The sequence below is a fragment of the Numida meleagris genome, chromosome 2 (assembly GCF_002078875.1).
Source record: "Numida meleagris isolate 19003 breed g44 Domestic line chromosome 2, NumMel1.0, whole genome shotgun sequence".
Lineage (NCBI taxonomy): Eukaryota > Metazoa > Chordata > Aves > Galliformes > Numididae > Numida > Numida meleagris.
The window spans coordinates 136,181,697-136,324,179 of NC_034410.1; the positions used below are offsets into that span (position 1 = coordinate 136,181,697).

At 44.4% G+C, this 142,483-nt stretch overlaps 5 protein-coding genes and 1 non-coding gene across 16 annotated transcripts in view; 3 read left to right on the forward strand and 3 right to left on the reverse strand.

The window, feature by feature from the left end:
- Positions 794 to 65,381, forward strand: ZHX2 (zinc fingers and homeoboxes 2). 2 transcript variants are annotated; one of them, XM_021386727.1, is made up of 4 exons: positions 794 to 2,546; positions 27,904 to 27,969; positions 55,739 to 58,401; positions 64,001 to 65,381. In XM_021386727.1, the coding sequence occupies exon 3, from the start codon at positions 55,908 to 55,910 to the stop codon at positions 58,395 to 58,397; it is 2,490 nt and encodes an 829-aa protein (XP_021242402.1). In that variant the 5' UTR covers positions 794 to 2,546; positions 27,904 to 27,969; positions 55,739 to 55,907; the 3' UTR covers positions 58,398 to 58,401; positions 64,001 to 65,381. The 2 variants fall into 2 exon arrangements, with proteins under 2 accessions (XP_021242402.1, XP_021242403.1); XM_021386728.1 differs by lacking the exons at positions 794 to 2,546; positions 27,904 to 27,969 and adding an exon at positions 46,833 to 47,184.
- Positions 79,008 to 93,840, reverse strand: DERL1 (derlin 1). The gene is made up of 8 exons (XM_021386332.1): positions 93,553 to 93,840; positions 92,462 to 92,573; positions 89,744 to 89,808; positions 87,696 to 87,722; positions 85,432 to 85,527; positions 84,738 to 84,790; positions 83,466 to 83,576; positions 79,008 to 81,690 (listed from the first exon to the last, which is right to left on the reverse strand). Exons 1-8 carry the CDS (start codon positions 93,703 to 93,705, stop codon positions 81,552 to 81,554), a joined length of 756 nt encoding a protein of 251 aa, XP_021242007.1. The 5' UTR covers positions 93,706 to 93,840; the 3' UTR covers positions 79,008 to 81,551.
- On the forward strand, positions 93,827 to 119,141 carry TBC1D31 (TBC1 domain family member 31). Of its 8 annotated transcripts, none has more exons than XM_021386328.1 (22): positions 93,827 to 94,339; positions 96,119 to 96,265; positions 96,811 to 96,926; positions 98,487 to 98,665; positions 102,839 to 102,990; positions 103,405 to 103,564; positions 103,797 to 103,997; positions 105,186 to 105,362; positions 106,157 to 106,236; positions 106,338 to 106,484; positions 106,740 to 106,873; positions 107,867 to 108,000; positions 108,608 to 108,787; positions 109,721 to 109,953; positions 110,549 to 110,701; positions 111,749 to 111,884; positions 112,733 to 112,825; positions 114,331 to 114,471; positions 115,480 to 115,674; positions 116,098 to 116,248; positions 117,971 to 118,099; positions 118,765 to 119,141. In XM_021386328.1, the coding sequence occupies exons 3-22, from the start codon at positions 96,833 to 96,835 to the stop codon at positions 118,905 to 118,907; spliced, it is 3,012 nt and encodes a 1,003-aa protein (XP_021242003.1). In that variant the 5' UTR covers positions 93,827 to 94,339; positions 96,119 to 96,265; positions 96,811 to 96,832; the 3' UTR covers positions 118,908 to 119,141. The 8 variants fall into 8 exon arrangements, 7 of the variants coding, with proteins under 7 accessions (XP_021242003.1, XP_021242000.1, XP_021241999.1 ...); XM_021386325.1 differs by having other exon boundaries at positions 93,827 to 94,313; XM_021386324.1 differs by having other exon boundaries at positions 93,827 to 94,147.
- Positions 120,056 to 120,128, reverse strand: TRNAM-CAU. The gene has a single exon. It is a non-coding gene; the product is annotated as a tRNA-Met (tRNA).
- FAM83A (family with sequence similarity 83 member A) lies at positions 122,414 to 137,245 on the forward strand. Its single transcript, XM_021385575.1, has 4 exons — positions 122,414 to 123,053; positions 126,320 to 126,487; positions 127,725 to 127,849; positions 131,894 to 137,245. Exons 1-4 carry the CDS (start codon positions 122,481 to 122,483, stop codon positions 132,438 to 132,440), a joined length of 1,413 nt encoding a protein of 470 aa, XP_021241250.1. The 5' UTR covers positions 122,414 to 122,480; the 3' UTR covers positions 132,441 to 137,245.
- The window catches only part of C2H8orf76 (chromosome 2 C8orf76 homolog), a 16,356-nt gene continuing 11,250 nt past the window's right edge, over positions 137,378 to 142,483 (reverse strand). For 2 of the 3 annotated variants that reach the window (XM_021385578.1, XM_021385577.1), the window contains 5 exons: positions 142,419 to 142,483; positions 141,947 to 142,090; positions 140,656 to 141,167; positions 138,819 to 138,951; positions 137,378 to 137,707 (listed from right to left, as the gene is read on the reverse strand). The exon at positions 142,419 to 142,483 is cut by the window's right edge. In XM_021385578.1, coding sequence (XP_021241253.1) covers positions 137,501 to 137,707; positions 138,819 to 138,951; positions 140,656 to 141,167; positions 141,947 to 142,090; positions 142,419 to 142,483 — 1,061 coding nt within the window. In that variant the 3' untranslated portion in view covers positions 137,378 to 137,500. The remainder of the gene's footprint in view (positions 137,708 to 138,818; positions 138,952 to 140,655; positions 141,168 to 141,946; positions 142,091 to 142,418) is intronic. The other variant, XM_021385576.1, reaches the window with a different exon arrangement.

Here is a 142,483-nt window from a genome sequence, read left to right on the forward strand (position 1 = left end):
GCTGCCGGGGCGCGGTGGGGAGCGGAGCCGGCAGCGCGGAGCCGTCCGCCCCGCAGCATTCGAAGCGAAAGTCTTTGCTTGTGCTCCTTAACACGGGACCGGGAGATTTCGGGAAGCTCGGCATATTGTATCCACTCATTTATTTGTTTAAGGAGGGGGTGACTTTCCTTTTGGCTTTAGTTGGTTTCCAAAGCCATCGGACAAGTGTCTCCTTGTTTTTTTCTTCCCTCTCTCTCCCTCTGGGATGAGAGTGAAAGCGGAAGACTCCAGTTTTGTCCCCTCTTTGCTGGGAATAAAACTTGGAAGCGCAGTGGGATGCATGAAGAGCTCCACCTGCCCGGCACTGGGCTCCTTCTGCCCTTTTCTTTCACTTTATGCCCGAGAATCCCTCCAGCTGGGGGGGTATCACTCTAATTTTTGCCACTTCCTGGGGTTCCTCGGGCACCTCTCCAGTGGAGCATCCCCATCCCCACGAGCAGGTGCTCCTTTAAAACCCATGGGCCCTCCTGCAAGAGGGAATCCACAAGATTTTTGGGTCGGAGCGCAGAAGGGGACAAAGCATCCAAAGGCATAGGGCTGGCAGGAAGAGGAGGACTCGCTGGGTGGGACGCTGATGGGGTGCAGTTACTCCAGCATCTGCTGCAGGGGGGCTCTGCCTGGAGCCATCCTACAGCGTGGCCGGGGCTGTCGGCCAGGCAGACATGGTGTTTCCCACTTGAGTTTTGTGACTCCAATCACAATTGGACCCAATCGAGCATCCCGGTTTGAGAAGGAGCTTTGACACATCTGTTAGAAGAGAAATGACAGGAACTCTAGCAAAGTCACTTTCCAAATTGGGGCTGAGAACTCAGATGTCAAGTGCCTATGTAATGGTATTTTACAATCAATGATTGTAAATCACTGCTGCTCTCTGCTTCGTCATCTGGCTCACCTACAAAGAGTTGTGTTTGTTTTAAAACTCCAGGTTAAGCTTTGGGCAGGGGTTGTTCCCAGGCTGGAGCTGGTGCGGGTGGGAGCAGTGGGGACCCGGCTTTCCCCAGGAGAAACCCAGTGGGAAGTGGCACAGGAGTTGCCAGAGGGCGCCTGGGTACACAGTGGGGCGATGGGAGCAGTCCTGCGGAAGAGAGACTCTGTTGTTTAAGAGATATCTGTGACCGAAGTTCTTTGCCTCTGTGACACATTTCTGTCCCGGTGAAGCTTTTCTCATGTAGATGTGGCTTCAGTCCGTAGGATGAGCTTAGCAGCCCTTTGAAACACAGAATTGCAAATGGATCTGCGGACCAGCTGGAGCCAGCTTAGGGCCAGAGAGTTGCGAGAGTATCGGTGCTGAGAAGCCCATGCATTTCTAAAGTCCTTGGCCAGTCCCTACTTTGCTTCGGCATGTGTTCATCCCCTCTCGGGCTGCTGCAGGGATGAAGGGCCACGAGCTCTCGGTGTCTGTCCTCTCCTCTGGTACCTGCAGTGAGCTCAGCCCCTGGACACGCACAGCCCGCAGTGCTCAGCCCAAAGTCCATGCGATTACTCACCTCCATAAAATTGACGTTTTTCCTGCCTGGCCTCCGCGAGAAGTTCAGTCAGAGTTTTGTCCTCTGCTGTGGGTGTATGGAAGGAGAGCGTTCTTTCGGCCGCTCTCTCTGCAAGTCTCACGGGTTTGCTTTTCTCTCCTCCCAGCTGCAAGCCGTGTCTGTAGGAGCAATAACCCACTGCAGGAGACACCCCGAGCTGGCAGTGTCACACTTTGATTCTTTTCGTTTGGAAGGATTTTACTGTGTGTTTAGTAATAGCCCCCCAAAAGAGTGCTGGCTACAGCAAAGGTACTTCCTTCTTTTTACATTCTCAGGCTGGTTTCTAACTGCAGCAGACCGGACTACAGAACCCTGCAGGTTTAGTTCACCCTCATACAAAACGAACAACTTAGGCCAGGCATGACGTCACTGTGTTTGCGTGTGTGATATCCTCTGCTGTTACTCCTTTCGCTCTGCTCTAACTGGGATGACCCTCAGAGATCGTGCTTGCAGGCTCTTGTGGTTGGGATCTTGTGACCCGTATTTCTGTGCGTCCACTTATGCAATGAAAACAGACACTGAGAATAAATAAAAATAGTAGTCTGATTATAATTTGGTTACAAATGGACGTGGTCTCAAGTGAATTCCCTGAGATTTTAGCATGGCTGTCACATGGAAGCAGAACTGCATTTACTTCTTATGTGGAGAGTGTAATTTTAGTTTAACTTTCTTTCAAGTATAACCATAATCCAGAGAGAGTGGCCTTTCCCTGGCAGTGACTGTGAACCAAGTGCTGTGACATGCACATAGAATCACAGCATCACAGCATTGTAGATGTTGGAAGGGACAGCTGGAGATCATAGAGTCCAGCTTCCCCTGCTAAAACAGGTTCCCTACAATAGGTCACACCGGTCGCCATCCAGGTGGGTCTTGAATATCGCCGTAGAAGGAGACTCCACAACCTCTCTGGGCAGCCTGTTCCAGTGCTCCGTCACCTTTACTGTAAAGAAGTTCTTCAGATCTCCGTGATTGGTAGTCCAAGTAGGTAATAAACAAAATGAGGCATTAAAGGCTGTAACTTAGATCCATTAAAATAATCCTGGTCTTCTGTCAAAGTGTGTGTATGTGCATCCTGTTGGCTGGAGCTCATGTGTATGGTGTTACTGTATGTAGGTCTGAAGTTTACTGGAAGTGCCGATATTGTGTTGTTGGAGGTCAGCAGCAAGTTTTCATTTCTTATGTAGAAGCTGCAAGAGCTGTCGGTTTCCAGAACCAACATTTGAAACGTTGAAAGTACTTTTAACGCACAGTAGTGCTTGTTGGTGTGGAGCCCCGGATGGGATGACATGAATGGGGCCCTTGCAAGATAAAGTCAAATGCGTTCGATTCCAACATTGTTGTCCTAAGAGAGTTTGAGAATCACTATTCCAGCCCCCTCTCCAAAAAATGCCGTGGCTTTACACATTGTGAGGTTTTGCTGGTTTGGTTTTTCAGTTTGTTTGTTTTGTGTTTAAAAAAAGAGACACTTCTGTTGTTTCGAGAAGCACTGCGGTTTCTGAGTCAGGGCAGTGCACTCAGCAATAAGTTCTCTGGAAGTGAGAGACCCTCAGAATTGTTCTGAAACAAAACCTGAGGTCTCTGACTGCAGAAGTTGTTGCTTTATGTAAACCAGCACCACGAGCACTGGGAGACCTGGTCAGACAGGAGGATGTGGGGTTTTGGGGTGAGATGTGTTAAGTGGTTTGGGATATTGAGCATTGAGGAATCCTCAGCTTCTCTGTGGTTACTGAGCAAAGGAAGAACAACACAGATAAGCAGAGGAGGTTTTAGCATTGGTTTTGGCATTGGTGAATAGGAGGGGACTTGTAGGAGGTCATCCTGGGGGTCCCTGGAGGTTTTCTACGTATGTGTATATGAGGCACTGAGGAACGTGGCTTAGTGGGCACGGTCGTGATGGGTTGATGGTTGGACTAGATGATCTTAGTGTTTTTTTCCAACCTTAATGATTCTGTGATTCTATGAGCATTTCAGTGGTCAGAATCTCACAGCCACACCAAAAACATGCACCCTGTGTGAATTTACTGTCCACCCAAATCCATTCATGGTTTTGATGAGAAGTGCTGGTGGGACATGACCTCTGTTGTGTCAGTGGCACTGAAGGAGCCACTTAAGTTATATACACTATTAAGTGTATACATATATATAGATAAGTTATAGATAAGCTTAGCATTTCAGTGATGTGATTTATGATGTGGCCCCTGCTGGCACCAAAGGCAAGAAGAATTAACTTCACATCAGCAAGGGGAGAGGTGAGTTAGGAACTCCTCCAGCTCATTCCTGTGCCCAGGTTCGCCCATCATGGGCCTGAAATCTTAGTTTTCCTTCTCCATTTTTCTCCCAGTCTTCCTCTCCTGACCTTATTTCTCCTCTTAAATACTAAATGCTTTTTAAACTTGAAACCTCAAGTTACCTGTAGATTTTGGCATCTCATTTGTTGTTGTTAATTGTCTATTGTTTCCACAACTCTCTAGTAAGTGCTCACTGTGTATTTAACTTGCTGGGGGAAAAAAAAAATAGGGAGATTTTCTTGCATGTTCTGCATCAGTGACCATAGCCCTTCAAGTTGAGGATTATTTCACCTCTTGTGCAGTCTGATGAGTGGAGGAGGAAGCCAGAAACCCAGTGGGTATCTCTTAAGCAGAGCTGAATAGGGGAAAAATGTGATTCCTTTTTTTTTTCATGTAGAATCTTGCAGTGATTTTTCTACCTAAATAACACCCTAATGAAGCAGGTTCTGAACTGAAGGCACTGTTCAGAGAGGTTCAGTAAAACACCAGTATTTCTCAAGAAGTCTGTGCCCATCTCCGTGCCTCCAACCTATGTGTTCCCTTTTCACACTCTCCTAAGTTCTGGAGATTTTTTTTTTTTTTGTATCTCTCAACCTAATTTCATGCTTATTAGTTTCAGTTACTTTAGGTTACGCTTCATTCAGACAACAAAAGTGGGAAAATACTCATTCTTTAAGAAAAGAAAACTATTTGCTTGGAAGAAATTCCAAGCATAACCAGCTCGAAGCAGTGAGGATTTTGGGTTTGGGGCTCTTGGCCGGGAACACTGGGCAGAAGCAGAGAGCGGTGGTATCTCCCAGGTTTGCTGCCTGGCTGGGGAGCACTGCTGATTCGCTCTCACATGAAATAAGGGAAACTCCTGATGGTTGCAGACTGAAGTGTTTTTGACAAGACGCCTTCCCACCCTTCTTTTTGCCTCCCACCTCCAGAGCAAATATGTTTTGTTGTTGTTTTTTTTTTCAGCATACTCTTCAGCACAAACTGTCAGGCGTCTCAGGGAGTTTTTGCCCATCTTTTGTCTTCTCGAAAACTGATGTATTTAAATGATATGCTCAGAGCATGCTGCTGTTGCGGGCTCTGATTCCTGTTGTCCTCCACGCTGTGTTACAGTTTCCTTGAGAACTGAGGAAGCTCAGCCCAAGGCAGTGACACCATCCTTTGTCCCACATCCCTTCCCTTGTCCCTGCCAGGCATTCCTGTGGCAGTTCCTGCAGCCACACTGCCGATGCCATTTGTCGTTACTGTCACATGACCTGGCTTTACTTTCGGAAGTCAGTGGTGACAAGATGCTGGAAAAGCATCATATGGGGTTTCTGCGCCAGAGATGGTATCTGATTGGGCTGCTGGGTGCGGGGCTGCTGCTCGCTGAGGACCTGTGGGATTGTGTTCAGCTGCCAGGAGGTAATTAGAGTGATGAGGAATCATAGAATGGCTTGGATTGGAAGGGACATCAAAGCCCACCCAGTTCCAGCCCCCTGCCTTGGGCTGGCTGCACCCCGCCAGCTCAGGCTGCCCAGAGCCCCATCCAATCTGGCCTTGAACGTCACCAGGGATGGGGCATCCACAGCTTCCCTGGGCAGCCTGTGCCAGTGCTTCACCGCATTCTCCAGTGAAGAATTTCCTTCTAACATCTAACCTAAATTCCCCCTTTTAGTTTAAAACTATGCGCCCTTGTCCTATAACTATCAGACCATATGAAAAGTCAGTCCCCCTCCTGCTTGTAAGCTCTCTTCAAGTACTGAAGATCAGTGTGTTTGAAGGGAACTATTTTCTTCAGCTACCCTCATATGACACCTTTTTGTTTGGAGTTAGAGCATCCTTGTAGTTTTGCCATCACTCAGAACAGTTTGTGCCTTTCTTGTCTGCAGATCTGCCAGTATCCCGTCTGTGTGCTTGTAGTTAAGTTAGGGGATAGGGGTGGTTTGAGAAATACTGCTTGAGGCAAACACAAGTTTCAAAATCCACAGTTAAGCAGATACAAAAAAATAAATCTTAGCTCTCTCTGAAGTGTTTTGCTTTCAAGCCTAAATGTTCTCGAGGTGCCTTAAATTCTGCTCATTTTGCCCTGTTACCTGGTATCCTGGCACTTATTTCCATGTACCTTATTTTCATGCTGTGGGATGAAAATACAGTGGGAAAACACCTCTGGGGAGGCAGCAGGGCTGTCTGAAGCCCGGTGGGAGGCTGGGCTGTGCCGGCTGTGACTGCTGCCCCAGGGTCTGTGCTCCTTGGTGCCACGCGCCTGCAGAGCCCATGAGCCCCCCAGCACTCATCTGAGCCAGAGAGCAGTGTCACAGGGCATTACTTATGCTGAGCAGAGCATGCATTAGCTCCAGCCCCATCTCTTCTGACTTAGAAGATCCCAACCAAGCCAAGTACACATTTCTGAAAAATCTCCAGGGGATGGGCACACACACACACACACACACACATATATATAAGCCACAAGCGTCTTTATAATTCCACCTACCAAAGAACAACCACATTTTACTATGCCACAGCATCATGCAGTGAATGATCTGTTCGGTGACTTTCTGCTTCTGTGCTGAGGAAGACATGGCAAGGAAAACCCTTTTGCAGTGAGGCACTGGCACAGGCTGCCCAGAGCAGCTGCGGGTTCCCCATCCCTGGTGGTGCTCAACGCCAGGTTGGATGGGGCCCTGGCCAGCCTGAGCTGGTGAGGGGCAACCAGGCCACAGCAGGGGGCTGGAACTGGATGATCTTTAAAGTTTCTTTCAACCTAAACTATTCTATGATTCTGTGGTATGTGGTGGAGTGAGGGATCTGCTTGGTAATTTGCTATTAAATATGCAGCACCCCATTGAATGCACGCGAGTTGCATTGCAAGGAGGGCATTGGGTGTTTAATGCTGGTAGTGCTGCCTCCAAAAACTGGTGTTGTTGCAGTAAAGGTATGTGATACTTCACAGCGAAGGATTTGAGGCTGTTTGCATGGTGCTGCACTTGCAGAGGTAGCAGGGAGAGGATGGGGATGGGAATATCATCCATCTCTGCCTCCCATCTGACTTTCTGGATGTTTTGTGTGCAGTGGTGCAAGGTGTAGTTTGCAGTGTTTCAGAAAGGATGTATTTGCACAGGAAACCACTGCACGGTGGACTGTTAAATTCCGTATACATTTCAATTTTTTCTCAGAAACAGTGGTGAGGCATTGGAACAGGCTGCCCAGGGGAGTGGTGGAGTCATCGTCCTGGGAGGTGTTCAGGAAACATGGAGATGTGGCTCTGAGGGACTTCGCTTGGTGTGCATGGTGGGGGTGGGGTGATGGGGTTGATGATTGCACTCAGTGATCTTAGAGGTCTTTTCCAACCTTAATGATTCTATGATTCTGCAGCCAAGGGTTGCAGTTTGGTCATCTGTTTCCCTTTGCTGCCTTGGGCCCAGTACATCCTTTCCCGTTGCCTCTCCCTGGTGCAGCCCAACTGGAGGACCCTTCCTTGCCTCCCTTTCATGCATGGCAGAGGAAAGGATTGTGATTTGCTATGGTTTATTATTTGTCCTTTACAACCCATGGATACCCATCTTGAAGCATTGCTCACCTTCTGCTGTGTCCGCTTGGCTTGGCTTGTGTGGCAACTTGGTGAATTTCTGGCAGGTCCTTGGGTGGTCCTCATGCCTGCTGGGTGTTTTAAAATCAGTTGAAAAACACTCAAAAAGTTGGAATCAGCAAATTTTAACACACACTTCGTATTGAAATTTCACAATGCAGCTAGCAGAGGAAGAAAAATATCAAGAATCTTGTTACTTTGTTATTTTTTTAATGAAAGAGGCCACTAAGATAGGAAGCTGATGAAGTAACGCTTGCAATTGGGTATATCTTTTCAGTCATTAACCTTTTTTCACTTGTCAGTGGTTTTAAAATATCCATTCTTGAATTATGTAATCCATCTGGAATGAGGGTGAGGAAAAGCCCAATGCACATCTGGGTTTGGTAGGATTCCTCATTCATGAAGTTTCATCCTTAAAGTGATTTAAATAGTTTAAGGTGTTGAAGTCTTTAAATCGAGGTTTATAATGGCTTTAAGGTTCTCCCCAGTTAAAGCATGAAGGAATTTGTTTGCTATGGGTTTTAAAAGGAAGCACTGAACGTTTATTGCTAGTTATGTACTTTTTATTATGTGTACATAGTAATATTTTTTTCAAGGCGTGTTTGGTAAATTACAGCTTTTAATGAAGTAACAGAATAAAATAATTGCTTCAAATTGGATGTAATAAACCCATATTTTACAGGTCTTCATACAGCGACGATCTGTTGAGGCCACCCTTGATCTGCATTGAAACTAAGCAGGCAGAGTCTTGTCTGAACACAAGCAAAGCCAAGGACCAGTTTGCTTACCAACTAGCAATCATCTTGCCAGGAGGTTCTCATCCAGAAGCACACATTATAGGCAAAAGCAGGGTGTGAGGACAGAGAAGCCTTTTACCTTTCCAGCAGGTACCTGCAGATAGCTTGGGGAAGTCATTTGAAGGAAGGGCCCTATGCTGCAGTTGTATTTGACTTCAACGCTATTTAGCAACTCTGTTTTGAAGGGCAGAATGAAGATTGTAACTTTGAAGTTAAGCTTTCTTTTTCCTTTTTTTTTTCTTCCCAATAATTGGAAGGCTTCTGACTGCCAATTCTGAGTGTTAAAGCCCAAGCAAAGTGTAAAATTCTTCACTCTTCTGAGGCCGAGACCTGCGGATTGCTTACAAACTCCTCCATTTGTGCCAGCTAGTAGTGGGTCTACGTTGTCCTCATCCACCTCAGGGTCTTCAGAGAGCCTCCTCCCTGCAGATCCTTGCTGCTTTTTGCGGATACCTGCACATATACATTGCATGTTCCTACCTGGACACGCTTTCAGAACAGTGTGTGTATGTTCCAGTCTCCTCACCCCGGTGTAGCACCAGGGCAGCAGTGCAGCTCCTCTGCAGCAGCTTGCATTCCTGGGGCCTGCACAGGGGGGCCAGCCTGAAGAGGGGCTGGGTGCAGCTCTGCTGAAGGCCTTCCACCCATCTCCAGGGTCCTGTCCTGTTGGGGAGGATCTGGTAAAAGGATCAAGCTGTTCCTTCACATTATCACACTGTAGTGAGTGGGCAAATTCTGCTGTTCTCATCTTGCCTTTACCTCTGAGATCACCAGCAGCTGTTTCATTAACTATTAATGGCCTGCTCATTAATGCTGTAAAAGGCTACGACCAATCTTGCAAATTTTCTGGACTCTTCCCCTGAAATATTTATGACTTGCTCACTGTGCAAAAGGGCAGGAGCAACAGCAGTGAACATGCCTCCAAGTTTTGTTGAGCATTATTAAAGAGCTCATGAATATGAAGAAGCTGGCAGCTTCTCTCTTTTTTTTGGCTTTCCGAGCTCGCGCTATGTCTGGCTGCAGTGGCACAGGCAGCCCATAGCACGTGCTTGCTGCAGCACTGCTGGCTCAGTTGCTCCCTCAGTGCCCATAACTCCAGGCAACACAGCAGCTTCATAGCCAGGCTGACCCACTCTAGTGTCTGCTCTTCAGAGTTTTGGCTGCTTTACTTATGATCTGTAGGTCCTGTAGTGCTTTTTGCACAGTGCTTTACAAAATCCAAGGTGTAAAAGTTACATCCAGAAGAGGTTATGTTACTTTTGCTTAATAGATGGGGAAACTGAGGCACGAACATTGAACAACTTGTAACCAAGCAATAGGAAGCTAGCAGAGGATGGAAATGTTTTTGCCAAAACTGTCATGGTATTTTTTATTAAAGTCTGGTTAGGGTGAATGTAGGAGGATTCAGGCCAGGGAATATTAGCAGGTCTTCTGTGAGCTTGGATGAGTTCTCTTGCAGGCAACCTGAGCTTGGTGTCAAGTGACCTTGTATCCCCTACTTTCTGCCACTGATGTTTTCTGCTCGAGTTTAATGTGATGTGGAGCCATCGGGAGACTGAGATCCCCATGCCACATCCTCAGCAAGTGCTGAGTCCCTTTGCAACCACTTCAAGTGGAGGTGCTTTCATCACCATTTCTCTTCTCCTGGAGCTTAGAGCCAGATCTGCTAATTCAACTCAGAAACTACAAACTATGTCAAGCCTGGCTCAGGGAATCTGTAAGTCTTAGAGAGGCACAAGCTGGGAAAGCTTCAGTCCTGGAACCACTCACAATGGATGCTTGACTCTTTGTAGGTGGAGGATTAGATAGTATGTCCCTGAATGTTGTGTTCATGGCCAGGTTGGATGGGGCCCTAGGCAACCTGATCTAGTGCCTGATTTAGTGATCAGCAACTCTGGCAGGGGAGTTGGGACTGGATGATCTTTGAGGTCCCTTCCAACCCAAGCCGCTCTATGATTCTGTGGTTCTGTAATTCTGTGAATAGAAGGGTGGTGAAACAGAGCCAGGTGCCCCCTGAGGATCACCAAGCCTCCTCTGAAACTGCTGCTCTCAGTCATTCCTGTCCCATGCCAGACAAGGCTTCTATGTGATCAGAGAGGCGAGCATTGAACTGTGCTTTCCCTGTGAAGGTGCCAGTTGTTCTGGCTCCACCAGTACCAAGGAGCAGCAGGAAAGTTATTTTATCTGGATTCTGGAGATAAAATGGTCTTCCTGTCATTTACATCTACCAGCAGTAAGGAGCCTGTCCGCTAAATCCCAACTGCCTTCAGCTGGTGATGCGCCAGACAGATTAGAATCTATATTTCTTTCCCACAGACATCTGCAGAGCAAACACTGGTGTAAATAAATGTGGGAGGCTTTTCTTTTTTTTTTCCCCTTCTTTTTTTTTGTAAAGAGATAGCTGGGCCTTAAAGAGAACAGGTATGTCTTATGGTCTGGCTTTACCATAAGCTGTTTTCCAAGGTGTGATTTCAGAAGTGAGAACTGGTCAGTACAAGAAGTTTAATGTCTTTTCCACATGCAGCTGCTCTTTAAAGTAAAAAACCTCCAGTGTGTTTGGAAGATGGAGAGTGTGTCAGGAACAAGCAGCTTGTAATGCTCTGCAAACTTCTATACTTGTAGGTAGCATTGGGGTGGAGCAAAGTGTCAAAACAGATATTGGTGTCAGGAGCACTCCCTGTTAGAACTTTCTCATTATTATTTTTTACAGAGTATCAATAAGTTATCCCACATCATGTCAAAATACCTTTGGTTGCTTTCCTGAAGCTATTACTTTTAGCTGATGAAGCAAAATTTAAGTGGGTCCAGGACAGAATTTCAAAATCCTGTCCTTCAACAAAGTTGTCTTTAAGGGTTTAGCTTAACACCTTAATTTTGTACTGTGAGAATAAATTGAGGAGTCTGCTTAGGTAGCCTGATGGTATGTACAGCTTGGTGGTAGCATGTGGTCGTATCATGCCCTGTATGGGACTCCACCATCACCCTGTTCTCCAGGAATATCCCAGCAACATGCTTAATGTGGCTTGAGTTTGGCCTCAAAAGCAGCATAATTATCTTTCGGGAAGACTTCTGGGACTGTGCTGCTGCTAGAATAGCACCCAGATCTTCAGTGACTCTTGTCACTCCATTGAAGCAATTCCTCCACAAGCTGGAAAACGGATAGATGCAAAAATTGGGTCCCTGCCCTTTTGCTGGTGGAGTTCTTCCAGGGATAGTTGCAGTGGAGGCTGCAGAGCAGATCATAGTTGGTATTTTTTCAGTTGCCCATTGTGCTATTTCCTCTGTTTTCACAGGGCTGTTCTGTTCTCCCCTTGTGGATCTCCCCTCTCTTCTCACCAAGGGCAAGAAGCTCCTCATACAAGTTTGGACAGCCTTTTCTTTACTTCTTCCTTGGCAGTTAGGGGGAGTCAGCCCAAAACAGACCCTATTCCTCCTTTCTCAGTTTGGGATTGAATCGCAGGTGAGGGATGTTGCAAAATCCTGAGCAGAGGGAAGCACAGTATAGTTCAAAACATTCAGGACAGCATCCTGTCAGCAGCATCAGTGATCAAGTATCAGTGATGTGAGAAAACACAACAATTCCAGTAAGCAGAAACTTAATGGTATTCTACAAAATAACTGGAAGAAGATTTCTTTGGAGAAATATCAGCGTTTGGTTCTTGGTGTTGTAACTTGAAGAGCTGCCTGCAGCCAGAGAATTTCCAGATGTGTCTCCTGCATGCTGCTTTGAGCTGCGTGGGACACTTACAAGCAAATGTGCATCTGTTTGCACTCTTTTGCAGATTCCTGATTTCAGCACATTCATGCTGAAATCATGATGCTTTGCAGGATGCTGGAATTCATTAGTCATTTTCCTTTTTTTTTTTTATCACTGTATTCCTGTCCTATCCTGTCAAAGATGAAAACCATTGCCCCTATTTTTGAATCGTGGTTTCTGAAGTGTAGCCTTTAAAATGTCTTGGGATCTAAGCGATTGGTGGAGTACTAGTAGGTCAATGGGCATGGTGGTGATGGGTCACCGTTTGGATTAGATGATCTTAGTGGTCTTTTCCAACCTTAATGATTCAATAATTCTAATGGGACTTGTGAGTCTCCAGCATTTTTATAAAGAAGAGCTGTTCGTTAGCCATATTCATGTTTGCCTTGTGGCCCAGGGTGGGCATCCAGGTTTTGAAGTGTGAGCTTGCATTTTTGTGATGCTTACTGTGCATTTAGATTGGTGGGTACTCCAACCAGCAGCCACTTTCATAGAATCACCAAGGTCGGAGAAGACCTACAAGATCATACAGTCCAACCGTCCACCTATCACCAACAGTTCTCACTAAACCATGTCCCTCAGCACAACATCTAAATCTCACTTTGGGACATGGCAAATTCTGATTCAGGTAAATGTTGTCTGAGCCTAAATGAAGAGAAAGAGAGGGCAAAACGAGCCTCATGGCTATAGATTTTGGGGTATGAATGTGAGAAATGGCACCACAGTGCCAATGACCCACAGTGGGTCCTGGTTAAGGCTGGGATGAAGCTATCATACAGTATTTTAATCATCCTTGATAAGAAAAGAATAGATGTTACACTGACTTACATGGTTTAGTGATATGGTGGTGATGGGTTGATGGTTGGACTAGATGATCTTGGTGGTCTTTCCAACCTATGTACTTCTATGAAAAGGTTAGTTTTTCATATTTCTCACTGATATGGTTTGCTTCTAGTGCTTGCCTTAGCTTCAGGAGTGCAAATTCACCTTGCTTGCACTGTGCTCCCTTGGTTGGGTTCCCTCTGCACAGTTGAGAAGTGTGCATGAGCGTTACAGTTTCACCCTGGGTGCCGAATCCTCTCCCGAAACAGCACTAACTTAGAGTTTGCCTATCTGTGAGATCTATTCTATTTGGCTTTTCAGTAAAACCTTTTATTTCACACCACTGGCATCTCTAACTTGCTTTATCTGGCAGTCCCTTCTACGAATGGTGAAGCTCTTTGTGGAGAGTCACAAGGGCTGAATTTTGTATTTTGTAAAACAAAAGTTGTAATGCGTGCTGGAAAGTTAGATTGCGTCTCACTTTCTTCTGAAAATAGCTTGGGGTTAAGCCATGCCTACACTGCAGACTTCTGCCAGCAAAGCTGTACTGGCCAAAAGCACGAAGAGGTGTGATTCCTGAGTGACATATGCATGCTGGCGTGGCACCAAGAAAAGGCTTGCTTACGCTGGGAAAAACCACCCTTCCTCAGTCCTATGAGGTCATTTTGCTCTGCTTTTGTAGAGGGTGGGCTTTCTGCATTGGCTCCATCTACCACATTGTATTTTGCCAGTGTGATGTGGGTATTCATCTGCTGCTGAGACGCTTCTTGTGTCGTGATGTTCTTAGTTCCTATAATTTTTAAAGGAGTGCTTTCAAATTCTCTATAACAAAGAGGTGAAAGCCACAGTTTAATGTTGTGTCCTTTTCTGTCAGCTCTCTTTGTGGGGCTGGTTTTGATGTCCCTCTGCTCTCCGGGACAGGGCACAGCAGCTGTTATTCTGGCTGTGTGTGATTTAATACTGGATAATGTTGCAAGATCCAAAAATAAAAAAAGAAGAAAAACATGTGGACAAAGGAAACAAAGCACCAGTTTACCTCTTGGACAGAGGATCTCCCTTCCCTCTTCCCAGCACAGCTCTGCACCCCTAGTTCTGAAAGTCCAATGAGTTACTATTCAAGTAGCTTGGTTTCTCAGTACGCGATAGGAGGCACAGATTTCCAGAGAGTCCCTAAGGATGTGCCATCTGAGTGACATGGGCAGCAAAGGTGACACCAGACTTGCAAGCCTCTTATTAATCTGTTGGTACATTTGGAGTTACCTATTACCTTTGACAAAGCTGATGCAATAACTCAATCTTTTGGCATTACCTAATTAAGTCTCAGATCAGATTACAGTTTATTGAGACGCGATTGTCAAGACGAAAATATCAAGATCGCCAGCTTGGCCTCTGTGGGGAATGTGGACTCTGACTTGGAGTAAATATGCAGCAAGGCTGTGATTTTGGCTTGTTTTTCTCCCAGAGCAAGAATGGGAACTGTGTCATCTTTGTACCAGTCTTTCCTCCCCATCCAGTGAAAATCATCATTTATTCTTCCTGCAAAGTGGGCCCCAAAATGATTTCGCTAAAGCAAGACCCAGCCAAAATGCAAAGGTGCTGTGGAGGATCTGGGCCTGAAACACTGAAATATGACTGCTCTACTGTGTATATGCCACTGCTGAACAGGGACACCTCACTTCCCAGGGCAAGAAGCCCTCATGCTTAGTTAGTTGAAGTAGATCATAGGGCACGGGACCTCAGTGTAATGTCCTTAATTACATCTCATTTCTCCATTCCCCCTCTTCCGTACTTTCTGTTGCTAGGAACTCGCTCTTACTGGAGAGATTCATATCGACATCCCAACGCTTAAAAACAATACTTCCTGTTTTTACCTGTTTTTATATATATATATATATATATATATATATATATATATATGTTAGTGTAAACACTAAACACACAAAAAGAAGTCAATGAGCAAAGCATTTAAATGAATACACAGTCATTATAACTGATATCAGGGCACAGGAATGCAAACAAGCCAGTGTGTGGCTTGATGCTTTTAGCTCCTGACCCTCTGTCTTGTTTTTAATTTTGAGCACAGGAAGGGGCCAATATATGACCATATGCTTACAAAATGCTGGTTGCAAATGCCTTCCAAACATTGTTGTCATAGTAATGATATGTCATGTATGTGTCACATTTTATCACATCGTGAACGTATTCATGTGACTACAAACCTTACTGTGTTTTCTTGTCCTATTCTTTGCCATCAGTAATGAATTCTTTTTCCAGAGAATTTCTGAATAAATTGGAAATGTTATTAGACTTTGTTCAGTACCGATGGAAAATTCATACTCGGGGAAATTCACAAGGATATTGTAAGGAAAATGCTAAGCACGTGCTTAAGCATCATTGCTGTTGATAAAGTTAAGTGTGTACTTATGCCTTAGGAGCTATTGCCTCTTTCCGAGCATTGGTCTTAATGCAGGCTCTGAAAGCAGGAGAATTGATCTTCGCTTGTGAGGTTGTAAAGATGGAAGTGTGCCTTGAGAGGAAGAACAATCAGCCAGAGCTGATGCTGGTATTACCGTGAACATTATCTTGGCTGTTCCTTTTCATTTTCCAAAGATAAGATCCTTTCAGCATGATCTAAAGATTCCTTCAATTTCCAAAAACCAGAAAAATTTCTCCCCTTGTGATTTGTTTTCCCTTATTTCTCTTGTCATGTAATCGCCTTCACATACTTTTAACAAGGTTTTGAAGTTAACACCGCTTTGAGGCAGTGATATCTAGGCCAAAGAGGTTCGCACCTCTCTGGTGCGAGCGAGTTCTTGTGATTTTTGGGGAGGGAGGTCTTGTGATCAGGATACAGAGGAGCAGGCAATCGAGGCTCCAGGTCCAGATTCGATCTCTGTGGCTTCCCTCCTGTGAGCCTTTGGCAAATGCAAGAATAATGCAAACTGCATATAACAATCTTTAAAATAGATCTCCCTTGGGGAGAGTGTGGATTAATTAACATTTCAGAGGCGCTTTGAGTTCCTTTGATAGGTGTTGCAGTAATGCAAAAGATTTTTTTTCTTCTTGCTAGACGTAGGCTGTCTAAAGGACAGATTTTAATGATGTTGGTTTACCTCCTAAGAGCTCTTTTTCAAATGGAAGACAGTTTAACTTCTTATGTATGTACCAATATGAGGTTTTACTTCCAATGTAAGCCAAATACCAAAATAAAATATACAGTGCCTTGACCAAGACTGGGTCTGGTACCTTCACATCACAGAGGCTCATACTGATAATTTGCCAGTAGCCTCAGGGCTCTGATAATGATTTGCCAGATGCTATACTAAGCCTAATTTGCATCTGTATTTACTTAAATGCTTTAATTAAAATTATATGCACCAAACTAAGATAGATAGAAGCACTGCCTGGTATTTGTTGGCGTTCCATGACAGTAAAGCCCTACCTTGGTTGCTGCTTACAGACAGTATAACTTGACAGGGCTTGGAGAGACCTTTTGCTTCCAGCACCACATTCTGCCTTTATTTTAGTGCCAGAGGGGATGAAATTTGGTCCATGGATGCTATGGGTTTCAGGCAATGCTATGTAGTCTATGTAGTCATGATTTATAGTTTCTTGCAACCCATGTCTGCTTTGTCACACGTGTAAAATGTGAAACCCTTCTGAGGACAGTAGAAAAACATTTGAAATAAAGCTTCCACCAAGAATAAAATGTTTGAGCACTGTTCATCTCTGAGCAGAGCATTACAGACCTCCTTGTAGTGCTAAGGGCTCTACATTAAGTGATTTCTAGGCTCTAGTGGGGCCTGGTCATTTCAGTGGGATATGTGAGAATTTGTGGCAGAGTTAGGATCAAGGCAGTAGAGACACAGAGGCTTTTGATGAGACCCCTGCCTTTAATCTGGAAAATGCTAGCATATAAGTACAAATAAAGCCTGAGTTATGTCTAATCTGAGCAGTCTGCACAGAGACAACAGACGTTGCTCTGGGGACTCACCTTGGTCACTGTCACTGCTGCTCCATAATTATTGGGAAGTCATCACAGAGTGTCACAAGGAGACGATTTGTGAGGCAAACTTGTGCTATGCCAGGTACTTCCAAACCACCATTTCCCGCACTGAGGTGTTGTGTATAAATCTGAGCACAATATTTGCCTGTAGTTGTCTCTGAACCTGGCTTAAGAAAGTCTGCCCAAGTTCCACGTGCACCTACACCTATCAGTCACTCATTTGCCCAGCAGCTCTGTCAAAGACAACCACCCCACGTATTGTGACTTGCTGTGGAACAAGTGGCCAAAAGCTGCTTATTGAAGTCCATGTACAAGAGCACAGGCATTAAAAGCATTGTGTTTTTGCAAAGTTGCCTGAATATTTAAATACAGAGACCACAGGCAGGCTGAAGAGGGTGTGGGGTATATGGGGTGGTGAGGAGTGGCCAGGCCTGTGGCCACCAGAGCTGGGAGCTGGAGTTTTGTGGGATCATGGCCAGGCACTACTTTAGGCTGTTGGGACATGGGGACTTTAATGGAATCATGGGTGCGATGAAGCCAGATTTCCAGTCAGCCTTGCTTTACCTCATCTGTAATAAGGAGATTAGAATATTCCCCTCGTTAAATCCACTGTGATGGTGGGTCACTGATACTTGACAGGAAAGTGGTGGAAGCAGCTGAGGTAGAGCAGTCCTACGCGTCCCCATAGAGGTGATGGAGAGGTGGGACAGGTTTGTGTTGGTCACTCGTCTTGCTCAGGGCTGAAAGGAACTGATAGAGGAGCACCGGACTGCAGAGGTTTCTTTTGGAACTGCGATGTCTCTCCAGTTTTAAAACTCACCATGAATGCTTTGAGTTTTCCCAGCATTGTGAGCTGGTCTTTAATCGACCGGCCTTGTCACAACCTGTACGTATTTTAAGAACTGTGCCAACTGTTACTGCTGCAGGGATACATGGAGATTTGGCAGAGAGAAGCCTGGCCTAGTTTTTACAGCAAAGCTAGGAAGACGTTTTCGTTTCCCTGTTTAATGTGATTCTCCCCAGCCTAATTTTTCAAGGCGTTTTCTTCGAAAGATTGCAAAGCTCCAAGCAATCAATTAATAACAGCGGAAGGCAGAAGTCTGGATATAATACAGCAACAATTCTGCAATTAGCAAGTGTATTAGAAACTGCACTTCAGCTTGAGTGGAGCATGGCTTGGTGGGGAGCAGAAAGGTGGCTGGTCTAGGATGATGGGGAGGTTCAGGCTGGATATTAGGAAAAATTTCTTCTCAGAATGAGTGGTGATGCACTGGAACAGGCTGCCCAGGGAGGTAGTGGAGTCACTGTCCCTGGAGGTGTTCCAGAAGAGGGTAAATGTGGCACTGAGGGGCACGGTCCGGGGCAGTCACCAGCATGGGTTGATGGTTGGATTAGAAGATCTTAGTGGTCTTTCCAATCTCAGTGATTCTATGATTCCATGATTCAGCCCAGCCCCTTGAGCCCATTCTCAGGAGACAAGCAGGATTTGGAGAAGCACCTCCTTGAGTGAGACTGCTGAGCAGGGGCTGCATCCATTAGTCTCCTCAAATTGCAGTGAGTGATGATGACCTTGCAGTCGTTGGAGTAAAAGCAGATGGAGCCACCGGCAAAGTGCTGGGGAGTGGAGAATGTACAGTGTAGCAGGGAGGCATGAGGGAGGGGGAGCCCAGTGTTGGGGTTTGGTCATTTGTGTATCTGAAATCATTAATCTGCTAAATTGGGGGTGTTGATCTGTGTTGTCGCACAGTTGCTGTAGAGGAAACTGTTACTCATCTTTCCATCTCAGCAATCAGGACGGGGAAAATGGAATGTAAAAATGCAACTCTGACAGAGCTTAGGGATCCATCCTGGTGATCCTCCAGATTGGTGTCCCAGGCCCAGGAAGAAGATGCTTATCTGAGTCAGATCCTTCTCCAGCTGAGTCAGAAGCGCTCATGCAAATGGGCCCACTCGACACATGCCTGGTTCCCTGCAAAACCAAGGTTTGCCAAAATGTGTGCCTTGCTTCCAGCAGAAGTAAGCTTGCTAATCAGGCTCTTGGGCAATGTTTAGTTATTCCCAGTTATTCCCACCACCATCAAAATGTGCAAAAAGCATCTCGGAATTAAAGGGACTGCATGCTGGAAAAGCACTTGTGAGCCAGTTGGTTTATTAGTTTTGTTTTCACCAGGAGTTAATTATACTTCCCAACAACTTTATTTTTTTTTTCAGCTGTCATCTGGAGTTGCAAGCAATCTTTTAAGTTGCTACTACTACAGACTGTCACCTGTTAATAGGCATTGTCCTAGAGGTACCCCTTCTCCATTTCCCACATATGTGTGCCAATGGAGTTGATAAGAGACCTCAAGCTGTCTCATCCTAAAACAAAATCCAGCCTTTCATCACCTGAGGACCACTCTTATTTATTATTTCTGTTACAGAGCACCTTAAGACAGACATTGGGGTTGATGAGACAACATAAAGCAAAGCTGGAAGCTGTGCCAAATAGGTCATAACCATGGAGCAAGACTTGGCAGCAGGCAGAGAAATGGAGAGATACATTAATGATAAAACGTGTGAGTGCTTTTCATGTGCTTGCCTCACATTAGCTTTCCTAGATATTGTCATCTGTCTCATGGATGTAACAGTGAGGACATTAAATGTATACAATAAAAAAAAGAAGCAGTATGGAAAAATGGTATTTAGTGAATTTAGAAATCAATCCAGATGCTCTTTCAAAGTTAGTTAATTCTTTTTATATCTACCATTTTGATTTGCAGTCACCCAACAAAACTAGTCCTTGGCTCAGGTGGATGTTTGACTTGATCTTCTCTTTTTTTCTTTTTAAACAAAAAAAAAATCTTGGCTTAAAAAAAAATGATATGGTATTTGCAGAATCAATAGAAAAGCTGACCCAGATAAAAGTGTGCAGAAATTGGTTCCATGCCCTAGAACTTTTCCTGCATGCTTTTTGATGCAATGTATCTGATCTTTCAAAAAGAAGGTGATATACCGTGATCTCTGCAGCTTTGAAGAATTGTTCTGGAAGAATAACAAGGGCCACTGGAGAAAGGGTGTGCATAAAGGGGTGTGCATCTGTGGCATATGTGCTTTTTTTTCCCCCCCCTCATTAAATATATTATGAGAAGGAAAAAATTAATGTCATACTGCAGGTTATTTTGAAAGGCAGGGTAAATTTTGTATGAACTACATTTTTATCTGATTTTTAAATGGTGAAAGTATGTTTCTCCTGAACAGCTATTCACAGTAGGATGTGAACTGAGCTTTATTTTCCTTGGTTCAGAACTTCTCCTGCTGGAGTGTGTAGCAGAGATGCATTTAAGCAGTGCCTGGATTTGCTCTCAGAAATGTAATTATTCCCAGGATCCCGAATTAGGTAGAATGCTGGAAAAAGCATCTGCCACTGCAGACTTACTTCAGCACAAGACTCCAAATCTTAATTTAATTTAAATGCAGCATTTAGATCAGTGGAAATAATAAAAGCTCCTATCTGAATACATGCATAAAAACTTCTGTGTCTGACACTGTATTCCTTTGGCTTCCAAAAATATTGGAGGGTGTTTGGTTATGTGGGACCTGGAGGCATAACAAATCCACGTTCAGTACAGCCATTGCTGCCATGAGGGTGGTGAATGGGTAGGACGGACTGGTGGGGCTGCAAGATGGGCAGGAGAAAGTTTTGTTCCATCATACAAAGAATACAGAATACAAAGAATTCTCTGCCTTAAAAATAAATAAATAAATAAATAAATAAATAAGATCTAGCTGGAGGGATAGGCTGGGACCCAAATTACTGATTCCTAACAGAATATGCTGATACAGTGCCCAGGCTGTGCTGGGTATCCTCAGGACAAAGAGAAACAGCCACAAAAGTGACAGGCTCTGGGTTTTCCCTACAAACCTTTCAGTCCTAGGGACAGGCAGAGCCATCAGAGCCTTGGGGTGCCCGGGAAGCCACACCAGGACAGGGATCTCTGCCACAAGAGGATGCCAGCACTGCTCTGCTTGGCAGTCACAGAAAACATCGGTTTTGCCCTTGGATGCTGTTTTCCAGTGCTCAATATGTGCAGACTTTCCCCTTTCACAGCATTTCTGCAAGACATTGGCACCTGAGCAATGGTTGCTGGTGCTTCAGTTCGAACTTCCCTGATGTCAATACAGGGATGCTCTTCCTGAAAATAAAAGACTTAGGAGCACCTACCGGTGCTGATTTTCCACAGTAGCTGAGAAACAAACACCATTAGTTGAACAGAGTGAAGTGATTTCTTGCTTTATATTTACACCCTATGCTCATTTTGTTTCTCGTACCACTTTTGCACTGACGGCTGCTGTGTTTGGCAGGGATTTGCAAACGCATCGATACTTACAGCCAAAAGTAGGAATGGTCTAAACAGCCGGATGAGGGAAACCCCTTCCTCTCATGTTTATTTTTATAGCAGCAAAATGTAACTGCTGGCTGGCCTCAATTGGTCTTTTTTTTTTCCTTTTTCCCCCCCCCCCTTTTTTTTTTTTTAAGTTGTTTTTCTTCTCTTTTCAGCTTGGGAGTTGAGGGAAACAAAGGAGGAATGAATTAAGAGCAGGAGAAAGACTGCTGTATGGCTGAGTGTCATTTGGTGAGGAAATCAGGCTGAAACTGGAGAGACCAGGCCAAACCCAACAACAGTACTGGGAGGCTTTAAATTGTGTCATTCTGACACCAAGTCAAAGTGGTGAAAACGGCTAGTGATGTTTCTGGCTGCAGTCTAACTCAAATAGGCTCGTACACATATGGAGAGATGCTCACTGACTGCAGTTTGCATCGTTTGGCATACGCTCCTGCAAGATCCTGACTGTAGGGAATCTCGAATGGTAACCCTTGTCCATTCCAAACTGGCATGTGTGTTTAAATTGTGGGGGCTGGTGTGGATTTAGAATGCTTTTGCATTCTGTTCACTGCAGTTATCTTTCTCTGTTGATCTTTTCCTCTTTAGCACCACCATTGTTTCAAGCTTAAATATTTGTGGGGGGAGGAAGGAGTGTGTGATACTTGTCTGGGTCCCCAGTGTATGACAGCCTCTGTGTCTCCTCAGCAAACCTGTACGATGATACCTGGATGGATCTGAACATGAGGGCTGGGCATCCCTTGAAGCTGAAAACTAGGTGGTATGTAGGCTGCTCTGAAAATAATGCCTCCTATTTATTTCCATGGAAACGACAACAGACACAAGGAGCACAATAACACTATATGATAGAGCAAATTCTTAGCTATAAAACGCTGCTTTTCAACATAGTCACCACCATTTTCACCAGCAGTGAACAAGAGCCTGCATGCCACACTCCTAAAAATCTGTGCCAGTGGAGGTGACCCACTGTTTCACAGCTGCTATGACAGCATCGTAGATAGGAAAGTGTTGTCCATGCCATCCATCTTTCATCAGCTCAAACAAATGGAAGTCGGAAAGCACCGATCCACAAGGCACCAAATCCAGACAGTATGGTGGGTGTCGTAGGACAGTCCAGCCAAGATTGGCAGTGTGGTCTACAGTCTTCAAACTGGTGTTGGGCCTGGTGTTATCATGTTGCAAGAGAAAGGTTGTCTTCTTCTCTGACCTGACTCTGGAAGTTCAAAACTTCAGCTTAGTCAGTGTTGCAATGTAGCAGTCAGAGTTGATGATTTGTCTAGATTCCAGGAAATCCAGAGGAATCACCCCTTTCCTATCCCAAAAGACAGTGCATGGGACTTCACCTGCCGATGGCTGCATCCTGAATTTTTTCTTTGATGGGGAATTCATGTTGCCACTCCATAGATGGCTGTTTTGGCTCCAGCTCATAATGGTGACACCACATCTCATTGCCAGTAATGATGTGATCCAGGAAACTGTCACCTTCACCCTCAAATTGATTCAATAGGCCCTGACAAACTTGCATACGGGATTCTTTCTGTTAGAGTGTGAGCATTCATGGGACCCACTTGGTGCAAATTTTGCAATATTCCAACATTGCCGCATTGTTTCCAATGCATTGAAGCTAATATTCAGCTCTGTACACAGTTCCCTGGCTGTAGTCCACTAATTTGTGCAGATGAGCTGATTAAGGCACTCCTCATTTCATGGTGTGACAGCTGTGCATCACTGTATGGAATGTGGCTTATCTTTCATGTTGCTGTCACCACTACTGAAATGCACTACGCACCACCCCACTGTGCTCACATCCACTATTTGGTCTCCAGAAACATTCAGCAAGCGTTGAGGAATATCAGTGGGTGCCATTTTTTCCATATGGAGGAATTCAGCGACACACCTTTGCTTCGTACACACTTCCACGTCAGATACCATTCTGTCAGACTGCCCTTCTGCTTCCATCTATCACACAGCAATGACACGTAATGGAATATTGGTGGGAAGGCTCAACCTCTGCTTTCATACCACCAAAATCTGCCTCTGACACTGTGGGCCAACATTATAAAATAGGGGGCATTACTTTCAGAGCAGCCCTCATAGATGGATAATCTGCAGGTAGGTTGTTCAAAATAAAAATTATTGCTGTACATATGCTGGGCAGCAAAAGTGTCTTACAACAGTCCTACTGTAGCAACCCATGGTAAAAAACAGTTATCAGTCCTGGTTCTGGCAGAAAGAGTGTAGGGCAGCTTTCCAACTCTGGGTGAGCCTTTGGTGCCTCGTCTCATAGGTAACTATTCAGAGGGTGGCAGTCTGAAGTGCAAGGGATAGGAGTAATGTGAAATAGCTTAACTCTACTAAAAGCCAAATAAATTGGTGATGGCTGGAACACTGCAGGACATCACTGAGTTTTCATACACAACCAAGCATTCTTCTCTTTAAAGCCCTTGCTGAAAATTGAAAATAGTATATGAAACAAATGTCTTACCCTTCAAGAAAACACTTCAATTTGTTGAAGGAAACTAGGAACAGTTAAGAAAATAGAATAGAAAGTAGTATATCTTGTGGTAACATCCACATCTAGGGAATGTGTTGAAAAGTAAATATAGTTGACTTTGAGCAATGCTTTCCCATTCTCTTTCAATGTGGTTCAATAATTTGGTTCCTGATGAGCTATATGATGGAGAGGTGAAGTGTGGAAAGGCTGTATGGCCTGAGTGGAGATGCAGCATGGATCACAGCCTTGTGCTCATGGCTGTCATGCTGCCAAGGTGGAGGGGATGGTCCCTCACAGGAGCTGCCCATCATGCCCATGTATGCCAGAAGCTGCAGCAGCCTTCCCTCTCTCAGCCTTGCTTGCCTCCCTCTGTGGAATCATAGAATCATTAAGGTTGGAAAATATCACCGAGATCATCTGATCCAACCGTTGACCCGTCACTACATGCCCATCGCACCTGGGAGGCTGTGGAGCCCCTGCCATCCATCTCCTCATCCATCTCAGTGCTAGGGAAGGGCAGCTGAGTGTTCTGCAGGGCATGGGTGAGGTCTCAGGGGATGAAGAGATGCAGGGACATCCAGGCATCATCAGGTGTTTCTAGTCACAAAATGTGGCATCTGGTGCACATGCCTGGAGACCTCAGGTCAATGTTCTCTATTATAATGGCTTGTCCAGTGCATATTCAAGTATTTGATGGAAACTCTGGACTTCTGTTATGGGTTTGTTAAGGGATAGAAACAGTAATGATTTAATTAAACCTTGCACTGAACCTTCCAGCTGTGCATTCATTATTTGCATTGCAAACAGAGGAACTGTGAAGTGGTCTGGCTTCACCCAGGCTAGGACTTTGACACTGTCAGAAGTACCAGAAGTACCATCTGTGTGTTCCCATCCCTGTGTCTGTTCTCAGCTCTGCTATTCTTGCATTATTTAAGCATGTGTTGTACATATGGGAACATGTAAGCTTTATAAAAGTGTGTTGAAGTGAAGGATCTTTGTAAACACATTCTTTCCTTCCTCTGAGGGTCACCAGTCTTTGGTGAATATCCAAAGTGGAGCAGCGTGGAGCAGCTACAGCACACAGCAGTGCCTTGATAGATGCTAGGGTGCTCAGGACCCACCAGGATAATGGGGATTTTCAGTGCATTGAGACAGACAACTTCCAGGAAAGCTTGTGTCTGCTAATCATGCCATAATAACAGTCTGCGATCTCCAGGCTGTAAACCACCTGTTTCCTACACAGCTGTGAATATTTAATTTGATGGAAGGCATTTCTATTCTAGAGCTCAAAGTAATTCAGCTCACTTAGGTGGTAATTTTTATCATAGTAGTTCTAGGGGAAATATAGATATAAGCTAGACTGAAAACTTAATAAATGCCTACTGGGATACAGACACCAGGGGCTGAGGAGCTGACTTGGGCGTTTGTCGTTCCATGGCCTTCATGTCTTGTATCTCAGGCAGGGCATGGCCAAACAAGCAGATAGAGGGGTGAGGACCCAACCCATTGCATCTCCCCTGGCCAATGCATGGGACTTCCCAAATCCGGGAGATGAGGCAGCCCAGTGTAGGAGCATGGTGATGGGTTACCAAAGCCTCAGGGGCTGCTGGCAGCTGGCGGAGGTTTGGCATTGGAGGTGCTTCACATCGATGTTTTGGGCAGACAGGCTGTGGGTTAAGCTCCCAAACTGGCATCTTTCAAGAAAAGAGGTCAAGGAGGAGTTTGGCTTTTATTTTGTTTTGACTCAAGCGCAGCTGGGGAAAGCAAGTGCTTTCAGGACTCCCAACTCCATTTCTCTTTGTAAAATGTTCTTTTGCAAAATTGATTATTTCCTTAGGTTGAGAGAGTCTCAGAGGAACTTTACAGTTGAGCTGCTAAAAAGTACAACTATTTCTCTTTTATGCCCTAAGAGCAGCTCCAGATTTACATTTTAGTTCACTGAAGTTATTTCAACAATTTTTTGGAGGAAATCTCGTTGCGAACAATGAAAAATAATCCCATTTTCAGGTGGTTAGAGATGTGATGTTTGGAACCTGCTGGTGTTCTTAAAGTGGCATATTTTAAAAGTCTTTTTGTTTATTTGTGGGCTTTTTTTGTTTTGTTTTGTTACGGCACGCTAATTCTTTCTTGTAAGCATCCCAAATGACCACTCAGGGATCGGGCTGGTGCTAGGGTTGTGCTCGTCCATTCGAGAGGAGCTACCCATGCAAAGAGCTCAGGATGAACAAAGCTGAGCAAGACCCAGTTTATTTGTATTAGTAATCACAGTTGCAAAACAAATAAAAATAAAAAGACATTTTAGTGTGAAATGTATTTGTGACTCCTTATTTCGCTATTGCCTCACTCCAAACTTTCAAAAGCAGTAGTACATCTTGCAGAACTGTGAGACTGTTTGTAAGATCTGAAATATGTATGCATATGTATGTGTATATGTATATTACCAACTTGTTTCTGAGCTGCTGTGTTAAATCATGTTTTCATAGCCACAAGGGGTAGAAATATTTTTCCGTGCATTCTGAAGAGGATTGTGTGGTACGAGCACAACAGCGAGGGGCTGGATTTAGTCCCGCTGGAGATTTCTTCCTTCTTTATGTTTCCTAGAGCTGGGAGCCTCACAGAGGCTGCACCAGCTGGGTCTTTAGGAAAAGCACCAACAACTGGAAGGCTCGTTATACAGTCCTAAGAAGCAATGACACTATATGTAATGTATTTGTTTTAATTAACTCTCTAACTGGAGGTTAGAGATGAAAGGAACGACAGGGCTACTTAGAACTGTAGGTATTTGGTTGGTGGTTAAAAGCATTTTATTTGTAGGGGTGGTCTGGGGCCTCTTGGCAAGACAGAGCCACTTGTACATTGGACACAGTACTGAAAAGACAGGATTTCAGAGAGTGGATTCAGTATAAGGTCACTGAATTGATCCCATTAAATACTGAAACTGCTTGGCACCAGGATTATAGCACAAGATGGGGGATTGGAGGGTTCTGACCCAAAATCCCAGTGCTGAGCAGTTTCCACCCCTTCGGCAGGTGGAGGTGTAACCAGTAGTTTCTCCGTTACAATTCAGTGAAACTAGCATTTAGCCTTACTTTGAGATGGAGCAAAATGGGAAGCAGTTCCCCATTTATCTGTGAATAAGCATGCACCTTTTTCTATTCTAAGCTCTTAAAAAGCATTTTTGGTCGTGTAGCTCCTGGCTATTTGAGTAGCTCTGATATTCTTTCAGGAAATCCGGTTGTGTCTTGTATCTGGAAGTTGTATCTGGAACAGGCTGCCCAGGGAGGTGGTGGAGTCACTGTCCCTGGAGGTGTTGAAGAAACGTGGCACTGAGGGGCATTGTTTATGGGCATGCTGGGAATGGGTTGATGGTTGGACTGGATGATCTTAGAGGTATTTTCCAACCTTAACAATTCTGTGATTCCTTTGAAAAGAGATGGAAAGGAGCGTAAAACTTCAAGTTATTTCTCTGACTTGCTCTCAGGTTTCCCAGCCAACCTTTCCATATCCAGATAGCAGAGAGAGTGTGGAGTTTCAAATTCAAATTCTTCAGCTTTAGCTGCATTCTGGGCACTGCCAAAACAATCAATAAGCTTCTGTCTCGCAAGGGGGGAGTTTGGCTGGGTGTATTGCTTTTGCACAGGTCACCCTGTGACCACTTGTTTTCCTTCACATATCTGTAGTGTATATTCCCTCACCTTCAGGCAGGACATTTCTCAGACCTTTCCCTCCCATCTCCAGGAAAAAAGAAAAAAAGGAAAAAAAAATAGAAAGAAAATGAGGAAAACCAACATTAGCTTTAGGACCCAGCTGGTGAGCCCCTTGAAGGAGGAGAAGGGCAATGGGCCAGATGTGTTTTGTTGAGGCTCCCAGTAGCCAGAGCCAGTTCTGGTATGTGTCTGCTGCAGCAGATGTTTGTGGGTATTTCCAGCCCAACAGCAGCCGTATCTCAGGAAATCCCTATGGGAGTGCTCCCCACTGTCTGCCTGGTCTTGGAAGTGTGGATTTTCTTTTTCCCAAGGGGCCCTCAAGGTATGCAACACTACATCTCAGAGCACATCTGCATGGTCCTGTCAGTGGTCATGGAAGAGGCACTGCTGCAGTTCCCATCAGTCAGCATTCTTGGGTGCTGTCAAATAAACTCAACTGCAGCAGAGCGGGATGGTTGCTGTTTTGCTGTTTTTCCTTCTGATTTTCCTGGACTTACACAGCTTTTCCTCTCTTTTGTAGGTGTCTGAAGTTCTGCTCGCCTTCAGAAGTAGCACTGAATTCCCAGGATGTAAGAAATACAGCACAGTGAGTAGATGTTTTATTTCTGTTTTCCTTTTAAGTGAGAAACCCGAGCTTGCTCGAACAGAAAGAAGAATAAAAAGAATTTGTTTTTTTAAAAGACACTTTTAGAACTGTTTACAGCAAGCAACTCCAGTACTTTGGAACCAGTTGTATGTCTCTGGCACCTCTTTGCAACCCACAAAATAAAGTCAGCATTGTATTACCACATAGGCTGAGTAATTATCTCATTGCAGATATGAACCACATGAATGCATTTAACTATGAATATGGTCAATAGAATGGACCATTAGCACCAGCTGAAGCTTGTTTGTTGATTTCAAGCCCTACCAGCCATTAAAAGACAAAAAACATTGATGGAGACTTGAGGCAAGGAATTCCTCAGGAAGAAAGCTTTCATGTTCTGAAAGGGGAGAAAAACATGGATTTGCCATTAGGTTGTTTTTGAGTGCGTGTGTGTGTGTGCATACAACAACCCAGCCCTGTCATCATCACAGAAAACAGCCCAGTATCTGGCTCCTGTCTGATCTGATCGAGGAACTTCTGAGGTACTTTGACACCACGTGAGGCATCTGCGTGCCTGGCTCCATCCCTTGCTTCAAAATAGCTCAGCCAGTATCTTAGGTGTGTGTGTGTGTATATATATATGTATATATATATACACACACACATAGAACTTATGTATATACAGTGTATATATATGTGTGTACATGTGTGCTGGATATGTATACTATGCATACATACATACACACTGTATATATAACTATACATAGCTATATAGTTATGTATATAGGTGCACAGGTATCTAGTTATATAGTTATGTACAGAAGCAGTGGCCACACCAAAGGTTTTCCTTCTGCATTGCCAGAATTCACTGCTTTTCCGTATGTTTTCCTATCAGAGCAGTTGTACAGGGGTTGGGTTTTTTTGAGGTTTTTAAAATCAGCACAACTCCCATCCTGTTTTTACCCTCTTCTCTTGGTGGTAGAAATCTACGGTTACTTGGAAATCAGCAGAATTTTGTTTCCATTTTTATTTCGGTGGCATACAGCCTGTTTTCTGTTACACCAACACAAATCTATTTGGGCTACAGCAGAATAAAACCCCAAACTGAAATCAGCCTGAAAAAAAGAAAGGGCTTTGTTATGTTAACAGGAATGAAATGGAGTCCATGAGCGTTCGGGAAAACAAACGTGGTAAAAATTGCTAAATAAATAACTGACAGGCATTCAGAAATGGGTAAGCAAATACCCCGCAATAGGGAATCCTGTTTTCAGCCTTTTCAGTCTTGTTATTACTGGGAGAAAAATGACATGAGATCATGATGGTATTTTGGATTTGCCCTTGGTAAGTTCCATCGTCTACAGTCCCTTTGAATCAGAAGTGTTTTCTCCTCCTTCCTTGGTGCTCAAGCAGCCACAGGAGAGCTGCTAATCAAGCTGTGGGTTTATTTCTTGTCAGTCGCTTACAAAGCATCTCTCAGAGGGGCTCTGGCCTCGTTCTCCACGCTGTGCTGGCTGCAGAGAGATGGGATGGGTAGAGACTGAGTTAGAAAGATGCATTCAGCAGAAAGGTGCTTCGTAGCATGTTGTGTCTCTCAAAGCATAACCGTACATTACAAATGCTGTTCAAGCAACGTTTGCTTTCAGATGTTTCATTCTCTGTTAAGTAGGCAGTGTTGAAGTTTGGCCTCTGCTCTGCAAGCATCTCTGAAGTCCTGATGTATGTGTGTCCTAATGCACCCACGCGGTGCTTGCTGCTGCAAGAGGAGCAAAGAGAGGGACCTGCCTGTGCTGTGCTCCAGCTCTTCAAAGACAGAGCGCTGGTGCCATGCAAATGCTGTCTGTTTTGTTAAGTCAAAGCAAAGCAGCAACGCGGTAGCTCTGATATATTGGTGCTGTGTTAAGAGGGTGGGAGATAAAGCAGAAGAGCAGGCTGCTTGGAAGCTGCCTGGGTAACTCATGTACGGTCTCGGATGGCTCTGAAGTTATTGCAGTGAGATGCAGTCATTGTTCAGCAGAGAAAGGAGACAGTAAATTCCCATTTTCCTGTCTTCTAATGCTCTGGCTTGTGAAAGGCTGTTTGACCAAAACCAAGAGGAACTGGGCAGTGGGAGATGGCTGCAGCATGGCAATGCCAACTGAGAAACACACAGAAGATGGAGGAGAAACTAGAGGTAGAAGAGCTCGGCTCCTTTATCTCTGCTCTCTGGTGTTATCCTGCAAAATGCTTTGGGCATTCAGCCTGGAGAGGTGTGCTGGAGAGAGGAGGAGGAGAAGTCTGCTTTGCTCTTCTGCTTTCCTCCATCCACCCGCAGTTATCTCCCGGCACTCAGAGAGTGTGACCTGCCTGCCAGAGAGAGTTTGCAGCATGTGGCAGCTCTCAAAGACTCTGTTCCATTGCAAAGGATAGACTGGATATAAGGAAGAAGTTTTTTACAGTAAGGACAGTGAAGCACTGGAACAGGTTGCCCAAAGACATGGTGGATGCCCCATCCCTGGAGATATTCAAGGTCAGGCTGGATGGGGCTCTGAGCACCTGATCAAGCTGCAGGTGTCCCTGTTCATTGCAGGGGAGTTGGCCTAGATGACCTTTAAAGGTTTCTTCCAACTCAAATGATTCTGTGATTCTGTGAGGGGGACATGTCACAGCAGTGTGGCACCTGTCCCACACTGGGATGCTGTGCAGGGGACAAGGAGATGCCAGCACAGGCTGCAGCATCAGGCTTGTGAGACATGGCAGGTCCAGCAGGGAGCATGGAGGGCAAAGAAGCACATTTTGTGCTCTGGAAAAGCTTGGAAAAAGTCACTTGGAAAAATAAACTGTTTTCTGACAGAACTTCTGTCAGGATGTGTACTGTGAAGGAGATTCTTGTTGCGGGGAGCCTTTCTCTGCCGCATATGATTTGGATGGGTTTTAGGGGCGGCATGTTTGTTTTCTGTTGTTATCTGGGGCTTGAGCAGTGAATTTACAAACACTTCTTATCAAAGCAAAGCAAAGCAAAGCTTTGCCAGCAGTGTGTGGCAGCACTCTGTGCAGGGCTTTGGCTCCGGATGGTGCCCTCGGCCCCCAGCCAGGAGAGTGTGAGGAGATTTCCTCCATGTGACATCAGATCCACGTCTGTCCCGCAGCCGGGGGCAGCTTTTCCCAGTGCTCAGCACATCCCAAGCTTTGCTAACGCCACAGCTGCTCCAGCTTTCCAGCAGCCCCAGCGCAGCCATCCCCCAGGACCCGCTTGGAAGGAACGAGGAAAGAGAAGAAAGCAGGTTTTGTTCCATTCTTCGTATTTCTGGTCGTGTCTCTTCTTCCTTTTCTTTTCCATTAAGCATGATGTCACAAATGACATCAGTCCAATAACTGCTTGTGGTTGTCATAGTCACAGTCTGTGACACCCAAACAAAGCAGCAGGAAGCCAGCGCTGGCGTACAAATGCTGTAATATTCATCACATTCCCTTTGATTAATAACTATGCGATTAGGTATTTTTTTTCCATTAGAAAAAGGTGGGCAGACGGGAGGCTAAAAGAACAAAATGAAGCTGTTGGGGAGGGGAAGGTTGTCCTTGGCTCCATCTGAGCCATGCAGCCACACTTCTGCCTCTGCTTCCACTTCCTCAAATCAAAGTTGCCTGGGACCTTGATCACTCAGCTCCACACACTGTGCCTGGCAATAGGCAAGCACCTGCTGCAGGACAGGCCTCAACAATTTTAAAAACCCTTCACTCAGAAGGCGGTGAGGTGCTGACACAGGCTGCCCTGAGGAGCTGTGGGTGCTCCATCCCTGGAGGTGCTCAGGACCGGGTTGGCTGGGGCCCTGAGCAGCCTGGTCTGGTGGGAGGCAGCCAGCCCATGGCAGGGGGCTGGGGCCAGGTGGGCTTTGAGGTCCCTTCCAACCCAAGCCATTCCGTGATAAGACTCTATGATATTCTGTGAAATAGATTGGGAGCTGCAGTGGAGCTCGTGGCTCCCATGCTTGGCTGGGATTAGGAACTGGCCCTGCTGAACCCAGGGCAGAGTCCAGCAGTGAGCACTGCCCCGCCGGGGGGAGCACAGGGCCTGGCAGCAGGGTGCTCATGATATAATAGCTGGTGGTTGATTAATATGCCGTGAGTCAGAAACACCGGGGTGTTTTAGCTTTCTCCAGTTGCTATGGCGACGTTATTTTAACAAATAGCTTTTTAATATTTAATTAAAACTCAGCTTTTGGCAAGCCAGAGTAAAAACTATTACAAACACTACTACAAAGGGTTAGCAGTGAAGTGTATTCAGAGCCACAGGTTTTAGTGGCTTTTTTTTTCTTCCCCCCCTTAGAACTGTCAGCTTCCCAAAGGAAAAAAACGAATAAATCACTGTAATTCATTAGTTGTGAGAAACGTATGCATGTTCCCAAGACACAAAGCAAATGTAATGCAAATCTGCAGTTACACTTGACAACTGCAGGTTGTCTCTTCTTTGATGCCTAACGCCAAGCTGCTCTATGAGGACGGGGTTTGGTAACGTTTCTTAAATGCTGCTTTGTTGCCCGACGTACTTGCTCTACCATTGCCTGCTGGATGAGCTCATGCCCATTTTGTTTGCTGCCTGTTCTTCCATGAGAGGTTGGATGCTTTTCCCTCGCCAGCTTGTTGAGGAGGCTGGTCCTGGGGCCGGTCCCTGGACTGGTTCCTGGTCTTTTTTTAGGTGAGCTCCTCTGCTCCCTGGTGCTGCCGCGGAGACAAATGAACAGTGAACTCGGTCTCAAGAGAAAAATAAATATTTAACAGCTCTCTTTGTAAATACCTTTTATTTATAGAATGGTCGCAGGTTCTGTTGTGCTTGGTGAGCGGGGTTGCTTCTTATGCAGGAATGCTGCCTTCAGGGACTCGGTGGATACTTAATGTCATTTGTAGTATAATAATAAAATAAACGTGTCACTCCCATGGGGTTCCCTCCCAGCCCCTATTTTCTCTGATTAACTCCAGTATTGCACACTTTGTCTCCATTTGCATCGCATCGCTTAATCTTGTACTGAAACAGCATTTGGAAAATAACACCTTTGTTTCCTGGAGGGAGGGGAAGGCTGTTCAGTGTTTTGACATACGCAGAAGAGTCTGAAACTACAGGTAGTGCATCACATATCTCCATCGTGTCTCTCCAGGTCCCTGGCACTGGTACTCTCCCAGAAGGCTGGGATGGGGCTCAGCAGCACAGCACTGAGATCTAAAGCTTTCCTTCGTGTTTATGCTGAAGTTGTGCTATATAGCAATACCAATTTCAGTGATAATATTGTTGCTGCTGTAGTATTGCAAATAGTGCTTTAGGCAGTTCTTTAAAGCACTCCCTTGCATTCCCATGTTTCTGTGCATGGGATCCCTCTGTTTAAGCCTCTCTGCCAGCTGGTGCCTGTCTCAAGGAGCCCAGACATGATCCAGGGGTGCAGTGGGAGTTGTGATTCCATTGATGTGTCATACGGACTCTTCCTAAAAAAGCTGAAATGTGATTTGCAAAGGGAAATAAAAGCTCTGCTGCAAGCGTGGACTGCAGTAGGAGAGCTCAACTGCCAGGTCCCTGGCACAGCTTCAACAGCTTGGCCTCCTCGTATGGGTGAGTCGCAATGCATGGTGCTATATGGGCTTCAATTCACAGTAAGTAAGCCAGCAAAAAGGTCCAAGCTGGCACAAGGGATGCATCTCCCCACTGCTTAGAGCCATTGCGATGACAGGGATGCCCAAAGCAAAGTGAGACCAAGTGCCTTTTAGTGGTGTAGGATCCATGCACACACCTGGTATCACAAGTCAGTAACGTGGCCCGGATCCCCATCTCAATGATCTTTAAGGTCCCCTCAGGCCTAAGCCGTTCTGTGATTCCATGATTCTGTAAAGGCTGTTTTTGTATTAAACACATTATCAAAAGGGCAGAAACCTGAGCATCCCACAGCTGTAGGGTAATGTGTAGCTCTGCCTGTTGCAGCCCTGAGTTGTGCTTGGGTCTGCTACTGTAGGAGCTGCGCTGCTTCTCTTCCTAAGAGAAGCTCCAAAAGCAATGAAGTGTGCATTTTCTGTGTGTCATGGGGCTGGCTGAGTATCTCCTTCCAGCCACGTCTGGCTGACTAATTGTGTCACTCGGATGAACCACTGACTGCGACGTGAGGCTTGGGCGAGTGCTGAGGTGGTGGGAGGCTGTGGGTCAGCCTGTGTGCTGAATGTGGTACAAAGCCACCAGAGCCGGGAGCTGCAAAGGTGGGAAAGGGTCTGGAGGGCAGTGAGTGAGGAGCAGCTGATGTCCCTGGGTTTGTTCAGCACAGAGCAGAGGAGCTGAGGCCTCATGGCGGCTGCAGCTCCTCACAGGGAGCGGAGGGGCAGCGCTGAGCTCTGCTCTCTGTGACAGCGACAGGGCCCGAGGGAACGGCATGAAGCTGTGTCAGGGGAGGGGCAGCTGGGGTTAGGGAAGGGGTCTGCACCACAGGGCGGAGGGCACAGAACGGGCTGCCCAGGGCAGTGGGCATGGCTCCAAGCTGCTGGAGTTCAAGGAGTGTTTGGACAACGCTCAGAGAAGTAAATTTTGGTTTGGGGTGGTCCTGTGTGGAGCCAAGAGTTGGACTCAGTTATCCTTTCAGGTGCCCTCCAACTCAGGATGTTCTGTTCTGTGTTCTTGCTGGATGTCAGAGGAGGGTTTGAGGTATAGGAGAGCTGTGCACCTGCAGTAAGCAGAAGGTGACTGTGATTCTCATCTCCCTTCCCAGAGGAGAACAGCTCCAATGAGACCAACCAGCCAAAAATAAAGCCCCCGAGATGGACTCAGTGCCACTCTGCAGCAGCAGTGCAGCATGGTCAGGGATGTAGTGAGCAGAGATGGTGAGCTCCATACAGCTGGGTTCCAGCAGGGGCTCTGTGTAGACGGGGTTTCCCTTAGCCCCCTCCCATACGAGGTCTCTGCCAGAGCTCATCACCTCCTCCTGAAGCTGCCACTTTGTGGCATGGCTGTGTTTGCAGATCACCTTCTGCTCGGCTGCACACAGCATGCTGCACTGCTTCTCAACAACCCAGCTGCCTTCCTGTCCTGCTTGTGCATGGCTTTATTGCTATCTCGGCCCAGTGCATTTAATGGCAAGTCTTCAGAGCAAATAAAAAAATCCGGTAAGTTTAGCTGGTGAAGTACACCTGCAAATCACAGTCCCCATGTTCCTGTTTCTGACATCTCCCTTCTGCAGCGTATCTCCCAACCAATGTGCTGCTGTGCCCATCAGGTCTCTGGATAGCAATAGAACTGAAAATGTTGCTTCTCCTCCTGAAAGCCCTGCTGTGCTCTGTGGCACGTCAGAAGCACTGTGCTCAGATTGTAGTGTCCTCTTTTACGTCCACCTGAAGCACATACCTTCAGATACAGTGATGGTGACTCAATGGGATCTCATTAGTTGTGCTTTCCTTTCCAGATAGCACCTCATCTATTTGAGCAAAGGAGCCAGCTGTCCTTTTGGCCTCTGTGAGAGCGGCTGGGGCAGTGTGGGTGGGACACTTCCATGTGTCCAAGAGTTGTTGTAGTGGGCACCACTTGCTCTGTGCTCTCTGTGGTTCAGAAGCACCCTCAGCTCTTTGCCTTCATTGGACTAAAGGGACTGAACCAAACCTATCTGACTGAATGAGTGGAAATTTGTTAGGTTTAACCTTCGAGCAGATTTGCCTGCAAGGCAAATCACAGACAGTAACACTTGGTGCTGCTTGTTGTTCCCGAGTCACCAATTGTAAAGCATCTAGCTTATTGCTCTAGATTACTATTTTTATCATAATATAAATGGTTAGTAGAGCATCTTGAGGAGTCTTATGTTGACTCATGGGGACAGCAATATTTAGCACACAATTTTTTCCTTTTTTTTTTTTTTTACCTTCAAAGCTGTTTACAGCTGGTAATCCTCCTAACTCCGCTTTGAGGAAGGAAACGGTGTAAACTCTTTGGGGCAGAGATTGGCACTTGTTTGTTTTTGTAGCGCTCCAGCTGGAATTGGGGAAAAACTGTTGGTCTGGGAAAACAGCCTTGCTATAAAAATCCTACATCATATCATACAGAGAAGTCAATCTGCAAGAATAGCTCAAATATGCTGGAGAAGGTATTGGGATTGGGATACTCCCACTGCGAACAGTTAAATAGTATTCTGTCTTTCTCAAATTTATGAAAAGCAGTTTTATCTGTCTCAAGAGGTTTTCTTTTGTTGTTTAAAGTTCCATAAATCTACATGGGAGATCTTAAAATTGGACGAGGACTGTGTGACTAACTGAGGCATTTCTGAGTTAAGTTGTAACATGAAACATAAGAAAATAGAGGCTCTCTTGGCTGGTTGCATTAGTAGGATATATTTGAACCAGTGTGTTGCATGTCATTAAACATATGGTGAATCACATCTGACACACATGCCAAGAAAAGTCTGAGATAATGGGACCAAAATGTCATTCAGTAACAATATTCACATAACAGAGTAATTTCCTGGAATATAATCTACAGGGATTGTGAAATTAAATTTGAAAAAAAATGCATCCCCTTTTCTGTTTTGCCCTTTGCAAAGTGAAACCATCAGAAACTGTTAACTCCTTGTTTGTTCATGCTGCAGCTTGTTGTTTCCTGGGATCTATTTGTTTAAACACCTTTGCATGTAGTTGTGTTTTGTGTGCAGCTGAGTGTACAGCAAATCTGTGCCAGCACAAACAGTGATGTTCTCCGGGGATCTTACTCACCTTAAGAGAAAGTACAGTCTAGTCTAATTATTGCTAACCTATCCAAAACCTGCATTAACTAAACTTAAGAGATTGCTAAGGTTGTAGGGTAGGGTTTTCTGAAAGCCAGACTCCAAATCTACTCAGTCTATCCCTAATCTGTGCTTCAAACCTTGACTTCTGCTCCTTGTGAACATTCTTTAACTTCATCAGTGTTAGTCAAGTGGCTAATTTACTGGGAACTCTTACAGGCTCCAGTCTGTTTACACACTCGTTATTGAATGAGATTGGACAAGCACTGTGGAACGTCAAAGAAAAGCAGAACGTGGATTCATAGTCTTTCCTTTTTTCTAGTCCTTTTGGAGGAGGATGCCAAGGGTGTCTTTTCATCTATGTGTAGATGCAAATCACCACTGAAAATGGAGCGAAGTGTTCTACCGTCACTACCTTGGACAAGGTGTTGAGCCTTGAGAGCAGAGGTGGGCATAGGCAGCAGCGAGGGGAGTGGCTCCTGCACTGAGTTCAGGGGGAGAGCAGGGTGTTGGAGGCTGGGGGCACAGTCATTCCTTAGTTATTCTCTCATCCCTTCTATCCAGGACTTTTGTAGCCCCTTGCGGCTGCTTCTTCCTTTCTCTTCTTCTTTCCCTCATCCAAACCTGAAAACAGCCGAGGTGCAACCCATCACCTGCCATTTTCATCATTACCTACAAATCACTCTTTTTCCCCACTGAAAAACCCTCCACTATCATCCATGCGGTGATAAACATGCACACACTGTCAACGGTTTACGGGCTTTCAGCCCAGTTCCGTGATGAAGGGGACAGGGGATCCACAGGTCCACACCCCGTGAAAAGGGAAAAGGGAAAAAGGGTAAGGAGATGGCCCTGAGAGCAAAGAACAGCGGCAACAATCTGAGGAGAAACAAACTAATTTACTAAATAAAATATCGGAATGCAAAACAACACACTATAATACAATATAATTACAATTTAAGCTGATAAATCCAATACAGAGAGAGAGAATGTCCCAAAATCAAGGTAGGCCTTACTCTACTACTGACGATAAGACGGCTGGAGAGCGAGGTGCTGCCAAGACGAGAGACGGCAGAAAAAGGGACGAGGTCTCGTGATCTGCAAGTTTTTATACTACGAGCTTTTATCTTTTCCCTCCGGCTGGAAATGGTAACAGAGGAGCAAAGTACCGTGGGGACTGTAGTAGTCCTTCTCTTCTGAGAACCAGGTATATCCACTACATGATGTTATGATGTGGGATACCAGTAACCGAAAATCACAAAACCATGACAACACACACACACAAAATAGACTTTCAACCCCACCAAGATAAAATTTGTATTGAAGTCATATATGTAACATCATCAAAGCTCCAGTTTAAGCAGGTCAGATGGAAATGCCCTGCTGACCTAATGCCCATTAGAAAAACACATCTGCAGCTAGTTGTCAATGAGCTGCTTTCTTTTCCTTTCTTTCCTTTTCTTATCATTTCTCTCCTTTCTCTTCACGAGAACTTCAGTGCCACATTAAAGAGATTACAGGTGCTTTTCATCTTTACCTTTTTTTTCCCCCAATTTTACTTCTTCCCAGCAAGCCTCAGGGATTTTTCTTGGTTGTTTTTTTTTTCCATGATTATTATTCTATTTTAAAGTGACTGATTTATAGCTCTCCTACCTCCTGAATAAAACTGACCCTCTATTGAACATCTTCAGACAGCCCTTCTTTTGAGTCACTTGGGACTGGAAGCAGAGGGCTGGGTTCGAAGGTGTTTCTTTCCTGGCACTATTTACTCCTTACAGTAACACTGATAGCATGTGCTGTTACTGTATAGTTTGATATACATCATGCATGTGTGCACCTGCATGTTGAAACAGGGTTGTCCAAGCAGGAAAGACTTATATTTCACTAACATTCCCTTGATTTCTTACTTCAGAACTGGTGGTAAAAATCTCAAATCATTATTTTGCTCTCTTCCCCTCCTAGTATGCTTTTGGTGGGTTTCTGCTGTGTGTGGCTTTGGTTTTGGTTTTTTGCAAGCATCAGACGATGCTTTGGTTCCTCTGAACCATAGGGGCTTAGATCCCATTTCAGGCTGCTGTACATGGCTTCAATAATTTGTGGCTCTCCTCCCATGTCTGGGGGACAAGGCACGGGATGGACAGCATTCCTGGGGCGTGGACAGGGAAGGACATCTTTCATAACCCTGCAGCTTGGGCCATGCCATTGTTCAGCTTTTGAAACACTGAGAAGGTATCCTTGGGTAGCCTGGAAAGGGGCATTTTTCTGTTCCTGCCATCTGATACCAACACTAAATTGTTGAACCTTCAAAGGAAGAAACTTGGAATGTCACAGTGGCTGTTCTTCATCCTTCCTAAAGGATGAATCCAACAACACTGATTTGCCTTGGTGGCATCTATGTTGGTCCAAAAACACTGACCTCAGCAGTTAGGCTGATTTATTCTACAAAAGGAGTAAAATCTATCCTATCCTTGTTTTGAAAGAATAAGATCTAGAACTAAAAACAAAGGATGAGAAGAAAACAGAGAGCCCTTTGTTCACTCATCTTTCTAGACCTAATATTAAGACTCTTAACTCGCTCATGCAACAACAATTAAGACAGAGGTCCTATGGACAGAGTCCTTGAACTTTTGTTTAGTGCCACCTCTCACTATTAGGAAACAGTTAGGTGTGCCATGCTTGAGCCTTTGCAAGTGACAAAAGAGGCCAGCAAGCATTTAGACACCAGCTCCATTCTGCAGATGACTCAAGCCAGGGTGACCTGCCTCCTCTTGCCTGTCCCCTCCTGACCTGTCATGGTTTTGATGCAGTTTGTTGATATGTACCCCAGCATTTGATGGGGTTTAGGAACTGACTTCAGCAGCCAGATCCGATGTCTCAGAGAAGTTGTGTGTAGTTGTGTTATATTTCATCATATTCCCTTTATTTTAGTGTGTTATGAGATGACTCATAACAGTCTTTTTAATTTACTGATGTGAGGCCACAGAGATACCAGGGGAATTGGATGCATCAGGTCACATTGGGCATGATTGCCTCCCAAGACAGGACCATCCTTCCTCTCCAGAGACTCAGGAACACTGCTGAAGGCCGCACAGAGCAGGAGCTATGTGAGTAGTTTGTCCTGTTCCTTCTGACCAAGCTTCCTCAACCCCTTCATGTTTTGGTGGGGATGAAGAAGGCAAAAGGCATCAGAAAGGAAGCAGGTCATAGGATGGTTTGGGTTGGAAGGGACTTTAAAGACCACCCAGTTCCCCCAGCTGCAGGCAGGGACATCTTTCACCAGACCAGGTTGCTCAAAGCCACATCCAGCCTGGTCTTGAACACTTCCAGTGACAGGGCATCCACAACTTCTCTGGGCAACCTGTTCCAGTGACCCTTCCATGAGACAAAGAAATCATGAAAAGGAGTTTTGATCAAGATAATGGTTTGAACACTCCTTGGCTATGCAGTTTCAGGTCTTTGTCAGACCCAACCTTAACCACTGGACTATTGCTTCTTCTCTTCCCACCTTATTTGGATTTTGGGGTTGGGTGATTTCAGATAACAGCATCAGCTCTTGCATTTTTTTTCAGCTGTGGAACATAATCTTTCATAAACCTCAGGAACTGTTGTGCAACTAAACTTTCACATAAAGCCTCGGGAGAAATAACTCTAGATGGCTCCAGCCTGGGTAATCTGAGAACTTGTGGCAGAGTTCTGCAGGTGATAAGATGGAGAGAGAATGCTGTTGGAAGGGAGAAAAAAACTGGCTTGAGTGCCAGCTTTGAATCCTGAGCAGTTACACAGAGGATTTGGCTACGTAGCTAGATTGAAGAATATCCTGAGATGTGCCTGGAGGTCTCAGCTCCCACGAATGTCTCATGGTGCTGAATTTCTAAAGTACTCATTAAAGGGCTAGGGAGAAGGGGCTGTGTCAGAGGAAAATTTGTGGTTGCGAAGACAAGCTTGGAAGCACAGCCCATGTTTAATCGGTGTTGAAGCCACAGCAGGTCGGTGCTGATAGTGCAATATCCAGTAATGCTTTCGGAGGCAGCAAGGGAGCTGGGCTGTGTCCTTAGACTGGAGACATTCCACTTCATATGGTATATGTAGATCCTCTGGGAGCATGGTCCAGTTTCCTTAATTCCGCTCCCTTTTGGTGCTCCAAAGGTAATTTTCCATACTGTTTGGGAAACAAAATACATGGACCGTGCTTTATAAAGCAAGCAAACAACCAACCTGCAAATGGCCAAGCGAGTGGTTAATGGCTTGAGCTGAGGTTCCTTCCCTGCATGTCCTGTTGGTGGGATTGCCAGGCTATCCTCAACCACTAGAGATTTTTTGCTTGCTCTTTCCCTGCCCTGCTTTGTTTTGCAGTGAAGTCTGTGCAGAAATGCACACTTGGAGCTGATGGGTTGCCATGGCAAGAACTGCCACACTGCACAAATCTCAGAGCAGGTTTTCTGTTGGTTATTTGTTTTAAAGAGAGAAATTTTCACAAACATCGTAAAAGTGGGAGATTAACTAAATTAACGCAAGCAGGTCACAAAATCAGTGGCTCTTGAACTCATACAGTTAAGGATCTTTTTATTCTCTTTCCTCCCCTGGAAGGAGCGCACATGTGTCTTGGCAAACGAATCCCGAATATCAGCGTCTCACTGAATATCGGTGGCTGGTTGGTTGGAGCCTATTTTCAGCACACAGGAAAGGAGGGCGGAGTGGTTGCTGAAGTCACTGGGAATGAGTGCACGTTCTGGTTGCTTTGCTGCAGACCCGTTTCTGGCCATGTTCCTGCTTTTCACACTTCGTGGCCCTGGTAGGCAGCACTGTGGATTAGTAACATACTGTGTCAGAGGAGATGTGAGTCTGAACTTCTTGCAGAACTTTGCTGTTAGCATGCATGGGCTGAGTGGTGATTATTTCTGTGCCAGCGCCATGTAATAAAGCTCAAGTTTGAGGTTCTTATGAAACAAGCACTTCATGAGCTGTTGCTGAACGCTTTCCATGACGGTTGTGCTCAGGGTTTTGCAGGGTTTCCAGCTCCATTCAGCTGCAGAGGCGGCAAGTGCTGCCCAAATGACAGGTTTTTTTGGAAACAGTGAGACTTTGCACTTGTGTCATACCACTCCTCTGCGGACAGGGCCGGAGCCTGCACCCTGCATGGGGCATGGGCACGAGTTAATGCTTTCCTTATGACTTCTGAAAATCCATGAGTGAGGCAAGCAAGGGAGAGCGTCAGGGTTTAAAGCAAGAAGTAGAGGTAGGTTGGGAAAGAAACGTGAATCGTACAAAAAGAGAAGAAAACTGAATTAATGAGGCTTATGGGGTGTTACAGACAGCTCAGGTCTTGCTTTCCTTCTGGTGACACAGAGAGCCATAAGAGTGCCTTCTGAGTTGGTTCCTGTTTTTGTGCTTCTGCCTTCCTATGGCTTCTTCGCATTATGTTCTGATGTCATCTTTTTAGAGAACAGTGGTTAGATTTTCTTGCTTTCGGGGAGAATCGATTATGTGTAAGAAACTGCTCAAAAATAATTTTTCTGCTCAAAAATTATTTCGACATGAAATAATCAATTGACCTTGTAAGAGGCAACTAAGACACATTCCCCAAGGGAGATGTTTTTCATGTGTTTTTCATCAACCAGCCTTGATTTTTTTCAACCGAGATCCCTCCTACTCACCAGAAACAGGAGAAGAAACCCAGATTAAAAAAATAAAAGGACTTAGACAAATATTCCTCAGTAAGACATCGTTGTAATGAGCAGTTCCCCTCTTCTGCTCTTCTACATTTCTGAAGTATTGCTCAAGAACCATTGTTACAATTTGTTCATCTGGACGTGCTATGAAGTAGCCCAAGGGAGATCCAGGGAGACAGAAAGGCCGATGTTTGTAATGACTCCGTGCAGGAAACAGTGAGTATGCGGAATTAGAACGTGTGGGAGGAGACAGGAGGAGGTAACTGTCAAGTACGCTTGGTCATGTTTGAGGTGTCCTGATGGCAAACGCTTACACTGGTAAGGAAGAAGTGAATGGGAAATTTTGCCAATTCTTTTTTGTTGCTGTCATTGACAGTTTATTCCTTGGCACGGTAATAATCTGTCTGGATGAAGCATCGTCCCTCTGTGGTTTGGGAGTGTAAGGGGCATTCCAGGCAGATGCCAAGGCATCTGAACTTTGGCTGTTCCAAATCAGAGTTGGGTTTGGAAAAAGGGACTGGTTTGTTCTGAATCCTGTGGTGATTGAAAGCAGAAATGGAAGAAACAAAGCATGTCCTTCTCTGTGGCTCTCTCTGTGGCATAAGTCTGTGAAGGTGTGGATCGTGCTAGTCTGATCGTATTTCCAGGTGTGTCACTTGACTGTGTTTAGTACGCAAGCAGATCTTTTGGAACTTCATTTCCTTCCAAAGATGCTTTTCACTCCCTTCTGCTTTTTTCAGAAAGAAGCACTGTTTCTTTTGAACTGATATTAAATAATTTGTGAGTGATCCAGCAGTCATCTCTTCTTTGTATTTCATGGTGAAATGAAAACGTAGAGACACTCCCATGCTGCCAAATCCCACTCCCTTCCCAGCAGCATCATCTCAGGCTGTGCTTGCTCTTCCCTGCCCCACATTGCCACCATTTCCTGGGGCTCCTGAGCGCTGGCAGATCCCGTCTGCAACCGTGGGACACTCCTTGCCCTCGGTGCAGGGAAAGGTGGGACAGGATGCATTCAGAGCCCTGCCGCACTGGTACATACACACATGGGCTGGCAGATATTGTGCAAATGGAGAAATCTGGCACAGAGGAATCACATTAGGTCAATTTATTTGCCAAGTTTCTGGCCCCTGGAGAACAAGAATGTACGTGGAAATCGGAGAGTCTTACTCGGGTGGTTTTGCAGCATCCTGGTAGCAAAAGTCCTGTGAAGAAGAAACTGAGGACAGAGCTCCAGCACTCGCAGATCCATTGTGTGCTGCTTGTCAGGTTGGAGTTTGCCGAATTCGTGCCCCAAAAAGCAATGCCTGACTCCCCTCTGTCCCCTCCGTCCTGCAGCGCTGCCATGGGAAGCAGGAGGTAATGCTGCAGTGGGGGGAGTGCTTCTGACCCGGCCATGGAAACCCAGCAGTGTGTGACAAGGGGGAAGGATTGCATTGTGCACCCAGGGCCTGGCGTGAACAAAGGTCCTTTGTGGCCCTTCCAAGTGCTCCCAACAGCAAAAGTGTTGCAGTGTGCAGAGGGCAGCGGCTCTGCCCTGTAACAGATCAGAGCAGCAAAGGGTGCAGAGGAGAGGAAAAGGATCTCTATTTGGTCCCATGATCCCTGGGGCAAAATGCATTTCTTTGCTATACTGCCTGGCGGGCACCAAGAGGGACGCTGATTAAACTGCACATACCCCCTGAAATCTGAATGTAGGGCAGAGCACAGCAGACCCATTCCCCACAAGCAAGCACGGGTGGGTTTGAAAGGCTTTTAGCTCTGTGCTTGGATTTTCTTCGAAGAGTTGTATGTATAATCTGTGGTTATCCTCAAGAAAATAAATATTCATCTTTAATATGAGGGTATTAGCTGCCTATTAGCATATTAGTTGGATGACAAGTTAGAACAGTGGTACAGAACAAGAATGTGTTACTTCATGAATAACTTAAGATCCAAACAACTATTAATTTCAAGCTTTAGATGGAGTAGACATCAGGGGCATCAGTGACACTTCAGCTGGCTTCTGATGATAGATGGTGTTTGGTGGCTTTTGATCTTGTATTAGATGCCTTAAACTCCCATAAACTGGAGGAAGTGTTTTTGTGACCTGTTGTGGAGAAGATGTGTATAAATGTTTGCAAGGGTCTTCTGTTTAGTGTCTCTTTGCGTCTTCTGCTGAAGAAGTTGTAGGTTCTCTGCCTCTATCATACTGTCCATAGGATTATACTAAAGCAAAGTGTTTTATGTGGCGTGAGGTTTGGGTGGGATAATTGAATTCATGTTGAAAACAAAGTGCTGAGATGAAAATGGAAGCCAATAAGGGGGAAGTGATGTGCAGAGGTGATCTAAATGGGAATTGCAGGAGGTGAAGGACAGAGGTATAATAAAACAACTTCAACAGACATGATGTGTGATAACGGTGACGGAAAACAGTGGCTGAGCATCTTACAGAGGGTTGCTCTTTCAGTTTCTGACCTCAGAGCTGACCAAGGAACTGATTAAAGAATAATGTAATGCACACTAGGAACACTCAGTTTGTATTACCAATAGCAGGAGAAAGGCTGTCTTTGACTGAAAGGTGTCAGGGGGCAGGGGGGAGGGGCATGGGTCAACTTCAGGGTTTTCAGGGTTTCCAGAGCCAGCAAGAGAGAACAAGTATATTGAGTGAGATGTTGTCATGAGAATGTCTTTGTCACATGGAACAGCCCCTTAAAATATTGAATTTTCCAGAATTTGGCCAAAAGAGAAAAACGAAGAGTGAGAAGATGAAGAAGACCGGGGGAACTGGTGGAGCCTTGATAGCTGTGTGCTTCTGCAGCTGCAGAGGACATTCCTCTTGGCTTCCAGCTTGTGTAAGGACAGAGGGAGGCTTGGCACTATCAGAAGCAGAGGGGTTCTCTGCAGCCTACATGCAGAGCTGTGTGTCTCTGCTGCTGGGCCTGATGAGTGGTTTCTAAGGGAAGGCAGATAGGTCAGGCCTTTGATCTTCAGACATGTGCTTCCTGCCATGAGCCTACTGGGGAGTGAGAGTTGGGGTTGTTTTGTGACTTTGGTGCTTGTTCACTGGGATTTAAACTAAGAGTCCCAGCTCCTTTTGCAGAGGCTGTTAAATATCTTTAACTTACGAGTCAAGAGGATGATCTGAATTTACAGAAGGATGGAACAGTAGCCTGGAGCACAGACAAGCTGGGTATAATTTCCAGCCCTGCTTACTTCCCGTGTAGCCCTGGGTAGGGCATGATTTTTTGCACTTTCTCTACCCCATCGCATTTGACAGCATCAGGTTGTAAATTGGCTTGGCCATTTAATGAACCCTCAGCCACAATGTCTTCATGCCTTAATTGCCCATCTGAGCATTGGGGATAATGGTGCTGCCTTAATTCACAGCTCTAGTGTTAGGATTCTGGCTCAACAGCTGTAAAGCTGTCAGACACTGGGTCGATGGATCCTCTGAACACCATAGGTCATTAACTACCCAAGGCAGGCTCCTGCATGAGGGGAAAGAACCTAGGAAAGCTGCCTTTTACATTGTGGACATCACGTGATTCCTTTTAAAGAAAAACCTCCAAAAGAGGAACTACACGTTATCATAGTGTGAGGTGAGTCCTCTCCGGAAACAATCTATCCTTTAAACAAGTAGAGCACTAGAAAATTTGAGATGTGACAGGATGAGAGTGAATCTTATGTACACCAAGATACACAGCAAGGGGCTTGGAACTAGATGATCTTTAAGGTCCCTTCCAATTTAAGCCATTCTGTGATTGCCTTTCTCGTGTCTGGGAACGGCAGAGAGGTGACCTGCTGGTCTTACACTGGCTTATTGTCTTTGTCTTGGTTTAGAGAGGTGGCACCAGCTATGGTGGGAGAGAAGTTGCATCAGATTTAAGCAATAAGCTGTATTTTCCCAGCAGTACTGGGGAAGAGAAGATGTCTCAAGTGCTTCATCGGTATCACAGAAGTCTCCTAAATAGAGATCCAGGTTGGGAAACACACCTGCAACAGTTTAGGGTCATTCACCTGAACTTGGCTAGTGAGCAGGTGACCTAATGTGACCATGAGCTGCCAACCTGGCAGAAGTATTTGCACTGGGGTCTGTTTGCACCCCCAGACCAATATGTGGCATTTCAATGCGGGTCACCTGAGGTTTGCCTCCTGAGTTCATTAGAGTATTCTAATGAACATTTCTGTTCATCACTGTGAAAGTCCTCAGTGTGCTTTGTACCTCCAACCCCATGATAGCTTATGACACCATAACTCAGGACTTTCCGTTTGGATGGTGAATATTTTTAGGTGTTAGGATTATAAGCAAGACCTAATGTTATAAAATGGGAAACTGTTCTGAAGCCTTTTGTGGTAGTGCCAAGGTTCAGACTGCAGTGTTGATCTGAAAGGCGTGAAGTGGTAGCCACTGAGTTCGACACAGTGCAGACAAGTGGAAATGGAAATGGGAGCAGGAGAGAAGAATGGCATGGTGTAGGGGGCAAGGTTAGAGTCATTCCGTGGGAGGGAGGTGTTACGTCAGTCTGTTTGTAGCATTTTCTCCTCTGATCTTCTCATCTGGGAACGTGAAGATACACAGAGAAGCCCTTGGGGGTGGGGGAAAAGGGAAGAGGTGCAGTGAGTCACCAGCATTATAAATCACAAACCATCTGCGTTTTTCTACCGCATCTTGAGTGAGTCAAAAGGGGAGGTGTGCAGCTATAGACACGCAGGTTACTAGTGTTGTGTGTTACTCGTTAAGCTCCTTCCTCTCTTCTGGGAACTCCGTAGACTCCTTCAGTGCTGCTGCTGTGTTGGATGAGGCTGATCCAAGGGATGCTCCTCGTGTCGGACAAATAGTGTTGGCCAAACATCCAGTAAGTCAGCATCTATCATTCAGACTCAGCACCCTGGTACCCAGATTTCTTCTCCTTTCTCTCTCCCTCAGATGTAAATCTAAACCCAGCTGAGAAGTGGTCACCCGCCATCTCCTGCCCTCAGCCCCTGTTCCTTCCCCTCCATCAGGTCCTCTGGGCACTTTTCCCTTTTTTCTGTGATGTGTGCTGCCTGTGCCAGAAGTGGGATTTAGGGACTGCTTTTTGAGAAATTAAAACTTTCTTTTTAATAACATTAGAGCTTATTTCTGTCCTGAAGTCTTACAAGAGGAACACCCAGTATTTGCATGTGATTTTTGTTTTCCCTTTGCAGTTCACTGGCAAAAGTGTTTGTGAGTGCCTTAATTTTACTTGAAAAATTTGATGCTTGGCTGGATACTGTGGTTCCCAGGGCAGGAATAATTGCTGAAGGAGACCAGCAGTGTGAGAAGTCCTGAAGTAGGAAAACTTCTCTGTTGTCACTTAAGTTTTGCAAGTGTGTAAAGAAACTAAATGCTTTGATTCTGTAGTAACCCATTTTCTTCCTGCTTTGCAGACATTTAACTGATGGTGTCCCTATAATAACTGTTAAGTCTGAACAGAGAGAATGCATAATAATATGTGAAATCTATAATAATATACACAATATATAACTCTGTACCATGCCTCAGTGGCCATGTGCCATGGAGGTAGAAAGAGGACCAGACATTACTCTAGGGGTTTGATCTGCGCAAATGGGAAATGGTTTCTAGAAGTTGCTTGAGCGAAGAGTACTACTTTTAGCCCCACGAGGAATCCTTTGCTTAATGCAAAACCTACCTGAATATTCAAGCAAAATAATCTGGTTTTAATGTGTAAATTCAGATGTGGCCACATGCAGATTTTGGCCATGTAGCTGAAGATGATGTGTACAAATAATTTTTGTTCTGTGTTTGTGAATTTCTTGTCCTTCCACCACACGGTGCTGGGTAAAACTCAGTATGAAAAACTACTTAAATCTAGCAACTTTAATCCACTCCAATGAGAAGGATTCAGTGAGCTGCACAGACAAGTAATTAAACTAATTAGAATGAATGTTTTTATAGTGTCTCTATTTCTCTCTTAAGAAATCTGTTGCTTTTTATTTCTCTCTGATGAACATGCAAGTACCCACCCTACAAGCAGACACGTTGCTGATGAGAGGAGATAATTTTGACACGGTGCGTGACTAATCTCTGGAATTCACTGCCTCTGGAAACCATTGATGGAGGGTGTTGGAAAGAGGCTTCACCCCTGGGCAGATATTGAACAACTGCTCGTGTATCCAGTGGTATTTTGGGGGTGATTCGTGCATCTTATTGCTTGGAAGAGACCTCTTGACATTTTTCTCTCCCCAGGCAGAAAGCAAGGCCACAGGAACATATTCACTGGCACCTTCTGAGTTTTGAGCCTGGGCAACTGTAGGCACCACAGGGATTTTAGGTCCCTTCTTGTGATGTGTGGAAAGCACATTGGTGTCCATTGGGTGACTCCAGTGGACAGCACCAGAAAAACCATGCATCCAATAGGGCCCTAAGACCTCTTGCAGAAGCACAAACTGTGAAGGAAAATGGCTCTCCCCAGGCTGTGCCAAGTTCATCAATCAGTGGGAGACTGAGCCTTTGTGTGCCAGTCATGGCTGCCCACATGCCCTGTTTGGTCTTCAAGCTGTAGGCTGCCAGCTCTTTGTACAGGGGAGGAAGCACTGGCCAGGAGGTGAAGAATCCTGGCTGTGGTCCCCATCTTCACCACAGGCACAGGACGTGACCTCGGCCCCATTGGGCTTGTCTCATCCCATCAGCGCTGGAGAGTGACATCCACTGAGGGCAAGGCCTCTCTCTTGAGTGGGACAAGCAAATGTTGCTGCAAAATAAATATTGAACCAGGTGGTGCTTTTCATTCTGGGTAGGTTATTCTTATCACTTTCTAGAGAGCAAAAATGTTACGATCAGGTCTAGTCCAAATTTTAACAACTAGCAATAGGACAAGAGGTAATGGCCTTAAGTTGCGCCAGGGGAGGTTCAGATTGGATATTAGGAAAATATTCTTCTCAAAAAGAGTGGGAAGTAATTGGCACAGGCTGCCCAGGGAAGTGGTGGAGTCACTGTCCCTGGAGGTGTTCAAGAAACATGGAGATGTGGCACTCAGGGAAATGGTTAGTGGGCATAGTGGGATGGGTTGATGTTTGGACTAGATGACATTAGTGGTCTTTTCCAACATTAATGATTGTATGATTCTAAACTTATCATAGAATCATAGAACCATAGAATCATAGAATGGCTTGGGTTGGAAGGGACCTTTAAGGTCATCTAGTTCCAACCCTCCTGCTGCAGGCAGGGACGTCTTTCACCAGACCAGGTTGCTCAAAGCCCCATCCAGCCTGGCTTTGAACACCTCCAGGATGGGGCATCCACAACCTCTGTGCAAAAACTTAAACTTGCATTTTAAAAAGAGAATTTTAAAAAAGCCAGTGTTTGCAGATGAGGACTTAAAATAGAAAATTCACAGCACACAATGTTCAGCTTACCCATTTCTTGTATGGGATTGGCCACTTGCGTACATACAACCAGCAGCACAGAAAACCCACAATTTTTGCTGTGTCTTTGGCTTTGCAACAGTATGAAAGAGAGCATTTTAGTTCAGAGAATATTCTGTGAGCGGTATACTCTGAAATATGTCTAGAGCAGGATGCTGGCTAACACAACTTGATCAGCCATTCTCCATGTTTTTCTCTTATTGTTAGCACCTTTTGAGCCATTTCATCCCACCCTCAACCCATGGATGTTTCATGTGTGTACTGTTTCATGCATGCCTTTTTACGGAGCTTATGGTGGCTGTGCTGCAGGCATGGATTCCCCCAAGCTGGGCATGCATCACATTTGCATCTGCCCCACTTCACGGAGGTATTGGCAGCCAGTTTCGCAATTTGTGCTGATGTGAGTCAGAAGCCCTGGAGGCACTTTGCTTTGGTATTCACCTGTGAAAAGAAAGAAAAATCATAAATTGCTTCTCCCACATAGGCAAAAGTTCATGGCCATCGCATGCGTTGCCATCGTATGTGGCACCTGCCACATATATCTACATGGTTATTTTCTAGTTAGAAATGTCTGCAGCAGCACATGAGAACTGAAAATGTATAGCATTTTCAAATTTATTTTTTCTTGTCTCAAAAAATTATTGTTGTGGCAATCTGTATACCTCCCCATCAATTTTGTTTTGTTTAGCTTATAAAGAACAGAGAAAGAGTTAGAGCTCTTGGCTGCTCTCACTTAAATGTTGTTTAAAAGCTCAACTCTGCAGTTCACAAAACCTTCCTTTCTTTCTGTGGTTTCCCTTTTGCGAATCATTACAGCTCTGATCCATCATGCAGGAATTATTTGCCCTGGTTGCTTCTGCTTATTCTCCTGCATGTAATTAAGCGATGTTTTTAAGTGTATTGTCACAATGGAGACCAACAGCATTTTTGCTGCGCTAGCTGATATGCTTTTTGATATTGCTGCAGCAGCTGCATGCTAAAAACAGTTGTAAGGCAGGAAAAACATCACCCGAGGCATGTTCCTCCTTGCAGCATGAAATAAATGTGTCTCTCATCCTTGCATTTGCAGGTGAATAATATTACCACAACATTAAGGAATATGAGTTTGGCCTCTGTGATAGGGATCAGAAGAGCAGCTCTGCTGTACCATGCACCTTCCCACCCCAGCAGCCTCCATGAGTGTGGAGTAAAAGGCCATAAAGGGGTTATGGGGTCATCCAGCAATAGCAGTTCCTTCTCTGAACCAAGCTGTGAGCATGACATTGGTTGTAGTCAACTGCTTTTTGATTTGCTGCTTGGTAAGGCAGGGTAATATCCCAAAACACAGGGACTTGTGTCCTGTGTCCTAGCTGGAAAGGACTTGGTGGAAAATCGCAAGCACTATAACAGTGTTCTTATTAACAACAACAAAAAAAGACAAAAGCACAGTATATCTGAGAAAAGCTTAGATCCATTTGCAGTGGGTGGGGGTTTCAACCCCTCCAGTCTCTTTTACATCCATTTCATCCAGCCCTGGAAGCAAGGCACAGTGTGAACTAGTGGCATTTCCCTTTCAATAGAAGTTAAGGGTTTCCCTGCTTTTTTGATTTGACATTCCTCGTGTTTGGAATAGCCTTCAAATAGCCTTTCCCAGACTCTCTCATGTTTTTGAGGACCCTAAGACCAAAGCCCATGAGGAACAGCTCAGCAACAGGGAGTTCAGCCTCTATCTGAATATTTGCTTTTTTTGTTGTTGTTGTTGTTGTTGTTGTTGTTGTTGTTGAGTACAGAACTGTGTACAGGCACAAGGAAAAGACAGGAGAGAGTGAAAAGATTGCAAAGTCTAGCACAAGAAAACTTTGTCATGTATTTTTCTAGCCAGTTTCATGAGCCATGCTGCTTATTAGGCCAGTGCACACCAGCAGCTCTGGTCCTGTTAGTACCACTGGTGCAGGTTGCATTGGGGTTTTATTTTTGACAGCTCTGAGCTGACAAATGCTCTTGGACAGTTACAGCTTTACCAAGGTGAAAGTTCTTTCACCACCCAAACTTTCTTCACTTGAGAAACCCACAGAGGCAGAAAATACCCTTCTCTGCTGGAAGGTGGCATTGCTACCCAGGCAGACATTTTCCAGTGACAGCCAGACCTGAAAACATGGCCTGTTTTCCCTGCATAGTGCTCTGCAGTTTCCCAGCCTGGGAGCCAGCAGGCAGCAAGGAGACCTGGCATTGCTCTGCTCACGCACCAAGTCACCACTGAGTTGCCACTTTGTTCTCCTGCCTGATGCTCTGGAGCCCTTTGAGCTGGGTCTTGAAAGATCAGAGGGCTGTGGCTGGGTTTGTTCGTTAGCTCTTGGAAATTAAACAAAACCAGAATGGGGCCTCTCTCATAACTGTACTTTTTGAGCAGAGATGCTGAAAAGAACACATTGCTTCTGACCTACGTGCTCCCATCGTGATTGCTTTGCAGAAGCAAAGCAAACCGAAAGCTCCTGTTGCTGCAGACGGTCTCTGTGGTTTGGTTTGGAGCTGGTTCACGGAGGCAGCTGTCTGCTTGGAGGCGAGTGCTTTTGGTTTTAACCTGGCAGCCTGTTGCTGCTTTGTGCATCTGCTCATTTAAAAACAAAAATTCAAATTTAAAACAATAAAATGAAAATTAATTTGTATGGTTTCTTTTCCCCTGTTCAACATGGCAAACCCGGCAGGAGATAAGGCAGGGCAGCTGCAGGGGCAAGGGCTGCCTTCCTCCATGCTTGGGAAAACTGCCACCAGCACCTTTGTAGCCATGCATCGTGGTAACAGCAGCCCAAAGCTGAGGTCACTTGTCTTAATCCAATCCATGGACTTGGTGAAAGAGTTTGTCAGGAGAAGTCTGTCCCTGGTGCAGCCCCATTCGTTGAGCACTGGCTATGAATTTTGTCCCTTGGAACATGCTGAACATGGGCTAGGTGGTGAAGTGTGGCTTGTGTTCCCACCTCAACATGCTGCTTGCTAAGCTTTGCTTCTTGCTGCAGGGTATCTTGTCTCCCCCAACAAATGTTGGGAGTCACCGCTAACTGGAGGACCAGCCACCAGTGGGTAAAACCCAATGATTTGTGCAATCAGTGTGTGTTTTACCCTGCCCGTCTCTCAGAGCTGTGGTATGGCTGGTTGGTGTACTTTGTTAGGACTGACCAGGAGATTCAGTGTAGGGGAAATACCTTAGCAACTTCACATGGCTTTATCCCAAGTGAGGCACTCACCGAGGGCCTTGGAAGACAGTGGCTTGGAGGTCTCAATAAACTCCTTGCTCACACAGTTGCTGGGCCTCACTTTCCTCCCCCTTTCAGGAAGCTCCTGGCATTGGGGTTAAAGGACAAAGGTGATCTGTCTGGTTGTGGTCTCCTAATAATCCTTCCCTTCTGAAAACCAGCACATCTTGGGTTGGAACTCATTTGTTTTGTTCTTGACCTCCAAAACTATCCACTGTGTTGGGTAAGGATTCCTGTGTGGCAGAAAAGCCATTCAGCATGTAGAGTTAGCACAGCAGCTAGAAATGCAGAAAAACACTGTGCAATAGAACATAAAAAAGAAGCAACAATCTGTAAAAATTTCTAGTAAAACTATCAGACAGAATTTTTCACCCATCCACCGTTGTATATATGTTTTGGAGAGAGCTTGGCCCTTCCTCAGTATCAGAGCATCCTTGCTTGAGGCTGATCCTCATGTCTTCATGAGAGGTGGGAGTTTGGCACAGCTACCTGACATGGCAGAGAGCTTACTGAGCTTCCAGAAAGTCAACACATTCAACATTTTTGAGAAATATTTGATTGATCCAAAGCAGTAACCTAGATATTTCTTTTTCTCCACTCTTTTTCACCCATCCCATTCCTTTATCTTTTTGTTGTTAGCCCTTTCTTACTTTTTGGCGGTAAGAAGGGGGTGATAGTGAAATATAAATAAGCCTTTCTCTGTCTTTGATGCCTTTTGACTTTCTTCCTTTTGCTGATGGTGCCGCATGAATTTTGCAGAAGGTCACACATCAGAAAAGGAGCAGACCATTAAGTGAAGCAGCATGGCCTGGGTGGCAGAGCAGCAAAAGAGCATCAGGGAGCTGTGCTCCATCCTCATCCCCACCACCCTTTTCCAGGATGATGCATTGCACTTCCCTTCCCTCGTCTACAAACATCAACGTCACAAGTGCAGTGGGATCTGCAGGGCAGAGAGAAGTGACCCCATTACCTGCACCTCATTTCCAGCAGCAGCCTGGATTAGGCAGCTGATTCTCACCCTTCTCTCACCTTTTGACCCATTTCAACCAGATCTGATACAAGGGAAGAAGCATCAGAGATAATTAAAGTTCTGCAACTTCATTAAAAATGAGTGGGCAGGAGGATGGGTGTTCAGGCAGTTGTATGTTTGTGTTTCTGATCCCATCTGCTGTGGGACATAGAAAGCCATAGATCTCAGACAAAATACTCTGTGGGAGGACATTTGTGCGGGGAAATAGAGGGGAATTTTGAAGGAATATGTGGAAATAACAGAATATTCAGTGCAATCCAGTTTAAAGATCAGTCAGCACAAATCTGCAGAAAACCAGACATCACTTGTTCCACTGCTCATCTACTTGCTTATTATTAAAAGGGATTTTTTTTTTTTTAAAGGGAGATGGCAGAAACCCGAAGCGTGGGTTGCTTTTAGGTGCTGATGCTTTGGGTAATGGCGATGACAGTATTGGTGATTTCAGGTTGGAGGGGATAGCGCCATATCATCCTGACGAAGGCAGTTGCTGAAAAATTAGAGATTTTGTCTTCAATTCCGATTCTCTGTTGAATATGATTATACAAAAATCAATACGTGCCATTCACTTCCAGCCCGTATAACCTGGTGCCCCCCACATCCCATCCCATGGATGGCAAACAATGAGTTTCCCATCAGGCCTGGAAGTGTTACAGATCCAAGCCTGTCTGATAAGGTAGAGTAGCAAAGTAGAGTCAAGGAATCATTAGAAAAGGTATCTTGTCAAATAGGAGAGTGTGGGTTTTTTTACATGATTAGACTGTTACAGCTATTAAATTCCACTCCATCCACCCAGTCCTGATGAGCATGGGTAGATCATAATACAGCTAGTGTAGCTTTTCTTCCTTTGTGGTTATACTGTCTGATATTGACTTCATATCCTCTTAAAAATACATCTTTTTATGGAATTATTGCATTTGGGAACTCCAAAACCACTTTACTATGTGAATCATGCTTTAGAAATGGATTATGTAGTTTAATTCTGTAGGCAGTTAAGTGCACAGATCAGGACTTGATGAGAATATCGGAAGGGTCACAGGAAGGGACCCTATTTAAAAGGAATCTGGGGGTGTCTTGGACCTTTGCTAACTGTCTATCAATCAATATTCAGTGAAAAGTGGTGTTTTAAGGAAACTTTTGTTCCAGAAGAAACTTGATAGGCCTCCACTGATCTATTCTAATCAAGACACAGACCTCTGAAAGTGTTGATTTGCATTAACTCCTCTCTCTGCCTTTACTTTTACAAGCAAGGCAAGCCCCATAGCTTTATTTAGAAATCACCCGTCATTAGTAACCACAATCATTTACTAGACATATTTACAAGGTAAGTGACAGTGGGAAGTAATTAAGTTTAATAATCACACTCAATTTCAAATCTGCATGCTTCAAAATAATAATTAATAGAAACTACAGCTTCTATAAAAAGGTACAGTATTTATAGCAGCGTCTGCTTTTTTTTCCAGCTAAATGCATTGACTCTCATGGAGATTAAAACCTCCTGTCTGTTCAGCTTCCCCTGTTTGTTTCAAAGCCATTTTCTACCTGTGGCGCACTTCATTGTGAATTGTCCACTGCTTTTATTCTGTGTGGACAGATTTTTCCTCTTAAGTTGATGGGGAGAGTAGCAAGAGGAAGAGTTCAACGTTGTCCAAAATGGTATTGTAAATACACATATCTTGAGTGGTGGCTTTCTGCAAAAGCCATGTTTTACAGATCAGTGCCTAATGGGTGTGCTTTGTTTCACAGGTGTCATGCAGCCGATGTGAGCTGATGGTCACAGCTGGGGCTGAAATCCTTTATTAAACAAAACAAGAGTCAAGTGAACAAGGAAGGTTGGAGCCATTTGCAAGATCTTCCCAGTTTATTGCTCAGCCTGTCAAAGAAGTCACCTTCTGGGAGCACAGCCTGGGCTGCCATGGCTAGCAAAAGAAAGTCAACAACACCCTGTATGGTGCGAACCTCTGAAGTGGTGGAGCAGGAAGTTCCAGAGGGTGCAGAAACTGCTAAAGAGAAGGGTGCTGGCACACCGCAGCAGGATGCTAAAAAAACCTGGCCCTCAGAAAGCTCAGTGAAAGAGTGCGAAGTGGTTGAGGCTAAGCCCCCTGCTGAAAATCAGTCTAAGAAACCCCAGGGTGGTTATGAGTGTAAATACTGCCCTTACTCTACGCAAAACTTAAATGAATTTACAGAGCATGTTGACACTCAGCATCCGAATGTCATTCTCAACCCCTTGTATGTCTGTGCTGAATGCAACTTTACAACCAAAAAATATGATTCTTTATCTGACCACAACACAAAGTACCACCCAGGAGAGAGTAACTTTAAACTGAAACTAATTAAACGCAATAACCAGACTGTTTTAGAGCAGTCGATTGAGACCACCACGAATGATGTCACTGTCACGAGCAGTGGGCTGGAAAATGCAGAGTGTGAGGATTCGCTTCATGGGGGAATTAGTGTGAGTAAAACACCAATGATGAAATTGGGAAAGCCTAAAGGGGAAGCCAAGAAGGGTCCCAAAAAGCCAGAAGAGGGAGTTACGGAAAACCACGTGGATGGTTCTCTCCCCCGCATCATAACTGAAGCCACTGAAGCTATTGCGTGTATAAATGGAGACCTTCTCCAAGATGTGTTAGCTCATGTTATGCCCTCTGTACAGCTGCCACCAAATATTAACCTTGTACCCAAGGTCCCGGTACCTCTGAACAGTACCAAATACAACTCTGCACTGGACACTAATGCAACCATGATCAACTCCTTTAACAAATTTCCTTACCCCACGCAAGCAGAATTATCATGGTTGACAGCAGCATCAAAGCATCCTGAAGAACAGATCCGAATCTGGTTTGCTACACAGCGTTTGAAGCATGGTATCAGCTGGTCGCCTGAAGAAGTGGAAGAGGCAAGAAAGAAGATGTTCAATGGTACTATCCAGGCAGTCCCTCAAACCATCACCGTCCTGCCAGCTCCTTTGACAACTGCAAAAATTCCCCCTCCTATCATCCAGACAGCTTTGCCTTGTCAGATACTGGGCCAGACTGGTCTTGTTTTAACTCCAGTGTCAAATGGGTCAGCAGTTTCCTGTTCCCCAATTACACTTGCTGTTGCCCCAAACCAGGGACAAAAGAGGACAATACAGACCCTGTCAAATGTCCCAGAGGCCAAGCGACCTCATGTAGTTCAGGTGCCTGAGAGTCCTGCCAAGCTGACTGCTGTACCGTTGACTCCTGCCAGCGAGCGAAAAAAAACAAAGGAGCAGATAGCAGAGCTGAGGGCCAGTTTCATAGCAAGCCAGTTTCCCGATGACGCAGAAGTCTACCGGCTGATAGAGGCAACAGGGCTCTCCAGGAGTGAGATCAAGAAGTGGTTCAGTGACCACAGGTACAGAAGTCAGCGGGGCATTGTGCAAGTTGCTGGTGATGCTTTAGGGAAAGATCCAGTAGCACCTTCACTGGGCCGACATAGCCGCTCGTTCCACCCATATGCAGATTTTGCACCGCAGAGGTTCAAGGAAAAAAGCCAAGAGCAGCTTAGGGCCCTTGAGGAGAGTTTCCTACGATGTTCTTTTCCGACCCAGGGAGAACTGGACAGGCTTCGAGTGGAGACAAAGCTGAGCAGGAGAGAGATTGATTCCTGGTTCTCCGAGAGGAGAAAGATAAGGGACAGTATGGAGCAAGCTGTCTTGGACTCAATGGGATCGTACCGAAAAATTAAGGAACAAGGAACTCCCAATGGTGCAATAAACCAAGCAGAACTGATGAATAGCTCCCAGCTTCCCGGTGCTTTATCAGGATCCTCTGCCACACTTAAGAAAACCCAGGAGCAGATTCATCTACTGAAAAGTACATTTGCAAGAACCCAGTGGCCAACACCACAAGAGTATGACCAGCTAGCATCCCAGACTGGGCTCACAAGAACTGAAATCGTTCGCTGGTTCAAGGAAAACCGGTCCTCACTAAGATCAGGGTTGCTTAAATGGGTTGACCAGTACCAGCAGCAGTATGCTGATGGCCATAACGAGCAGAATCAGAAAAAGGGATCAAAACTCATTGAGAGTCCAAAGAATGGTAATGAAGTGTCTCGGCAGCATTACCAGGAGCACAAAAAGCTGAATGAAGAGAATGCGGGGAAGATGGTGGTGAGACCAAAAAGAGACTGCGAACCACTGAAAGACTCTTTGTTGGGGAATCAAGCTGAGGGTACAGACAGGTTGGAGTGCAACAGCCACGACGGCCGCGAGGAGAACGAGGAGCCGGTGGAGGTCAACTGGGTGGAGGTGACGGTGGGCGAGGATGACGCCGCATCAGACTGCACGGACACGTGGAGCCAGGCAGCACCTGAGGGCCAGGCTGAGCTGGTGGACTTTGACTCTGAAAGTATACCTGGAGACAATGCCCACGTGTAGACAGGTAATGCTGGGGGTGCCCTGCTCCCCAGAACTGGCCTCACTCTGGGGTGCTTCCAGTGTCCCATAGCCCTTTTTCAGTGCAAATCCCTGGAGCTGGATCCTGGTGCCTGCTGGATGCCTGACACGAGGGATGGCCATCCTGTAAATGGAAGCAGCTGCTTGGTAGGCAGGGGGTAGCACTGTTTGCCTGGTTCCTTCTCTCCTTGTAGGTCAAATCCCATTTAGGGGCAATTTTTTTTTCAGCAATTGATGAAACCCTGAAATTTCTGCCTTTAAATGTAACTTCTGCAGAGGTTGATGTAAAACATTCCAGTGGAGCCATGCAGAGACTTACTAGGTGACACTAGTTCCTAACAGTCCTCTTTCTAATAAGTTGCTGATCCCCCACGAACAGAGGCGGTGCCTGGCTTTGCACCTCTTCTCCTTCCTTTGCCGCAGAATCAAAGCTATTTGGGGGAAGGGCCTGGGCCAGAGATGTTTCTATATGCAACAGCAAGCAAAAAATGCTGTAGGGTCTGAAGTGGCTCATGCAAATGTGCTCTCTTCCTCTTGCAGGTGAGAACTGTCTCCAGCCTGCTTTGTTCTGCTTGCTCTAGAGGTTTAGGAAATGCCCCAGACTCAGCTGTGTGGGTGTTTTAGCAGCTTTTCTTCACAGGATCTTGAATTTAAAAGCAAGCTGCAAGGCCTTTTTTTTAGGAGGGGAGTGCTACATGATATTTCAGGGCAAAAGGATGTGTTGTTCGGAGACCTGAAGTCTGTTTCTGATCACAGTTAGGTATAAACTGGAGCAAGTACCATCAGCACTTCTTGATGATATGTTGAGCTGAGCTCACCAGCCTTTAATGTTTTGTGCATGTACAAGGATGTACGGGATCAGAGCTCGTCTCTCCCAGGCTGAGGTCTCCTTAGCTAGGACATACCGGACAGAAAGCACAGCACTAACAATTAGAGAACACATCTTTCAGAAAGAATTAATAGTCCCACGATGTCTAACAAGTACAATGTACTTCAGTATTTGTTTTTAAAACTTTGAAAGGGAAATACAATTGCCAGGACTGGTAGAGGTCCCCACACTTGCACTAAAGCCATTTGCTATTGAAGAGTTAAGTGCTGAGACCGAACCACTCCATGCTGCAGAGGTACAGAATTTTCTTAGCAATCTGTGCTGGCTGCATAGAGCTGGGGATGTCTCTTGTCACTGTGCTGGTGCTGCAGAGGTACGTGGGGGCACAGCCACGTAGGAAACCAAAGCTGGGTTCTGATCTGGCGTTTTAAATTAAATGAGCAATGAATAAACGCGCTGCTGGATTTTTTTTCTTTTTAGGTTTGCTATTGCAGGTCATTTTGCTGTTTCAGCTATAAACACTTAAACTAGTGTAATTGAGGAGAGTGATGGGCAGTGGGTGACAATTGGTAATGGGGACAGACTCAGAGGTTGGGAAGCTTCACGGAGGAAAAGGATCTGGGAGTACTGGTTGATGCTCAGCTGAGCATGAGCCAGCAGTGTGCCCAGGTGGCCAAGGAGGCCAATGGCATCCTGGCTTGTATCAGAAATAGCGCAGTCAGCAGGAGCAGGGAGGTGATCATCCCTCTGTACTCAGCTCTGGTGAGGCCGCACCTCGAGAGCTGTGTTCGGTGTTGGGCCCCTTGCTGCAAGAAATACATGAAGGCCCTGGAGTGTGTTCAGAGAAGGGCAGTGAAGCTGTGAAGGGTCTGGAGCATAAGTCTTATGGGAAGCGGCTGAGGGAGCTGGGATTGTTCAGTCTGGAGAAGAGGAGGCTCAGGGGAGACCTCTCTACAAGGGATCTACAGGGGATCACTCTTAGTTGTAGTGAGTGATCCCTAAAAGGAGGTTGTGGGGAGGTGGCGGTCAGCCTCTTCTCCCAGGTAGCAGCAATAGGATGAGAGGCAATGGCCTCAAGTTGTGCCAGGAGAGGTTCAGGTTGGATGTTAGGAAAAATTTCTTCTCAGAAGGAGTGGTGAGGCATTGGCACAGGCTGCCCAGGGAGGTGGTGGAGTCACCATCCCTGGAGGTGTTCAAGAAACGTGGAGATGTGGCACTGAGGGACGTGGTTTAATGGGCAATATTGGTGGGAGGTGGGCAGTTGGACTAGGTGACCTTAGTGGCCTTTTTCAGCCCTAATACTTTATGATTCTATGATGCTCTGTGATTTTTCACAAAGCTCTTGTGCTGCACCCTGGTGCTGACCATGGACGTCCACAGCTGAAGGGAGCCCAGGGGCCATCAGAGATGAACTTTAATAGGAACTTTGCAGTAAACTTTCAGCAGTTTATTCTTTTGGTGAGGAGCTTTCAAAGGTCTGTAAAATGCACCTGCTGAGAAGAGATGCAATAGAGCAGGGTTTTCACCATGTGGGTCACTCAGGAAGTTCAGACAACCATTTTGCAGAACAGAGGCCCAAAGCCTTTCTCTCTTTTGTTCTACTTTACCCTCCCAGCACATCTCAGCCTGGAATTGGTGACACCTGCTTTCTGGTGCCCATATGGGACCAGCCACGGTGACATGTAAGATGGGAGCTTTATGCCCTGCATTGATGGGACCTATGAAAAATCCATCTGCTTTTTCTTTCAGGATAGATTTTTACTCTCTGTTCAGTTCAGTGGAGGCCATCTATCTTGCTTAATTTTTTACTAAAACTTCACAGTTGAACTAACAGGTCATTGTCTTAGGTGGTATCCAGAGCATGGCTGAAAGACCACGTGAGGCTCGAAGATGAGATTGTTCCTGCTTGTTCTCACATACAAGTCTGACTGTTCCTCACATCACAGCCCTCAGTACCTCAGAGGGGTAATGTTACCATCCTGGCTGCAGGCAGGAGGCACTGCCAAGTGCTGAACTGCTGACAGGGGACTTCTCCTCTTGGCTCTTGCACAGCCGCAGCCACGATGTGAAACTTCCATTGCTGAACTTCACATTGTGCAGAAACACTCCTTTGATATTCGCGTTGTTGCTATTTTCTCATCCCGACATGCACACTTTAAAGTTAACATTTTTCTGCATTCAGTCTCCTTACTTCAGTTGTGGCCTGAATTCATGTGCAGCTTCTGTAAAACCTGAACTGCTGCAGAACTTTTCAGGTCCCTCTTTGCTCTCCCATGTAGTTGTAGAAACCATTAGGGTGTATTTGTATTACAGCCTAAATGGACCTCATGCCTTAGAAAATGGGTTCTTCAAAAGTGGTGTGTGTTCAGTGGCTGCTGCTGCTGTTGCAGCTGGTGGGACTTTCATGGCCACCTGACCTTAGTGGAGCAGAATTCACACGTCTCTGAAATCCCATTCACAATTTGATAAAGTCTCTGCTATGCTTAGAATCATAGAATCATTAAGGTTGGAATAGAGCACTAAGATCATCCAGTCCAACCATCACCACCATGCCCACTGAACCATGTCCCTCAGCACCACATCTGCATGTTTCTTGAAGACCTCCAGGGACATTTGCCAAAGTCACATGAATTCCACAGAGTGGGATCAGGTTTCCTGAACCCTAGTCCTGTTTCAGAATGGTGCCTTCATGATGCTGAGTGGCTGCAGCAAGGTGCATTGAAGCCATCACTACAAATGCTCTAGATGCTGCATAATGAAGTCTCATATCCCTTGTGTACCAGTAGAGTGCCTTACTTCACGTCCATCAGTGGAGAGATTGCTGCCTTCTGACAGCATGAGTCAAAATCAGCTCTTTTCTTACCACTCGTGCCAGCCTGATGAACAGAAACTGGCCTTATGTTAAATCCATCAAATCAGAGAATCATAGATTGGCTTAGGTTGGAAGGAATCTTAAAGATCATCTACTTCCAACTCTTTGCCATGGGTTGGGCTGCCCCCCACCAGATCAGGCTGCCCAGGGCCCCATCCAGTCTGGCCTTGAATGCCTCCAGAGATGGGGCATCCACAGCTGCTCTGGGCAGCCTGTGCCAGTGCCTCACCACCCTCTGAGTAAAGTATCGCAGCTGAGCCATGGGAGCAGGAGCTGGCTGGCAGCCATTGCTGTCTTTCTTCACAGCATTGTCTCCAACTTTTCCCAACATTTCCTCAGACCAGAGCTTTTGTTTTTCCTCAGAAATTTACTTTTTCTTCACCAAAAAATTGCTGTTTCAGGGTTGCTCCCACACCCTCCATCTGCCCCAGCCCTGCAAGTTTCAGACACCAAAGTCTGTAGGTTGTGGGAGCAAGTAAAGTAGAAGATGCTCTCCACAGCCATGGAACCACAGAATGTCTTGAACTATATCTCTGCTGCACTGTGCAGCTGTGACCCCATAGGGCACATGCTACAGCTCCAGGAGCTGTGCTGAGACGTGCCAAAGGACAGCCAGGTCTGGGACTGCACACCACAAAGCCTCAGAGAAAGGTTCTTCACCAGAGGGCAGTGGGCATGGAACAAGCCCCCCCAGGGCAGTGGGCACAGCCCTGAGCTGCCAGAGTACAAGAAGTGTTTGGGCCATGCTCTGTGTGGAGCCAGGAGTTGGACTTCATGATCCTTGTGGGTCCCTTCCAACTCGGGATAGTCTATGATTCTGTGATTCTTGTTTTTCCTGCATCATGCTGAGCATCAGTGGGTCTGGGTTCTGCCAGTGTCCTCAGCTCTTTCCTCTTCACTGTGGGAGCTGAAGTCAATTGCTGGTGGCTTTGCACATTCCTCAGTGTCTGAGATGGGTAAAAGCCACCAGCACTGGGGTTTCCCTTCCTTTCTGTTCAAGTTCCCATTTTTCTTGTGGTTCTATGCTCTGTCCATAAAGACGGCTGCAGTGCCTGCTGCCCAGATTGGGCATCCCAGAGGCAGTGTGGGACTTCCCAGTGGTTTCTGCAGAACTAAAGCTGATTCGGCATTTCCCCTGAAAGCAGCAAGCCACGTTGGAGACCTAGGCTGAACAGCAAGGAAGAACTTCAGAGGGAGAAGCAAAACCAAAGCAGCCATTAAACATTCCCAGTACTTTAGAGGAAGGGGGGTGATGTCTGAGGAAAGGCTGCAGAGACAGGGAGGATTTTTGCCTTTTCTGTTGACATAGGCCTGTGCCCTTTTTTTCAGCTAGGCTGCTTTGCTCTCAGAGTTGTGGATGGCAGACAGAGCCCTCTGCTTCAATGGGAGATAGCAGAGCAGTGTTCATAAAAGGTGTGAAATAAGGGTTATGGTGAGTATGGGTGCAGTGGAGTGACCCTATGCTGCTGTATGAAGCTTCGGCATGAGTCAGAGCTTGCAGTTCTTGCACTCACACTCACACTTTGCTCGGTGGGGAAAACCATGCTGAAAGTCATCCCCAATGGAGAGCCCTTGCCATGAGTCCGTCTGCTCCATCGGTGTGAGGCTCTGCCCAAGGGATTTGTGGCAGGAGGGGATCAGCAAGAGGCATGTCTGGGCTGTGTGTCCCCATCAGCAGTCTGTCAGGGTGCTGGTACCACCAAACCAACCTGGCATCCTCCTGCAGCGTCAGGCTACAGTAGGGATCAGCTTCAAGGTGTGGTTCCTGTCAAGTGCAGTGCCACTGCGTCCTCAGGGATGAAAGTTGGATGCTGTGTTAGCTGATAGCTCAAGGATTTGTTCAAAACATCTTTAAAAGTAATACATTTCTTTAATCTTTTGCAGGGATACTCATCAGCTGCACTGTCCTGACAACGAAGGGGAAATTCTGTCTGAAAATAGAGCATCTATTTTCCTGCCTGGGTTGAGACAGCGTGTTGCGACTCCACGTCTCAAATCGTGCTTGCGGAGGCACAGCGAGAAATCTTCTGGTGGAGCATCGTCGTGGGGTTGTTCACAGTGCCAAAGTCCTACTACTGCATTGAGAAAGAAAAGAGAGAAAGAAAAAAGGGTCCTTGTATATAGGTTACTCCTCAGCTTCTTTCCCACCCACTTTCCTGCCCAGTCTCTTCCTGTGCTGGAACAGATTTGTACGATGTGGAAATTTTGTTAACTTTTTAATAGGTGCAAGTCATTCTTGCATACAATGCCATGGGAAAATGTTAGGGTTGGTTTGGGGGAGGGAAGTGTCTTTTGTGGGGAGGAGGGAGAGGAGATCTTTTCTGAATCGCTGAATCCCATTATGGCTGAAGCTGGCAGGGACCTCAGGGTCCATGTGGCCCACCCCCAGCTCCAGCAGGGACACCCAGAGCAGGGGCCCCATGGCCACGTCCAGGCGGCTTCTGGAGATCTCCAGGGAGGAGATCCCACAGGCTCTCTGAAGCCTTTGAAGAAAGTTTTGCAATTTTTTGGAATCTCTTTGGTGCCAATCAACATCCGATCCCGGGTTCCCACCCCACAGCCGTTTACATTTCAGCCCACACAGTGCGGTATGGGTTTGGGGAGGGGAGGGTCGGTCTGGTTCGGTTGGGGCTTTGGGTTTTTTTCCTGTTTTGACTTTTTTGTTTTGTTTTATGGCCATCTGCTACTGAAGTATTTACATCTCTGCTTTCCTGTGCTCCTCTGAAGCACACCTTCTCCAGCTCCCGTGCTCCACTCCTCACAGAGCGGGCCGGGCCGCGGCTCTCCGATGATCTCGCTGGAATGCCTTTTTTTCCTGTTTTCTTTGTTTTTAGCACTTTTTGTTTGAACATAGAGCAATCCCGGGAGGGGTTGGTGTGACAAAATGATGATGCTTCATAACCTGAACTTGTTTGCCTTTCTTCAGCTGGCACAGAGGTGGACAACGGAAACAAAAGTCCATCCTCCGGCACTAGAAGTTGTAGCACACAACAGACGTTTCCGATTAACCCTTTCCACTAAATTTTTAGATCAGTTCTAGATTCCCGAGTGCACTTGTTTTCAAGTACTGCTAGTTTTCCTTTGTGCGGGTGTCTGTGTGTGCAGGTATGAGGAGGAGGAGGAGCGTGGGTGCGGGAGCCAAGCCCTATCCCTGTTTCAGTACACTGCGCAAGTACAACGCTAGGGAGTTTGAATAAATCCTACTTTTCTAACTTGTTGCTCATTTGTTGTAACTCAATAAAAAAAAGGCTAGACATTTTGGTAACCTTTCTCTTGTCTCTTTTTTTCTTAATTGAAAATGAACGTTGGCCTCTGCCCACTCTGCATTGCACGTGGGAGCTCGGTGGTTTCAGAGCTGCAGTTTGGGTTTGCGGTAATCGGCAAACGCCAGCCAGATGAAAATGAGCAGCTCGGCCCACTGCAGATAGTTGTTCTCCTGGCGTCAGAAGGTTGTTTCCCACATGAAAGTGCCTGGGAGTGGGGGACCAAGCCTCTGCCCTGTGCTTGCAGGGGGGTCGGGAGCCGTGTCTGCAGTGCCAGCAGCTGGTGGTGCCATGCCAGGGCACAGGGCTGTGCCAGGGGTGCCCCTTACCCCTGTGAGCACTACGGCAGCAGGAGCTGGGCTGAAATTTAAGGTAAGGAAAGAAGCCCACTGCTGTAGCAGCACCTGCAGCCTGGTGGTGAGCACATGCCTGGGCTATGCCATTGACCACAGCAGCACACGAGGCGGCCAAGAGCAACTCTGCCTGCATGGAGCTGGATTTCCCCCACAGCCTCACAGATCCCTGCGTGGGCTGTTGGGTGGATGGATGCGGGTGTCAGGTGGCAAAGGAGAAAATGCCTCTGATGCCTTTCCTCTGGGGCTGCAAGTTGTAACAGAAACTAATTGCCACTTCTGCTTGCTTTGCTTACATGAAAGGATGCTAATATTTTAATTGCCCTTGTGCACAGTTTTGAACAGCCACTTGGCAGCTTAATATTCCAGTTTGTGTCTCTCCTGGCTAATGTGCATGTAAGGATGTGTGTCTGGAGTGCTGACCTACTTTGTTAAACCAGAAGTGCTCCATGGATCTCGGGAGCTCTCGGCAGAACAAGACCCACCTGGGCTTTCTGTGTTTGCACAGCACCAGCCGCAGTGGGGTTGTGGCTGGGACCAGGGCTCTAGAAGTTCACTGCAGTTCAGAGCAACAGTAGCAGCCCTGGAAACTGTTATTGCAGAGATAACAGAGTCAGAGCTCTCCTGGAGCAAACAAACTTTGCTTGCAAAACAGTACAGCTTCATCAGCCTCAGCTGGAAGCAGATGGGTTTGTATGAGCAGGTCATGGATGGGACCTAGACTTCGAATGCAAGGGTTCGTCACAGAAAACTGATCCCGTTTCCACTTTGGCTGAGATATCCCAGTGCCACACATGGACTGCTTTCGAGTGGGTGCCTGAGCAAGTTTGCAAAATGGACACTGCAAGCAGGCTTCGTTATTATTAGGAGCACCACAGTGACTGCATCTCCAGGAGAGGGCAAGGCACAATCAGGGCGTTGTTCATGCTCTGCGGTGACTGGGGATGTCCTTGGGCACAGAATTTCTTTGTACATGGATGGGAGCAGACTGCTGATGCTGGATTTCCCCATGCACAGCTCTGCTTTCCCTCTACACAGCCTGTAAAGGGCAGGCACTTGTGTGATGCTATTTTATTTTTAATGTTGCTTGTAAAAAAAAAAAAATCACCCAGAAGACAGAAATGATTTGAATGAAGCAACCTGTGCTTTCCTGATGTAGTCTCCTTGTACACTGACATGAGTCTAATTTTTCTTTACATGCATACACAACTTTTCCTGCCAACTCCACAAGATGCTTGGAACAGATTGTCCAGAGAGGGGTTGGATGCTCCATCCCTGGAGACATTCAAGGTCAGGCTGGATGGGGCTTCGAGCACCTGATCGAGCTGTAGATGTCCCTGTTCAGCACAAGGGAGTTGGACTAGGTGGCCCTTAAGGGCCCTTCCAGCTCAAACAATTCTAAGATACTACGGTGATCAGGAACGAGCCACCATTTGCTTGCTACTGCTGTTATTCAGACCTAACTTTGAAAATAGTTTTCTTCTTTGTTTTTTCAGGTTTTTCTATAGCTGATGTCACTGCAGCACAGGACTCCACTGCCTCTGAAGAGCTTTCAGGATGACATTCAGTAGAGTGACAGGGCACCGATCCCTCTCACAGTGGGGAAGCTGAAGCAAAGGCACCTCCAGGTTCTCCTAATGCAAGAATATGGTTGAAAACAGCCATCAACCACAGGGCTTTTTTTTGCTGTGTTTGGCCTTTTCTAGCATTTTAATTGTATATTATGGGGTTACCACTGACCTGGCTGCACCTCACGCTCTCACCTTGCCTGCAGAACAAATCCTAGATGGTCACACTCAGCATGAGGAGCATCTCACCAAAGGATGAACTGCTTTGAGTTTGATGCCAAACTGCCACCGTTGCCAGTGGAAGGTGTGAAGACCAACATTCCTCTTCTTCTCAGCACTTCTTCAACAATGACACTGCTGTTCTGCCTGTGCCCAGGAAGACCAAAACCAGTCAAATTTCATCTCCTGCACTAGTTCTCAGCAAGGTGCACGCCTGATGGCTCTGCCTGAGGAAGCCAGAAGCCAAATTTGGGCATTTGGGAAATGTTGCCCAGAGACCACAGGACAGTGGTGACCAGACTACTTGATGAACCCACCAGGATTTGACCACTCCCCTATCAATAAACACTACAGAATCCCTGGTAATTCACTATGTACTCAGCTTTGTCATATAGAGGAACATGCTGTTGCTACCAGTGGCTTATAATTTGACCAAATTTTGATGTATTTTTCTAGGGGTGATGAAAGGCAGCACTGGCACAGCCATCCCTTTTGCAGTAATTCCTCTGCAAGGCACTCGAGCTTTCCAAATTCAATGCCACCAGGAATTTTTCTTGCAGGCCAAAGTGGTTAGGCTGATTTCATAGAAGCGGTTGAGAGTTTTTTCGGCTGAAGGTTTCCGTATGTTTAATGAAAACAAAACAAACACCTGATCTGGGCACCAGGCAGGAAAATTCCCATCTCTTAGTTACAAGCAGAAGGTTTCCTGCCAGAGGTCATGTTCTGTGAGCATCCCCTCCACAATGATGCAAAAAACCACCCTGCACAGCCCCACACTGCCTTCGCTGTTCTATTGGCTCTTGTACCAAAGACATGGCTCGTCCCCCTTCCTCAGGAATTGTTTTTTTCTTATTATGTGCACACATTTGCTAACTACACTGTAAATTCACCCACCCATGAAAATGCCAGTTTTAAACTTTGCCCTGGATTGTAGCACTAATTTGATTCCAAATGCTGATGGATCGGATTGTGTGGTTTTTGAAGTTCTGTCCAGGAGGGGATGATGTGAGCACCTCTTGCCTGCCATCAGCTGAGGGCTGCTCTTGGCCAGTCACCAACACTCAGCTGCCGTGCGCTGATTTTTCCAACCGCAGTAAGGCTGCAATGTGCCACCAAGCATCTCTGCCCCAGCTATCACTTGTGACACATTCTGGTCACACACGTCATGCAGGAGTGCTCGGGAAATACAGTCCCATCTGCTACCCCCAGAGCTGAGATCTTCAGAGGGTGGAAAGTTTCAGGGCAGAAACCTCAGCATTTAAATAAAATTCCATTTTTCAACCAAGCCGTTGCAGGGGCACTGTTTCTAACCTCAAATCTCTGGTGCGGACCTTTGGAAGTGTCACTGAATCCAGCTGGCAAGGGAGGCTGCATTCAGCAGCAGCACTGCAGATGCAGGGATCACCCCCAGAACAGGAGCTCAGCACCTCCTGGACCACAGCAGACCAAGGCATAGGTTCTGAGTAATTATGACCGTAGCAGTAATTACACACTGAGAATTCAAATTTCAGAGAAACACATAGGTAAAACAGCAACCAAGTTAAATAATATTGATGCATTGAATTTGCCATAAGTAACATTCAGGACTTTCACCACCGCAACTTTGCCCATCATCTTCCAGTAGCCCTGGATAATGTTCAGTAGCAAAATGACACTCTCAAATGGGAGAAAGAGAACTAACTATAAAGGCACACATAATATCGTAGCAAAAATCAGTGTGGTATCCAGACAGCAAGGGAAGCGTACACCACTGATGGAAAGGGAGCTTTTTGTTCTCCGAAACAGAGGTCCTTTCCAAGAGGCAATGACACAAGGGATGTTACAGCCAGGGTTTTGCACAAATTCAGCTCTGCTCCCAAGAACATCTACCTCCATTTGGGTTGGCTGTAGCTTCAATTCATGATCCACACCAGCTACTGCATCACTTTATGGGTCACACTGGTCCCTCAGGGGTCCAGGCCTAGTTCTCCCAAATCTACCTCAAGGTAAAAAGAGAATACTGATGAGGAAGCTGGCTCTGAAAAGCCAAGGAGCTCTGTCACAACCTGGAATTACTACTAAATTGAATCAATTGATACCATGACACATGCAGAGATAGAATGGATGGAGGTGTTTGGTAAGGTGGACTCTGGGGAGCACATCTGAAGCAGCTGCATCAAAAACATAGAATGACTTGGGTTGAAAAGGACCTTACAGATGACCTATTTCCAGCCCCCTGCCATGGGGAGGGTTGCCCCCATCAGACCAGGCTGCCCAGGGCCCCATCCAACCTGGCCTTGAATGCCTCCAGGGGTGGGGCATCCATAACCTCTATGGGTAGCCTGTGCCAGTGCCTCGCTGCCCTCTCAGTGAAAAATTTTCCCTAACACCTTATCTTAAGAAAAAGAAAGAGGACACCAATGGTTCTGGAGCCGTGACGGGGAAGAGATGCACCCTAGGGTGGGGAAAGCCAAGCTCCAAGCCTGTTCTCTAGCCAAGATATGAACAGGCTTGAATCACAGCTGGGCAAACAGCCAGAAACGCAGGCACTCAGGTTGAGGGCCTGTGGGTTTGAGCTCCACACTGGTGCCACTGCCCAGGTGACCGTAGCAGAGCCAGGAGCACAAGCCAGCCTGTACCCCAGCATCTCACCAGCAGCATGCTCCAAGGCTCCCTCTGAGGGATTTAAACAAAAGGAATCTTTTTTTTTTTTTTTTTTTAAATGCCAGTGTTTGAATGAGGAGGATGGAAATTTTAACATGAAGCCACACACTGAAGGTCATGGAAAGGCAGGGCAGACATTGTCTTCAGTAACACTAAAAGGAAGACCAACCCTGCTGTGTCAGAGCAAAACAAATGAATACTTCTTTTGATTGGAAAGAACGTTTCTCCATGGCTGGTTGTGGTGCAACATTGCACAACGGAGACTGCTGTGGCTGGGAGCAAGGAGAATTAATTACTTTGCTTTCTGAAGCATGTGCAGCTCTGCTCTGCTGTGCCAACTCCAGGAACGATAAGCACTCACCCAGAGAGCATGGGGATTTTTTTCCCTGTGTGAGCTTTGCCTGTCTAAATGACAGCAGGCTGCTGAGTTTTTTGCTTTGTTTTCTTCATACTTGGCCTAAGCATGAACCTGGGGAGCACGCTCTCTTTCCAGATGCACAGAGATGAATTTTGTGTTGTCTAAGGGAAGGGAATCGGACCAAGCACCTCCAATGGCTGGGAAGCGCCCACAGTGCTGACTGCCATCAAGATGGCACATGACAGCATCTCATCACAGACAAGGTTGTGACGAACACAGATTTATCTCCAGTCCACTGAGTCTCTGTGGATTTTGCTTTCAAGGGCATTCCAGCATCCAAACAAAGCCGAGGCATGTCTCTCCTGAAGCAAGCCGGCGGTGGGGAGGCGGCACTGAAGGATGGCTCCGATGCTTTGTCCTCAGCTGCACAGCAGCAAGTCGCTTTGCAGAACAGGCTTACTGATGATGTGCCTGGCTTTCAGGGGATTGAATTGTTTCCTCAATACCCCTGCTCCCCTGACTTGTTTAGGAGAAGATTCTTTTTTTTCCCCTATAAAAGTGGTTTGGGAACTGAGTTCATACAAGTTGCTGAAGCTTTCCCCTCTCTGCTCACAAATAACTTCCAGGTGTCCCTTGGCAGGAGAGAAATGGTCTCACTCAGCAGAAGCACCACCCACCGATTCAGGATAACTGCAGATGCTGCCGCGCTGACCTTCAGCAAGCAAAGTCACACCGTGTTTAAATTTTCACGGTGGTGTTGACACCCCTTTGAAAAAGAACGATTCCCACCTCTCCCCAAGCCACCGCTTATGGCCATCTGCAGCTGCCTTGTGCCAGAACTGTAACCTCTCGCTCTGTCATCTCAATTTTTTAACAAAAGCTGCCAACTTACCTAAGCCATTGCAGACGAGCTGAAGGATACAGACATGGGATGATTTTTTAACATCAACAGCTCCTGCTGACACGTTAACAGACTTGCGGCAGTACTTGGAGAGCCTCCTCCTGCTTCCATAAGTGCGGTAGAGCCAAAGCTGATGTCTCCCCAGCAACCTGCACACTCACGTTCTGAGTTCATCTTCACATTTTAAAAGAAGTTATTAAAGCTGTTACAAGCCTAAGATTAAATACAAGAGCTACTCAGAGCTTATCATGCTTTCACCATCTATTTCTCGATGCACGCTAGAACTGCCCTACTTCCATGCCTTGCATAACTGCTGTTAATATGCTGGTCCTGAACAAGAGCCATCAGCTCCTGAACAAGCCAAGGAACAAACTCTTGGACAACGAAGATCAGCACTTTTCTGGGATGATGTTCTTCCTGAATCACCATATGCAAGTAGCAATTTCTTGATTGACAATTATGCTTGTTCAACACTAGATTAATGTCTCAATATGCTCCAGACTACCAGCTTCTTAAAACCATCACCACTCAGGTTGCAAAACAGATGTTCAGGGCAAAAATTATGCTCACATCTTACCTGCTGTTGCTATTCAAAAAGAGAAATTAGAGCAACATGCTTCTTCCTTCCAACCTTTTCCCATTTCAGCTCTGTGTCAGGGTTGCAATACCAGTCAGTGGCTGTTTGTTAGCATGTAGCAAAGCTGAAGTCTGACACACAGTGGCATAGTCAGAAATAAATGCACGTCCACAGAATTGCCCTCATTTGGGCAGCATGTGATTTACCACTGCTCCATGCCTAGCGAGGAGCCCCTCACAGGAAGCAAGCTTACATTTTCATGCTACTTAGGGGAAAAAGCACATCTTTCTAGACAAGATAGGTAGCGAATTGGGAGTGTCAGCCCTGCTGATTTGGCCCACTGGCGAATTTAGCTTGAGTCAAAATAATAGCAGCAGTACAATAAGGTACAGATTCAACATGAGTGATCTCGGTGGTGGCAACAGCTCTGAGTTAAAGATCATCAGATACAAAGAACATCCTGCCCAGTGACTGCTGATCTGTGCCCGAGGGCATTTCCAAGGCAGGGTGCTCCTCCTGAGTCTGTGTGCCTCTCCACTCCTGTTCCACAGTCTCCTCTAATGAGTTAGAGAGAATAGCTCCATTTCCACTTTCTAAAATACATATATATATATAAAAAAAAAAAACAAAAACAAACAAAAAAAAAAACCTTGCATGCATGGAATTGAATTCCCTCCAGCTACGTCTAAGACACCCTGCCTGCAGCCAGAGGCGTTACCCTTGCAGTTACACAGATGCAGTTGCTTTCCTGCTACTTTTTCCTAGATTCCTCCCACTTTCCTTCCCCCTCAGCAACATGCCCACACATCCTCTTTAGGGCTGGTGGTTTGTGGGTTTGGTTTTTTTGGGAGCAGTGCAGCTAGGGGTCATTATTAATCACATTGTTTTCCATTCTCCATTTCCCTGCTCACTGTCCCATGCCGCTTGTTAAGAACCTTATCTTTATTAGCCGGTCTTATCACGACTCGATTACACATTAACCGAAGCACTCCTTACTCAGCAGGATTTCCTCAGGATTGCATTGCTTCCAGCTTCAGAAAGCAGCTCTGTGGAGCAAGCCACTCCACCGGAGCCAGCCAAGGAAGTTATTGATCTAATTTAAGATGCACAAGGGGACATGGAAGCTGCAGGATGACTTTGAGGAACGTGCAGGAGCAGATTTAGAGGACAAAGCATTTCTACAGGGGAGCAAATGCATTAGCTTATGTTGTTTGCACTGACATTAAATTATACAGTAATTATTTGGCCTCAGTGAGCTGTGCTTTAATAGCAGTTACAAAGCTAAAATCCTGCAGCTGCAGCCAGCTAAATGTCCCCCATCCACTTAGTTACTCAACCAGATAACAGCTGTAGGGCCTGTTGCATCTGTCTGCCCTCAAGGAATCAGGCTGACACAGTTCTTACAGATTTACTAGACTTTCAAGCACCACATCACTACACAAAATACACCACCAATACAGGATTTTTCCCTTCAAATCTACTATCACATTGCCCAGGAAAGCTGAATGGCATCAACTTGTATCAGTTTCTCTGGCTTCTTCCTTCCAATCCCCTGCCAAGCACACAGCACAGAAGAATAAATTATTTGAGAAGGACAAAGTAAGGAGAGCAAAAGTGGGGAAATGCATTGTTAGAGATGAAAACTTTTCCTTGATGGATATCTTTCTGAACCACAGAAATCCATCTCTTGTCAAGGCAATGCTCTGTCCAAGGGCTGCACAGACTACTGAAACCTCCCAGTGCCAGACGCAAGGTCATAGCACTGCTGCGTGGGCACAGCTCAGTTTGCCACAGCCCTCCACACTCCCCTCTGCTCCCACATCCCATCTTACACAAGCTCCGAGGGCTGACTCTCAGGAATGAGGAGATTTGGAGAATTTGTTAGACGTTTGATTAACAGAGCTGGAAAAAAATGCACAAAAGATCTCCTGGTATAGCAGCAGTAGCAAGCTCCAAATGCATATATAGAATTTGAGGACAATTATTTTGAGTTTTACTGGTTACTTCTATCAGATCATCTGAGAGAACAAGTTGGTGATATCTGGAAAACAGAGATGGATGTGAGCAATGGAAGAGGTATTAAAACAAGTTCTTCCCTGGGAGCGGGGAGAGACTAATCGTTTACCGCCACAAAAGCCAACAGAAGAGGCAAGAAAAGATTCTAAGTTGTTATAAAAGCAATACTGTTACTGAGACCATGATTCTAAGTATCAAGACTACACTTCTAAAAATGATTTGAAGCTCCTCCTCATATATGATGGCTGTCACCATAGGTAATGGATGAAGAATCTCTAGAACAATCTGCTCGGGTAAACTGAGTAATTTCCATTTTGCAGATGGATCTGGTGACTCCTGTGAGAAATCTTCCCCTCCACTTCAGAACACAGGCTCAGAAAGCACAGGGAGCACGTGCAGGTTTGATGCACAGGAGGGCTGAGGAGAGAATATCCTATCCAGGAAGATTTGAAAGAGATAACACCGTTCTTACTAAAACATACAGGAAAACTAAAAATCAGATTCCAACTACCCAACAAGAGCAGCAGACACGTTAAAAAACTCTCACCAGAAATGCAGAAACTGCCTGTCCAGAAACGGTGAGTTCTTAAGCATCTCTAAGTACCTCCTATGCAAAGAGCACCAGAGACAGTGATCCAAGCTAGGTCTTTTTCTAAAACTTCCCAGGGAATAATCCATTTTTTGCTTATTGCAATTAAAAGCCACTATCAAAGCACTTCTAAAAATGAAGGCGGCACAACTGTTTTGTCCTAGACAGAGCAGTATGCACTGACAGCAACTTTTAAGGGTTGATTTGAGCTCTAAATGCAAACACAAAATTCACTGTAAGCTTTAACCTACCTGAAAAGTCATTTTAGAAATAAGAACTTGAAGCATTGCATCCTCACTGCCATCCAAATCAAATACTCTCACACTGCAAGAACTTCCCACACCAAACACGCAGATGTCTGATACTATTCAAGTGAAATCAACCCAGTGCACGCACTTAGGACTGCTCTTCAGCTATGAGATTTCCCTGCGTACAAAACTGCTTTTTACCCCTTTATTTTCATACTAGGAGGTAATTTCCCCCCTGTAGCCTTTAGAAACAGCAATTTACATCCCAAGAGACTTCCCTGAATCCTGTTGGGAAAGGCTGTATTCCAGATATGACAAACCAGGACCTCCCAACATGCTTCAGCCACAACTTCATTCTTGTCTGTACAACTTCCTTCTGGATTGTACAATCCCAACAGTTTAACTGGCAAAGACAACTAACAGTCAGATAAAGAAAGCTGACTGTCCTGTCATGCTTGACACTACCTCCTCTTACTTCCCACGTTTTACATTTGGGTGTGCTGGTTCCCAAAGGGAGCCACTGCCTTTGGCTACATGCACTTCGGACTACTAAAGCCAAAACAGACACTGAAACAGCTGGAAAGGAGTGCATTTGTTCCTAAAACAAGTAAAGACTACACTTAAGTTTGGGTTTTGCTATGACAGATGCAGAACAGGTTAAAAAAAAAAAGAATTGTTGCACTGCACGATCCAGAGCAACTCTAATTTCAGCAAGTTTGAATGCTTGCAACATCCTTCTCCTGTGCATGGGAATGTCCAGATCTTCCAGGAATATCAGCTCCTGCAAGATTTGATCTGTTTTTTGGATTTATACAACAGAAGTGCTGAAAGAACAAGAGCTCTGAATGCCATCAGCTGCATAAAGCAACTTGTTCAAGCCTCTTGATGCTGCCCCAGCATCTTTGCTGTACTCTTCTGGTTTTAACACTAACTGAATTTTTATCTCAAATGATGTGTCTTTGGGAAGAAGGGCAAGACAGATCAGAAAACGTGGCAAGAATAACTTTCCTACTCATTTATGCATACATTAGAAAACCCAAACCCTCCAGCATCCGGGTTTAAGAAAATGTAACCCATACATAGAAGCTCCAGAAGTGAAAATACTGAAACAGTAACAACAGTCAGTTAACTCCTTAAACGGAGTCCCCAAAACAGAAGTAGCCTAAGACACACACAGTCATTTTCTTTACTGCTGAAGTAGCAGCAATGAGCACAAACAGTTCAGAGTGAACAAATAACTGCTTGGAGAGGCAGGTAGTAATGTTATAGGCACAAGCTCAAGGCTTCCTTGTCACGAAAGGGTTATCTGCTTACCCCAGTTACAAGTACAAATATTCAGTGCCTCATCTCCCCTCATTATGGGGTTAAGGATTCTGTAGACAAAAACGGAGACAAGTGCTGCTTCTCTGCAACCAGAGACTGTCACTTCTCAGCCTGTATTGTGAAAAATGCACTTGGAAAAAATACTTTTGACCAGACCATTCAAAAGTCCAGTTAAAGAACTTCTCAGCACCTTCAGATTCCCCTTTCTGAATCCTGCATTTTTCATTCAGGAAATTTAATTTAGGGATCAGAATCTCTTCAGATCTTTGAGCTAAAATGTTTTTACTCCAAAAATTGGTATATTTCTCTAATTTATGTATACACAACCATACACACAAGATTTTCATTTTAAAAAATGAAGCACCAACATAACCTCAGCTGTGATCCTCTGTCGTGGTACTCACTGCCCACAGTCTTGTGTCTATGATCACACACCACTGCTTGGGCACTGGGCAAGACAGAAATTTTGACTGCACTGATTTGAGAGCCTCTCTTACGTACAGGAACAGCAATATGCAGGAGGGGGACTATATGGATTGCAAGAAAGGGCACGTAGTCCCACTAGCCTCATCAAGCAGGAGAGTAACATCACCATTTGCGGAGGGATGGATGAGCACAGGAAAACCCTCTACTCTTATCTCTCATGGCTGTGAAATGAACTTTTTACCTAACCACCTGCTAGACCTCTTACAGCATCAGTACTGAGCGATTCCAGTCAAATCCTAGCAAAGACAACTACTACAGGGAGTATTTCCAGTTGAAATAGGTGTTTTTATTATTATTTTAAATTAAGCTGAGGGCTCTGCTAGAGTTAACTCAGCTAACCAACGTAACAACTTGAAAACAGAGTGAAGCATCACTACAAAGCAGCTTTCAACACTTAACTGTGTAAGATGATGTGAACCTTGTAGTGTGAAGAGTGTTACCAGACAGCTTGACAAGCCTATGCATTGGTGCAGACAGCATCCTTACACCTCTGGATACAATGACAAGAAAATCATTAATACTGGGATCTACCCATTGTCCGTTCGGTGAGTTCAAGACTAAATACATGCACTTCTTTAAAGAATTCTATGAAAACATTCAGACGCAAGGTTTCTTGTGGTTGGTTGTGTTTCTAAATGCTACCTCCAGTTGCCATGATCTTCATCATGAGTGACCCAGAGCTGACAGCTAGTGGTCTAAAGAAACTTGACCTTACAAGGGAATTTGAGTTCTAATGGCATTTTGCAGGGACGTTGTTCTTTCGGTCACATGGAATAACAAAAAGACAAAAAAAATAGCACCAGAACTAAAGTTTCGTCATCACTTCTTCCCTCCCTAACATCAACAAGATTCTGTACAGGCTTTGCCAGCATCCCCCAGTTACAGTTCCTTTTAAGCAACTTCTGCTCACAGGTGTTACAATCATTCCTCCTAAATCCTGTTCCAAATAATAGAAGGACGAGCCACGGCTGCAAACCAAATTCCTTTCATCACCAAAAACGTGGGCTTCAAGAATGTAAACTGAAGAAGTCCTTTTATCTTTTCAATCCTAAAAAACAGCATATTGACATCTCTTAGATATACTTCTGCTTAATATGCACATCTTACATAATTAACTTCATTAATAAAACCAAAATGATACACTCAACTCTGAATTTCAAGTCACACTGTTACAATCATCCATGGCAAACTACAAAGAATCGAGGGATGTGCAAAACCAAGAGAAGCTATTTATTATTGCATGCAATAACAACACTGAGATCTTCACCAAATTTAGCACCCTGCCATACTGTGGGGCAAGTACAAGTTGATCTATCATCCTAATCCTAGCACAGGGCTGAAAAGAATATGAAGATGACTCATGTTACCTCTGAGGAACAGAAGTAAAGGTATTAGGTGACTGGTCATTGCAGAAGCTTGAGACTCAAGTGTGTTTCTCTTGAGCTCATAATCCTACCAAGGCAAAGTAGCCAACCTTCCTGATACAGTATACAGTAATACAGTAACACAGAAAGGATCTTATACTACACTGCAAATGATATGCTATCCTGCAAGGTAAAGGCTCTCAGTTTTCCTCACACGCCAATCAGGTGACAAAATGGGTCAAAGCAACTTACCACTTCTCATTAAATCATTGGCAATGCCACACCACCAAGCTACCAGAGAATAGCTGCCACCAAGACAAAGCAATAGGAATTAAAGATAAAGCATTTCAGAAGCAGACGTTCGATTTCATATTCCTGGCTCTCCCACTGACCATTTATGCAGCTTGGGCAAAATAAAAAAGCATGCACTTGTTGTGTCAGATGTATTGAGCATGGACCAAGACGCTGCAATTTAAAGAGCTCAACAAACTCACACAGCACGTTATGTACCAAGTCAGTGACCTTCTTTGGCACCTCTACAATAACAAACAGAAAAAGTGCGCTCAGATGAACGATGAGACTCAGGAGAGTTGTTTGGAGGATACTCAATCTGTCTCCAAATCAGCTGAGATAACAGACCCTCAAAAAAATCTGGCATTTGGGGCATAACTGGCTGGACCTCTACCAACCTCATAAAACTTGAGTTAGTAGAAGGGTATTTCTTTCCCAGAGGACAATAAAGAACGAATAGTTAAGTACACACTTGCCCAAAAAAAAGCAGTAAAAGGACAGTAACCAAGTAAGGACACAGACTGCCAGAACTCATGGTGATAAACAAAGAAATAATTATAAATAAAGAATGATCAGAGAAAACAAGATTCCCCCCCCACTGTGTCATAATGCAGCTGTCAGACATTCTCTAGAGACATGTGCATCAGAAGACTTGCCTTAGGTAGAATTATGATTTAGCGAAACAGAGACAATAACAGATTAAAACTTTAATTTAAAACTTCGCCAACAAAATGTGATTACAAAAAGGGAAATTATCTGTACAAAATAAGAAAGGAGGTACTCATTTAGCAAGAGACTGCCATTGTCAGTGTACACTAGAGGACAAACAGTGCTTCAGGTCAAGTGACAAGCAAGAAATGAACAAACTGAATTTACAATATGGAATTCTGAAGTGAATCTTCCATACCAGCAATGTAAATTGACTTGAAGCAGCTCAGAAGAAAACCAGGGCTTACCAGAAGTTTATTTTCCTTGCAAATCCCTTTCCTCTTAATTTATAGAAGGAGGATGCACTACAACTGAAGACACAGTGCAACACACAGGGCCAGGACAATGGCTTTTGCCATGTTTCCTCCCACTCATGCCCCCTTCATGGCCTTCTGTAAAAAGATGTGCAATCTGAGTGCACCAGAATTTAAGCTTAGTCATAAACTACTGCATCTTCACTTTGCAGTTAGCTCCTGACTCAAAAAGACGAAATATCAGCTTGGAGACAGTGATGTGATTATTACGGCTAAGAACATCAGCTGCATCATGATTCCTATAAAACTGATGGTTCTGAAACTTTTCAAGTTAGCATCAAATAAAGGGTTCTGGTCAACAACAGATTAGTATTTACAACACAACAGTACTCTTTTCCGCCCACCAATGTACATAAAGAAAGAGACAAGAGCATCTTTAAAACTTACATTTGAATAGGCAAAAATGGCAGGTGATTTCTGAACTCCCAAGTTCCTGTAAAATCTAAGCACACTCTGTGACTTCTTACCAGTTTTCTATGCCCACATCCCTGATCAACAAAAGGCAGTTGCAATAAAGAAACGGAGCATGCATATTTTTCAGGCAAGCCGGCTGAAATCTTCCAACCAGTTTCATATCAAGTTGTATTTACAAGTTTATCAACCTTCATAACCCAGGTTTAGTGAAGGGGGAAAAAAAAAAAAAAAAAAAAGAGTACTAAAAATGTTTTGGCCCAGATTCACATCACCTACTTGTAGATACCTGAGATATTTAAGTTGGAGCAGAACAGCCTTCTGTGCCCAGTAAAATGAAAAATGCTAAACTGAAATTCAAAGACTTGAATCTCATCCTAGATGAGTGACAGTGCTCTTTTTTCTGCACTGTAAAAAAAAAAAAAGACAACTATATTCCAACTTATGAGTCTTGGTAAAATTTAGCACAATTGCATTGCAAGCTTAAGTGTAATTTGCACGACCTTAAACGTTAACTGTTTTCACTAGCAGCTACCACCCAGGAACACTGTGGGGGGCCTACTTTTTAAGAATCCTATGAGAGATGCACGAGTCCTCCTCATCAGTGGAAAAACTGAGATAAGTAATGTTTGCTCAAGTTCATAAGGTGAGAAAGTAGCTAGTTAGCATTACAGCTTCCTGGACCTTAGCCCTGTGCTCTGCCTACAGGAATCCAGCACTAGGAAAACCACTGTACAGAATCATTCCCTCTCTGTGTCAGAAAGATTTACCAGAAAAATACAGATACTAATAAACAGCATACATAGTTTCTCATTTAACAATGAAATAATCCTGTAGAAAAAAAATCTACTATATCTTTTAACCTGAAAAAGTTTATTTCCAGCTTTGATTCTTTTATGTCTTAAAGCTTTTAAGAGAAAGCTGTAGATTCAGTTATTATAAACATAATGCTGCAGTCAGTACCTTTTATATTAACCACAGTATGTTACATTTTCTAGTTGTGAGTTACTGTTTGTAATACCCAATTTTACGATCAAAACAGAAACCCTGAAGCCAAGAATTTAAAGATCTCAGGAAAAAAAAATCCAGACAGCTTCAATTAAAGTAGAGCAAGCCTTGTACATGCCATGAAAAATTAGGCATTTCAATTGTGAGTATCTGTTATTGCCGTTTGAAATGAAAGTCCTCTTATCCTTAGTCTTGCACATCTCATGCTGTATCAGGTTGGACATATGCTGCATGGCAAGGAAAACCTGCTCTCAAAAATACAGCTTAATAATGGAAATAAAACATTTGCACTTTACTTTATGAATGCAGCACAAAAATATCACTTAAACAACGTTTCCAAAGACCCCAGGACTTAAGCACAGCTATGGAAAAAATCAGCTTCCTAAACATTAGGGTTAATTTGATCCATCTGCCATACACTGGATTCTTGACCAAAGCTTTTAAGCTTTTAACAGGCAAGATAGAAGATTTCATCAGTACATTTTTCCATCATAGCACAGAACAAGATGGCAAAATGGAAGCCTGTTGCAACAGACAGACAACACTGTACAAAGGCAGCTTATTTTTAATGGCAGAGTCGAGTTTGACACTACTGGCTAGCCTGGAGAAAGATCTATGTTTTCCCTTCTGAACTTTTTTATTTTCTCTTGCACCAGAAAAATTGTTCCAAAACAGTAAAATCCAACAGCACTACAGAGAGCTCAGTTCTTTAGCAAGCTCTGCACCAGGAAGGATCGATCCTACAAGCAAATAAAACCAAAGAGTTGCTGTTTTCCAAGGGCCGGAGGAGTTTCTTCACTGGTCACCTAGCCGGAAACCTTGACCCCAGTTGTGTCTTCCGCCACCCTGCTGATCTTCTGCAGCCCTTCTCATGCTAGCAGGTGGGATACCAAACCCTGACACTCCTCCTCTCCTGTTCGGCAGCCAGCGGTACCTAGGACAAGCCAAAAGAGAAAGAGAGAGTTTGAGAAGGAGCTGTATCTTGGGAGTAATTACCAGAGTACTTTTCCATGCACTCCTTTTAGCTGCTAGGCTTTGCAATAAAGCTAGCTTCTGAGAGCAGTACCTCACAGGACTCTTTTATTGTACTGAGGGCTTAAAATTGGAAATAGAACTCTGGGGAACTTGCATCTTTGGGATATGCTCATATATAATAATCCAAACAAAGGGAAAAGACACATAATACGAGTTGTCTCGTTGTTGAGAATAAACACTGCAATATAAACTTGATTCCCCGAACTTCTTTCCCTTTTTTTTTTTCCCCTGGAGAAGTAACAAAAAAAATCCAAATTAATTCTGAGCATCTCTCTCCAGCTGTTACAAAGCTACAATCATCTTACTGCTCTCTAAACGAGCCTTCTTAAGGAACTGCAGACCAAAGAGACTGAGCACCTAGTTTGACTGAAGTCAAAGTTTAAGTGGCCTGGACAGGACAAACTGGGGCTGTAAGACTATCATCCAACTCAGAATGCCATTTAAATGTAATGACCTAAAATACAGCTTTTCTGCAGGTGTCAATGGGATATCTGGGATGCTATCAATGCCCAGTTGCTTCAGCTCTATAATAAATAGTTAAACTGAGCTCCTGTAAATCTCTTCCTGAATTGGCCAAGAAAATCAGAGGCCCAAATATAAAAATAGATTCCTTTATACTTAAAAATTATCCTGTATCATCTTAATTATAACACTAAATATATCTGTAATTCATCACAATCTTTTTTTCTCCTTTTTTGCAAAACAACACAGTGCAGAGGCAGCATTTATCCCTCTTCAAAAGTGTTTGCAGTACTTCTATTTCCGCTTCTCAAATATAGAAAGAAATTAAATACACATACGGAGAATCAACAAGATTGATAATAGATTCAGAGCTGTTACTACCTTGAAAGACATTTTATAGCAACATTTAATCTTCAAATCTTCACAGAACGTTAGGTTTAGCACGAGAGCTTGCAAATACAAAGCTTCACTACTCTTTAAAACTTGCACAGGAAGTGTAACTGTAATGCAGCTTTGCATTTTTTAACCTTCTTACAGGACAAACCCTTAATTAACCGAACTGCTAACTGAAGTTTGGTAGAGAAATTTTATGAGATATTTACAACTCAAATGGATGTGGACATGAGGAATTGAAACTGCAGTCTTTGACTTCTGATCTTAATATTCCAGTGCCAAAACAATGCATATGTTCCAAGAAGTGCACTTTAGAATCCAAGACTTGAATTTTCAGCCAGGGTGACTGATACCAACTGCAGAGCAGATACATGTAACAGTGCCTAACAAAACTGCAACAGATTTCTGTCATAATGTATTGCTTAACTGGTAGTTACTGTAATGATAAATAGAAATACAGAAAAAGGTCGTTTACAGGAGAAAATAATCTAAAAAGAATCCAATGGACACTGTTTGATAATTGGCAGAGGTTTCTTTACTACAGTTTAATTCACTAGCAGAGGCATAACTTTTCCTCTCACATTCAGGAGTTGGTACAGAACACAAGCCATCCACTGGAAAAACAAAGAACACTGACCATCTCCAAGAAAAAAAAACATTTTTGATGACTCAATTTAATCTGTACACAACAGCACAGCCACTATGATAATCTGAAGCAGACTGATTTAACAAATCATTTTACACCTTGCAATCCCAGAAGATATATGTCCAGAAAACTGGTCCAAATAAACAGTGAGCTAAAATAGAAAGCCAGCTTACAAGAACTGAGGTGTGGACAGAAAATTCCTTCCTCCCAGATCCATTGGATACTTAAACATTAGGAAGAAATACAGGTGTCCAACCAGATTTCCTATGAGCTCATTGATGACTCTGCAAGGAAAAAGAACAAGAACATTTTCGCAGGCCGTTTTCCCCAGAAATAAATGAGTACTCATCTTCTGCCAGTTACTATTGTTCACCTGCCACAGGCACTGCCAGGGCCGTGAACCACAGAAATTTCCCTTCCCTCAGCATTTTGCAGCCATCTCTTTAGAAGAGCCAGCATTCAGTGCCAACGCATCAACAGGCTGTTCCACCCTCCCTTCCAAGCCTTCTCACAGACCGTACTGAAAATGCAATTAAATGCTTGTTTACTTCAGAGAATTAGACCGTATAGCCATTAGTGTCTAAAATAATAGTTGGTGGAGCTTGAGAAGTTATTGCTGTTTTTGCTGGACAACCTGTCTCCTGCTGTCCTGTTTTGTTCCTAATTTTGCAGGAACACTGCTGAATGGAAGCCCTTGAGTATTTTCTGTCATGCATAGAAACAGCAGGTATCTAACAGCAAGCAGTCTTCTCAAGTAACGGATGAGTCAGTAGGAGGCACAGCCAGAAAAGGGAATTGGGTTCTGCTGTATTCCAATCTCCTCCTTTTATAAATCAACCATACAACTCGCTGTTGTCACTGTGTTACAGCGGCATCAAGTGGCCCCAGCCAATACAGGGCACCAATAGGAAAGACTGAACAAAGAGGAGATTTCTGCATCACTGTGTTTGGTCAGAGAAATGCAAAACAGGCCAACAGACACAGAAAGTGCTAATTTGGCACTCCACAGGCTTGTAACCGCCATTTATCTGTGTTTCGCATGCTGATAAAAGCAGAACATTCGATGAGATTCTGATTGAAAGAAGAAACACCACTTATAAGATTCAAATTAAATTTGTTCCTAAAAATCAGCAATGATGGCTAATCTCATGGGATGAAATCTTTCTTTGTTGGGCATCATGCTTTCAGTAAGGAAATGGCCTAATGCATGGATCTACCAGAACAATCAAATTATTACTACTTTCTCCTCACCTACATTCTCTAGTTCTCACATCCACATCTCCTCTTTCCATTAATCTTAAACGATCACCATACAACACTGACCAGGATCAGACCAATTCTACAGCTTTAAGCCTCTGATTTTAGTAATGCTGCTGAAGAGAGCGATAAGAAATAGCTCTAAAAGACTTCATAACTTCAAATAGGCCTTATTTGTAAATACATACGATCCACCAATGATGTAGTTGAATCCCAGAATAACCCACGGAAGGTAACAGGCCTAAAAAAGAATGGAGATACAGAAATTGTACATACAAGTGTGGAACCTGAACCCACTCAAGATCCACTGTACCAGTATGATTAGACTCTCAATGTTTTAGCATTACACAGATCTTGATAATATGAACTTCAGTAGATTCTAACTAAAAAGGCTGTTACTCTAAGCTGAGCAATCACTAACATGTGTGGACAAATTATACTTGTTTAAATATTCTGCCATCTACGCTCCATGCCAATCCAAAACAAAGTCCTACAGTTTCTGAATTTAAAAAGGTCTGAAAATAACAATCAAAAAAGTTTTCATCACAAGACCTGGCAGAAACTGACCAAGCTGCACAGGAAAGAGCAATTTAAAAACACTGCCATTTTCTCACTGCTGTCCGGCTTTTAGTTAGGTTAATGATTTTTTTCCCCCTCTTTTGTTCAGATCAATGAATTTCAATTGTCACTCGATGTGGCTTTACTGAAGAGATAGCCTGACCTATGGAAGACCACGAAGAGAACTGTCTTTGTTGCATCTCAAGGAGTATATATCTTCACAAAAGCACAGGACATCCTTAACTGGAGAAAATACTTCTATTTTTCCCTCATTCCCCTTGTATCTTCCAGGCAGAAATCCTTCCAATAATCTGTCTGAATTACCTTAAATCTTGTTCCAAACCAAAATGATACGATCATGTCTCTGTTCAGCTGGGCCCACACATAAAGTACTGACATGATGAGTGGAATCATCAGCAACTGCAATGTTAAAATAAAGAGACAAAAAGTTACCATACTTTCACAGAAGCCTGAGAAACTTGAACAGGCAGCAAAAGCTCTGAGGTTTAAAAGCATGATACATCAGCAAAGTCTTTAAAGATGGCCCCAGAATCTTTGCAACCATGTGCAATGCATCTGCTCACAAGATCAGCAAGTTTAGAAGCAAGAGAACCTATTTAGTCATTCTCTTTTGCTGTTCTGGAAAATATTCTGTTAACGAAGACAAGGCCCCCATTATGTTTGTCATATGACAGCTTTGGTGAGCATGTAAGCCCAAACAGGCAGTGCAATTCCTGATAAGGTACAAAATTACCAAGACACATATCAAAAATAGGTACATCCTGAGTATCCAACCAAACATGATTACTTCTCCTCACTTCTAACATGCAGTCCATGCTTCAGCACAGAGCTGCAGAGACACATCAAAGGTATCTCAGGCTTTGAAGCAGGGAACATCGCAAGACCAAGTCAAAGGGCTCCAAAGCAACTAAGTGAAACAATAACCACAACCAATTCCACTGCTCCCAGCTGCCTGGTACCACACCTACAGCAATCAGCAACATTTGTGCCACAATCACTTCCGTGTACGATCCAAGGCACTAACCCAAGCATGTACTCATCTGAGACTACACTAACACGCCAGATGAAGAGTTCCTGCATCTAATTTCCAGCTCTGTGTCTCTCAGACCACCACAGAGGGGAGGCGTACCAGCAAACCACCGCTGCAAAGTACCACAGCCAGACATGGCAAAGTTACCTTGGCAGAGCTTTGAGTCAACCCCTGCTCCACACAAGGAGAGTATTTCAAATACTTAGCAACTGTGTGTCAGCTGATTGGATTATTTTTGGTGAAACAAATAGAATTTGATATTTCAGCTGTCTGCTGATTTCTAAACTGGAGAATGAGCTAGCAACGTTACAAAACAGCGTGAGCGATTGGAAGAGATGATAAAACACATTCCTTCAAGGGTGGTACTATTTAGCAGGTTGCACTGAAACCAGCCTTTCCCAACTTACACCAGCACTTTGACTCTTCATACCAACATCTTAAGTTCATTATTAAAATAATTTTTATTTCACTGAAAGAACAGTTTCTGAAAGTATCTGGCACGGGAGACCCAGTTGTCCTACTCTATAATCTAATTTTCCAAGAAAAACTCCATTTCTAACAAAAACACATTTATACCCCAAACGATCCTCTTTTAAGCAATATTTTGTGCACAGATTTAAAAATATTGTAACTTTCTTTTTAAACAAAAAGATACAAATCAACACAGTCAGTCTAAAATTTGTATAATGTGATTTCAGCATTCTTTTGAAAAAAAATTTGAAGCGTTCTCTACGGCAAAAATAAATAAAATAAAATGCAAAATTATTAACAGCCCTTAACTGAAGTCGATCCTGACTGTAGATGCACCATCGCTATTTCTGGCTATGAGAGGAGCCTAAGGAATGATCTAATAAATGCTAAGATGATCTTGTATAGAATTACAGATATTGGTGTGAGCTTTGGGTGATGGGAGCAGAAATAAGATGAGGACAACAGCAGGGACACGCTGAAGACATGCAGTTATCTGACACAGTTGCATTCAAGAAATGCTCCCCTTATTCCCCCCCACCTTTACACCTGGGCAGAAAAGAACTCCCTCACTGAAACTGGTTCTTCAGACTGCTGTTTAATCACGCCTGTGAGCATTCTGCACTTCACAGTTCTGATATTAATCTGAAGCTGCATTTTGCACAATAAAGTCTTCAGTCAGCAAATAAAAGGAATGAATTTGAGAAGACTGATTAACCTAGGCACCACGTTTAGCTAAAGGAGTCAGAATACAGAAACACATTCATTAGAGGAAACTGTATATACACAAAATCTTGGGATTACTTCAGTAAAAGGCAGATTCTTCCTGACTGCCAGAGCTGATTCTCATTCCTTGACTCCAGAGTCAGATCCAGGCTTGCGACATTAGCTGAAGCTATCCCAAAGCACTCAAACTGAAAAAACTACACAAAGCCAATCTATTTTGATATAAACTAAAACAACCTAGCTTTAATTATGTTCTGTAGTTACGTAGATAATGCTGCCATTAAGACCAGTAAGTAGTAAGAAAATTGAAGATTATGACCTAAAAAAGCTGCATTGCACTTACCTGCATGTCCATTGCCAAGCCAGTTATCTGCCATTTTACCATTAAGGAAAGAGCAGCAAAACCAGACAGACTAGAAGGACAAAAAGAGGCTACATACACACTGAGCACAGACGGAAAGGCCTTCAGTTTTTAAACTTAAAATGAAAACAATTTCGTGTGATGAACTAAGTAATGCACTGGAACAATGAAAAATCTCCACTAACCTACAGTCTGGCAGGCTTACTTCATGTATATGAATCATTTCTCAGAGGCTTTTCAAGCTATCACCAAGTCATCACCCTGAGAGCTGGCTGATGCACTGGCCTTTCCTCCACAATGAAACTGGTCAGTCCTTGAGTCCTTGCATAAAAACGTTACAGATGTAACAGTTGATTCATTAGGTTTTTTCAGTCCCCCCCCCCTTTTTTTTTTTTTTTTTTTTTAAGATTTAGTAATTTTTGTTACAAAAGAGATAGCACATATATAAATATATACGTGACAGAAACAATAAACTCCTGAAGTCCACCAATGCAAGCTTTTAATACTTTTTTTCCTATCCTGGAACTCAAAGGACTTGCTTGCTGTAGTAACTGCTGGGTAGAAACAAGTACTGGAGAATTTTGCTAATATCAGAAATGCATTTAACAGTTCATGAACACATAAAATGGCACCAAGCTTTTGCCTAGATCATGCATCCAGCTTGCTCTCTTAGATCATCTATGGAACAAGCAGTTGGAATCTTTCAAAATGACCAGTCTGAAAGTCAAGTCACAGCTAGATTCATCCCACAGTTCACAGCCAGCAGCCAATAACCACAATGAAGCAGATGGCCTTTTAGCAACACAGGCTGCTTTCCTAGTTACAGTAGTGGCTCAGCAGGACTAGCAGGAATTCCCTCCATACACTGGAACGTGACTAGAGATGGTTAATCTATTGATAAAGGTGGCATTTCTACACAGTAGTTTTCCTGCCTGCATCTTGTTTACACTGATGTCACCGCTCCCTTTTTTCTACATGTTGTGGCACCGCAAATTGCTGCAAGGAGGCTGGGAAAAGCACAAACAGAACAGGAATGCCTCCAAGGATGGAGGTTCCAAAACCTCACCATACAACCTCCAATGTGTCATCAGCGTCACACTAAAAAGGTTCTTTCTTGCATCTAAATTGAATTTTCTGTTTCATTTCGTGCCTGTTGTCTTTCTTCTCATTACTGAGGACCAGAGAAGTCCAGCTTTTCCTTTGCTTCCTCACCCATCAGGTAGTTATCCATATGGATGAGAAATCCCTAAACCTCCTCTTCTTCTGGGCTGAACAGTCCTAGCTCTCTCTGCCTCTCCTCATGTGACAATGGAAATGCACTGCTCGGTGCAGCCCAGAAAGCGCTAAGCCACAAGGGGCACGTTCCCAGCTCACAGTCAAATTGGTGACCACCAGCATTTCCAAGTCCCTTTCCGCAAAGCTGCTTTGCAGACACTGAGTTCCCAGCCTGTTCCAGTGCATGAGATTGTTCCCCGTCTACTATACTGAGTTTCATGAAGTTCCTGACCAGCCCACTTCTCCAGCCTGTCAAGATAGCTGTGAATGGCAGCACAACCATCTGGTGTAGCAACTCTCATTTTTATAACTGAGACCTAATGAAAATTCAGGTAGAACAGCACAGCTCAGGGCTGTTCCCAGCGTTCTCAGACCAACAAACCCAGCTTCTTCAGGAAGTTTGCCAGAGAAGCTAGCGCAACGCTGCTTTCACAGCCTGACTTGTTCCCAGCAGGTAAGGGCTCTTTCTACAAGGTACCCCTAAATTCTGCTAAAGGCCACTATCAGGTCTCCCTGGAGCCTTCTCTTCTCCAGGCTGGACAGCCCCAGCTCTCTCAGCAAGATACAAATCTGTGTTTGTATTTTAGCATTCTCCCTGCAAGCCACTTGTTACCTATTCAAGAAGGCAGAATCTTACCTGCAAACATTTCTACATTTTAAAACTTAGGTGCTAAGATATGGTCTTTGAACGTATTTCAAAACAGAAATCAGAAAACCAAAATACTCTAGAAGTTTGATGATGAGCAGAAGGATACAACAATGCAGATCCAGTTAAACAGAAGCATGAACATGTAATCTGCTGGTCTTCCATCAAAAGCCCCTGTAAACAGAAAGAGTTGTTAGGGACGGTATGAAATCATCATAAGAAATTACAACTCTACCATTTAAAGTCTTAAGAAATCTTCTACTAATAAGAGTTAATCTACATACTGTCAGTGGCTTATGATTTTTAGTTTTTAATTTTTAAAAGCCTTAAAACAGAACAACAACAGGAAACAGAAAAATAGAACAATAGAACAATAAGATGTACTTACACAGCAAAAGCAGAAATGCAAAGTTTAACAATTGAGTAGTGTGAAAACTAGTCCTTACTTAAGCAAACAGTGTCCTCCTTGCATCACCTAGTCAGACTTGAGAGGTATTTTTGCACTCCAGAAAAGTTAATATACTGCGACAGATGTTACATGTGCGTTCTGTTCCTTCTTCCAAGCAGAACTGCTTGCCTAATTTCCCATTTCAAATGGGTGCCAATGTTTTTCAGGACAATAAAGAATAGCAACGTTCCCTGCAGTTCATATAAAATGAAATTATCTTTAGATGCCCAGTTGAGCTCACGACCTGGTAGATAGAGGATTTAAAACGCAAAACCCCCAACTCTGGTAGGATGCTGGCAGAGACCTCAGCATCTGAGCTAAATTCCTATCAACTTTCATATAACTTCATGCAGGCAAGGAAAGTCTGGGAATACTGCTGACGCAGACCCACAACCCAGTAACAAACAGTTCATCACAAACAAGCTGATTTACACGCTAAAACATCAAAAGAGACAGAAAGAGTGCCACTGCCTAATCTTAGCACTGTGTGGCTTCCTACATCTGTTTCACATTATTCAAGCTTAGCCATGCACGTTACATGACAGGTGGGAAAGAAGAAAAACCTCTGAAAAACTGTTTAGGTAAGTTTATATTTGGAGAACAACATAAAATTGAATTTTCCCCTTACTGTTGCCATACAACAACCTGGTGAAGTGCTGCAGACTCACAATTCCGTTTATACTACTGTGAACTGCATATTCCTATTACAGTTTCTCTGATTATATTTGTTATGTTCTTCACCAACAGAAACAAAACAAAAAACACGTCAATCTCATTTCCCTCAGGAAGCTGAACATCAGCTTGTTAGGAAGACAAGTACAATATAAAACCATATGGATGTTTTTCCCCCCAGTTAAATCTCCTTCCCTGTAACTTTGAAGTTACTATGCAACATCTGTGTACACTCAAAACTCATGTACAACCCTGAAAACAATAACTTTTATTCCTGTTTCACTGAGGAAGGAAATAGATCGATGCCAATTTCAACCTGTAAATGTATTATCAGAACCTTACACACTTTCCACTTTCAGAAGTACAGAAGGATCCAAGAATTTTCTGTAAAAGGAAGGACTGAAAAAAAAGGTGAAATGCATTGTTTCACACAGCACCATAGCTGACTTCCCAGTTATAAAATACAGGTATGTAGTGCAGGAATGTAAATTTATTGTTGAAACACCTGTCTTCCTTCCAGGAGACTTCTGCCACAGCACAGACAACTAGCACTTTTTTTTCAGAGTATGTCTAAGCAGCGATGCCTTATAATTCCCCTATATTCATCATAAACTCTTATTCCATATAGCTTTGCACAGTAGAATGTCGTAACTGTCCTTACTCACTTACATGCGCGTGCTTATCACCTTCCACCATCAGATGAGGAACTGTTTCTAGTTATTGAACTACTACTGTTTACTTTAAACAACCAAATACGATATGGCATCATGGCCACATTCCTTTATTTCCCTGTTATTCTTCTTATGGCTTAAAAGGTACCCCACAAGATTCTCCAGAAGACAGGTTGAAGGGGGAGTTCTCCACAGCGGGTCTTCCCCAGTTCCCCCCATCTTGCAGTGCATTTCCACTTAGACCATCAGCTCTGAGACTCCATCAGCACAACACTGAAATTTCTGGTCATAAAGGCTTTTAAGGAGGATTTTGATTTTCTAAGTGCTTTCGTTATTTAATTGAAACAATTATTGTCTAACTTTAACAAACTACACAATACAAAAAGAATAACCATTTGAAGTTACCTTCTAACTTTTTCTCCCCCTCAGGAAAATTACAATGATTTTTTGCCATTGTCTGATCTCCTGCCTTCTACTCTCAAAATCCAACTAGTTCCTTCACTTTTCACGTTTCTATTTGACAGAAGGGTACACTTCATTTGTAGAAGATCTCTCCCAATTCAAAATATCCTACAGAAGAATACAAGTAAGAATCTTTGCCTTCAAAAAAAAAGGAAAAACATGATCAATATTTTCTCAAGAAGGATATACCTGCTATTACGTACGCTGTATCACACTTTCATATTAAAAGACATCAGACAAGGAAGCAGAAGTAAAACTATCCTTTAGTCTCTCTCCTTTACTTCCTGATATCTGACAACCAGAAGCACCAGCCCCTCCTGCAGAAAGAACGATCCTAAATGAAGAGGCTCCCTGCCCCAGACAAAGAGGCAGTCACACACAAAGTTTTCAGAGCAGTTTCCCCTTTGACTGACATAAGAAGGCACAGAGAAGAGCCCTATTTCTCAATTCTTTCTGAACTAGCCATAGTTCCATTACCCCCAAACACTCCCAGCAGAAGCTCTGTCTAGCAATGCTAGGTCTCCATTAACTCTCAGCAGTTTACCGTGTGCGTACAACTTAACGGACAACGTACCTGTTTCTAATCGTGACGAATACTGATACAGGAAATATAAATTCACCAAGTAGAGAAAACCTGTTCCAGGCCCCACTGGGAAGAAGAAAGTTGCAGTTATTGGCCGCCAGATCTGTACAGAGCAAAGAAAAGGATGAATTTATACACTGCAGAATGAGATCATACACATGGCTTATTAGTTTTCGCTTGCTAACAATTAACTGGAAGATTGTGAAATAGGTTAAAAATAGCCCAAGTATCACTTAGTAGTTCCTCAGCAGCCTCAACAGTTGCTTCTTAATTTGATGAGCAAATCTATTAAGATTACAACAGAAATCACACAGGACTTTCCCAAGCACTTCCATCACACCCACACAGCACTGAGCCTTCGCTGCGGCGCAGAAGGGATCTGCTTGCAGGGATGAGACTCCCTGCAGAAAGCACGCGTACAGAATCCACTCTGACCTGCTGCACAGAGGCAGGACCTCTCACAGTAACCTTCAGCGTAAATCTGCAAACAGCACAAGGTGCCTGGAGCATTTCTGAGGCTCCTGAGGGTCTCTCAACCATCAGTATCAGGCACAGCTAACCGCAGGGCAGCACCCAGCCAGGACAGAGGGTGTCTGCCCATCTTCAATTGGCATCGTTTTCAGATAGTCAGAATGCTGAGCATCACACTTCCATTGCAGAAATGCAGAAACCGGCCATTCGAGGTATTAACTTTTGTGGACAGCACATAAAACAGAGACGGCTGTTTTGTTTTTGCTTTTCACGATACAATGCGGCCACGTAACAGAAGCGCAGAGGCGCCTCCTCAACTGAAACCACGAAGATGAGGCCCCAGAGCTACGCCGACTCCAAGCGCCGCGGCCTTCCTGCACTCACAGGGTGCCAGCAGGGCCCGTGTCACCTTGCTACCCGCACTACCCATCCCGGGGCGCGGCCCGCAGCCGGGCACGGGCCAGAGCAGGGAGGCACGGCCGCCTTCCCGCCGGAAGGAGCTCCGCCCGCAGCCCCGCACTACAGCTCCCAGCATGCCGCGCGCGCCCGGCCCAGGCTCGCCGCGCTGAGGGCGCCGCGGGGCACGCCGGGACTGGTAGTGCGGCCCGTACCTGGAAGCGGTTGATGAAAGCGTCGGGCCAAAGGAAGAGGTAGACGGGGCTGACGAGGCCCAGCTTGCCGATGAGCGGCACCGCGATGGAACCGGCGAACCAGTAGCGGGTGATGAGCGGAATGCTCCGGAACCAGTCCCCCAGGTCCGACATGTCGTCGCCGCCGAGGACTCGCAGGAACCGACGGCCGACGGAGAGGCGAGAACCCCGGGCGGACGAGCAGGAACGGAAGGGCAGAGCCCCGAGCCAGACGTGGCGCCGCCGAGTTCGGCCGAGCCGCGCACTTCCGGCCCCGCCCCGCCCCGCCCGGCTGCCGCAAGAACTACAGCTCCCGGCGTGCCCCGCGCCCTGGTCGGGCTGATCCATTCCTCGCCGGAGGGGGAATCTCCTGCCTTCTTCCCGCCGCTCCCCGTCGGCACTTGGGGAGAGGGCTGTACCACGTGTGCGGCGCCCCCCGCGGCGGCGGCCGTTGAGGGAGCCCCGAGGGGAATCGGCAAGCGCGGGAGCGGCGGCCGAAGATGCCGAGCTGCGATCTGGGCGGCCGTGAGCAGGGCCCCATCTGGCACCGCAAACCCAGCCCGGCGGCACGGGGCGGGTAACGGCGGGGCAGGGAGAGGCCGAGGGCACGGAGGAAAAGGATCGGAGGGTGTTTGTCGGTCGGCATTTGTCTGAACATGAGCCAGCAGTGTGCCCAGGTGGCCAAGGAGGCCAATGGCATCCTGGCTCGTATCAGCAGTAGTGCGGCCAGCAGGAGCAGGGAGGTGATCGTCCTCTGTACTCAGCCCTGGTAAAGCTGCACCTCGAGTGCTGTGTTCAGTGTTGGGCCCCCCACTACAAGAAAGACCTTGAGGCCCTGGAGCGTGTTCAAAGAAGGGCAGCGAAAGTGAGAAGGGTCTGGAGCACAAGTTTTATGGGGAGCGGCTGAGGGAGCTGCGGTTGTTCAGTCTGGAGAAGAGGAGGCTCAGGGGAGACCTCATCACTGTCTACAGCTCCCTGAAAGGAGGCTGTGGTGAGGTGGGGGTCGGCCTCTTCTCCCAGGTAGCAGCAACAGAATGAGAAGGAGTGGCCTCAGGTTGTGCCGGGGGGGCGTTCAAGTTGGATATTAGGAAAAAATTCGTTTCAGTAAGAGTGGTGAACTCTTTTCTCACCAACTCTTTTCACGCTCTTTTCTCCACTAAGAAAATACCATGGACAAATTCCCACGAGAGTTTAATTCAAATATTTGATTAGGAAGCACCAGAAGAACAGTTTGGCCCGAGGTGAAGAGCAGTAAGAATGCTGCTTTTGAGTGCCTACGTGGTGTTTGCCACAGGAAATCTGGGTGCAGCTCCATTATTCTACTGAATTAGTTCAGTGCCAAGGGAACTCTAGCAGGGCAGGGAGCAGTGTTGGGCAAGTCCTAGGAGATGCTGGCACTACACTGATAGTGCTCCCACTTCACGCTGCTTTTAGAATCAAAAGCCACATTATGTTTTATTGACGTTACTGTTACTAACATCACAAACTTGTAATGATAATCTAAACAGCTAATTTGCTTTCTAATTTAATTTTATGGCCCTTCCATCTTGTCCCAGAAAGGAATGGGCAAAGCAGGACAAAGTGCTATAAGTTTTATCTCTACTCTGCAGCAATAGCTGCATGGCCATTCTGATGTGCATTCACACTTGGTATACACCCCAGTAGCTGCATGCAGGTAGTGGTTATGTACTGGGCTCTCCTGGCAATCGGTGCCTAAGGGAGGTATCCCTGTCTTACATTAGCATGGTCACAGTATCCAATATTCTGTACAGTTTTAGTTACTTTACTTGACTCTGAATTTACATCCAGTTGATTACAGAAAATAACTGGCTTGCCAGCAATATCCAAGAGATCCAGGAGCAGCAGATTTCCCAGACCTTAGTGTGCTGCTTCCTCTTACAGCTTCTACTGCACGTGGGCTTCAGTTCTGCATCTAGCTTTATTTTGTGTCAACAGCATGATACAGGGATGGAATGTGAAAAAGCAGAAACTTTTGTTCCACAATATTTCATATGAACAATGATAAAATGGGTTGCTTCACGCTTTTGAAGGCTGGAAAGAAGTGTGGTTAACATGGATTCCCCTATCTCCCAACCTCCCTGCATCTAATCAAAGCAGTTTTTGATAATTTGTCACTTTTCAGTTTTCTAGCTTGTTTCTTTATGGTGAAGATGAAGAGCCAGGTCCCTTGCTGAGTCTGAGCTAGGTTTTCAAATAGCTTGGTTCATGATAAGCCAACATACCAGTTAGTGTCATACAGTAACATAAATGAAAATCAGGTAGCTAGAAGCCACGTAACAGGACCATGAATGGTGAATTTCCTCCTGCCTGCTTTACTCGCTAACTTCCACCATAGTGAATGACTTCCTTTGTTTAGTATACTTTTTTGTATTATAAAGACATGTTTTTCGTGGAAGATTTCTCATAGAGCACTATGAGTGATTAGAATTGTAAAACAGTAATCTAGGGACGTTTTAATCTCAGGTCTTTGAAAAACACATGGTTCTAAAACAATTTGAAACAATCGTTTTGCCTGCTTCCTCCACAGAGTTATAGTAAACATAATCCGTAGTGCCACGGGATATCATTCCAAGACGGTACGTTTTCTGAATGTGGCTTTTGACAGTTCTGGAGATTCTCTACTTGCTGGAGACCACCAAGGGAATATATATGTTTTTGACCTGAATGGAAACAGGTAAGAGTATTTCTATAATGCCATTTTAATTGTCCCGATGCCTCTAATATTCAGGGGTATAGAAGTTGCCTGTCATTGTGCCACAGGTTTTTAACCATTAGTTTTCCATGACCGTGGAGATAGATGGTGGTTTGCTCAGAGCTGAAGCTGCAAGCCACTATCTCATCTAGGTTCCCTGTGTACTATTGTATTAGTTTAGCTACTGCAAAGAATAAGAACTTTGTAACTAAACTGAACAAACAGCAATTTCATAGAACTTCAGTGATGGAAGTCTACCAAAGGAGTTGTGCTGATCAGTTTATAATACAAGCCAGAAATTACAACAACCTAGTACTGTCATTTACAGAAATTCATCCACATCTTTTCAAGTTTATGCTTTCAAGTTGACACTGGTACTTACATGTAGTATAAGAAGATGTAATTTCTTTTCTCTCTTCTTTTGAGTTCATTTTTCTCTTAGTGAAATATATTGAAACTGATTAATATCTCACTTGACACATGAGCCAAAGTTTCCTCGCACAATGAGAACATGTATTTTTAAATAGGTTCAAGCTTGTTCAGCGAACGATGCAGGCTTGCACTGCTTTGGCATTTAATCTTCGCAGAAAGACAGAATTCCTGGTGGCTTTGGCTGATTATTCTGTAAAGTGCTTTGATACGGGTAAGGAGAAATTTAAAGCCTTATTATGTGGATTGTTACTGTATCATTTTAGTTTTGATTTTAATATGTCAGTTTGCGGCTGAACCAGTTGTAAACTATTTTTGCAGTAATATAGGTAAACAAATTGACAATGTGCACTGAAATAATTGTCAGTTGAGAATGCCAGTAGATCTGCATCCTTATTCAGAAACAGTATCTAAATATTCATCTCACAGGCCAGCTGTGTGCCTCTGACTTGATTACACGGGGAAGGGCAGTGACAATTAACTCTTTGTATCAAAAGTTCCAACTGTAGTGTCTTGTGTCATCCGGGCTTAAACCTTTTTAAAAAGCCATAGGAGTCACTTACTTGCCATTGGAAGGTTTGAGTATGATATTATTAGTGCTGTTTTTAAAGTAACAATGTTTCCCAAAATAAAGGAAGAGAAGAAAATAAGGTCTGAAATCCTCTGTGCTTTTCCTTCAACCGTGGTAAGGCCAAACTTAGTTTTTGGATGCACTTAGAAAAACCTTACCAATTATCCCACAGTCCTGCTTTTCGAGATAGTGCTGTTCCCAGATACCAGATCATACTGAAGGATGTCTTAGGGTATAAATGTCCTTCACGTAAGTCAGTATTGGATGGACTATCCTTAGCAAAATATTACATAATAGTCAGCTCCATCCCCTACTTTAGAAGCCATTCTCCGTAATCCCATGGCATCCTCTCATCTGACAACAGCTTTACACACTCAAATGTCTGTAAGCACAGCAGAATGTTTGACTGTTAGGCTTTGCGAGCTGCTTTATGGCCATTTCCCATCTTTGATGCCATAGCAGTAGGCCAGCTGGAACAACCCCATGGACAGTCAGGCAAAATAGCTGATGTAAATAGTCTTGCCACAAATACAGTTTAGTTGCTGAGGAAAGATTAGTGGTCATGCAGTCACAAGTGAGAAACAGTGTAGTCAGAGGTACTATTTCCAGAGTATGTATTACGCAGCATAAAAATGCTTTGGACTCTAAAACAGTTAATGAAGTGTTGCTTTCTGACCGTGCTTTTCTGTAGTCATAGCCCACTGTCATTAAACCTTTCTTCCTTGCACCTGTAAATAGCTGCCCAATCATTCATACAAATTGTCCACAAGTTAAAACAAGTGGGGAGCTCTAAGTAGAACATTCAGTCTCAACTGTTTGATATTTCTGCTGATGTTCGCATCAGATAATCAGCCCACAAGGCATACTTGCTTTACCTGATTGCTATGTTCATGACTTCTTAAGATTGATTCTTGGGCTAAATTAAACAAGTCTGTGCAAGTTAGATTTCTGTGTAGAACTGAGAATAAAACTTCTCACTTGGAGATGAGAAGGTCATTTCTCTATGGTATAATAAATGAAGACTTGTTTCTTGTTTGTTAGATTGCAATGGTAAATGGTCGTATATGAGGTATGCTTAAAAGTCTCTCTTACGGCATAGTGCTGGCAGTGAAGTGTAAAGTGGTATGAAAAGTAAAGTAGTAGTCATTGCCTTTTGAATGACTTTCATATTCTTTACTTTTCTTTTTTCTTTTGATCCTGCAGAAACTAAGGAATTGGTTAGTTGGATGAGAGGCCACGATTCTTCGGTGTCTTCCATCTCTGTCCATGGCTCAGGCAGATATGCCATCACCACATCCACTGATACAGCACAGCTGTGGGACTTGGACACCTTTCAAAGAAAAAGAAAGCTTAACGTTCGCCAGTCTGTGGGTATACAGCAGGTGAGTAAAGAGCAATTGTTAACAATTGCTAACATACCTCAGAAGGAGTAACACCACAGTACTTGAAAACAGAGGGAAGATGTTCGAGGATCAGCTGAAGTCACTGAGTTTACTCAGCTTGGAGGAAAGGAGGCTGAGGCGAGGCCTAATGGCAGCATGCAGCTCCTCATGGGGGGAATGGAGGAGCAGCGCTGAGCTCTGCTCTCTGGCACCAGCAACAGGACCTGAGGGATCGGCAGGGAGCTGTGTCAGGGAAGGGTCAGGCTGGGTATCAGGAAAAGGTTCTTCATCAGAGAGTCGTCAAGCATGGAACAGCATTCCTAGGGTAGTGGTCATGGCTCCAAGCTGCCAGAGTTCAAGAAGTGATTAGACAATGCTCTCAGACACAGGTTTGTATTTTGGATGGTCCTGTGTGGAGCCAGGAGTTGGACTCAATGATCCTTATGGGTCCCCTCCAACTCGAGAATATGATGTGATTCTATGATATTTTCAAAAATGCAGCAAAATCTTTTCTGCGTTCTTTGGGCTGATTTCCTTAACTGTTCTCCTGTCACGTCAGTCAGACCACTAGGCAGTCAGTAGTTACAAAGATCTGCTGGAAACATTTAAGGAATCGTCACTTTTAGAGATACTGCATACTTGGTTGGATATGACCTTGATCAACGCAGACTCACTTGAAAGTTTGCTTTTCTTTGACCTGGGGTGGTCTTAGAGGACCTCCAGAGATCATTTCCAACCTGAATGAATTTGTGATTCTAAGAGTGTTGTTCAAAAAACAGTTCTGGGGTGATAATACTAACTTGAACAGTCACCACTTACCCCATTCAGCTACTTATTCTAAAGCTTCTCTTCTTCCTGTGCACACAAAGCAATGAATGTGGGGGCAAACAAGCTGAAAGGTAAAGCAGCAAAAAGAAAATGCAGCATTTTAGCCTAGTGGTTTCTTTGTCTTGGTTTGCTGCACAGACACTTATACTGGAAGAATATAGGGGGTGAGAAAGAGTACCTTTGTATCAGGGTGTGATATTAATAGGGCTGCTATAGCATTATGCTGCTTTAAGTAAGTGCACTGACGCCACCAAATGTCAAACTTAAGCATAAATACCACAGTTAAGTACCTTTGCAGTACCAGATCACTGCCTGCACACGTGCTGCCCTATAACGTAGTCTTACAAATACCACTTCAAATTTCTCATCAAGCTGGTCACTAAAATACTATGCTGGCTTTGCAGAGGAGAAGGATATTTGTTTGAGTACTTTCACCGTGTTTTTAGGCAGAAATTTTGTCAACCTGCAATGCCACCTAGCAATTACTGTGGGAGATTATGTATACATTTTTTCGTTGCTTTATTAAAACTGTTGTGTAGTACACATCACTAAAATAATTGTCATGTCTACCATTCAAAGAAGATATTTCTTTAGTTTATATGATTTTTGTTATTGCAGCCTTTCAATACTTAAAGGATGCTTCTAAGAAAGTTGGAAAGAGACTTTTTATAAAAGAGTCTGTAGCGATAGAATGAGACGTAGTGGTTTTAAACTGAAAGAGGATAGAATTAGTTTGGCATATCTGAACCAGGAGAAATTCTTCACTATGAGGCTGGTGAGGCACTGGAACAGGTTGAATGGGACTTTGTGCAGCCCGCTCTAGTGGAACGTGTCCCTGCCCATGGCAAAGGGGTTGGAAATAGATGGTCTTAAAGTTCCCTTCCCACCCAAGCCATTCTGTTCTATTATTTTTCTGCTGCTCAGTATCTTTCTTGAGGCTAAATGTAGAGACTTCTTGTTGATGAATGACTCATGGAATTTGGTAGGGTCAGGATGTTACAGTATGGAAACAAACTTTTAAGTCCAAGCATTATTGACTATCGTTGAGGGAATAAATCAAGAATTTGGGAACTAAGAGCCTGCAATTTTTGTTTGGCTCTACCATTTCTAATAGGACTTAATGCTAATAAACCATTTTATCTGGATTTCATTTTGCAATGTTTAGAACAGAGATGTTTACTCCCATGCCACAATTCAAAACATACTGATAAGTGCTTTATTAAAAATCAGATTTATTATTAGATACAATGATGACACATACTGTCCAAAGTTGGATTCCTACTTGCTATTTGAGTCTTTGTGTTAGTTTCACACTGATCTGCAGTGCACTTTGTGGAACCTCTTTAATTTAAGCCCAGTCTGCGCTCCAAAACACACCCTCTGTTCAGTTGGTATGAGACAAAGCTAATTTGAAATGACAGAGGCTGAGTTGCATACTGTTAAGAACAGCAGTTGAAAAAAAGACAAATAAGAAAGAATAGCTATAGAAAAGACACCTGTAATGACAATTTTCAAAGCATTGCTGCTTATTCAACAGCTGCTTGTGACCAGCTTGTGGTATTTTTCTAGGACAAAGCAGAAAATGAGGAACTGCTCCAGTTTGCCAAAACTTAAGTAGAAACTTTCAGCTCTTCTAGAGCTACATTTGCTGTTGGAAGGACACACAGACTTTTTTGATAATTGGAAGTAAGAAAAGGTGGAAATCATGTTGCTTAACTTCGTCCATCTGCATGGTAGGCATCTATCTGTCCTCAGTTTTTTTGTCTGGGCTTCCTCAGAGTCCCTCAGGTAGGACGTGCAGCTCAGTCTGTTTAAACATGAATGACTGTGGTAGGTGAGGTGACTTTTTCCCCACAGGTGACTTTTGTTCCCTGTCAAGTGACTAATTTGGGCTGGACATCTAACTTTCAGTCCCTAACATTCAGCATGATGTATCCCATCCCATGCATGCAGATTTCAAGGTCCAAAAAAAACATTCAGACCAAAACTGAACTTTTTGGTACTGACTGCAGATCTCAGCCAGTGAGTCCTTTGGGTGGTCAGTCCCTCGGTGCTCAAATACCAGAAAACATTTTGAATTTAACCTTCAAAATGACAGTTACAGGGAGTTGGCTGAAGCTGCATGTGCTGCTACCAAAGCAGAACCTCTGATCTAGACCAGTGATTTGTAATTAAGCAAAAATGTATCCGATAACACCCATACATTTAAAACATTCATTTTTATTTTTCTTTATTAAAAGGAATTACATATAAGCAGTAAACGTGTTTGGAGTAATTGAAAAAAAATACAAGTTTGGTTTTATTTTGCTTTTATGACAAACGGCATTTCATAGCTGCAGAATACACTGCTGAACTTTGTACAGTACTTCTTACATTTAGTAGTTCTGTGCAAAACTGAGGAGCTTAAGTCTAAGGATAAGTGCTTCATAGAGTGCATTTGCAGGTTGTTGAAGGCTGAGGTGAGTTTGCAGAAGATGCAGCAAGCTGTTCCAAATCCACCAGTGCTCAGTGAGCAGTTCTGGCTCTTGGTTCTCATGCTTTCCTGCAGCTGGGTGCATTTTTCCAGCATCTCTATTACACCCTCTCTGACAATCATCAGAACCTTCCAGAAGAGGGAGGAACAGTTTTGGAAATAACCCAGATTAAGTCCTGTGTCATTTCAGTGAGATAAATTGGCTGTAGTGAGAGGCCCAAAACTGAACACAGCATTCAAGGTGTAGCCTCACCAGTGCCGAGTACACCGATAGAAGCCAGGATGCTGTTGGCCTTCTTGGCCACCTGGGCACACTGCTGGCTCACATTCAGCTGACTGTCAGCTTACACCCCAAGATCCTTTTGTGCCGTGCAGCTTTCCAGCCACTCTGCCCCAAGCCTGTAGCATTGCATGGGGTTGTTGTGACCAAAGTGCAAACCTGGCACTTGGTCTTGTTGAAGCTCATACAATTGGCCTCAGCTCATTGATCCAGCCTGTCCAGATCCCTCTGTAGGGCCTGCCTACACTCAAGCAGATCAACTTCCTCCCAGCTTGGTGTCATCTGCAAACTTAGTGCGGGTGCTCTCAATCCCCTCACCCAGGTGATATTAAACAGGACTGGCCCCAGTACTGACTCCTGGGGAACACCATTCGTGACCAGTCACCAGCAGGATTTACATCCATTCACCAGCAGAACTCCATTCAACATCAGGATTGAAGACTTGCATTGCAACTTCATTACACAGTTACAGTGATAGTCATACTGTCAATGATTTCTTGCTGTATTTTATTCTGCCATTCACTTTAATCCAGTTTAAAGCGCACATCCTTGGTGACATCATTCCATTTTTTATTTTTTCATATTCTTTCAGGTTTTTTTTCTTCCGTTGAGTAACACCATCCTCAGCTGTTTCAAAGATAATTCTGTTTTTGCTTGGGAATTTGATACTCTTCACTGTAAATACCAGTTGCCAACTCCAGTAGAAGGTTCTGCATTACATTATAAGGTCTTTGCAGTTACCAGGTGAGTTTCTATTTTAAACATTCTAAAGGCAGACTACAAAACCTGTAATTTTAAAACAGGTTTGCTTTTCTTATATGTAATGTTCTGTGGAAGCATTGAACTGTATGCAATGATAAGCATTTGAAATCTGCTATGACTGATACTTGCAGCAACGTTCGATAGCAGTTTTTATTACAGTCCCATAGCAGTTGAAATAAAGTTGATTTAATGACCAGTAGAATAAGGTCTAAGCTATCCATTACAAAAGAAACTTTATTATTTAGAAGCTGTTTTGTACTTTCAGGAGAGCATGACAGGAATAATGACTGATTCCAAAGTGATTTGAGGGCATAGAAGAAAATGTACAATCTCTGTAGCTAATACTAGCTTAAACTATAATATTCTGATGGAAACTTTGCTTCATCTGTGACCCAGAGATGGCCGGATTTTTGTAGCTGGCGGAAAGTCGAATCGTCTTCACTTATGGTGTTTAGAATCAAAGCAGTTGGTAAGAATAATCCAGATGCCTACAAAAGTACGAGCTGTCCGTCATCTGGAATTCCTCCCTGACAGTTTTGATGGGGGCTCCAATCAGGTCAGTTATTTACAAACTTAAGAATGGACATTTGATTACTTGATTCAACACGTGTATTTTGGGAGCTTTCTGGGGGCACTGGGGAGGTGGGCCCCTGTCATGCCAGAGGAAAGATACTGTGTTAAATATTTGTTCAGTTGCTCCTCTAGCTTAATGGAATGTCTTTTCTTAATCTGGTATTCCTCTTTGTTTGACATTGACAGCATTATTGATTGATCCTTTTGACTTACAGGTCCTTGGAGTGTTAAGTCAAGATAATATTATGAGATTTATCAGTATAGAAACGTACAAACTTCTTTTTGTCATTGGGAGTCATGAAGAAGGAATTAGTGCAGCAGCAATTAGCCCCAATGGCCGGTATATTGCATCAGTAATGGAAAATGGTAGCCTTAATTTATACAGTGTCCAAGCTTTGACTCAGGAGGTGAATAAGGTACAGTGTTTTATATTTCTTATAATTGCAGTAGATCCCATTAAAGATGACACTTGTCCACATAACTTCTGTATCAGCAGTAGTTTGCTGTCATGTCATTGGCTTAGAAGTGTTGGAGTGCCATGCTTAACACTACAAAAACAGAAAAAGTGGTTTGCTGAGTTCCCTTCATTTCTATTCCAGCCTGTCAGGTAATGCGGTATTTTTAAAGTGTATCACTCTGGCTTTGGTTTTGGGAGGAAGGGAAGATGTTATTTCTTTCCACAGCAATTAATGTGGACTGATTTTACTTTGTAATGACATTTTGGGAGAGATGGAAACAGCACGATTGTGTGCTGCTTCTGTTCCGTTTCCTAGCAAGAAATGTTTTGCAACTAATGCTCTCTTAAACTGCAGGCATGAATGGTGTTTGCTTTGTTACTCTTTCCCAGCATCCATCATTATGGCACAATCATACTCCTAATCCTTCCTATGTAACAAACATTCCGAATACCAGTTCTTATTTTATTAAAGTAATTTATTAATGAGAGTCAGGTTTCTAAATCCAGAATTCCATGTATCTTTAATCACTGTGCCGTTGAAGTAAACAGTAACCAGATTCGGATAATGAAGGAGTTGGAGCTGAGGAAGGATGTGTAAAGATGTCACACATGCATTCCATTTGCATTTTTGCTGCCAGGTTGACATGAACTGAGATACCCACTTTGTTCCTCGCTTTCCCAATCTCTAAAATTGAATTAATACCTACCTAGCACTGAAGATTAATTAAAGTTTGTAAAAGTCTTTTGCGTTCTTTCTAATAGGTGCTATAGAAATGCAAAGTCTTGGAGTAGCACTGAAAAACATACTAAAATAAATAACCTGAACACTACCTGATACACATTTATACTATCTCAATTGTATTTCAGTGTTTGCTAAACAAGGAAATAACATGATGTCTGAGTAGATGTTTGGAAGCTGTGTATGCATTCTCACAGTCTTTCTATTTATTACAGTAGTTTAATTCACTGCCATATATATTCAGGAGTATGCAGATCGTATGTATTTGTTTCTGTTACAAATATGTCTCTGTTCTTTGTACTATGGCCTTCAAGCTCAAGGATACTGCATATAAAATAGACATCAAATTACAGTGTTATTTATTTTGTCTTACAAGATGTTAACTGAGTCATTTTCACTTAATATTAGCCTCCACCTCCGCTGTTCAAAGTAGTAGAAGATTGGCCCAAGTGCAAGTCAGAGGCAAACAAGCTGACAACGAGAGTGACTTCAGGAAGGTCAGAGCGGCCTTGGAAATCCAAAGGAAGCAAAATTCAAACCAGGTTGTTAAAAGTGCGCATGAATACACCACTTGAAAATAAAGAGGTGGGAAGAAGTTGCAAGTATTTTGTTCTCCAGTCTGCATTTAGGGTTCTTTGGGGAAAAAAAAAATAGCCATTTACTTTAAAAAATAAGTTCAGGCACTGATTCACTTGGATATTTGAGCAGAGTTAAAGGAGTTCTAACACCGTTTCCTCTTTCAGTTCTGCCCCTAACTCCTGTGTTATGTGACACGACCGGAGCTACCATTGCTCCAGTCAGGTTTGGGCACTTCTGAAGTTGTTCAACTTGTGACACATTTGGATATTTGCTAAATCCAATCTGCTTCCCTGCTAGCAAACTGAGCTTCTAAAATGTCTGCCTAGAAGCTATTTCATTTTTCTTTATTATTTAGAAGATGCATTACTGTTACGTGTTTTTCCCTTATCACTGTGCTGCCTTCTCTTTATGTTTCTATCTTCAGTCTCATGTGTATATGTATTTTCTCATATATGCATATATATACACATACATTTTTTTTCTCCTGTAGCACTCATCACAACATAATCCTTTACTTATGTCAATATACTTTATGTTTGACTATATCGATCATTTAATTATATGTAGTTTAGTCAGTCTGGGTCTGATCTGAAATCAGTGACAGCTGTTCTTGACTTAAGCAGAAGATGAGTGATCTTTGTCGTTGGTGAAATACTTAGGATAATATAGCCGTACACACTATATATTTTTTTAAGGTATGCTAGGGATTTTCAATATTTAGCTACTGCCATTGAATAGAGCGCAGAAAGAGCTAACGAGCGAGAAATCCTCACATTTACTCTTGATTCCCTGTTTTGTAGAACGAATTGCCAGGTGGATTAAACAAGAAACGTTTGCAGGCCTTATTGAAAGGATATGGCGAGTATCCAGCAAAATACAGGTATGTGTGAACGCATGTTCATGCTTGCGCAAAATCCATTTGCTTGTGTTTAATGGCCTGTAAAGAGAAGTAGCTTGACTAAGTCTGCATTTTAATTACAGGATGTTTGTTTGGCGTTCCTTATTACAACTTCCTGAAAACCACTTAGCGTTCAGTAGCCTAATAGATAAGGGTACCCACAGCGCATTTGTGAATATTCAGAATGAGTATCCCATCAAAAGCAGGAAACTGCTGAGAGTCTTACAGAGGTAAAATGCATATTTATGTTTATTTAAATATTACAGATTTATATTTTCATATGTTGATCTAAATTGTGTCCCATAGCTGGAATCAGCTGAAATGAAATAGTAGTGCCCCAATGCATTTTTGTTTTTATAACTGGTATAAGCCTGCACCTATTTTGAAGTTTACAACCTTCCAAATGATAGTTTTAAAATGCACGTTATACTTTGGTTTGGTTTGGTACTGATGTTTTCTACACCTTTGCTTGCCTTTGTGTATAGGACCTTATCAGCTCTAGCTCACTGGTCTGCTATCTTTGGCGAGACACCTTATATTCCTTTGCTGGCATTCCCATTTGTAAAATTATTCCAGAACAACCAGCTGATCTGCTTTGAAGTTGTTGCTACAGTAGTAGGTAAGCAACGATTTTCAAAAGTCAAATATGCAGCAACCTGTTTAAGCTTTCCTACGCAAAAAAACTTTTCCTGATGAAATGAATGAGGTGGTTTCCCAAGAGCTCACCTCTCTCACTTTTAAAGGTATTACCAAGAATTAATATGTAGCAACTGTTGGTTTAAAACCAAAATTTGTTTTTAAATCAAAACAAGATATTCAACTTCCTTTTGCAGTGCTTATAGCAAAAGCTAACAGTTTTCTACTATTTGCAAAGTCTCAGTAAGAACAAGTATATCTAGCATAATGGTATCATACTGAATAGCTAAAATCTCTATCTCAGACATGGGAAAAGTACTCAAACCCACCTCCGCTTCAGTCAAAAGGGAATGATCTCTCATAGAGTTTTACTGTGTTTAGCTGTCTTAAACACGTGGTAACTTAAAATTAGACATTTGGCTGAAAGCTCACTAGGGCTGTTTTCTGAAGAAACATACTAAATTAAAGTGCACTACACTTAAATTATTTGTTGCAGCTGTTGTTAAGTCTGCAGAAGGCACGTGCTGCCAAGCATACATACCCACTTTACAAACACATGCTGTTAGTGAATAAGTTGCCAAGCTCACATAAATTTTTCTTCATATGTTAAAAATTACTCAATCCAGGCTGCAGTTTTGTGAGACAAACACTGGTTGAAGTATTCCCACCTGCCTCCAACCGCTTAGTCCCACAGCACACTGGCTTTTTTTCATTGTACCTCTGAGCCAGGTTAGTTCCCCAGTGTGGCTCACAGTGTACTGGCACAAACACTCGTGCCAGTGGAGTTGGAGGAGCAGGGAGCCGTGGGAATGGTTTCAGAATAAATGGTTGGAAAGAAAAGAGATAGGAATATCTTAAGTAGGCTTTGCTGCTTAAAATTTCCTCTTACATTTGCAGACTTTATAATGAAATCTTAAGGTTGCCAAGAGGCTGTCAGTCTGGATTACAGTGGTTTGTGTTTTGTTTTTCTTTTTAGTTAATTTTTGTCAGCACTGGTTCGAATATTTTCCCAATCCTCCGGTTAATATCCTTAGTATGATGGAAAATATTTTAGCACATCATGACAAAGAGCTCCTGCAGCATTTAATAAAATACAGTGTGACTTCACAGGTAACATTCTAGCCAACGTTTGTATATCAAGTGTCAGTGCGGGGAATGATAGTGCACTGGTGTTTTATTTTGACATAAATCTTTTCAGGGAGTTTTCAGTAAATAATACTGAATGATATAGAAGTGTAAAGAACGTATCATAGTTTTCCTGAAGCTTTTCTTTTTGCATGGTCGTAAGTCTCGGGTATGTGCTAATGTAGTTCTTAAATGTCCTTCCCTTTCAAGTGCACATTGCTTGAAAATCTACTGGTCAAATTATAAATGCATGTTTACTTTTTTTTTTAATTGGACATAGGTGTGGTGAATTTTGTAAATAAATTTAAACCGTAATTATACATATTTAACATTACAGATGATTTTAGCCTCACAAAGCTGAACAGAATATTTAGAGATCCAGTGAAATAAGAAAATGATGTACGTTTATCTCATATTACTTTTGAATGTTTATGGTGGATAATAAAGCTTATATTCCGGTGTGGTTCCAGTTTCTTTCATAAATCAATAGATTTTTGGTGTAAGGCAAGAATATTTCATATTTTTTTTTCTATAAAATGAATGGTAGAATTCTACTAATGGATTGTTTTGTCACATTTCCCAAATGATGCAGGTTTATGCCTGGCCTCTTCTAGAAACCCTGTTCTCTGAGGTTCTAACAAGAGAAGAATGGCTCAAAGTCTTTGATAATATCTTCTCTAACCATCCCTCATACTTCCTAATGATTGTCATCGCCTATATTATATGTTCCAGAGCTCCATTGCTTCTCTGTAATCAAAGTCAGGATTTTGAGGTAAACATTTGATTTTTTTTTTTAAAGTTAGTCATCTGAAAGTGTAGCTACAGAGAAGTGCAAAACACCGTATCTGCTGGCGTCGAGTTTTGAAGGAGGTGTTTCAGTTCCATATTAATATATTACTACATGTTACTGGACAGTCATCTAACACCTGACAAATGTACAATAAATGAAGAAAAAGTTGAGGAATTTCCTGCAGTTTCATGCAGTAAGATCTCTAACAGCTTTCGTAAGCTTTCTAATGCCACTAAAAGTTATTTAGGAAATGTCAGTGGTTCATCAACCACAAAACAATTCTGCCTTTTATTTGAGGTTCTAACATTGACTTCTGCGTGTGGAGAAAAAAGGCAGTGATTCTGTGATGTTTCATTACTTTGCTCTCAGATTGCAAAATTAGGCAGTATTATTTGACATTCTCTGAAGCTACATTAAAATGTTTTCTCATGTTTAGCCTTACAAGGAAGGAGGAGGATTTTTCATATGAAAACTGCTCTGCAGACTGATGGTTCCACCTTGAAAATGCGCTTGTGAGCATTTTGACAGACAGCAAATCTTTCAATAGCTAATTGAAAAATTTTCTTGGTGACGATCTTTGACAGGAAGAATAGTCCTGCTAGAAGAGGAGCTTCCGTGTTTCATGTTTAAACGCTAAACGTTGAGTGAGGTTTATCCAGCGGAATGAACGTCTGTGTGGGCAGTATGACACTCTTACATCACACCTAGGTTCCCAGGTGTCTTACACAACTGTTGTTGGAACAGAAGGAAAAGAACCCTGATCGGCTTTTAGGATTGCTAACTAACAAATCCCCCTTGTTTTTTTTCAACTTCTGGAATATAGAACTTGCTAATTTACTTAATTATTCCTACATAGGTGTATTAAAAACTTGCTTAATCTTTTGTAGAATGTAAATGGCAGCCTGTCTCTTACAGTATTTCTTTCATCATCGTAACAACCTGGACATTAACACTGTGATTAAACAAGCTTACCATCTTATGGAGACTACACCACCAGATATCCATCCACAACATGTGCTTGATGACTTCGTGCCTCTTACAAAAGGACAGTACCCTACATTTAATAAATATCCCAAGTTTGTTGTGGATTATCAAACTCAGGAACGGGAGAGGATCAGACAGGATGAAATTGAATACTTAAGAGAGAGGTACTGATGGGAAAGCTGAAGAGAGTGTCAGACTGGGAGGGACAAGTGGACACAATTCAATTTTTCTGTTGTGATGTGTATGTTTGAGAACAGGGGCAATAATTTAAAAACATGTGGGGAAGATGACTTTAAAGAACCTGTAAATAGTTATTAGGTTTGACGTGATCTTTAAGCTAAATAGGTAGTCTTACCTTAAACCAAAAATGTTTATTAATTCACAGAAAACTCTGGGCTGACAGACTTCAAAGTTGAAAGTTTAGAAGTCAGAACCTAAATCTCTCTTAACCTTGTCACATCCAACTTTGTGAAGGGCCAGGAGTTCCTAGCTCGCCATTGAAAAGAGTGGGAGCCACGATTACAAGACACCTTTAGAAACCAGTTTTTGTCAAGAATGTGAGGAAAAAAATGCTTGCACTTATCTGAAAAGCCCTGCTGTTTGTAAAAGTCGGCACTGTAACTCCTTCCCATGCATTTTATCAGTACATGAAGAGCGGTGCCGTACTCTCACGGCATCATACTTCAGAAGTGCAGATACCGATTTCAAAGTAATGGAGTGATTTCTTGATATATGAACACATGATCTCATTCCATTTAGGCAGTTAGTGCATGAATTAGAAGCTAAAGCACAGGAACAGAAAGCAGAAGATGAAGCCTTCTACCGAAAGCAGGAATTACTCCGAGAAGCTGAAGAACAAAGGCGAAAAATGCTACTGGAAGAAGAAGAAAAGCTGGCGGAACGGAGGCAGAGGTATTACAATATAAAAAACATTAGGGATCTGGCTACAGTATCCTGCTTTTACATTTTTAACCAGGAGTAAAGGATAAATGGCCACTAATTTGTATAAATTGTAATGTGGGAGAGCAGTGTGGTCTGGTAGGTCAGATTTTGGTGTGGGAATGAAGTGATCTGGGTTGTATTACTGCCTTGCCCAAGGGAATACAACATATCAAAGGCCAAGGTACTTCATGTTTTTGTCTCAACTCAGCATTTTGTCTGCTCTCTTCAGACTGTGAATGCTTTTGAACAGCTAATTGTCATACTTGTACTGTGGACAGACTTACTCTACAAACACAGGAGTAAGTTACAGTATCCAGAGTACTGATGATATAACTGTACAGATTCTTATGTTTCTAGTGGAGTTAGAAAAAAGTCTGCTTTATTTATAAGCTGCTGAGTAAAGAGTTGTAATAGCAACAATAACCAAAGTTAATCTGGTAGTTCATACATTTTGCAGTTGTGAAGGCTTAAGAGAATTTTAACGTCCCCACATTTTTTAGATCAACTAAAAGCAATACTTTCCTTAAACTTCTGCAGCCCACAAATGAGGTTCTCATTCTAAGAAATGAGCAGTGGGATTTTCTTTGCAAACTATTTCTTGAGTGTGTGGTTTCGTTCCTTGAAAGGGTTTGATGTTTTGCAAATAAATTCAGGACTAATTTTGTGCTGAAAGAGGTATCAGGGCGCTGACAATTATTCTAAGGAATAGTTTCCAGGTCTGGATCATTACAGTACTAAACTAGTGCTTATTAAAGTACAACAGAAACAGAATACGGGGCTTCAAAGCTTAATTGGGAGAGATTGGCATAGGAGGATGTCTGCGTCTCTCTGAATTTAATTTTGACTTGTAAATGAAAACTGGGTAGTTTACAAGAATGAAAGCAGCTGCCCTCAGCTTTATAAGTTAGAGAGCAGCTCACAGAAACTGGTGGGTAACTGTGGTGCAAGCTTGTGCCCCTTTTTATTGACCTTTTATACATACCAATTCCCTTGCTTTTGTTTATTTTGGCTTTGAAGACTTGCTGCTGTGAAAAGAGAACTGAAAGTGAAGGAACTACAATTTCTAGATGCTTCAAGAAGGCGTTTTCTGAAATACCAGCAAGATCAGCGTCAGATGGAGCTGAAACGTCTTGATAATGAAATTGCAAGAAAGGCTGAGTATTGCTCAAGCAATTCTTTTCCTGAAGGTTTATTGGGAACAATAACCAAGAAAAAAATGCATAACTAAAATGTATTGTAATTTGTGAGCCCAGGGGTGTGTTTAGCGTGAGGTAGATGACTTAAAGTGTAAATGCATAATTTAACAGTTTTATTTGGCACTTCCTGTGTTCCTGTCTCTTGTTTTAACTGGCAGAATTCCTGGGAAAAGCCAAATATATCTCTATATTAACAGTGTTGAAAAATGTAATTAGCTCCTTAAGGGAGTAGTCAATTATCAGTTGTCTGTGGGCTGTATATCCAGACTGCAAATGAACTCTGGAACAGCCTTCGGCCAGGTCTGCCTCTGCTCCTGCAGGCTTAGTAGCTGAAGCACCATGCCGAGAGAGAGTGAAGCATGAGCATTGAACCTCGTGGGCACAAATCTAGTCTCTGCAGAGCTATTCTGTGCATCTCAGCAGCACACTTTGCAGAGTCAGGGCACTGTCACATTCTTTTTGCAACTCAGCCCGGGAGGCCACTTGCATATCTCTGCTGTCCTCCATAGCAGTTTGGGTTCAGAGACTATTTAATTTGGAGCTGTATCTTGCAAATTATTAGCATTAGCCTGACGTTTCCCTAACGTGTGGCTGGATTCCAAACTATTCCTGTGCCTCTTGCCTTCACCTTATCCCGTACTTTCGATGTTGAGTATTTTCCACTGTTTATCATATGACAGAAAGTTAACTAGAACTTAGAAGTGGGATGTCACTTCTGGTTTTGGATTTTCTTGCTTTTTTTTTTTTTTTAAGGGAGAAGAATTTCTCCCTTGCTCCATTTTCATGTGTTTCTCTTCTCCTCAAGGCATCCATGAGAGAGCAAGAAACAGCTGCTGCTGTTCAAGATATAGAAGTACGACAGATGGAACTTGAATCACAAAGACAGCTTTTTGAACAGGTAATCATTAGGGAACTATACAGCTGTTTGTATTTAATGGTTCTTCCTATGCAGTTCTCAGATTTGGTTGTATTCATTCAGTCAAACTGTGTGAGGGAAAAGGAAGGGTTTTTTAAGTTTCCTCTCTGATACCTTTTCTAGAATAAACCCTGAGTTAATACCAGATTGATGTAGTTGATGATAGAATGTCTCATTGCCAACAGCGTCATTAAGCCAAATGGAACGGATGGTTTATGGGGAAGGTGCACCTCTTTTCTCAAATGCCTTACGTATAGTCCAGAAAGATCATTGTTCAGTGTTAAAGGTTTTTGTATCAATAAATATTGTTTAAAGTTAACTATGACTTAGCTATCAAAAATGATTGAAAAGCCAGCCTGCCAACCAAAGATGTTAGTAATGTCTATTTTGATTAGAAATGGTACATTAAGTGTTTAGAAATCAGAGCTGCGTGTGCCCATCTTGCATACACATACATCTGGCTGGAAAGCAAGCACAAGTGGCCATCAAAAACAGCTAAACCTTATTTTAAAGCATATGTCTCCCTATGTTTTACTAATTAAAGCTTTTGGCTGTCGAATTTTTATAATTCACGCTGAGCATAACTGGGCTAAATCTCTTTTAGCTTTTATTTATTAAATACAGCTGTCCTATGGCTACATAACACAAACCAAGCTAAGATCAACTGTGTTCCAGTAAAGTCATCTGTTTAAAGGAACTGTTTCTACAGTGACCATCCTCTTTAGGCTAGAAAGACTGCAATTATTTAACTAACCGCGGGTATATGTCTGCCCACAAGAGCCTGTATATGCAGGCTTTCCCTGCCCATGCCCTGAACTGACTGTTTTACTACAGTCAGTGAGAGGCCATTTGCAGGGTTGGAAGGCCTGCTGAGAGGCAGTGTGTGTTAACTGCTTCTGCACCCTGCTGACACAGCCCAACAGATTCCAGCAGGACTGGGAGAGAATTATGCCTTCTTCAGAAAACGGTATAGATATCCCCTGGTGAATACGAGGAAAAACTGTCGAGAATTAAAGTTTATATTTCCACTGTTGATTCGTACTACCTTGACAAATCATCTATGCATTCAGTCTGCAGATATGTTTATTATAAGTCTCAGTACCATGAAAGTTGATTTATATTTGTGAAACATTTTGAGGTCTTGGCTGACGTATGCCATAAAAGTGGAGAATATTTTCATGATAAATCTACTTAATTTCAGTTGGAACTCTGTTTCAGTGCTCCATTGTAATCCATGGGATGGAATTACATTGGTCTAAGGCTGGGAGATCACTCTGATGACTCAGGCTTAGCATAATTCCAAGTTGGTAAAACGGCAGGGAGTATCACTTTCTAGGACAGTTACAGTAGGTTATGCTATGTAGTGGGATGAGATGTTTGGATATATTCAAATACTAGTTTAATTAAGTTTTAATAAATGTTAAAGAGAGAATCAAAATTGTGGTTAGTAGCTTAGCAACAGTAATTTATCCTTGTGTGTTTGGCAGCATCTTATCAAAGATCAAGAGACAGTTACACAGGAAATGAGAGAAGAGATAGATGACAGGCAAAGAAAGGCAGATCTTGAAGACCACGTTGTTCAGAGATGGATAGAAACAGATCGAGAAGAAAGACAGAAAGCTCAGATGGTAAGATAATTGGATTTTCACATGTATTTTGGGGAGTCAGTTACGTTAACTGGTGTACTATTTAATAGTATTTTTGTTGCAATTAGCTAATACAAGGTAACGTGAAACTATTTTTAAAGAGATCTAGTTTCTAGATACCCATCTTAATAGATCAAGGTAGCTTGTTTAAAGTTTTGAGGGTTTCAAAAATCTGACTGAAGCATCCAAGCAGCTATGTAAGACTGAAATTCTTTGGGACCACCATGAATATTAATTTTTCTTTACTTTCCAGAACTTAAAAGGCACTTAAAACTCAAAAGCGCTCTTCAGAATAAGTTATCCTCCTATTAAGGAACATGTTTTATTTGTAATCATAATAAAACAAAAGGAAGCCGCAAAAGAACTTTCAGTTGATAGTACTTGGCATGAAATTCAATTGCAGAAGCTGTCTTTCTGATCACAGTAATGAATGTGCATAGCTTGACATTAGGAATTGTTCAGATTTTCAAGCTCAGAACTTGGAACTGCACAGTTGGAAAAATAGTTGCAGCTAACCCACTACCCATATGCTTGGCATCTGCATTTATATTTTGTCTAGAAATAAACATATGGGCCTGAATTTTTGTAAACAACCTTCAGTTCTTGGAGGCAGATGGATGTGGGTGGAAGTATTGGCATTCAGGTATCAATCTCATGTTAAGCGCACCTGTAAGTCATATGAAATCCACGGTAAGAAAGCAAAATCCTCTAAATCATGGAGGGGGTGTATGTCTCATTTAAAAGGCCCTCGGTGAGGGAAAGAATAACAAGGATGAGAAAGGAGCAGAAGACAGCCCTGACAGATGAGACAGCCTGCTGTAATGAATGGAGGGCTGGCACTGCAGGCGCAGTCTCCTACTAAGAACATCTAACAGTGATACCATTGGACACTTCCATTTGACAGAAAAAGATCTTCCCTTATCTGTACGTATAAGGCTATGTACTTGAAATAAAGTAAATGGATTCCTGCTAAGAAAAGTATTTTGTTAGGTGGCTGAAGAAAATTTAGCCAAAGCAGAGCAGAAGTGCATTGACAATGAATGGAGGCTGCAAGCGCTGCATAAACTAAGGCATGATGATCAGGAGCGTGAGAAGCGTTACGAAGAGATAGCCAAGCTCCTGCATGACAACAGGGTCAAAGAAGCTGAGCTGCTGAAAGCCATGAGGGAGGCAGAAGAAAAAAAGGTATCTGCATTCTTTCTTTTCCTAAGCGGGACTGGCAAAAGTGAAACTGTCTTCTGTCTGTAACATAGAATAGCATAAAACTGAAAGATGTAGAACAGGAAGGAATAGTTTGTTAAGCAACTCCTTTCCTGTTTTGTCCAGAAATTTCTGGAAGCTCTGGAGCAAATTAGTGAGGATATATTAGGTTTAGGAGGCATATTCCTAGTTGTGTACATCTCTGTCATTTTTTCTCTAAATCAACTTTTACCTTTCTCCAGGTGTTCGAAGGAGAAATGTTTCAAGAAATAAACATTCTCTCTGTAGTAATGCACCTTCTGATTTAAAGATGAAGTGTAGTCTGTAATAATCCAGACAGTTTTACATGTTATTTTTTTTTCTTGTAATACATCTGTTGAGGATGTACTCAATATCTCTGTTGCACAGTGGGAAGAAGCTGCATGGAGAAAAGCACAACTGGAGGAAGAGCAGAAAGCAGCTGCTGCTGCAGATGAACACAGGAAGCAGTTTTTAGAAGATGAAATGAATGATGCTTTAGAATTGGCTGAAAAGCTGCAAAGAGAGGATGGCTATTTTGGTGAGTATGTAGAATATGCAGTTTTCCTGTGTATCAGCACACGGGATATTGGCATGAAGGTCTGGATTGAGTGGCAGAAAACAAACTTGGATAGGAACCTCAACTGATATTCATCAGATGCAGCATTATAAATGATCCATAAGATTAATTTACTCTTGTTGTATAGATGGGATTCTAAGCTTTGTTGGCCAGCAGTTAGAGAATCACAGAATCCTAAGGGTTGGAAGGGACCTCTGCAGATCATCTAGTCCAATCCCTTGCTACTCCCTTGCAGGTTCCCTACAGTAGGTTACACAGGAAAGCATCCAGGTGAGTTTTGAATATCTCCAGAGAAGGAGACTCCACAGCCTCTCTGGGCAGCCTGTTCCAGTGCTCTGTCACCCTCAAAGTAAAGAATTTTTTACTCGTGTTTGTATCGAATTTCCACTGTTCTTCTCTGTGCCTGCTGCCCCTCGTTCTGTTGCTGGGGTTGAAAAGAGCCTGGCCCCATCCACTTGACTCTCACCCTGTAGATATTTGTAAGCATTGATAAGATCTCCTTCAATCTTCTCCAGGCTGAACAATCCCAGGTCTCTCAGCCTTCCTCATAAGGAAGATGCTCCAGGACCCTCATCATCTTTGTGGCCCTCCACTGGACTCTCTCTAGAAGATCTCTGTCTTTCTTGAACTGAGGAGTCCAGAACTGGACACAGTACTCCAGATGTGGCTTCACTAGGGCAGACTAGAGAGGGAGAAGAACCTCCCTTGATCTGCTGACCACGCTCTTTATTGCACCCCAGGATACCATTGGCCTTCTTGGCTACAAGGGCACACTGCTGGCCTTGTGCATCCCCAAAACAGGATATTTTTTCTCCCAGTATATTATTTTGTATTTTTTGTGGAGCACATAGAAACAGAAAATTTAGGATAGTTTGCACTGAGTTTTTATTAATTTGGAAACCTCAACCTGTAGTGCTCTGTTCTTCTAGAAGACACCTAACACCTTGGGCTTACCATGATTTTTAGAATACGGGTGGTGAGGCACTGGAACAGGTTGCCCAGAGAGGTGGTGGAGGCCCCATCCCTGGAGACATTCAAGATCAGGCTGGACGGCGCTCTGAGCACCCTGCTCGAGCTGTGGCATCCCTGTTCATTGGAGAGCAGTTGGACTAGATGACTTTTAATGGCCCCTTCCGAGTCAAACAATTGTGTGATTCTGTTATCCTTCTGAAATGCTGCATTTGTGTGGTTTCGCAGATACATATCCCACTGCCCCATCTCCTCAAGACAAGCACAAGCTTAGTGACTAGTATTAAGATCAGTTGATTAGTGTTGCTTTCAGCAGGCTTTTTCAGACTTTGCCCTAATTTGCCTGATGGTTTTAATATGGAGTAATTTGCAACTGCAAGTTATTAGAATGAGCGTCTCCTAAAACAGCAAGTACGAGTAGCTGTATTGCGCATGAACTTAGTGGCCCATTTGTCAGAAGATTAATTATACGGGGAGAAACACCACATATGGAACTGTAATTTGTTAAAATGAAAAGCAGCGATGCGTGGCTTTGCCCCATAAACCAAAAATGGTCTTCAAATTCTGAGCAAATTTTACTTGCCATTAGCTGGAGTGAGTAACTGTTCCAGCTTTGCTCCCCAGGGAAAAGCTATTTTGCCTCAAGTGAGAAAAAATCGCTAGAAATTTAAACATTTAACATTTACAACAAAGCTTTCTCTGCATTCCTGACAGAGAGAATGTGCGATGCCAAGGGCAGACGTACAGAGAGAGGGGCAGAATTGCAGCAGGTGCCAAAGTCTGGAAACATCTGCCTGAATGATTTATCTGCATCGGAGTCATCATCGCACAGTAACGTTCCAAGTGAGGGCCCTCCTTTTTTCTCACGTTTAACTTGAGGTGCATCGCTGGAACACCCAGCTGGGTGATCAGGTCATTATTCATTGTGTAGGTGTTGAGTGGATAGTAAACCAGTTTATTGTTGTATTCTGTTTCACACCTGAAAAAAAAGAAAAATGATTCACTACCAGGAATAGCACAGGTAGGAAATGCCTGAAGCACGTCGCATTATGAGACCGGTCATTTTAAACCTCAACCTAGTTGAGTCCCATTCTGACCTGATCATTTTACCTATATTTGCTCAGGCTTCATAATTATATATGATTTGGGAATGTTGAGCATATGTAGAACTATCTTTCATGAAAATCCTGCCGAGAGTTACGGTCAAGAAGTAGTCCTCGGTAATCTACTGAGGGCCATCCTAGCCAATGAAATCACAGTTTAAAATCACTTGCATCTTACATACAGCACTTTGCATGCACGAGAAACATGTCTGTGGAGCTGCCAGAGAACCCCAGCAACATCTGAGCTTTCTGTAACAAACACAGCGCCGCTGCGGTACCCCCTTCCAAGGAGCTTGGGGGTTGTAATAAAATAGAGTCTATCTGTCCAGAGAAGTTTTCCAATAAGCATTTGTGGTATTTACGGAGAACAGCTGCGATATTAAGGCTGCGTTTCTTGCGTTTCAGTGTCTTTAGACAGAAGACGAGAAGTGGCAGGCCGAGAGCGGGAGCTGATGGCAGAAGTCAGGCGGCTCCGGCAGAAGCTGACGGCGCAGGCTCGGAGCGGGCGGCCTCCAGCTCATGTCTCACCCACAGCGTGGATGGCCTGAGATGGTTTCCTCTGGACCTCAGCTGTACTCCCACATCATCCATCAGTGAAACCCTGACTGGGTGTAATGTGATAAGGACCGATCATGGATTGTTTATAATAAAGGCAGTGGAAATATTTTTATACGAAAATAAAATTCTAGCTAGAGAAACGTGCGGTGTTTGTAAGCTCATTGTTTTCTCCGTAATTATAATACTGTTTTGACTTCTAAAATAAACTTACTTTTTACCATTAAGTTACTGCACAAAGATTTGTATACTTCCTTTGTTCCAGTCAAAGCCCTGACTTGAAGAAACAAAGCACTGTGAAAACAGTGATTTGATGAGTGAGCTGTGAGTGGATTCTGCAAGTTGCAGCAGGGGTCTATGCAGTTAGTTAGAGAAAAAAGTCCCTTACAGGGAGAGTCAAACACAAAAAGCAGGGTACAGAGAGGCTGTAGAACCTGAGCTGCTGGAGCTGTGCTGTTACATATCTGTTAGCAGCCGGGAGCTGGACTCGGTGATCCTATGGGTGCCTTCCAACTCAGGGTGTTCTGTGGTTCTGTAATGAATCATGCATGCACTAGTGAAGCTAAATGATAAGGATCGCCGGTGCCGCAGCGCAGGGCAGGCCTGGTCGGTAGGCGAGGCTGAGAGCAGCAGCCCCTTCCCATTACATCACGCAAAGACCGAAGCGCGTGCACGTAGGGAGCTGTAGATCACGCTGGCCTCCACACTTCAGGAATCTTGGGATTCGCATGTGACTATTTCTGCATTTAAAAAAATAATGATTTTTGGCTAGCACCGGGGCCACATGCATACACGCTTACTTCTGGTTTGTAGAAACATTACAAGGCAGAGTGTCGGCACGGGGAGGAAGCCCAGCCCAGCCGTGGTCGCTGCAGCCGGCGGCGTCTCTGGTGCCTGGCGTTCCCCTGCTCAGACCGCACCGCTCTGTGCGGGCCGGGGCTGCTACAGGAAGCTCCTCTCCGTTCCCAGCGCTAACCTTTACTTTCTCTACTCCCAAATGCTGAGATAAGCTTAGATTCTGAAAAAAAGAATACCAGCCAAAGCACGTTTACGCCCATGGCGTGACCCCGGCACACCACGCCGCGGTCAAAAACGCGGTCACAACAGGAGTGGCGACACGGACAAAAAGATTGCCCGCCTTTGCCCCGTGTGAGGATCGAACTCACGACCTTCAGATTATGAGACTGACGCGCTACCTACTGCGCTAACGAGGCGGCTGGTAGATGTTTTCCCCTGCCGACTGTCGAGCTTGGCCTGACACCGCAACACTGTGGGCTGTCCTGATCTCGCGTCTTTGCCCTGGTTCCTAAGGGCACGGTGGCCACTTCTGCCCGCAGTACGGGAAAAGGAGGGAGGGAGGAACAGCTCAGGCCTCCCCGCGGCTGCTGGAACACAGGCTCTGTGCCACAGTGCCCTGTGGTGGCTATGTGGGGCCTCGCAGTGGCTGTGGGACCCAGTAATAGCCATGCAGGACCCCACTGTGACTGAGCATGGGGCTGTGGTGGCCACGTGAGTCATCGGTGTGGCAGCGTGGGGCCCCAGGGCCACAGTGTGGGATCCTGTGGTGGCCATGTATGTAGTCCGTGTGACAGAGTGGGGCTTCACGGTGGCCGTGAGGTGACTGCATGGGGCCTCAGCCTGACACCAGGGCCTTCCCTGGGGTAACTCTGGGGACATTGGGTTGCCTGTGTGGTCCCCAAAGTGACCAGGAGGGACCTCATGTGGTGACGGTGTGTGCCTTGAGGTGACCATGCCAGGACCTCGGGACATCAGGATGACCGTGTGGGACTCCATGGTGACCATGAGGGACCCTTTGGTGACCACATGGGACCCCGTGGTGACCATGAGGAGCCTGAGGTGGCAGTGCTGGCACAGCTGGGGTAGGATGGCAGGCAGAGCCAGCGACGGCCCTGCAGGGCCTGGGGAGGCCCTGATTGGTGTTGACAGGGTGCGATCTCTCACGTCACATTAATTAGGCGGCATCCTTTTCAACATAATTGCGCAGAGCAGGTCACTAGATAATTAATGACTTTTTGCTGCGTCTGACAGCTGTGGGCGGATGTCAGGGTGGGGGGAGGGCAGGGGCAGTTTCTAAAGTCACATCTCGAGCTGTGCCGCCCGGACACCACCCCTCCGACCCTGAGGTGGGTGTTCCCTCCCCCCAGAGATCTGTGTGTGAAATCAGAACCATTTCACGCTCCTCTCTGTTTCTACGTGGATACTTGTGTCATGCTGGCATATAATTATTTTCTTTTATTTTTTTCCATAAGGCACCTGAAAATAGACTGTGGGGACACAGACACAGAATCACAGATTCTGGGAAGCTACCCTGGAAAAACAGGCCTCTGACGAGCCCTGAGGACACCTGTGCTCCCAAACGTGCTGGTAAGAGGGACAGGACTCCTTCCTGCTCAGAGCTGCCCAGAGCAGCCCTTCCCCTGCATGAGGCCAGGCTGTGTCTGCTCTGCTCCATCCTGCTCTGCCTATGGCCCCCTCCAGAGCCACAGCACCTTGAAGCAGCGTGGAGCAGAGCGATGGCGAACCCAACCTGTGTGATAAAAGTGCGTCACACGTGCCTCTGTGTAAAAGCATGCACGCAAGTATTTATGGAACACCTGGGGCACGGAGCCTGCACACCCTGCCTCGCCTCGCCCCGCGCAGTCATACCAGTCCGCCTGGCTCCCAGAGGCGCTGCCTCTCACCCCACTGCGAACCCCTGTCCTGCTAATGACAGCAGCCGGGCCGCCACGGTGACAACGTGACTCCAGAGCTGCAGCCTTAAAAAAAAAAAAAAAAAATAGGAAACCAAACAAACAGCACTAAATGCGCACAATCAAATGATGAGTGTTTGTATTTCTGATGCTTTGAGGCCAGCTCACAACCCTCCCTCCACATAATGCTCAGGATGTTTGGGAAGGGGTGTTTTTCTTTTAATAGGACAGCATAGTCACAAAGCTTTAAAGAAATAAATGAGTGAATCGTCTGTGGTAATAGCAACATACTGTGAACGGGGCACAGTGACGAATTTCAGGTTTATTTTTAAGCCTGTCTGGCAGCATGTAGGTACAGAAAGGAGTCCGTAACCCCTTCTGCTGTTCTGAAGCTATGGACATAGCTGATGTCTTTGTCCCGGTTAAAGTTTTTGCTCCGTAGCAAATGCTATGGGAGGACAGAGAAGCCTCAAGCTGTTTTGAAGATTGTGCAACGATGCTTGGGAGCCTACCTGCTTTTGCTTGAATACTTTCCTCACTCACATTTCACAGGATGCTCCGAGAAGAGAAATACAGCCAAATCAAACAGCCCTGGTAATTGGACGCGAGTCCTTCGGATTCCCTTGGGGTGAGGTGGGTGCCTCGCAGATAAGCAATCTAATCAGCTTTGTACTTGTGTCCCATCTGGAAACAGATTATTGCTGGAGTACACCACCACCTGAGTAGTAAGCTTGGGTTGTTTTTTGAAGATAATTGTACCGACAGAATCAGGGAGTGTGAATTCACCAGAGGTAATAAGTTCTCTTTATTTTTATTCATAGTTAATTCGTTCAGTCAAGGTGATTTTACGCCAGGATGCAGACTCCCAACACGACGGGCGATTGCATTGCCTGCGCCACGCATATGCATGGTGCCTACTCTGCAGATCAGCTGCTGAGACACAGAGCCATGAGCCACTCCAGACACATGGGCAAGATAAAAAAGCGGCTGGAGGACATCAAGAACCAGTCCCTGAAGTCGACGAAAGCAGATTTCAGCCACAACGAAAGCATCAGATTGGCCACGGACGCTTTCCTGGATGGTGGGACAGACTCGTATCTCCAGACTTTAAGCAAAGAGGGAGAGGTGGATTTCCTCTCCTCGGTGGAAGCTCAGTACATCAAGGAAAACGCCCGGGAGTCCTATTACGCGCAGGAATCCCCCACGGACGGGGCGGCCGCGCAAAGGCAGAACGATGGCGGCTCCCTGCCTTCGGGGACGTACTTCCCCACCATCTCTGACAGCAGTGAGCCCGCTCTCCTGCACACATGGATTACAGCGGACAAGCCCTATTTAAAGGAAAAGTCCACGGCCACCGTGTACTTCCAGACAGAGAAGAACAGCAACATCAGAGACATCATTCGCCGCTACATCAACAAGACCACGCAGGTATGGAGAGAAAGCTCATGTTCCTCTGCTTGCATTTGTCTTTCTGCCCTTAGAAAGATCATGTAAAGGTGGAGTGTGATTAGAGCCAGCCTCGTGCATTACCATGTAGCCTAGCTCTAGAAAGAGCCCATTACTGAACAAATGCATGGCCCTCGCTCCCTCACTGCGTCCACCCGCCCGTGGTCACGATGGGGGACCGGCCTATGGCACCCAACACTGCCAGGCTGCTGCAGCACTGCACAGCACCGTCCTACCAGGAACAAGAATTAGCTGAAGCAAGCTCTGAATAAACAGTGGTGGTTGCAGGGGATTGTTGGGAGGTGTGGGTGAATGGAGCTCCTGGAGAATGGCACGTGTGTGCCAGGAGGTGTCCCCCAGGGAATGGAATCATTAGAAGGCATCCATCCCATGCCCAGTACTTTATCAGTGCCACTAAAATGTCACACGAGCTCCACGCAGAGCCTGAGAGCCTCACTCAGAGTGTGGGAGAGGTGCAGGGGAAGTCTGATACAGACAAGTTACAGGAGCATGGAGAGGTGCCTGTCACATGTCAGGTGTCCATGAGTGGAAAATCTGAAGACAAACAGCTGAAGGGGGCAAAAACCTTTGGTGGTGTGTTCTGGCGGTACTGAGACAGCTCAGCTCAGTTTTCAGGGGAAAATATTTGGCATTTCAGATCTCTGCTTATCACTATCAGGGGATTTTGCTGGTGTAAACTCGAGGTTCCACTGGCAGCCTCACAGATGAACGGTCAGAAACAAAACCTTTGTGATTGCCACATTAAGAAGGGAAATGTGGGGGTCCCTGAGTCTTCAGCAGCAGCAATGAAATCCCCAAGGTCAGTGTAAGGGTCAGAGCAGTGGGCCACATTGGATGCAGGGCGCAATTTTCTTGAATTTCTTTCTGTATGGCAAAGTAGTGGCCACATTCTCAGCCTTAGGTGAGGAGTGAGACCCTGCCCAAAACCTGGGAACACAGCTGCATTCCCAGGGAAGTGCTGCTCTTTGCCTACTTCTTGAAAACCATGTTTCTAGGTATTGTGATCACGCACCTACAGCTTTTAGGTAAACAAAATGTTACTGTACTATTCCTTTCCAAAAGCTTTAATCTCAAATTTCTGCTGGCTGGAGAAAGGCAAGACCATACATACCCCGGTGGAAAGGGAGGTTTGTGGGTCCTGCTCTCCAGCACAGCTGTGGAGCCATCTAGAGTCAGAGCCGTTGCTGGATTGCTCTCTCACAAGGGTAAGCTCAGGGACAGGTAATGCTGAAGGTACTAGCAGAGAAAAATGCCTTTTGGCACTTCCCCTTGGAAAGGCCACAAGTGCTGGGCTCATCAGGAGAGCTGTAGGTCAATCTGACAGCATCAGAAGGATACAGTAACAGAAAATACCTCTGAAGTAGTAAAATAAGCGTCAGCCTTATTAGGTTGATACCTAATGAGGTATCAACCCAGTCCAATTTTCCATCTGAAGAGAAGAAAAATTCCAGGGGAAAAAGTAGGAAATGCAAAATACATCCATGGTTCACATGGGCTGCTCAACCATCTCTTTTACATTACAAGGGGAGTGATGCTTGATGGCAGTGCACATTTGGCAACCGCTTTTTGAGTACAGTTTTTCAATGATGGGAATTGTTAGCGTGTGATAAGGCGACATGCCAGATACTTTAAGGTATTTAAGGTATCCATTAACAGCTTAAATAATAGAATAAGGAATATATTTGTGGATGATGTCAAACTGTGGAGGACTGGAGAGCAGAAAGTACTATAATCCTAATAGAGTGCTATAATCAGTTGGACTGTAAATGGTTGGCCTAGATTATCTTTGACGCCTTTTCCAACCTTAAGGATTCTATGATTCTGTAACCCTAGTATACTTGTGAGGCACAAGCCTTAAAGTGAAATTCAGGCCAAAGAAATGAGGAGTATTGCCAGGAAGAGTGAAGAGCCAAGTGCAGAATCACAAATTGAGAACAACTGGTGAAGGAGGAGGATGTGAGAGTGGTCTGGAGCTACGGTGAGGCTGAGTGTGAGACAGCAGTTCTGTGCTGTGCACAAAGGCGAGCTCAGTCCAAAGTGTGCTAACGAAGCGTGAACATAAGGTGCTGGGCAGCACTGGGCAATTACCTGACACTGGCAGGGCCCTTTCTGAAGCGCTGCGCTCTGGCAGCAGGATGAAGTTGTGAGATCCTCACTGCTCCTCAGATAATGTGGTTTGGTTGGTCTTATGGGATTTATATATGGGGGTGGGAAGGGAATACGCTTGCTGATAAGCATGGGCACAGCCCTTGGGTAAGATTGAGCCAAAGTTTAAAGAAATCTGTGGGGCAGATCTGCAGAAATACTGAAAAATCGTTTCACTGACTATATTTTATTTAACATGATCCCCTGTGAGTGCAGCGACTGAGTACCCTCTCCACTTGGTACCTCCTGAAGTTAAGGCAGGTACCTGCTGCACTGAGCTGCCCTGGGCAGACACCCCTTTCTGTGGACAACAGCAGAAAGGACCCTGAGACCCCAGCGCTGAGCCTTGGGGCTGAGGAGTGAGGGTGGTTTTACAGCACATTTATGGTTCCCTCAACCACACGCTGCGTGGAAGCTGTGAATTTAAGCAGCTGGAGGGTCTTTTATGGGCAGTCCGTGCCGCTCCAAGGCTTTTACACATGCCCTTGCTGTTTGTGACTTTGGAAATGTGGATGTATGTTTAAACTGAAACAATTAGCTCATAAATTATTGTAAAAGTTGGATGTAAAAAGAAATAAACACGGAGCTGTTGCAGTCTGTCGGCCCACTACCAACTGCAGGAAGCAGATTTAAAAACAGGACTGCTTCAGATGTAAGTTGTAAGAGGGAAAGCGTCATTCAGTGCTTGCTAAATGCATGGGACTTACGAAAGCCATTTGGCAAGAGCTGCGGTCTCTTATTTTAGCTACATCCTTATTATTCTCTGATTAGTGCTTTAATATCCTTCCTAGTGCTGAAATCTCACCTTCAGTTTCCTGGCTCACACTATGTTTGGTGATTAAAAGAACTTAACTGAAGTGCATACGCTGCATGTTATGTTGTATTTATATGACCAATAAAACAATGAAGCAACGTGTCTCATCGATTCAGTGACGCAGGGGAAAAACAGAATAAATACCCACATGTATCTTCCAAAGTTTGCATTCAATGGAATTAAAAAAAAAAAAAAAACATATTAAATATTGCATTTCAGGCAGCCTTGACTTACTTACATCAACTAATGCTTCTGCTTTCTCCCCTAGGTGCTGGCTATCGTGATGGATGTATTCACAGACACTGAGATCCTTTGTGACCTCCTGGAGGCAGCCAACAAGCGCATGGTGTTTGTCTACCTGCTGCTGGACCATGGCAATATCAACCTCTTCTCAGAGATGTGCGACAAGCTGCAGATTGCTGAGGAGCTCTTCAAGGTACTGTGGCTCTCAGATTCACCTAACGTTAGGCACTTTGGGTTAGAAGCATGGTTAAACTAGGGTCATTCCTAACATCCCTACCACGTAATTAAAACAGAGAAGGAGACTTCCAGAGGTAGTGTAGTCTTACCTAATTATCCTTAAAAATGCCTACACTTTTCCATGCATTTTAGAGGAAGTTAAGGCAGTTCCATTAGATGTCCATTAGACTGGATGCCTGTTAGATGTCCATTAGACCCTAAGAGAGGTGGTCTGGTAGCTGTAGGTAGTGAGAAGCCTGAGCTGCACACAAAACCCTGTATATGAAAATCCCGGGCGGCCAGAAAGACTGAACTGCGCGCTCTCAGTTGGGCTGCGAGGGCTGAGTTCTGCTGGCGTTACCTTGCTCATTTGACTGCTGCTCTTGATCCTCAGTCTCAGTGTTTTAGTTCAGTTTCATGGGCGTTTGCATGAAATATGATAAAATTATGCTGTTTAGGCTTTGCTTTAAGGGTAATGCCTCACAGTTACCTGTCTGCTAGCTTAGTCCAACTTCATCCCTGCCGGAGGAAACTGACCTTAAAACTGACCATCCCTGGAGGTGTTCAAGAACCATGGACATGTGGCACTGAGGGACATGGTTAGTGGGCATGGTGGGGAAGGGCTGACGGTTGGACAAGGAGCTCTTAGTGTCTTTCCAACCTTAACAATTCTATGATTGTGTATCATGGGCCAAACACACCTTCAGCTCCATTCATGTGTACTTACACTTGTTATGACACTGATGGCCTGTCTGGGCTTCACCAGCTGCTCAGTTGCCTGTACTGATTAGAAGAGGAAAGGTTTTGCCCCGCTGTATTAAGCCATCGATGTATCAGTGTAAAATGAGAGGGACCACATCTACAGCTGAGACATCAGCGGAGGTGACAGACTGTTCTTGGCTACAGACACATCTCTAGTACTCATTTCACTAGGGGGAGCAGTCAGATTGTTCTAGGTTGCAGCTCCTCTGTAAATTTTCATGTACGTTTATTTGCCCATTGAAAAATTAGCACCGAAAGCTTGGCTGGGCTTCCACCATGCCCAAGCCTTCAATTATAATGTTAGAGTCTGTGAAGAAACTGTAACAGAAATGGGGGAAGTGAAGTGCTAGAGGCAAGAGGGAAAAGAGGCTGTTTCCTTCTGATTTTAATTTAAAAACAAACAAACATGTAATGCACTCTGTACAAATATATATATTTTTTTCTTTTACTAGAATATCTCAGTCCGCAGTGTGACTGGAGAGGTGTACTGTGCCAAATCAGGCAGGAAATTTTCTGGACAAATACAAGAAAAATTTCTTATCTCTGACTGGAGATACGTTCTCTCTGGATCCTACAGGTGAGATACACCATTGCAGTCGTCTTTTTTCTTTTTTTGAAAGTTGTTATGATGATTTCAGGCACAGGATGTAGCATCTCAACAACTGGGCTTTTAATTAAGATCCACAATCCTCAGGTTAGGGCATTTCATGAGACTCTGAGTTTGCATCAAATAAATAAAGTTCCTAAGCCTCGTGGCTACATAGATAAGCATCACATATGGCTGAGGTGTATCCTAGAAACTCAGACACAAAAAAGACAAGAGAAAAAATGACAGATGTGATTATTTAATTAAAAGGATGAGATTGTTTTCCTTAATTCAGGTTTGTGATTTGGAGACTTAATTGCTTCGATAAAACTGTGCCAGCAGGAAGATTATGTAACTATAAGAACAAAGGTAAATGTGAACGTGTGGGGACAGCGGACGCTGTGAGAACTCAGCTGTCTCCAGAGGCAGGCACCCATTCTTTCATTCACTTTCCAAATGAACTGTCAGACAAGGAGTGAACAAATCATGTTGTTGGTATTTCATTTGATTTATTGGACACTGTGGCTTACTTGTTGCTCAGTTTTCTTTTAATTTCTCATCCAATCTGCTTAGAAATGGAAAAACAGAGTTCTGTGGAGAACGGAAGAAGATATGTGGGAGAAGAGGGGCAGAGCAAGACAGCTTTCCTCTAGCCAAGAAGGTCCCTTTTGGCTTTTATAAGCTGTTAAAAAAAAGAGAGAGAGGAAAAAAGAAAAACCCTTAAAGTCCTGTGCAGTGCAGAGTCACTCCTCTCATTCTCTACTGCTGTTGCATTGCCTTCTAAACTCAAGAGCCTTGTCAAACTACGTTATCTCCTATGCAGCAAGCAAGCAAAGAGAGTGGTGAGGAACAAATCTGTGTGCTATTTAACTTCATCATGCTCAACTTGTGGATTCACATGGCTTATAAGCAGCTATCAATACATGGCATTTCTGTAGGCTCCTGGTTCTCACTCCGTTCATCTGAAAGTTTTGTTATCACTGAATTTTACCCAGCTACCTCTGCAGGCGTAAGCAGTAAGGATCTTAAAGAGAGTAAAACACTCTTCTGCAATGTATTTGTTGGAAAGGAAATTTGAGTAGATCTCAAAACTAATACAAAATACCTTAAAACAAATACATTTAGAACAAGGGGAAATGGCTTCAAGCTCAGGGAGGGTCATTTTAGGTTAGATATAAGGAAAAAATCTTTTACAGTGAGGGCGGTGAGGCACTGGAACAGGTTGCCCAGAGATGTGGTGGATGCCCCATCCCTGGAGACTTTCAAGGTGAGGTTGGATCAGGCCCTGGGCAACCTGATCTAGCTGTGGTGTACATGTTCATTGCAGGGGATTTGGACTAGATGGCCTTAGAGGTCCCTTCCAATGCTAAGGATTCTATGGTTCTATGAAAACTCACAGAACTGTCTATTTCACCTTAGTGCTGTGCTCTGCACAACTTTTTGATAGCAGGCTGAGGGAATAAAATAGCTCTTCGGTACCCAGTGCTCTGCAAGGGACCAAGGCTTGCTGCCTCCAGCCAAAGGACTGGGAACAAAATGTATTGGCCTCATGAACAACAGGGAGGGTGGAAGTTGGTAATCAGAGGGAAAGGAACCACCTCTGAGCTTATGGGATCTCCTGCTCTGAAGCAGTTTTTAAAATCACATTAAAATAACATTGCTTTGGACATGTGGGTACATTTGGTTCTGCCAAGAACTGAGATGAATCTCCTGAATAAGCAACAGCTCCTGTTTGCATGAGTGCATGCATCAGTAAATGTTTTAAGGTATAGTTTTCCTCTCGGTTTTTACTGCCTGTGTCTACGGTGTTAGCTTGAAATATTTCTTTTTTGCTGCCTCTGTGTTATTCTACCCCATCCTATTAAAACCATGTTCTCCTATATTTTTTATTTTATGAAATTTGAAGTTAGGTAACGTATGAACTCAGTGCTCCCAGCAGAGGCACAATGAGAACGCCAGAAGCTGGCCCCCTCTCCTCAGAAAGAAAGCACCAGAGCTGGAAGCAGCGCACATCCCCAAACATTTGTCTAACATCCCATAGGTCTCACCGTGTGCACTTACTGTATTCTTTCCTCATTTGGAATCTCCTTAACAGTTTGATGGAGGACAGCAAAAGATTCTGAGAGTGCTTGTTTGTGAGTAAAGGCAATGCCGCGTTGGCGCAGCAGCTGTTACCCGACAGTGGGGAGCTGGCTTGCTGGGCAGCTTACCCCAACCAACACTCAAGGCTTTAATGGAGTGAAGTGGATGAGCAGTACCTGCATTTTAATAACTTACTGTGTATTGTCATGCTCAGACATAAAATGTAAATTCTGTATGTCACAACTGAGAGAGCTGGGGCTCTTCAGCCTGGAGAAGAGAAGGTGCGGGGGGACCTTATAGCAGCCTTCCAGTACCTGGAAGGGGCCTGTGGGAAAGCTGGGGAGGGACTTTTTAGAAGGGCAAGTGGTGGCAGGATGAGGAGAAATGGTTCTAAACTGGAAGAGGGTAGATTTAGACTAGATAGTAGGAAGAAATTCTTCTCTGTGAGGGTGGTGAGGCACTGGAACAGGTTGTCCATTGAGGTTGTGGATGTCCCCTCCCTGGAAGCATTCAGGGCCAGGCTGGATGGGGCTGTTAGCAACCTGGTCTAGAGGGAGGTGTCCCTGCCTATAGCAGGGGGTTGGAACTAGGTGATCTTAAAGGTCCCTTCCAACCCAAACTATTCTATGGTTCTATGAATTGCCCAACTAGTGGTTACTTCACTCCTCCCCTTGCTCCTGAATCAACAGCAGAGAAACAATGTATGACCCAAACCTAACCCTCCTTAAGAATGCCCAATCCAACAGAAGCAAACTGAGTCTAAGTGTCAGCTGAGGCTGTCAGCCCTTCTGTGTTTCACGGGAGTTTTGTCAAAACATGAAAACAACAGGATGTGAAGTGCACACACCTACAGCCAAATCTGGCTCTTGGAAATGCTTCTGCAAATCCAGCGTAGCTAATAAAGTCCCGCAGGAATAACTGGGACGCGGTTTTGTCGACACTGAGTAACCCTGGGTTCAAACCCAGCGCTGCTCTACAGCCTCTGCTGCACAGCACGGGCCCCACTCAGCTCAGGGAATAATTACATTTTGTTTTATTGATGATGATGCTGTGGCACGAGGCTGCACAGCTCAATCAAGCGAGCTTGTGGTTTGGTAAAAGAGCACAAATGTATGTTTGCCAAGTGGATTAGGGTAGTGTGTAAAGGAAAAATCATTTACAGGCCGTGGAGTGTTCTAAGGTGTGTCTCTGGATACCAGAGCGAAAACTTGCGGTGTTTATCCTCTATAGCAAAGTAGGTGGTTTTTGTTGTTGTTGTTGTTGTTGTAATAATTTATTACTATTTTGTGAAGGCTGTACAAATATTTTTCATTTCATTCTACCTGTAGTGAAGGCAATGAGCTCTTGTCCAACTTGTCAATGCAGGCATGGCGATTTGCACCGTGGGGGCGGGATGCCACGGGGAGGTTGGGTTTCTCTGTGCTTCTCCAGACCAGAGCAGACAGAGGCACAGCACAATGCAAACAAAGGACGGTTGTTTTCCATGAGTTTTCCTCACGCCAGTTCTGAGTGGGTGAGATTTACAAACGGGCATGTTGTTCTGCAGGGAAGATACAATTTATGTTTTTGCAGACAAGACGTGATAAGACCTTAATTCAAGCAGTGAGCAAGGAAGAGTGGTTCCTAAATAGGGGTCTAAACTCAGTCTGCGGAACAGACAGCCAGCCAAACTGGAAGCATCTGACATTTAGTGCTGACATGGATGTGGGTCCTGGTTTCCAACACTGCCTTTAGGAGGCCGTAAAACTTTACAGAGGGTTTCTTGAAGGTTTTAGTGGCAGCTGCAATAACAAGGTTTGACGCAAAAATCAAAGAGAGAGCACTGATGTGAACTGACCTGAAATTCAGCCGAGACACCGTCTCCATCCTGTGTTTGGCCAGTGAGCCTCAGCACCGCCTCAGTGGGGACCTCCCATTCCCAATGGCTAACCCTTACCATGTCTCTCCTTCCAGCTTCACATGGTTATGTGGCCAGGTTCACCGCAACCTCCTCTCCAAGTTCACCGGTCAAGTTGTGGAGCTATTCGACGAGGAGTTCCGCCACCTATACGCGCTGTCCAAGCCCGTGAGGGGGCCGAAGTCTCCACCACGCACCATGCCCTTCCTTTTCAGCCACAGCTGGGCCCTGCCGCGCAGCCTCCCCGACAGCGATGAGGGAAGTGCTAACACTCTTTCAGACCCCTTGAGCAGCCTCTCAACTGGAAGCAACCATCAGACCAAGCAAACCCCAAGAACTCTCATATTCAGCAGCAATTTCACTCCCCAGTCACCTCTCCATCGAGTTAATTCCTTCCACAGCTTTGTCTCATTCACGCCCCCCCCAGCACAGCAGACCATCCAGGCTAACTTCTATCAGCCGCATTACGTGGCCGATAGCTCCGCCGCTCTTTATAACAACATGAACATTTACCGACCTGTAAGAGTTAGACAAGAGGAACCAAACAGGACAGGCTTAACCTCACCCTGGAGATGCCTCCACAAAGGTAACCTGTTTGCATAATTACCACCTTGCTTTGAGTTCCAAGTAAACGTAGTGAGGACCTGTTTAGCAATCACTTGTACACTGACGAACACAGAAATTCTGCATAATACAAAATCAGGATGATTTCAGGTCTCTTGTTCTGTTTTGGTGCTTATGGATGCTCCGATTCCCTAATTAAAAAGCCACCTGCTATCGTGTAAATGTTGGCTGCATCACAATCTCAGCAAGAACAAACCTAACAATGCTGCTCTCAGTGCAACATTGCTGCTGCCAAGCACCTGCCCGTGGTACCATTTTTGTGTATCAAGAGATTGAGGTGGTTTTCATGTGGCCAGGCACCTGAAAGCAGGCTAAGTCAGTTTCTTACTCTGCACTTTATGCACTTGCGTAAGGAGCTAATTCAGGAGGGCGAAGGCTGCTATTTACGTGCCAGACCGACGTGCTGCTAGGAACAGCAGTCTACCTTCACTCCCTCAGCACAGCTTTGTCTTGAAGTAGGACGACTCCTTTAGGGCTGACAGGGAAGCACAGTTCCCACCTTCACGCTGTCTGTGATGCTGCTTGAGGTGTGCAGCAAGGATGTGTGTTTGCAGGGTTTCTTTGAACAGGCCTGCTGGCCGTGAAATGGACCGAGACCAACAGCTCGGGGCACAGAGGACATCCCGCAGCCACCCTACGCTCAGTTTCACTCATTAGCAACGTGGGTGCGTTCCAGCACGCTTTGTTCAGAACCTCCAGTCCCACCAGCTCAGAGCAATTTTCCTCACTGCAGAGCAGCTGTGTAGATTCAGACTGGAAAATGAAGCCAAGGAAGGAAGCAAAGTCCTGCTAGCAGCACATCTTTCCAGTACTGAGTTCCAATTCCTTTAAAAGTACGCAGATCTTGGAAATCCTCTCAGTGGTCGTTTGACAGGACATAAAGTTAGAGGTAGTGGTGCTGCAATGGAGTGCCTGTAGTTCCCCTTGAATAGACGGGCATTGCAGGAGTTCAGCAGCGTCAAGCAGAATGCCTGCAAAGCTGAGAAGTGTTTTGTCAGATAACCTGTGAGAATGAAGGAAGCTTCTGTAAGCAAAAGGCAAAAAATAGTGAGAAAATTCATGAGATAGAAGGGATTTCCATCCATGTCCCAAAGTCACTCGACACCTACCATTTACTGATGTATCGGTACTTTCTTGTTCTTTAAATCTGCTTTACTCCATCTTTCATCTGACTCCAACAAAAACCAGAAACCCAAATACATTTGCTCATCTGTCCCTCCTCGCTGACTTGCTCCCTATTCAGTAAGCCCAAGGAATCAAACTGTATTCTTTTTCTGTGGGTTATGAAAATTGCATGTAGCAGCAAAATTTCGAGTGAGGAGTTTCTCACCCTTGGAAGAGATACAGCTTTAAAAATACACCGGTAACATTTACAGAACGTTGTAAAAGGTAAAAGACAGATGCATGCTGCACGAGCAGCGTGAACATTTTTACCCGTGGTATCAAAATTTGGAGACCAAAAGAACACTAAGCTCTTGCATATCATTGTAAATGTCTGTACATAACATTTTTTTGATTCCTTGGGAAGAAGGGAAGTTTTCATTCCTATGAGAATTCTACTGAATTGTCTAAACATGACAACCAAATATGGTAAATAAAAGAGAAGACTTTCATTACAATCCCTTTGAGAATCATTTTGTTGCTTCCTCTTCTCTTCACTCGTGCACCTCACCATCTTTGTTCCAAAAATCATTGCCATGAAGTCAGAGCACAACTGACAGGGAATTTTGTTTCTTCTGAAACCGACAGGAGCAGGACGAAGTGTGCGTCCCTCCTGCCTAATTGTGATTTTTCCTCTAAATTTGGGTCAGTCCCTCGATCCTGTTGGGGCCCAGCTGTGGGTGGCACGGAGCGGGGTGTGGGCTCACCGCCCTCTCACTCTGAAGCCTTCATTTCTTGCAGTCATGACCCATGAAATGCAGACAGGAGCCCTTCTCATCACTGCGCCCAGACGGTTTGCCTGCAGAGGCCTCAGAACGCAGCTAATGAGAAGTAGGTAACAAGCTGATAGCACCCGAGGAGCACTGTGAGTTAAGAACTAATCTCAGCTCCGAATCAAGGATACAGCTTGTGTCAATTTAGACGACAGCTGAACCCGAATGTCAAATGAATGGAATTTCAGTTCTGATGGAAAACAATCCAGAGTTTACCATTTCAGCGAGGAGTTATGCCAAAAATGCCCGCAGGCTCCCACAGGCTTCATTGCTCAGTGGCGAAGGGAACGTGAGGCGACAGGCAGCTGCAGAAAGTACCTGCTGGGAAGGCTGGGGCTGGATGCTGACATCCCTCGTCAGCCTGCTGCGCAGGAAGGGCTTGTACGAACACCGCCACTGCACGCTGAGAGAGCGGAGAGAACTTTGCTAGTTCCAGCAGTAACACGTTCCTTCACCTCACAAGCAGAGAGCAGGTGTCAAATGCTCAACGGCAAAACATCTCACGAGCCTGTGCTTGCACACACTGATCCTTCCAGAGGCATCAGAGCCGGGCTCAGAGGGTCCTGCCCAAAGCGCCCGTACCACGAGCGAGCGTCAGAATGACAAAGCCCAGCCCTGCTAACAGTTAACAGATTCTCACTCGCAGTTGGCAACACTAAATTTGCTATGTAGCTCGGCGTGGAGTACCAGTGCAGGTATTAATACCAATGATAATAATACCAAAGCATGAAGGAAGCTGTTGCAGGCAGATGTAGAATTACACAGACACAAGACAGAAGAGTAAAGCCCCTCTGAGGTCAGCAGCAGAAAGCTGAGGTTGGAGGTGGCATGCCGAAAGTGAGGAGCAGGCCAAAAAAGGAGGAAGTAGCCGAGATGAGAGATAGCCAGCATAAATGGGACCAAGGAATGTTCCATAGCCCAGCGCATAAACACTGCTTACTTGAAACAGTAACTATGCAACGCATTCAGAGCAATATTCATGTTGTTTTCTTTGCAGTAGTCGGAAACACTTTTGCTTTATTGCTGTGTTAGAGAGAGCAGTGCCTGTTCTTAAGGAGCGCTGCTTGCATCCGCCCTGCCAGGAGCTGGGGAGTTAACTGCTGTGCTGCCAGTGCGAGACAGCCCCACGTCCACCGCCCACACGCACCCAAGTCTCCAAATGGCAGCGGCCGTAACACTGTGTGCTTTGCACAGCCCAGTCACGAAATGACAACATTTAGCAAGCATTTCACGTGCTGCCATTTCCACCTTCTAAACAGTGGAGCCAAATCATTTGGCGAGTTCCCACGAAATATCTCCACAAACCTGGGCCCACAAAAGCTGCGTTCCAACGTCCTAACTACAGAACTTACTTGAGAGCTGTGGGAAAGCAGGTTATATCATTTGTTTGGGGCTGCTCATGATCATAAGTTTAAGAAGGAACTGGGACTGTTCCAGTAACTCAACTTCTTTTGCTGACACATTAGGCATTAAGCTTTCCATGTTTGCCGTGTCTGTGTTGCAAGACATTCTATTGTTGATGGCAACATCGTAATTACTTTACAGCTCATTACGGACAGTCGCTACTGAAAACACGCAGGCGGGCTGCTCGATGGCAGCCCTTAGCCCTGTGTGCATCCCAGCCTGCCAGGTGGGCCTCTGCCGTCCCAGCACTGCTCCTCTCACACACATACACAAAAATTTCCACCTAGCAAACACACGCATGACTAAAATGAATATTCGTAACACATAATGAATTAATGCTTACCCACGTATCCTTGCCAAGCCATCACCTTTCATAACAAGCTGGCCAGGATGTGGTTTAATCGCATTAAGTCACCAAACTATCAAAGATAATTTGAGATGGCTGAAGGCGATATTCCTTTTTGCTGGAGAGATTTCACAGCCAGCTTAGCAGGAGGACATACTATACCAAGTGTTAGCAACAGATTTCCTAATAAGCATCTTAAAGCTTTAAAATCCATCTCAAAGTTGCAGCTGCATCTGAAGGTTTGTTCATGTACAGTGAACAACGTTTCCATTGTGAATTATGGAAAGTTTCAGCACTCGTAGTACTGCAGAAAGAAACCCAAAGAGAACGTGAGGAAAAGCCACGTGAAGAGGAGTCAATTACGCCTGAGAGATTCCTACTTTTACACTATGAACTATATTTTTACAAAAACCCAGTGAGAATTTAAGCATCACAGTTTAACAGGATCAAATGGGGCAAGAGCACACTTTTGCATCAGATGTAAGTTGTTTCACACAAAAGGAAGAAGCCATTTGCTGCCTTCTGCAAGCCCAAAGCACGTAACGTCAGCGCTTCGGAACAGAAAGCAAAGCAGTGTCAGTGTGAACACAAAGCACAGGGAAGGATCTGTACGATGCAGGAACAACGCTGCCATTTCCACAGCAGAGGTTTTCCCTTCCTTGCAGGGTTTTACAAAGGACGTGCTCTGACTGAACACTCTTCGCTCCATATAAACAACCCTGACAGTTTTGGCTCTCCCTGCGTAAGCACACTGAGGACCAGGCTACAGAGAGTTCTACGCCTGCAAAAACATTTAGCCTAGAGGAAATCTCCTTCCAGTTCTAAGTTAAACATTTACTGTTTAGATATTTTCCCCAAAACATGGAATTATTCTTATTGACAACTTCACAGCATAAATGTATTGAAGATCCAGCCATCCAGCTCTGAAAAGTAAACCACTGTCATGTCAATTAATCAAGAAATATTACAAATTTTAATTAAGAAAATGGCTAATTCGACGGCTCCAAGTGCAACTACACAGAATTTGAAACCAAGACATTTTCAGGCTGGACATCGGGAAGGAAGAGCTGCATTCCAGCAGCATCACAGGCCCCCAAAATCACTGGTGCTTCAAGAACACCGGGACGTTTATGATGGACAGCTACCCCTGAAAACTCCATTTTATACTGGATTTCTTATTATTTTGAATACAAACAAACCAGTGAATGAAAAAAACGATGAGACACTAAGGCTTCAAACGCAGAGATTTACTTTCCTGAAATACACACTATGAGAAATTAAAAAAAATACAATATGAACTTTTTGCATGCATCATTCCATAATACTTTGAAGCCGTGACAATAAATACTACAGCTCTACGTTGCCAAAGGTGGGAGGTGTATATCTGAAGAGAACTGCCTGTCCAAGTGGCATAAATCATCTCGGAGAACATCGAACCATTTCATTTCAAATTCTGAGGCAGATGCAGTTACCAGTGACGACAGTGCTGAAGAGCCTATGCATTTTACCTCGCCCTGAAATTCCTCTCTTAGTTTTTCTGGTATAAGATCTGCTCCCATAACCTGCAAACAGAGTAAGAACAAAGATAGGCCACGAGTAATGTGACATTAATAACGGAATGGCCGTTCACACAAGAACATACGCCATCTAAGAGGCGCTTCCAAATCACCATCAAGTTGTCTGCCTGTTGCATTCTGTCATAAAGATAGAAAACAGAGAGCCCGAACTCCACAGCTGCACAGCCCCTCTCAACTTGTGGTACGTCTGTATGTGGGGAGTTTTGCTCTCTGAACAGCGGCACGAGCCCCACCACCAGCTCTGCGTACAGTGCCCGCCTTCCAGCACCAGCAGCCATCTCCCACCGAGCCGGGGGATGTCACACCAAGGGAAGCAGGGAGAGCAGCTCGTTTTCAGGAGCCCTTTGGAAACCTGGGATAGTCTGCATGCTGCTGCCCTCTCATGGATGAAAGCCCACAGCATCGCCAGCCAACTCAGCAATGATTTGGCTTTTATTAACTTAAACCTGACAATGCTGACAGCAAAGTTAAACATTTTTTGGCTCCCTTTTGTTCTTTAAAATAGACTCCATAGACACTAGAAATGTTTAAGTTCTGTGAATAAAGCCATACAATACTATCCTCCTCCTCTGTGGTTCTTTTAAGTTAGAACCCAGTACATCAAACAGAACAAAGAAACAATGCAAGAGGAGCTTTTTCTGAAAACTTGCTGAAAGAATGAAGACTTGAATAATGCAGTGGCCCTCAGTGGCATCTCCATTTGCATTTCATACTCGTGATTCACTCTGTGGCATCTAAAGTGGCAGAGATAAAACTTGCTTCCCAGGAAATGCACAGCAACGATGCATCTGCAAATACGAGTCCAGCGAGAAACCTAACAACCGTGAGCATTCCTGTAAGGAGAATTTCAGCAGAACAGAGAGACACCTGCATGACACAAGCCAGCGCTACGCAGCTATCACTGTCAGTCCCAGATAATGCAGCACTAGGACATCGCCCTGGCTAATGGACCTTGCTTCCTGGCAGGGTTAATTAGCCCAGGGGAGCGTCAGGCACCCAGTCCTGCAAGCACGAATCAGCCCACGTAACCCCACCAGGACCTGGTGTGGAGCCGCCTACTTGGGTCTGAACGCACACACAGAGAACACCCCCTTACCTTGGTCATCTGCAGCAAAGAGTTTTCATTTAAACCAAACTGTGCCACTTTGTCATCAATTTCTTTCTGACATTTTACGTTATTCTCGAGAGCAAAGGATGACTGTTGCAGCTGAGTAAGCTGAAGTAAAAGCCTGGAATGAAAAAAAAGCAGCTTAAAGGGGTACAACTGGCAAAAGAATAAGTCAGCACATCTAAAACCAACTACAAGACAATACTTTAAAACAGCTCTTCTTCCTGACTTTTGCCAGCTGAGAAAACTGAATACTTCTGTATCGATCTACTACGGTTATTCTGTGTGCACACTGTGACTGAAGAAATACAGAGAAGAACTCCTGACTAAGGAAATGCCAAGTATATCTGGTGCCTCCACACAACCATTTTTCCCCCCACGCAGTCACCACACAAATCAGCATTAGCTGCGGTCTATCGAGTATCCCTCATCCTTATTAAGGCCTCAGGAGACAGCAGTGCATTGCTGCAAGCAGCAGCCATCATCTTTGCAAGGTGAGAAGGGATGAATTTGGTTTTGATTCGACGAACACCCACTATCATCCTCACACAGGTCAGCGCTGGAGTATTTCTCAAATCTTTTACTGCTCTTAAGTTCAAGGCAGAAGTCGAGGAGTTGATTATTTACAATGCTCTAGAACAGAACCTCATTCGCTGAATAGAGCAACACTAACATCCCTTTTCCAGGTGCAATCGGCCCATGCAACACCCATGCCTCACTTAAACCCAGCAGAGCTGAAAGCACCAGATAACCTAACACGTAACCCTGCAATGGGAAGTTCATCCTAGAGATGCACGTTTGGCAATAAAACCACACCACCACCGTGCACTAGTGCAGTCAAGCAAGGAAATCCCAGAACCGCCTCCATTGTTTCAGCGCGTATGGTTCAGCACAGAGACGAGCAGCACAAGTTATTTTAATGTGAAGGTAGCTTAATATTAGATAGCAGTACTCAATCTGTTAACTTCTCCCAGGCAGCAAATGAAGTCCCTTGCTTTCAAAGTACAGATAAAAACCGTCTTTATGTTTCCCAAACGTTTCCCACAGAGGGCAGTTAGAAGGTGCTCTCTGTAAACACGTCCCGAAGTTCATAAAGCTGCACTGAGCACGTTCGGTGACTAACACATTATTGAGAGGCAAGGGAAAAAAAAAAAACAAGACCATTTTAACATAAAACATTTCCTAATTATCTCTTTGAAATATTACATTGAGGGGATTTTTGTTGTGCGCAAGAATTTTAGGAAGAGAGGGAATAAAGGGAAAGAGCACTTTAATGCAGCCCTGTCACTCAGCTGTCACAGAGTTCATTTTTCAACCTCATCCATTATGCAAATTGGTGTATGATTAAAATAATACATTTTCGCTCAAGCATGAGGCTTCAGGCAAACAAGCCAGGTGGCACTCGCAGAAGGAAGACGGGCTCGCTTCCCTTTGGGGGACTTCAGCTGCTGCATCTTTAATACCAAAGCAGGAAACAGCCACACTCTAACAGGAGCATTTGGAGGAGAACAAACCCTTTTGTACATAATTATTTGAAAGGAATCGTATAATTGGACTGTTTAAAAAATGCTTTACTTCTCAACAACACCTGACATTGGCTTCATCTTTCCACCCAACCGTCAGTTGTTGGTAGCTATCACACTGGTGGACTTCACTTTTCACATCTCAAGTAAGAGCGGGGTTCTTCTGCGTTGGTGTTACCAATGCTGGAACAAACCTTTCAATGGGAGGTGTAAGCTGAGAATGTTAAGGCTGGGGAATTACACGCTTAAAATTGTCCTGGACTGGGAGAAGCTCACATTATTCTAAGAATATATCTTGTTACCTTGCTCTAACAAACGAGGCACATGCCTTTATGCCAACGTCCTTCACCACATCCCGCTGCCAGGACTCGGAGGCTGCCTGTCTCCCTTCGGCCTTCCTTCCTGGGTTGTCTGAAGTGCAGAGGATTTCTGTTACAGCTTGGCTGCTGCTGCAGGTTGCTGCGCTTTCGCTCTTTGTTTCTGCAGCAGGGCTGGACCAAGGGCCTTCCCTCTGGCAGTCCGATCTGTGAGGCTGGAGATTAATCTCTCCTCCAGCTGATATTTTGAAACTACAGTCACTAACCTCTTCGCACTGATTTAGGTTTGTTTCTGGAATGAATAATGGAGACAAGCTCTGCAAAAGGTCCGTATAAGCTTCAGCAAGTGACTTCCAGTACCAAGGGCTGAAGGGATGTAAGCAGATCAGCTGCTGCAGACACGCGATCTGTTTTTCTGCGTTTTCCAGATGCCGATAAATGGCAAACTGCAAGTTGAGAACAGTTGTTAAGTGATCCGTGTTCGTAGCGCCATCTCTCTGAGAACAAAAGGAAAAAAAAAGATTACAACAGGAGCAGAAGAAGAGAACCTTCCTTCAGAGCTTAAGAAAATGTCTCCCTGGGTAATGACAGCCAAATATCTCTAAAGGTAGTTTTTACTACCCTTCTCTTCATTTTAAAGGATACAGCGTGACACAGATCGTGCAAGACCAAGCTGACAGCGTTCCCTTCATTGGCCTTGTCCCAGTTTGAAAGACAAGAAGCCTGTGAACACTGTCACTGCCTTATATGCCTTACTGCTTATTTTATACAGTTGCCTCTCTTTGTCACACGAACACCTTTTACACACAATGATCGGCAGCAGTAACATTTTAGCAGATTTCAGAGCCCCCGGACATCTTCTTTTATGGAAAAAACTCCATTTGTGGGTAGTTACTCTTCTTGGTGGCAGTCTGGCAGCAAGTACGTGGAAATAAAAGGAAGTGTTGAACCGTCGCTTTTCGAGTGGAAAGATTCAAGCATTCATTTATCCCCTTTCTTATAATTCCTATTACATTACATTAATTCTGCCTGGCAGAGCATGATATTTAGTCCCTTCCAGGACTACCAGCTCCCTGCACAGGGAACTCATTGTGGTACAGGGTGTTCTGATTTCTAAAGAGTGATTATATCTGCAGTGACAGTTACCCTCTGTTTACCAAATACTCCGAGCACTGAACATCCTGAAGGCTTAAACACACAAAGATCATTTTTGCTGAAAATGTTCCATATAAAACAACTACTGGCAATATTTTTACGTTCAAAGGACGTGATTTACCATTCTTTCTGCAATATCCAGAGCTTCCTTGTGCCTTCCTAGTTGAGACAAACAGCGAGCCTGGCCCTCCTGGACATCCCGCCTCATGGCAACGTTACCGGGAGGCAAGCGCTGTAGGCAGCTTGAGTATTCACACAGCGCTTTCTAGTAGTGTCCATAAAAAGAAAAGGCAAGCAAAGCAGTGAGAAATTTTCATTTAAAAGCAATCCCAAGACCAATTTTTATTTATCCCAACTCAGCTAGCACCTCCTGCCAGCAGCACACAAAGGCCCCAGTACTGTGTGGCCGGGCCAAGAGCCGAGCTCCGAGCTGCCCCAGCCTGGACGGCGATGAGCAGCCCCCATCCTAATGAATGCTTCAGCCCTGTAAGGATTCCCAGGCCATCTCTCCACCTCTCCCCCACACCAGACCTGATACAGAAGGGACTGCATGAGCTCCCCCACAGGCCTGGGCCAAACATGAAATAAGGCACCTTTATCCCAGCTAACGCAGGGATCAGAGCGCTCGTCCTGAATTTGGGAGGCCTCGCTTCAAATC

What these genes read in the sequence shown, in the direction of transcription:
- TBC1D31 (XM_021386324.1), top strand. Translation starts at nt 94,071, where the DNA reads ATGCCGAGCTGCGATCTGGGCGGCCGTGAGCAGGGCCCCATCTGGCAC. An exon ending in GGGAGGCAGAAGAAAAAAAG is followed by an intron (nt 115,675 to 116,097) that starts GTATCTGCATTC and finishes TCTGTTGCACAG; the next exon opens with TGGGAAGAAGCTGCATGGAG. An exon ending in AAGAGAGGATGGCTATTTTG is followed by an intron (nt 116,249 to 117,970) that starts GTGAGTATGTAG and finishes CATTCCTGACAG; the next exon opens with AGAGAATGTGCGATGCCAAG.
- ZHX2 (XM_021386727.1), top strand. Translation starts at nt 55,908, where the DNA reads ATGGCTAGCAAAAGAAAGTCAACAACACCCTGTATGGTGCGAACCTCT.
- FAM83A (XM_021385575.1), top strand. Translation starts at nt 122,481, where the DNA reads ATGCAGACTCCCAACACGACGGGCGATTGCATTGCCTGCGCCACGCAT. An exon ending in ACATCAACAAGACCACGCAG is followed by an intron (nt 123,054 to 126,319) that starts GTATGGAGAGAA and finishes TTTCTCCCCTAG; the next exon opens with GTGCTGGCTATCGTGATGGA. An exon ending in TTGCTGAGGAGCTCTTCAAG is followed by an intron (nt 126,488 to 127,724) that starts GTACTGTGGCTC and finishes TTCTTTTACTAG; the next exon opens with AATATCTCAGTCCGCAGTGT.
- DERL1 (XM_021386332.1), bottom strand. Translation starts at nt 93,705, where the DNA reads ATGTCGGACCTGGGGGACTGGTTCCGGAGCATTCCGCTCATCACCCGC. An exon ending in GGTTTGGAACAAGATTTAAG is followed by an intron (nt 84,791 to 85,431) that starts GTAATTCAGACA and finishes ATTCTTTTTTAG; the next exon opens with GCCTGTTACCTTCCGTGGGT. An exon ending in CTGTCCACACCTCAGTTCTT is followed by an intron (nt 81,691 to 83,465) that starts GTAAGCTGGCTT and finishes GGCTTGTCCTAG; the next exon opens with GTACCGCTGGCTGCCGAACA.